At 43.8% G+C, this 108,260-nt stretch overlaps 14 protein-coding genes across 21 annotated transcripts in view; 6 read left to right on the top strand and 8 right to left on the bottom strand.

Moving 5' to 3' along the window:
- LOC8073862 (lipid phosphate phosphatase epsilon 1, chloroplastic) lies at positions 17,794-20,650 on the top strand. Its single transcript, XM_002454378.2, has 4 exons — positions 17,794-18,444; positions 19,221-19,446; positions 19,871-19,944; positions 20,115-20,650. Exons 1-4 carry the CDS (start codon positions 18,145-18,147, stop codon positions 20,337-20,339), a joined length of 825 nt encoding a protein of 274 aa, XP_002454423.1. The 5' UTR covers positions 17,794-18,144; the 3' UTR covers positions 20,340-20,650.
- Positions 22,130-26,611, bottom strand: LOC8073161. The gene is made up of 4 exons (XM_002452638.2): positions 26,285-26,611; positions 24,920-25,749; positions 23,735-24,163; positions 22,130-22,809 (listed from the first exon to the last, which is right to left on the bottom strand). The coding sequence occupies exons 2-4, from the start codon at positions 25,686-25,688 to the stop codon at positions 22,646-22,648; spliced, it is 1,362 nt and encodes a 453-aa protein (XP_002452683.1). The 5' UTR covers positions 25,689-25,749; positions 26,285-26,611; the 3' UTR covers positions 22,130-22,645.
- Positions 31,991-35,340, top strand: LOC8073861 (ornithine carbamoyltransferase, chloroplastic). The gene is made up of 5 exons (XM_002454377.2): positions 31,991-32,471; positions 33,200-33,534; positions 34,166-34,297; positions 34,386-34,661; positions 34,952-35,340. The coding sequence occupies exons 1-5, from the start codon at positions 32,276-32,278 to the stop codon at positions 35,132-35,134; spliced, it is 1,122 nt and encodes a 373-aa protein (XP_002454422.1). The 5' UTR covers positions 31,991-32,275; the 3' UTR covers positions 35,135-35,340.
- On the bottom strand, positions 35,783-40,414 carry LOC110434899 (soluble inorganic pyrophosphatase). 3 transcript variants are annotated; one of them, XM_021459795.1, is made up of 9 exons: positions 40,054-40,414; positions 38,165-38,257; positions 37,937-37,965; positions 37,408-37,473; positions 36,958-37,065; positions 36,817-36,882; positions 36,465-36,585; positions 36,282-36,363; positions 35,783-36,146 (listed from the first exon to the last, which is right to left on the bottom strand). In XM_021459795.1, the coding sequence occupies exons 2-9, from the start codon at positions 38,253-38,255 to the stop codon at positions 36,104-36,106; spliced, it is 606 nt and encodes a 201-aa protein (XP_021315470.1). In that variant the 5' UTR covers positions 38,256-38,257; positions 40,054-40,414; the 3' UTR covers positions 35,783-36,103. The 3 variants fall into 3 exon arrangements, with proteins under 3 accessions (XP_021315470.1, XP_021315471.1, XP_021315468.1); XM_021459796.1 differs by lacking the exon at positions 40,054-40,414 and adding an exon at positions 39,555-39,930; XM_021459793.1 differs by lacking the exon at positions 40,054-40,414 and adding an exon at positions 39,303-39,527.
- Positions 43,000-48,226, bottom strand: LOC8073860 (replication factor C subunit 3). 4 transcript variants are annotated; one of them, XM_021459268.1, is made up of 13 exons: positions 48,089-48,217; positions 47,493-47,543; positions 45,982-47,227; positions 45,512-45,622; positions 45,395-45,427; positions 45,034-45,202; positions 44,764-44,945; positions 44,324-44,460; positions 44,118-44,213; positions 43,870-43,939; positions 43,648-43,722; positions 43,510-43,555; positions 43,000-43,274 (listed from the first exon to the last, which is right to left on the bottom strand). In XM_021459268.1, the coding sequence occupies exons 3-13, from the start codon at positions 47,206-47,208 to the stop codon at positions 43,198-43,200; spliced, it is 2,223 nt and encodes a 740-aa protein (XP_021314943.1). In that variant the 5' UTR covers positions 47,209-47,227; positions 47,493-47,543; positions 48,089-48,217; the 3' UTR covers positions 43,000-43,197. The 4 variants fall into 4 exon arrangements, with proteins under 4 accessions (XP_021314943.1, XP_021314944.1, XP_021314941.1 ...); XM_021459269.1 differs by having other exon boundaries at positions 47,493-47,528; positions 48,089-48,183; XM_021459266.1 differs by lacking the exon at positions 47,493-47,543 and having other exon boundaries at positions 48,089-48,226.
- Positions 48,191-50,939, bottom strand: LOC8073160 (probable pinoresinol-lariciresinol reductase 3). Of its 2 annotated transcripts, none has more exons than XM_021459271.1 (5): positions 50,571-50,939; positions 50,354-50,488; positions 49,643-49,880; positions 49,324-49,527; positions 48,191-48,317 (listed from the first exon to the last, which is right to left on the bottom strand). In XM_021459271.1, the coding sequence occupies exons 1-5, from the start codon at positions 50,889-50,891 to the stop codon at positions 48,289-48,291; spliced, it is 927 nt and encodes a 308-aa protein (XP_021314946.1). In that variant the 5' UTR covers positions 50,892-50,939; the 3' UTR covers positions 48,191-48,288. The 2 variants fall into 2 exon arrangements, with proteins under 2 accessions (XP_021314946.1, XP_002452681.2); XM_002452636.2 differs by lacking the exon at positions 48,191-48,317 and adding an exon at positions 48,616-48,891 and having other exon boundaries at positions 50,571-50,932.
- On the bottom strand, positions 51,092-53,078 carry LOC110434678 (pheophytinase, chloroplastic). The gene is made up of 6 exons (XM_021459272.1): positions 52,892-53,078; positions 52,684-52,797; positions 52,470-52,608; positions 52,139-52,309; positions 51,771-52,023; positions 51,092-51,660 (listed from the first exon to the last, which is right to left on the bottom strand). Exons 1-6 carry the CDS (start codon positions 52,980-52,982, stop codon positions 51,280-51,282), a joined length of 1,149 nt encoding a protein of 382 aa, XP_021314947.1. The 5' UTR covers positions 52,983-53,078; the 3' UTR covers positions 51,092-51,279.
- On the top strand, positions 58,248-61,910 carry LOC8073859 (tubby-like F-box protein 5). The gene is made up of 4 exons (XM_002454376.2): positions 58,248-59,534; positions 59,634-59,721; positions 60,740-60,872; positions 60,963-61,910. Exons 1-4 carry the CDS (start codon positions 59,133-59,135, stop codon positions 61,639-61,641), a joined length of 1,302 nt encoding a protein of 433 aa, XP_002454421.1. The 5' UTR covers positions 58,248-59,132; the 3' UTR covers positions 61,642-61,910.
- LOC110434526 lies at positions 62,870-66,578 on the top strand. Of its 2 annotated transcripts, XR_002452030.1 has the most exons (6): positions 62,870-63,531; positions 63,956-64,035; positions 64,304-64,422; positions 64,903-64,945; positions 65,518-65,594; positions 66,283-66,578. XR_002452030.1 is itself a non-coding variant. In XM_021458690.1 (5 exons), exons 1-5 carry the CDS (start codon positions 63,264-63,266, stop codon positions 66,306-66,308), a joined length of 570 nt encoding a protein of 189 aa, XP_021314365.1. In that variant the 5' UTR covers positions 62,888-63,263; the 3' UTR covers positions 66,309-66,578. The 2 variants fall into 2 exon arrangements, 1 of the variants encoding a protein (XP_021314365.1); XM_021458690.1 differs by lacking the exon at positions 64,903-64,945 and having other exon boundaries at positions 62,888-63,531.
- Positions 66,508-68,721, bottom strand: LOC8073858 (transcription factor bHLH76). Its single transcript, XM_002452635.2, has 6 exons — positions 68,207-68,721; positions 67,856-68,101; positions 67,586-67,720; positions 67,157-67,474; positions 66,988-67,069; positions 66,508-66,675 (listed from the first exon to the last, which is right to left on the bottom strand). Exons 1-6 carry the CDS (start codon positions 68,465-68,467, stop codon positions 66,638-66,640), a joined length of 1,080 nt encoding a protein of 359 aa, XP_002452680.1. The 5' UTR covers positions 68,468-68,721; the 3' UTR covers positions 66,508-66,637.
- On the bottom strand, positions 78,493-84,598 carry LOC8073857 (U-box domain-containing protein 6). Its single transcript, XM_002452634.2, has 7 exons — positions 84,253-84,598; positions 84,039-84,150; positions 82,281-82,370; positions 81,622-81,807; positions 81,411-81,518; positions 79,877-81,069; positions 78,493-79,616 (listed from the first exon to the last, which is right to left on the bottom strand). Exons 3-7 carry the CDS (start codon positions 82,335-82,337, stop codon positions 78,842-78,844), a joined length of 2,319 nt encoding a protein of 772 aa, XP_002452679.2. The 5' UTR covers positions 82,338-82,370; positions 84,039-84,150; positions 84,253-84,598; the 3' UTR covers positions 78,493-78,841.
- Positions 92,101-98,039, bottom strand: LOC8073159. Its single transcript, XM_002452633.2, has 3 exons — positions 96,793-98,039; positions 93,387-93,463; positions 92,101-92,330 (listed from the first exon to the last, which is right to left on the bottom strand). Exons 1-3 carry the CDS (start codon positions 98,037-98,039, stop codon positions 92,101-92,103), a joined length of 1,554 nt encoding a protein of 517 aa, XP_002452678.2.
- LOC8073158 (protein RADIALIS-like 3) lies at positions 102,611-105,453 on the top strand. Its single transcript, XM_002454375.2, has 2 exons — positions 102,611-103,859; positions 105,223-105,453. The coding sequence occupies exons 1-2, from the start codon at positions 103,591-103,593 to the stop codon at positions 105,245-105,247; spliced, it is 294 nt and encodes a 97-aa protein (XP_002454420.1). The 5' UTR covers positions 102,611-103,590; the 3' UTR covers positions 105,248-105,453.
- Positions 107,926-108,260, top strand: part of LOC8073157 (chromatin modification-related protein MEAF6) — a 3,010-nt gene continuing 2,675 nt past the window's right edge. Inside the window, exon 1 of the mRNA XM_002454374.2 lies at positions 107,926-108,210. Coding sequence (XP_002454419.1) covers positions 108,052-108,210 — 159 coding nt within the window. The 5' untranslated portion in view covers positions 107,926-108,051. The remainder of the gene's footprint in view (positions 108,211-108,260) is intronic.

The following is a 108,260-nucleotide window of genomic DNA, read 5'->3' as shown; positions in this document are numbered from 1 at the left end:
GCGCGGCTACGTCCCCCTCCATACGCGCGCGCGCGCGGCGAAGCAGTGAGCAGGTAAAGTGCCGTCTCCGGGTTTGATTTCGCGCGGTTGCCGTGCCTCGGCGGCCTCATCAATTCCAGTTGGACGGACGTTCTCCGAGCGAACGCTCCACGACCACAAAGCTCGCGCAAGCTGCTGGGCCTCGTTTGTTCCCGCGCGCCGCGCCATCGCACGATGATGTTGTTTGGTTTGGCATCGGGTCGACTTGCATGCACGGCCTGCGGACCACATGGCCCGCCCGCCTGGACGGTGGCGTTTGGTATGGCATCGGATCGACTAGCGTGCACTACTTTTTTTCGTTATTTTTCCTTTTGCTTTTTATCTGCATTTTCCTTTTCCTTTTCCTTTTCTCGTAGTTCCTGGTATTAATTAATGTATCACGGTTTTTTTGTTTTTATCTTTTTTTTGTATATTTTTTATGGTAACCTATCGGTTTTCCTTCTATATGCTATCAATATAATTTTAAATTTAGAAATTGGTCTCGAACAATTATGTAAAAAGTTATTAGATAAATAAAACTTATGTATATAAGTTATTTTATTTATAAAATTATTATACAAAAATTATGCCAAAAAACTTAAGTTAGAAATTGATATGATAAGTTTGCCTACAAATAGTTGCAAGTAAAAAAGTACTATAAAGATAACACAGAAAAAGCTACCATAATAATTTATCTATAAAATTATGTTAAAAAACTATATAAAAAAATAAGATAAAATTTATGGTGATAAATTTGTTCTTTAAAATGTTATACACAAAACATTATACATAAAATTCAACTTTCTAAGAAATGTTATACACAAAATTTTATACATAAAATTTGTTCTACAAACTACTACAGTTTTGTAAATTTATAAGAAATGATAGTGATAAATATTGTTCCATAAAATGTTATACATAAAAGTCATGTGCATAAATTTGCAATTTTCTAAGAAAATATGGCAATAAATTTTGTTCGTAAAAAGTTATACAAAAAAGGTAAGTATAACTTTGAAAGTTTACAAAAAAATAATATGGAAATAATTTTTCCAAAAAATGAAAAATCATTGGGTCTGTGAGATTTTTTTCACTGGTTTATATGTATAACTTTTGTCCGCAAAAAGTTATACATAAAAGGTAATTATAGATGATGCAGTGGATCATATTCTCTTGCTAATAATTCAAGTGGGTACAAAGCATTGCCATGACTTTTGTCTACATCTATATCAAATGTTCTCTGAAACTCTAAAATTGTTTTTTAAGTTCAGCAAGATCTAATTGAGAATAACTTGCTAGATTCTCATTGATTCAGATTGAGTTACTAGTAACATATGAAGCCAAATCATAATATTAGTATTCACATTCCTTGCTAATTTCATTGATTTGGCTAGAGCTAAAAACAACATATGAAACCAAATCATGAATAAGAACATTTGCATATGGTGTTGATCTTCTAGGTGAAACATTCGTTCTATTAGCATATTGTGACTAGATAGTTAGCATCATCATAGTCAATTTTGTCATACATCGACATGTTTTGTGGTGGAACTACATATTGTGAATTTAAAGTCAATGAATAAGGATACACATATGCATGTTGTATGTTGCTAGCATGATTAAAACTCAATGTATACATGCTTGACATTGGGTCTTGAGCATAATATTCGAAATTATAATTCATATGATGAATAACAAATGTAAAATCAACCGATGCAACATATCCACTATCAACATGATTAGCAACACCAACATGAGAAGTCATGGTACATGCAAAATGATTACTAGAATCATATGACATGTTTGCAAGTTGTACCTCAAGGTAGTTGCATGAGTTCTAAGGTGTAAAATCCAAATACTCCGCGATCAAGAATTTCACCACCTTGTTAATTTTTACAATAGCAACATGTTGCACAATGGCAAGCAAGATCACAAGGGGTCAAAACCATATGTGATTAATCTTTTAGCCCAGATGCAATGGTGATGGAAAACACAAGAGTGATAACCAACCAAGTACATGACTAGGGCAGAAAGATTCGTCTGCAAAGTAGACCAAAATAATTGCTCCCTAGCAGAGTCACTAAAAGTGTGTTGATGCAAGAAATCGATCACACACAAGCAAGGATTAGATCACCTAGGTCGCCATAGATTGAAGAACACAGCGATAACCAACATGTTTTCATGGTGAAGAGCGACAAGGTTTACAAGCAAACAAGCAAAGGATAACTATCATGCTTACATGATGAAAAACATCTAATTTTCGGGCAAACTAGCAAAGAAACCATCGAAGCTCTTGCTTGGTAGGGACCCTATTAATGCAAGGACATTGACAAATTGCCCTAGGTCTGACAGCGAGGCTACAACGTCATCCTTGGTCATCGGATCAAACAATAAATAATAGCATGGATGATGGAAAGGCAAAAGCGAGATAGTACATTATTATTTTTAATTATGTAGCTGGACACCTCAATTGGTTGTATACTCCGGAGTAGGGATGGTCTTATCACCTGCAAAGCTAATGTGTAACAATTTCATGTCGTTCTATAAGGTTTTTCTTGAATTGGGACAAAAATAGCATGGATCGATTTCTAAAACCGTCTCAGGCCCAATTTAAGTGTCAATAATGGCTCGTCGGCCTCCTTGGCCATTATGTTTAGATAGTTTTTGACTTTTTGGTTTTATGGTCTAGTGTAATGTTCAACACTAATGTCATATACACTATAAAGTATAAACTGGATGCCAAAGAAAGATACACTATTTTATGTGGCCTCTGAAGTTGCAATAATCGGTAACACCTTTTATTCATTACATTGACAATAGCATTCAAGAAAAATTTATTACAAATGGCAATCTTCACAATTCCTTTACCGTCACAATTTCCATAGCTTGCTAGCACTTAGCGTATCCGTATACTAACATTTGCACAATTTACAGAACCGAGAACACAAATCAAGCATGTATTTAGGTCTTGTTTAGATTCATTTATTTTGGATTTTTCTAATGTAGCACTTTCGTTTGTACTCTATGCATGTGCTGTAAAATTAAATATGATGGCGAATCTTAAAAAGTTTTTGAAATTTAGAGTGAACTAAACAAGACCTAAGTTTAATTAAATTCAACTAATAATTATTATGCATACTGTTGCGGTAACTTTTAATGATCATTAGACAGACCGATGGCCTCGATCATGTGTCAGTAGTAGTATTTTGGAGACCTTGTCCGTACGCTGTGGCAGAACCTCCTGAATTAAATGGCCCACATGCACACATCATTGTCCCAAAGACTTCTGATCGACGTGCACGAGTTCCAAATGACTCAAGAAGTCTGTCGGGTGTCCTCGGGAAACCCGAATCATCCACGTAACAATCTTTTCAGGAATTCCCTCATCAAGCATCACAGTATTACAACATTTCATAGATAAGAGAAATCAGAGTAAAAGCGGAAAGGTTACATAACATAGATTGAAACTTAAGTTCATAGTTTACAAACCATAAGTATTTGATACATAAAGGCTTCGGAACTTTATTATTACATAAACCAAAGATTCACACAACGACTTTTACTTGCCCAAGGTCACACATCAGAAACCTCATCGTCACTTTCCTCCACAAGAGTAAAGTAACCATGACCATCGAAAAGATAACCAAGAGATTCACCTGCAACATGGGTTAATAAAACCCTGAGTACGAAAGTACTCAACAAGACTTAACCGACTATAAAAGAGGTGAAGACTCAAGTATGCAGGCTATGGGGATTCAAGGTAAAGCTTTAACAAGATCAAGTATTTCTTTTGCATAAAAGCTTACTAAGATTAAAGCCTACTTTCAAGTTTTAACTCAAGATTATCACTTATAACTAGCCAAGATCATTATCCAACTTGCATAAACAACTCATCTCTTTCTTATACCAAAGATTCACTTATTACTACGATGATGGTACGAGGATTGAGGCTCCATATCCGAGGAAACACGGCGATTCGAATCGATTAAACCCAGCTGGGGATTCAGTACCACACGACATATGTAGAACTTAATCTTGCATATGTCAACCTGTTTCTATAGATCCTCCCATACAAGAACGGGTCCAGCGTCACCCGAGAGTACAGTACACCACCATCCTACAGCCAATCTAGATGTTTCCCGGTCATCTCAGATCCGTAAGGTGGGTACACGCTACTCTCGCCATCTTTCCACTCCCAGTACGCGGTTAGCCGTTCTCAAGTATCGGAATAGCTATAGGTAAGGCTTACCAGCGCATGTGGGCTGTACTCAAAGTTCTCAATCACAACAGGCCAATCAACGGTACGGTCCTTAATCGACACAGTTGGAGACACTACTTTAAGACTCCATTCTTAAAGCAAGTCCACCGACCGGTCTCAATTTGAACATCATTAACTATAAGAGTACTCCACAACAACCCTTCAAACTCTTTCATTTGAAAAACTTATCTAATAAGCAGGGCTAAGCATACTAAACATTTTCATAAAGCAAGTACCAAGGTAGATATTGAAATCATCAAGGTAGATAATGCAGCAAAAAGGATTCACTCAACTCCTATTCACCTAATGCATCATATTAACTCAAGTGATATAAATAACTTTATGAAAATACAAGGATAGGGTTTAATGTCCGGGGCTTGCCTTGGTCGGAGGGGACGTTTGGAAACTCAACTACTCTCGAAGGATCCACAAACTCGGAAGAAACCCACTGGGGATCAGATTCTTCCGGAGCGTATTCTATACGTAAAAGTGCATATGCATGATTATGATATACTCAAGGTATGATAAAGACAGGTTACATGTTCTTGAATGACAACAACAAACTATGATTATCTCGAGTACAATTTTCCTTCATGGTAAAGAAACAAAGTAATCTAGCTATCAAAGCATGGTTTATTGCTAAATCCATTTTATTATTTTTATTAAACAAGGTTATGGACTCAACATATCACAAGGATTATTTACATGAAATAAACCATAACCAGGGAGCATATCATGCTAAGTAACCATGGTTGTCAAACAATCCAAAATATCACCCAAATCCTAAAGAGATTAATTATTTCTATTTCTTTTTATAAGCATTTTAAATAGCTTTATTAAGAAACAGAGCATACTTGATCAAACAGAGCTGAAATTAATCATGAAGCTAGATATCAGTTACACCAAATCACATATTAAATTTCATGATTTTTGGATATACCTATAAATTGTTAAAAATCATGGAAGGTTTATTCATTAATAAACAAAGGCAATTTAAAGATATATACAAACTATCATAAAACAAAATTTAATATTTTTCCTACACTCTTTACATCATCTGGAACCCACACAAATATTTCCATGATTTTTGAACCAGCACAATATTTACTACACAATTTCAAACATATATCATAAACTGCACAAAAAGAAAAAGAAAAAGAACTGCACAGTGGATGACCCGGAAACTGGGCCGCAGGCCGGCCCATTCCAACTCGGCCCGCATCCACGCTGCGCGCGCCCGCGCCCTCTCCCTCACGCAGGACGCTGACAGATATACCCCACCTGTCAGCTCCGTCCCGTTCACGCGCGGCGGCTCGGCCGCGACTCCGGCGACCGATAGCGAGGCTCTTGGCCTCCGCGCGCGTGCGCATCGGCTCCGCCTCAACTCCGCGACTCCATTGGTACCACTCGCGGACGCTCTACCGCACTGCTACCACCCCGGCTACGATAGGAGCGGGCGGTCGCCATGGCCGACGGTCGGCCGGCCACTAGGACTCGGTAGAGAGCAAACGAAAGGCATAGGGAGGTTCAAGGTGGTGTAAGGAACACGATGCTCACTTCACCACGGCGGGAGAAGCAGCTGAAGTTGCTGGCGACGAAGACAGTGCGATCGGGCGGGCGCTCCGGCTCCGGCGAGCTCGTCCCGGCGATTCTGTTCGTGCCCAAAGCAAAAGAGAGAGCGCATGAGCTACTAGAACACAAGTAGAACTTGAAACAACGGCTGGATAAGCATGATATCGAGCAGAACACCGTGGCCACGGAAAAAGACCCACGGCGGCGGTCTTGATCGGAGTTGGAGAGGATGGAGGTGTCCCGGCGATTGAGAGGGTTATGGGGCGAGCTTGGTGGTGTTCTGGATTCGCAAGGAGGTGGCGATCATCGTGGACGGCTCAATTTGATGCGAGGAGGATCGAGCACGGCCAATTTGGATGAGGACGTGATACTGCTCCTCGGTGCTCCGGTGGCGAAAAAGCAGTCGGTGCTCGCAGAAGAGAAGGGCACGTCGCGCCTCTGGTTGCCAGCAGCTGCTCCACATCGTCACGGACGTGAACACGCGCGTGGACGAGGTAAAACGGTGGCCATGCGCTGGCATTCACCGATCCAGACCCGGTGTCCACCGCCATGAACAGGAACCAAAGCTTATCCCCCCCTTTTTGTCTGGTTTTGCAAAAATCGACCAAAAGTTGAACTGAAGTCAAATTTTCACCAAAAAGAAACTTGTGCAAAATTTTGTGAGCTACAAAACATCTTTAATGACCAAAGACAGATTTGAAATGGAAAGGGATGAATTTGAGCCAAACAGTTTGAAATTCAAGTTTAATCCCAAATTTTTGAATTGGGGCAAAACAGAATTTCAGAAATTACTTTTGATTTTACACAACAACTTGAAAAACTTCCAACATGAAAGTTGTTCAACTTTTCAAGCTCTACAACTCTTATGTTGACCATTTTTCAAAATTCCAAACAGATTTTTAATTGGAGATTCAATTTAGAAAAGGGAACATTTTCCGGAAATCTGTATTTTCAAAATTACTTTGAATTTTGCTTTGAAACTTCAAAAACTCAAAACACCAAAGTTGTACATCTTGACCAGATCTACAACTTTGCTTTTAAACTCAACTTCAAATTCTGCTTGGTTTTTGAATTGCACAAAAGGGGGCAAATCTAGGGTTTTGGAAACTAGGGTTTCCCCCCTTTAAGCTTCTCGGAAAACCCTCACCCAACGTTTTTAAACTCCAAAACAAGCATCCACACATAAAATAAACACACTCAAATTCCTAAACACATTTATCCAAAATAAACTTATTTTAGGTTAATGCATTAGTGTGTGCTTAACATATTTTTGATGCAATGCTCATGATGACATGTCCCATTTTTAATTCGCTTAACACGAGAGTGTTACAGCTCTTTCCCCCTTAAAGAAATCTCGTCCCGAGATTTACCTTAAAGTCTAACTAATGGAAAAGGAAGTTTGTCAAGGACTTCCAAAACCAACCTTTACAAAAACAGGGGTAGATTATAACACTATAGATTACAAGGGTAAGACGGAAGAAAGAAACTCAGGAAAACTTCCTAAGAGAAACTCTTCGGATTCCCACGTGGCTTCATCTTCGGTATGTTGATTCCATTGCACCTTGTAATATTTGATAGTTCTTCTACGAGTGACTCGATCTTTTTGATCCAGAACCTTGATAGGATACTCTGAATATGTCAGATCAGGCTTTAACTCTATTTCTTCAACATGAATGACATGATCAGGCACTTGAAGACATTTCTTCAACTGAGAGACATGGAACACATTGTGTACTGATAACAACTGTGGTGGTAAATTTAGACGATATGCCACCTTTCCACATCTTTCAAGAATTTGATATGGACCTATATATCGAGGTGCCAATTTTCCTTTTACTCCAAAACGAGTGACTCCTTTCATAGGTGACACTTTGAGGTATACATAATCACCAACCTCAAAGCTAAGAGATCGACGTCTCTTATCAGCATAACTCTTTTGCCTGGACTGTGCTACCTTCATGTTCTCTCGAATGAGCCTGACTTTGTCTTCGGTTTCTTTGACTAAGTCAACCCCGAAGAGACTATGTTCTCCAGGTTCTGACCAATTCAAAGGTGTCCTACACCTTCTGCCATACAGAGCTTCGAATGGTGCCATCTTAATGCTCTCTTGATAACTATTATTATAAGAGAATTCTGCTAAAGGCAAACATTCGTGCCACTTCTCTGAATAACTGAGCACACAAGATCTTAACATATCTTCTAAGATCTGATTGACTCTTTCAGTCTGTCCTCCAGTCTGTGGATGATAAGCTGTACTATGCAGAAGTTTGGTACCCAAGGACTTATGCAGATGCTTCCAGAAAGCATTCACAAATTGTGTCCCTCTATCAGATACAATAGTCTTTGGAACACCATGTAGACTCACAATTCTGTTAAAGTATATCTTAGCATAGTCAGAAGCTCGATAATCCTTTCTTACTGGAATGAAATGAGCTGATTTGGTCAGACGATCAACAATGACCCATATGGAATCAAACCCTCTCGAGGTTCTGGGTAAACCCACTATGAAGTCCATACTAATGTCATCCCATTTCCAGGATGGAATTGGCAATGGTTGCAATTCTCCAGCAGACCTAAGATGAACTGCTTTTACTTTTTGACAAGTATCGCATCTAGCCACATAACTAGCAATTTCAAGCTTCATCTTAGTCCACCAGAATCTTTGTTTCAAATCATGATACATCTTATTACTGCCTGGATGGATTGAAAGTCTTGTTGCATGAGCTTCATCAAGAATTTGTTTTCTAAGTTCAGGAACTTTTGGAACCACTAAACGATCCTTGAACCAAACTACTCCAGCTTCATCTATCCTGAACTTGGAATTTGGTTCAGACTGAACCTTTCTTTTCAAAAAGATTATACCCTTATTTTCTTGCTGGGCTGTAATAATCTGATCTTTGATAGATGACTGAACTGTCATATTTGTCAAACTTCCTTGTGGAATCATTTCAAGACTTAACTTCTCAAATTCATAACACAAGGTAAGGTTTATCGGCTTAACTGCCAGACAATTGCAATGACTCTTTCGACTGAGAGCATCTGCCACTACATTGGCCTTGCCTGGGTGATAGTGTACTTCAATATCATAATCTTTTATCAGTTCTAACCACCTCCTCTGACGCATATTCAACTCTGACTGAGTAAAGATGTATTTCAAACTCTTATGATCAGTATATATGTGACAAGTATTGCCCAATAGATAATGTCGCCAGATCTTCAGAGCATGGACTACAGCTGCCAACTCTAGATCATGGGTTGGATAATGCTCTTCATGACGCTTAAGTTGTCGTGAAGCATATGCAATGACTCTGCCTTCTTGCATTAGTACACACCCAATGCCTTTGCCTGAAGCATCACAATACACATCAAAAGATTTTTCAATATCAGGTTGAGCTAGCACTGGTGCAGTGGTCAACAACTTTTTCCAGGTCCGAAAAGCTTCTTCACACTCGGATGACCACACAAACTTGGTATCATTCTTCAGCAGTGTTGTCATTGGTTTAGAGATCTTGGAGAAGTCAGGGATAAACCTGCGATAATACCCCGCTAATCCTAAGAAACTCCGAACTTGATGTACTGAAGTTGGTGACTCCCAGTCAAGAACTTCTTGAACTTTGCTTGGATCTACTGCAACACCTTCAGCTGACAAAACATGACCCAAAAATTGGACTTCATCTATCCAGAATTCACACTTGCTAAACTTAGCATATAACTGATGTTCTCTCAGTCGAGTCAACACTATCCTGAGATGCTCTTCATGCTCTTCTTTAGTTTTGGAATAGATGAGAATGTCATCAATGAATACCACCACGAACTTATCTAACTCTGGCATGAACACTGAATTCATCAGATACATAAAATGTGCTGGGGCATTTGTCAGACCGAAAGACATGACCAGATATTCATACAAACCATATCTGGTAGTGAATGCTGTTTTCGGAACATCTTTTGGCTTGATCTTAATTTGATGATACCCCGATCTCAAGTCTATCTTTGAAAATACCTTAGCACCAGTTAGTTGATCAAAGAGAAGATCAATACGGGGCAAAGGATACTTATTCTTGATTGTTACCTCATTCAAAGGACGATAGTCTACACATAGCCTTAAGGTATGGTCCTTTTTCTTCACAAAGATTGCCGGACAACCCCAGGGTGATGAACTAGGTCGAATAAAACCTTTATCCATCAATTCTTGCAACTGAGTTTTTAATTCTGCTAACTCTTTTGGTGGCATTCTATAAGCTCTTCTAGATATTGGTGCTGTCCCTGGCTTGAGCTCTATTTCAAACTCCACATCACGATCCGGTGGCAGACCAGGTAAATCCTCTGGAAACACATCAGGAAACTCACAGACCACTGGAATATCCTTGATTTCCTTAACAGAGATAGCACACACTTGCTCAACTGCTCTCTTAAGGGTAGGAAGATGGATAAGAAGTTGAGACTTGCTAGTAGGTAAGTTGACCCTGATAGTTCTATTTAAGGTGTCTATAACTGCACCTCTCTGACTCATCCAGTTCATACCCAAGATCACATCTATACTCGGATCTTTTAACACTATCATGGATGTTGGAAATATATATCCACCCAAGTCTATTGGTACCTGATGTACCATTTCCTTAGTGCATAGTCGACCCCCAGGTGACTGTATAAAGAACTCATCTTTGGTTGCACCAATAGGTATATTATGCTTTTCCGCAAATGCTCTATTCATGAAAGTATGTGATGCTCCAGAATCAAAAAGTGTAAGTGCTGGGTGTTGGGCAACAGGGAACATACCAAGCATCACTGGCTCTCCCTCAGGTATAGCTTCAACTTGAGTATGGAAAACCCTTCCTGTTTTCTGAGTACCCTTACCGTTCTGCTGATTCTGGACATTACCTTTGTTGGGATTTGCTTGCTGATTTCCAACTGGTCTTGGTGCATTGGCATTTGGAATATTTTGCCTTGGATATGGACATTCACGAGAAAAATGTCCACTCTTCCCACAATTGTAACAAGGGTTGTTTACAGCTTGTGACATTGGCGGACGGATGGCAGGAACATTTGGCTGACGTTGAACATTGAATGGCATTGTCGGCCTTGCAAAATTCCTCTGCATATTCTGCTGCTGAGACGGCTGATAAGGAGGGCGATAAGATGGGCGGAACTGCTGGGCTGGGTGATATACAAGCCTCTGACGCTTCTTGTTGCCGCCAGATGATCCAGACCCTGAGACAAACCCCTTCTTCTTCTTAGCCTCCTTATGTTTGCGATTCTTTTCTTCACTGGAGATAGCAATGTTCACTGCCTCATGATAAGATATATTGCCACATGATGCCATCATCAGCTGAAGCTTTGTATTCAAACCTCTCATGAAACAATCCTTCTTCTTTTCATCAGTGTTGACTTGCTCAATTGCATATTGGGATAGATGATTAAACTTTCCAATATACTGTATAACTGAGTCATCCCCCTGACGGAGAGCTAAGAACTCTTCGAGCTTCATTTTCATAACTCCCTTGGGAATGTAATGAGCCCTGAAGGCTTCCTTGAATTCTCCCCAAGTGATTCGGTGGCGGGCTGGTTGAACAGCCAATAAATTTTCCCACCAAACTCCTGCTGCTCCCCTCAGCTGCTGAGCGGCAAAAGCTGGCTTCTGAGTTTCAGTACAGTTGATGAGACTGAACTTTTGCTCCATAGTGCGAAGCCAATCCTCAGCTTCAAGAGGTTCATCAGCTTTTGTGAATACTGGGGGACGAGTATATGTGAAGTCAACATATGTGGTTTCTTCTCTGTTATGGCGACCACGGCCACGCTGACCAGCATTCTGATTTTGTGCTAACAGAGTTGTTGCATTGACCAATGCTGCAATTGCATCAGCTAAAGAGGGTGGAACTGGTGGTGCATTAGGAAAATCATCCCCACCCTGGGAAGAACTAGCTCCATGGTTGTTAGCAGCCATCTGTTTAAAAACACATCATACTTCGATTAACATACTTATTTAAACATCATACCTCATGGCTTACATAACACAAACAGTTCATCTTATTTATCATACAAGTCCGCTCCTGGGCAGGACTTCCGAAACCACTATCTTACACACTTCCCATACTAGAGGTTTTCTGACTAACTAAGTTACAAAGTCAGAAGATCACACTCGGTCATACTTCTTGCCTTCTCAACACCTAGTCGTCATCCATCTCCGACTCACTGGTGGTAACACCCTCATCTGGAGTGGGGGTTCCTGGTTCCTCTGCTTCATCCTCAGAAGTATCACTATCCACTTGGATGACAACTGGTCCTTCCTCTGCTGCTTCAGGAGCCTCGGGTGGATTGAGGGCATCCTGCAGCTGGTGCACTTCCTCATGGAGGGTGTTGGCATAAGCCTCAAGAGTGACCACATACCCTGCCATATGGTACAGCTGAACTTCCATGTTGATGTTGTCAGTGAGCATCAGGCGCAGATCATTCTTCATAAGCCTGTAGGTCCTTGGCGAAGGAGGACCTCCGCTGGTGTCACTCCCGTTTCCGTCGCTGGAGTTGTCAGTGCTGCTGTCGCTGCTATCGGAGGGTGGCGGATCCCTTGGTGCCAGCTGGTGCCTGGGGACACGACCTCCGGTGGACTTGCGAGCGGTTAGGCGGGTACGTGCCATCTGCCAAAATATTTTTATTTTGAATATTAGAACTATATATGTTCCAAAGTTAAAGGATAGAGTTTTACAATTAGATGGACATATTACCCCTAGTTATTAACAACTTTAAGGAGGAAAGTTAATTACATGTTATCATTAATGATGCATGAAGCGTACTTACGAACAAAGCATACATCAAACAAGTAATTATCTTTAAATTAGTCACTTGATATAAAAGTGCATAAACATTCTTTTCATAAATAGGGCAATATTATAACATTATAAGCATCGTTCCTTGTATATAAATATCACCATAATTATACTAAGAACATATCCAATTGGATAGAAGGATAAGTCTAAAGAATGAATTGAGACAAGTTAGAAGCATAAGACAAGCTTAGAAGCAATTTGGACTCAAACTAATTTGGAATTTAGTTTGACTCAAAAGCTTTTGAAGTTTTCAAAATCGAATACTGCTATACTTTCTAAGGGAAACCTGCTCTGATACCAGCTGTGGCAGAACCTCCTGAATTAAATGGCCCACATGCACACATCATTGTCCCAAAGACTTCTGATCGACGTGCACGAGTTCCAAATGACTCAAGAAGTCTGTCGGGTGTCCTCGGGAAACCCGAATCATCCACGTAACAATCTTTTCAGGAATTCCCTCATCAAGCATCACAGTATTACAACATTTCATAGATAAGAGAAATCAGAGTAAAAGCGGAAAGGTTACATAACATAGATTGAAACTTAAGTTCATAGTTTACAAACCATAAGTATTTGATACATAAAGGCTTCGGAACTTTATTATTACATAAACCAAAGATTCACACAACGACTTTTACTTGCCCAAGGTCACACATCAGAAACCTCATCGTCACTTTCCTCCACAAGAGTAAAGTAACCATGACCATCGAAAAGATAACCAAGAGATTCACCTGCAACATGGGTTAATAAAACCCTGAGTACGAAAGTACTCAACAAGACTTAACCGACTATAAAAGAGGTGAAGACTCAAGTATGCAGGCTATGGGGATTCAAGGTAAAGCTTTAACAAGATCAAGTATTTCTTTTGCATAAAAGCTTACTAAGATTAAAGCCTACTTTCAAGTTTTAACTCAAGATTATCACTTATAACTAGCCAAGATCATTATCCAACTTGCATAAACAACTCATCTCTTTCTTATACCAAAGATTCACTTATTACTACGATGATGGTACGAGGATTGAGGCTCCATATCCGAGGAAACACGGCGATTCGAATCGATTAAACCCAGCTGGGGATTCAGTACCACACGACATATGTAGAACTTAATCTTGCATATGTCAACCTGTTTCTATAGATCCTCCCATACAAGAACGGGTCCAGCGTCACCCGAGAGTACAGTACACCACCATCCTACAGCCAATCTAGATGTTTCCCGGTCATCTCAGATCCGTAAGGTGGGTACACGCTACTCTCGCCATCTTTCCACTCCCAGTACGCGGTTAGCCGTTCTCAAGTATCGGAATAGCTATAGGTAAGGCTTACCAGCGCATGTGGGCTGTACTCAAAGTTCTCAATCACAACAGGCCAATCAACGGTACGGTCCTTAATCGACACAGTTGGAGACACTACTTTAAGACTCCATTCTTAAAGCAAGTCCACCGACCGGTCTCAATTTGAACATCATTAACTATAAGAGTACTCCACAACAACCCTTCAAACTCTTTCATTTGAAAAACTTATCTAATAAGCAGGGCTAAGCATACTAAACATTTTCATAAAGCAAGTACCAAGGTAGATATTGAAATCATCAAGGTAGATAATGCAGCAAAAAGGATTCACTCAACTCCTATTCACCTAATGCATCATATTAACTCAAGTGATATAAATAACTTTATGAAAATACAAGGATAGGGTTTAATGTCCGGGGCTTGCCTTGGTCGGAGGGGACGTTTGGAAACTCAACTACTCTCGAAGGATCCACAAACTCGGAAGAAACCCACTGGGGATCAGATTCTTCCGGAGCGTATTCTATACGTAAAAGTGCATATGCATGATTATGATATACTCAAGGTATGATAAAGACAGGTTACATGTTCTTGAATGACAACAACAAACTATGATTATCTCGAGTACAATTTTCCTTCATGGTAAAGAAACAAAGTAATCTAGCTATCAAAGCATGGTTTATTGCTAAATCCATTTTATTATTTTTATTAAACAAGGTTATGGACTCAACATATCACAAGGATTATTTACATGAAATAAACCATAACCAGGGAGCATATCATGCTAAGTAACCATGGTTGTCAAACAATCCAAAATATCACCCAAATCCTAAAGAGATTAATTATTTCTATTTCTTTTTATAAGCATTTTAAATAGCTTTATTAAGAAACAGAGCATACTTGATCAAACAGAGCTGAAATTAATCATGAAGCTAGATATCAGTTACACCAAATCACATATTAAATTTCATGATTTTTGGATATACCTATAAATTGTTAAAAATCATGGAAGGTTTATTCATTAATAAACAAAGGCAATTTAAAGATATATACAAACTATCATAAAACAAAATTTAATATTTTTCCTACACTCTTTACATCATCTGGAACCCACACAAATATTTCCATGATTTTTGAACCAGCACAATATTTACTACACAATTTCAAACATATATCATAAACTGCACAAAAAGAAAAAGAAAAAGAACTGCACAGTGGATGACCCGGAAACTGGGCCGCAGGCCGGCCCATTCCAACTCGGCCCGCATCCACGCTGCGCGCGCCCGCGCCCTCTCCCTCACGCAGGACGCTGACAGATATACCCCACCTGTCAGCTCCGTCCCGTTCACGCGCGGCGGCTCGGCCGCGACTCCGGCGACCGATAGCGAGGCTCTTGGCCTCCGCGCGCGTGCGCATCGGCTCCGCCTCAACTCCGCGACTCCATTGGTACCACTCGCGGACGCTCTACCGCACTGCTACCACCCCGGCTACGATAGGAGCGGGCGGTCGCCATGGCCGACGGTCGGCCGGCCACTAGGACTCGGTAGAGAGCAAACGAAAGGCATAGGGAGGTTCAAGGTGGTGTAAGGAACACGATGCTCACTTCACCACGGCGGGAGAAGCAGCTGAAGTTGCTGGCGACGAAGACAGTGCGATCGGGCGGGCGCTCCGGCTCCGGCGAGCTCGTCCCGGCGATTCTGTTCGTGCCCAAAGCAAAAGAGAGAGCGCATGAGCTACTAGAACACAAGTAGAACTTGAAACAACGGCTGGATAAGCATGATATCGAGCAGAACACCGTGGCCACGGAAAAAGACCCACGGCGGCGGTCTTGATCGGAGTTGGAGAGGATGGAGGTGTCCCGGCGATTGAGAGGGTTATGGGGCGAGCTTGGTGGTGTTCTGGATTCGCAAGGAGGTGGCGATCATCGTGGACGGCTCAATTTGATGCGAGGAGGATCGAGCACGGCCAATTTGGATGAGGACGTGATACTGCTCCTCGGTGCTCCGGTGGCGAAAAAGCAGTCGGTGCTCGCAGAAGAGAAGGGCACGTCGCGCCTCTGGTTGCCAGCAGCTGCTCCACATCGTCACGGACGTGAACACGCGCGTGGACGAGGTAAAACGGTGGCCATGCGCTGGCATTCACCGATCCAGACCCGGTGTCCACCGCCATGAACAGGAACCAAAGCTTATCCCCCCCTTTTTGTCTGGTTTTGCAAAAATCGACCAAAAGTTGAACTGAAGTCAAATTTTCACCAAAAAGAAACTTGTGCAAAATTTTGTGAGCTACAAAACATCTTTAATGACCAAAGACAGATTTGAAATGGAAAGGGATGAATTTGAGCCAAACAGTTTGAAATTCAAGTTTAATCCCAAATTTTTGAATTGGGGCAAAACAGAATTTCAGAAATTACTTTTGATTTTACACAACAACTTGAAAAACTTCCAACATGAAAGTTGTTCAACTTTTCAAGCTCTACAACTCTTATGTTGACCATTTTTCAAAATTCCAAACAGATTTTTAATTGGAGATTCAATTTAGAAAAGGGAACATTTTCCGGAAATCTGTATTTTCAAAATTACTTTGAATTTTGCTTTGAAACTTCAAAAACTCAAAACACCAAAGTTGTACATCTTGACCAGATCTACAACTTTGCTTTTAAACTCAACTTCAAATTCTGCTTGGTTTTTGAATTGCACAAAAGGGGGCAAATCTAGGGTTTTGGAAACTAGGGTTTCCCCCCTTTAAGCTTCTCGGAAAACCCTCACCCAACGTTTTTAAACTCCAAAACAAGCATCCACACATAAAATAAACACACTCAAATTCCTAAACACATTTATCCAAAATAAACTTATTTTAGGTTAATGCATTAGTGTGTGCTTAACATATTTTTGATGCAATGCTCATGATGACATGTCCCATTTTTAATTCGCTTAACACGAGAGTGTTACAGCTCTTTCCCCCTTAAAGAAATCTCGTCCCGAGATTTACCTTAAAGTCTAACTAATGGAAAAGGAAGTTTGTCAAGGACTTCCAAAACCAACCTTTACAAAAACAGGGGTAGATTATAACACTATAGATTACAAGGGTAAGACGGAAGAAAGAAACTCAGGAAAACTTCCTAAGAGAAACTCTTCGGATTCCCACGTGGCTTCATCTTCGGTATGTTGATTCCATTGCACCTTGTAATATTTGATAGTTCTTCTACGAGTGACTCGATCTTTTTGATCCAGAACCTTGATAGGATACTCTGAATATGTCAGATCAGGCTTTAACTCTATTTCTTCAACATGAATGACATGATCAGGCACTTGAAGACATTTCTTCAACTGAGAGACATGGAACACATTGTGTACTGATAACAACTGTGGTGGTAAATTTAGACGATATGCCACCTTTCCACATCTTTCAAGAATTTGATATGGACCTATATATCGAGGTGCCAATTTTCCTTTTACTCCAAAACGAGTGACTCCTTTCATAGGTGACACTTTGAGGTATACATAATCACCAACCTCAAAGCTAAGAGATCGACGTCTCTTATCAGCATAACTCTTTTGCCTGGACTGTGCTACCTTCATGTTCTCTCGAATGAGCCTGACTTTGTCTTCGGTTTCTTTGACTAAGTCAACCCCGAAGAGACTATGTTCTCCAGGTTCTGACCAATTCAAAGGTGTCCTACACCTTCTGCCATACAGAGCTTCGAATGGTGCCATCTTAATGCTCTCTTGATATACGCTAAAATTGAAAGAACCACAGAGGAGCTGCGGCTTGCTGCAGCTGCCTACGTTCAGTCCTCGGCAAGTACTCAGCATGAACTAGAAGCCGTGCAGCCGCTAGCCGCTAGGGCGTGTTTGGTTAGAGGTCAAAGCTCGATAATCTTCGCCCACCAGCACCACCACCAAACACCCGGCTTTGCTTGTCGCGCCATCCGTTATCCCAGCTTCTCCCCTCCAGACGAGAGACGACTAGTCATCCCACGGGCCACGGCCATTTTCTATCCCGTCAACGTCAACCACATCGGGGCAAGGCAATAGGCAACCTACCAAAGACCACCGTCCACCGCAATGGCGTAATCCATCCAAACCCCCGCAATTCCCTAATTCCCTCTCACGGAGTCATCAAGATGCTCTCTTCCTCCATTAGTTCAGCTCCCGCCGCGCTGTCACGCGGGTTGCCGCTCCAAGAACCATGCCCTGCCTATTGCTTCTAGCTCCACCTCCACCGCCACCGCCTCGCCCCTGTCTAATCGACTCGGTAAGTCGGCCACCACTCCCCAAATATCGGTTCTTCCTGCCCCGGACCCGGAGGCGGCCAAGTCCGTGGCTTGGCGTGCGAATGGCGGAGATGACCAGGGTTGGGAGCGGCGGGGAACCGCCCGAGGTTGGGGTTTCCATGGAGAGTGACCCGCTTGTGGGAGGGGACGCGCCGTCCCGCCCGAGGTGGGAAGCGAGCCGGTGGGCGTCCGTGGAGGCTGCGCTGAATCGGATGGTTAGTGTCTTCTTGGCATGATGCTGTATGTGTTCTTGATAAAGACTCTGAGAACCACATGTTTGTTTTGCTGCGGTGTTATATATATATTAGTAACTGCAAAAAGATCTTATCTTTAAACATAGAAGACTTTATAACTTGCTAGATGCTAGCCAGGCTGAAAAAAGGTTGCATAGAACCAAAGCTTACCAAAGGGCACTAAAGCTCCAGGATATTCTGATTCCTCAGTATATAGGGAGTGTACATTACTTTATTGTTTCAATCAATCTGTCTTTGTATAGGTGTATAGTCAGGCAGTGAATTCTACTTAGGCCTTATTTAGTTGGTGAAAAATTTTGTGTTTGGCTACTGTAGTACTTTCATTTGTATTTGACAATTATTGTCCAATCATAGATTACCTAGGCCCAAAAGATTTGTCTAGTTATTTTTTTATCTATATTTAATGCTCCATGCATGCGTCCAAAGATTCGATGTGACGAGGAATCTTAAAAAATTTTGGTAACTAAACAAGGCCTTATATGAGCTGCACGGTTTTCATATGGACCTTCTTCGTTGACATGTAGAATCATTAATCTGATCCTAATGCCCTGATTTGTAAAGTGTATGCTTGTTGTCAGGGATAAAATTATGGATGCCCAAACTTCCTGCTAACTGCTGAGTTTCAATCAACCATTACAATATTTGAAAATGACCTTTTTCACTAGAACTTGAGCTCAGCTTTGCGATATTACTTGGAATTCTGGACGCTCTGCTGAAATCATAATATTGTGCACCAGAGTAAATGGCTGGTGTCTGGTTCTTTTGCTTTTGCAGCTATATGGAAGCATGATGCTGAAATTATGTGGGTTTTGCTGGGTGCGGTTGGCAACTCTCTGCTTTCATTGGTTCTTAAAAAGATGCTAAACCATGAAAGACCTGCACCAGCTTTGCGGTCTGATCCTGGGATGCCATCGTCCCATGCACAATCCATATTCTATGCTACGACCATCCTAGCTCTTTCATGTAAGAACTTCAGAAAGACTCCAGTATTCAATTTTACTTTGGTCATGATATGGCATGACAATACATCAATTCTCCTGTAAACACTAAACGCATAAAGGCTGGTTAGAGCTACTTAGCTGGTCTAAGTGTGTTGCTAACAATAATACTATTTCCTTTTTGTATTTTCTTGTCGTTTTGCTATGTGGCTCTTCATAAACAAAGTGAACGAAACTAAATTGGATATAATATGGTTATTTTGTGATTTGCAATTTTATGATAAAATTAGGAGGAATAAAATTTTCATCTCAACCACTAAAACTATTGTATTTTATGATAAAGAAACTTAAGAGCAACAAAAAAATTCACTCTAAACCATGGACACAATCAAATACACTTTTCTCCAGTTTAGCACAATGTGATTAATTAATTTGCCTTTCAAATGCAGTGTACTACTGGCTTGGGACAAATTATCTGACCATGATTCTTGGGCCTGCAACTCTGTTAGTGGCCGCCTATCTGGTAAGAATAGTGCCCTACTGACTTGAGTTTAACTCCGTTGGTCAAGTCAAGGGTTTCTTGGAAGCTCCAAGCCTCCATCATGTTCAATCCTGAATGTTGAGTTTCCCATATCAGTACGCACTAGTTTTAAGCTTTGGCTGCAATCTAACTCTGGTCTTATTCACGTGCAGTCTTGGCTACGAGTGTCTCAGCGCCTTCATACACTAAACCAGGTCACTGTGGGAGCTGTTGTAGGATCTGCCTTCGGTGCTCTATGGTTTGTGCTCTGGCATTGGCTTGTTCAGGAGGCTTTTGCTTCTTCTCTGCTGGTCAGGATTGCAGTCATCCTTGGATCAACAACATTTTGTGTTAGCTTTGTCATCTACATTATTCATCACTGGCTCAAGGATGAGTAATGCATTTCGTAGCTGCAATGGGAGATCGACTGATAGGCACGGTGCGTTTGGATGATTGAATCTGTTCTGATTCTTATCAGAATTGATTGAAATGGTGCCAAACGGGTTTTGAGCCGAGTGATTCAGGAGTGAAACGATTCTCCTTTCCTTCAGAAATTCTAGGAACGGATCATACCGATTTGTGATAGTAACATGTCTCCTGTCTCACTAGCAATTGTATGTTTTCCAATTAATCATTTTAAGTAAAATAAATTTAAAATGGGTTGTATTTAAGTTGTTCTAAGCCCCCAAAAGTTCAGATTTTTTAAGAATTTTTTTTGTTTATATGATTCTTTATGAAGAATTTTTTTATTGAATCAGAATCTAGTCTATTAGCCAAAGGATCTCATGAAATGATTCTAATTGATCATTAGAAATGTTTCTTGAAAGAATCTATATCCGAAACGTTTCTATACCAAGTCATCATGGTTCAAAGCCCACTGAACACATTGCAAATTCAGTTCTGAATTAGAATTCTTTTTATTTAACACTGAAGGGAAGTTAAACGCATAGATTCTTGTGATAGCAAATAATTAACCTCTTGGTTTCCTTCTTTTGCATAGATGTTGGTGCCTTTTAGTTAGTACTCACAACTAGATTTTTCAATTTCTCCTAGTGATGTGGGATTCTCCTAGTGTTTTAGCATTCAAAATTTAGTATAAACTTTCCCTAGTAAATGTCTCCTAGTGAGGATTCCCTAGTGTTTTGACTAGTGGTAGTGTTTTATTACTAACTAAAAACACTAGGAGAACTCCACCATGACTCCCTCTGTATAGGATTTAGAAGTCGTTTTGGACAAGGTTTGGGTGATCAAACATTGTGAATATAAATCATCAATAACTTTAAAATTGTTGAGTTTGCAGATGTAAAAATTATATAAATAGATTTGTCTTAAAAAATACTTTCATAAAAATATACATATAAAACATTGTATAAATCATCAATAACTTTAAAATTGTTGAGTTTGCAAATGTGAAAATTATATGAATAGATTTGTCTTGAAAAATATTTTTATAAAAATATACATATATATTTTTTCTAAATATATTTATAAAAATAAGAAGTTAACATTATATTTTACAGACTGTGTCGCTGTTCTAAACGACTTATTCTATATGGACGGGGTACATGACTTAACAGTCAACAGTCTTTGCTTCCATGCTATTCTGAGGTAAAAACATGCTATTCTGAGGTAAAAAAAAATATCAATCACATATTCACACATGAGAAAAAGGGTGTTAGGTTTGAGGAGTGATTTTACTCCTTGCTTTTTTTTCTTTGTTTCATGAAATGAAATGGATCGATCCATTCGTCACAAATAACATTATAAATAAATAGTGTGTCCATGTTTGTTTCGCACATGATGCTTCCTTGGGGTACAAACTTTACGTGACACTTCATTGACACTAAGGAATCAAACCATTATAGATGGATGATATGAAGGAACCAAACTATTTCAGATGAGGTGGTGCATCATAAGTCTTCCTCAAATTTGGTGACATAATATTTAGGTTTCATTCTCCATACTAGTACTAATTATTAGTTTGTAAGAAATGATGTGACGATGAATCAATCCATTGCATTCCACAAACAAAATACAAAAGTGAGTGAAAAGATCATGGTCTAACTCGTTCTTTAAACTATTCCTTAAACGAAACACCCTATAAATGTTTCAACGTAGATGCAACAACTAACAGTATATGGGCGCTGCGTGTCCAGCAACGTTATTTCAATGTAGTGACAGTTCCTACTTAAACATAAATATACAAAATTCAAAGAGCAATGGAAACAGAATGTGCAATTCTGTTGCCCAGGCCACGGCATTTAGTTGCTCTGTCATAGCCACAAAGGGTTCAGATAACCCTCGGCTACAGAACCACACTTAATGCAGTTACAAGCGCACAGAACTGAGTCCTTATCTCTTTGTTTGAAAACAGAAAAAAGGATGAGCAGAACAAAACTGTGGTTGACAAAATCAACTCCTCTTGAGTGGGGTCGGTGGGCATGGATTACTAACCATATCCACATTGCTTGTATTATTTGCTCAACCATCTATGCAGAGAGAGATTTACGGTGATTGGAATGGGGCCAATCCTGAATGGAGATGGCCCATCCAACATTTTTACAGACGAAGCAACAAATGAAGAGATTGTAGCGATCATGGCCGATCACCAAAAGAGAAAACTTATACAACCTTTTTTTCCCCTCTAGGAGTATAGTTAGAGCTTTGTTAGGCTTCTGAAATGAGATATGTCTTCATCCTAGCTCTAGTTGTTGGCAGTACTCTTTGAATCTGCACTAGCTTGGGGCTGCGATGAAGGTAAATAAGACCAGGCAATAGCTGTGGCACCAAGGGTGACTGCAAGCCCAACTGATCCCCAGAACCACTTCTGTCGCTTCTTACGCTCCTTGCGTTGTTGCCTTGACATCTCTGCAAATCATAAGAAAAAAATGGAAGCGTTAATATGCTGGAATACAAAAGTACACAGTACTAAAAAAACCTATCAATGTGCCATCTATTAAATGTTTCTCATACAATCCGCACAACATTTCTCCCTCAAGCACAGGGCAGCCCACTAGTATGGTTAAACCAACCCTTGTTAAATGACGATTGATGCACATTGATGTCAATAAGTGGGTGGGTGTAGTGCATAAAGGTAGCCTTAATTCTACTACGTTACACAAAGTCAATTAGCTCAAAGTTAATTTAAGGGGCTCTTTGGATGAGCTAGGGCTAGTAACTAGTTGCTAGTTGCCTAGTTGGGCTAAAAATTCGCTCAAATTAGCTGAGATTGGCTAGACAGTTAGCTAACACCTAGTTGAAGACTTGGCTAAAAAAGTAGCCCACCTATTAGCCCTGCCGTTTGGATGGCAATAGGGGTAATTTTAGCTAATTTTTTGGCTAGCTAACAATTAGCTCTGGTATCCAAACATGCCCTAAGAGAATATAGGAGGAATACTGCCAAGACAACAAACATATTTCATGTTAGCTAGAACCTAGAAAACAGATAAAATATCATTTGCATATCCAACATAGAACATCTGTAAGCTTTTTGCATCCAGTTCACACAGATGTTCACGTCTAAAATAATTTATCGAACACCTGAAAACTATATACAATCAGCAGTGTTCTAAAAGAACAAGGAGAGGAAGGGAGCATACCACCTAGGACTTAGGTGCAGACTAGGAGGATTATGTGCCCATGATTTTGTTTACGGACTGCTCAATTACCTTAGAATCTATATAAGCCCTTCATAGGGGTGTCACCATTTCAAATATTTTTAATCAAGGTAATCTCCTGTACAAAAATTACCATTGAGCTAAGTATAGCCAACTGCGATGGAGAAAGTATTTACCGATAGCTTCTTGGTTTCTTTGGGACATTTCCCTGTTTGCAGCTTCATAGTACTGGACCCTATCCGACAGCCTTGCAATCTCAAAGTTCTTTGCTGCAATCACAGTTTCCATCTCTGATTCAACTTCAGCACGAGCAAAACCCTGGGCAATAGCAGCAGCTACAAGTTGTGAAACAGTTATTTGCTGGCACAACTCAGCTCCAGGATCCACGCTTGAATCATCAGTATCCTCAGCTATACTTGGAGATGGAAGTGATAAGGCAACATGTGATAGGTGGTGACTCAGCTTCTTCCATTCCTTCTGCCAGATCTCAAGTGCTTCTTCTGCTTGCTTCCTCCTCTCAATTTCCATCAACAGACTTAACCTCATTTCACGAAGGTCATCATCCATGGCTCGTGAAGATCGAGTTCCACCATCACTTGATATTTCTGAGTTTTGTCAAATAACATTGAAGTTAGCACAAAAGCACCATAGCAACTACTAGTTCTGAATACATCAAGGCATCCAGAAATTTCCACGGTAAAACAGGCAATTTTCCGAGTAAAATGGAAAAGATTAGCAGAAACTATCACCATACAACATTTAATATTTTAATGTATTCTAAACAGTTCCATCATTTGGGGTAAAAGACCTTAGCTCATGGTGATCAGTCATTACAACACAATAGATGATTGCAGTGTATCACGTGGTTGAAGAGAAGCTAGATTCAACGAAATAAAGATGACTGAGGCAAATCAAAACAATGGCTCCCATAAAAAATCAAACCCTAACAGGGCTAAAGGCATAACTAGGAGAGACTACACATACTTTACATTAGCCTGAAAGTAGTAATTCATATCATGGAAAATCATATGTAGGATGACTTTTGCATACCTCTAACATTAAAAATTACTGTGAGCATTATTGTTTGTACTCATTAAAGGGTAAACTCCTAAGATCAATTCTACTTTAAAAACACTATAACAAAACTTATAAGAAAAAAGCAGAACATGATGAATCTTGCATCTTAGGAGGAAATAGTCTGCAAAGAAAATCTGCAGGAAGCATCTTGCAAATAACATTAGACTCACTAGAATACTTATTTTCAATGTTGTTTTAACAGTCTAATACCATGGAAACCTGGTAGAATTACACATAAAAAAGGAAAATAACTGACAAACAAAGTGTAACAAACTGATTGGTACCTTCAAATGCATCATAGAATTCAGCACCAGGTGTGCCAACAGAGGTCCCAAAAGGCGAACTGGGCTTCCACCACCGCTCTTGCATACCAGCATCATCAGCTTCAGTATTGCTAGCCACACTCATCGAATCCTGAAGTTCAAGGAAGGCATCGATCTCATCATTTTTAGGTGCTTCACCAATCAAAGGCCTCCCAACATTAACAGGCTTCACTAGTGCTTCAGAACTTCCACGCTGAAACTCAAACTCAGGCTGCTCCTGCTCATTTTTGGCTGACACAGATCCCTTGCCCTTCAGTAGTATTTCATTTTTTCCATTGATGGGAGCCTCTTCCACACCAATGTCACATTCAGCTTGACCATTCCATGATTGCTGAAACGCAAACTCAGGCTCCTGCACTGCAGTGGGTTGAGCCCCTTTGGGCAAAGCAGGCAGCATCACCACTGGGAGCTTCGGCTGGCTGCCCTCATTTCCATCATCACCCTGAGAGAATGTCTTGGCAAGGGAGGCCCCCCGCCTCTTATGGTTGATGATGTACGGCGACCAGGTTCCGGGGAACGAGGAAGGCGAGTCAGGCAGAGTGGTGCTCTCAGGCGTGGCATAGAGTGACGCCGGCGACGTCTGCGTCCTCACAGGAGCCACCGGCACGGGTGTGGCCTTGTCCGGAGGCGAGGGCAGCGGCTTGGGCGTGGCTTTCTGGACCTGCGCAGGAGACCGCGTCTCAAGCAAGGGATCCAGCACGTAGTGCGTGATGGTCGTGATGGTCGGCATGGGGATGCAGCTGCAGGAGGGAAATCAATGACGGCTGCACCTCCCTGGCATCAACGTGGACCTGAATCAAAATTGACATGAGAAATTCGACGTCAGAATAGATCAAAATCCTGCTCGAGTGGGGGAAAATATGCCACGGTTGGGGGATTCCGATCCAAAATATTCGGAAGCATTTCAAGCGGAACACGTATCCTTCCTTTGGAAAAGCCGCAGGCATGAGAATATGAGATGGTGATATCATGATATGCACACGAATCATTCCCCGAAAAAAAAAAGGAGAAAACGCTCAATATTCCCCACCCCGTGATCGCGCGAAGGAACGCACGAATCATACTCCTCCCAAATCCAACAGCTCCGTTGCAGAATTTGACCAAAACTCCGACGAACCCACCACGCGTAAGAGAGGAACGCCCAAATCCGCCTCACCGACGACCCAACACCAGATGAGGCGGGACCGTCGCCCCAGAAACCAGCCTCGCAGCATCCTGTCAGCCGAACGAATTCAACCCCCCACCCCCTTCACCTTCGGCGCGAGATCCCTCACCCAACCCCGACGTCGAAGGACGACAAGATTCGATCGAGGTAGCAGCACTCACCTGGCTGGCAGGGTCCGGGTCACGGAGGCGGCGGCGCCTCCACCGAGAAGATGGGAAACCCTAGCGGAGGCAGCTGCCTGCGCTCCACCTCCTTCCCTGGCGTCGTCGAGGAAGAGAAGACGGCGTTGGCCTTTTTCTGTGTTTCCTTTGCCACGGCCGCAGCAGCGACGGTCGCGCGTTTGGATTCGAATTTATGGGACCGGGGCAGAATAGCGGCGCGAGGACGGAGGGGGAGGGCCGCGAGACGAGCCTCGCTGGCGCAGCTAACCGCGCAAGGCAACAAGCTGGGGGGCAGAGGAGACGGGGAGGGAAGGTGCGCGATTTTTTTGCTGCGGGATTTATTATCCGCTTTATTTATTTATTTATCGGCGGCCTTCTGCGTTGAGGAGCCGAGGAGGAGAGTGGAGAACACGAAAGAAGCGACGCACCCGAATCCCTTGCGTACCTTCCACGGCGCGGTCGGGGGTCCCGGTTGTCAGCAGCGGATGGGTAGCCAGGTTGGCGGCTGGCGCGGCGGATCCCCCTCCTCCCAGGCTCCCCTGTTCTTGGAGGGAAAGAAAGGCGTGTGGCATGTGGATGACAGGATGAGGGTGGACTGCCTGAACGGTGGCCGTGGCGTGGGTCACTATTCACTAGTACTGCCTCACAGTCTGGTGGTTTGGTGGGGTACCCCGTACGCGGCACGAGCGCGATCGATGGCGGGGTCAGATGGATTTGAGATTCGTGTTGGGTTGGCGCGGCTTCTGGATGGATGCGTGCGGGATGGACGGACCCGGTCGGGGCTGGGTGGTCCGTGGACCGTGGGCAACAAGCGACAGGCCAGGGAGCTGCAGGGGTTGTTGGGGTGTTCGGTTCGGCTCGCGCCTCGCGTGGGCGCGGGCGCTGGCAGAGGAGGGCCCGGGTTGGATCAGTTGACCACGTGACGCGCGCGCTGGCGCACGCGGGTGCGGCAGGGCTCGTGGATGCTTCTGCTCTTTCCGGACACGTCCAGCGTGCGCCCTCGAGTCGGTGTTTTCTGTTGGTCGATGGATGATGATGCAACTGATGACGCGATCGGGGAATTTCAAAGCAAGCGGTCAGGGTCAGGCACCAGACGAACTCTTATAACAAAGATGTGTTTTGTTTGAGTTATTAAAGTTTACTATATAGATAAAAAAAATAACTAATTATATAGTTTATATGTAATTTTCGAGACGAATCTTTTGAGTCTAGTTAATTCATAATTGGACCGGTAATGCTTGCGAGTGGACATCCGTCCACGCCGGATGCAACTTTCCTGGGCCTGCATGGCCCAACAAGCCTGTTTTCTTGTGTCTTCCTATCTTTCCTAGAATCAGCAAAATACCTTCCACTCTCGAACTCATCTATTCATGTGTGGTTGTGTGTGTGCCCTCGCTACTTGGCTAACTACCATCTTCTCCACTGTGTCTTCCCCTGTGCACCCTATCTCGCATCGTGTGGCTCCCTATTCAGTGTGCTCCATACCCTGACACACTCGCTCCAACTCGTTGCACGCCGCGCCTCGCTGCTGCGCTCCGTGTTTCGTCCTCCATCGGTGTCTCATCGGATCTAGGTGGCGGGGTCAAGCAAGCTGTTGGGCACGGCCTGGTGGGCTCAAGCAAGTTATTGACCTTTCCCTACCTTGGTTGGTGGCATCCTCCTCAGATCCGGCAGCGTCTCCTCTCCCTCGGTTGACTGCGGGCATGGTAGAGGCGTGCGGATCCTCCCCAGATTCGGTAGCGTCTCCTCTCCCTCGGTCGACTGCGGCATGGTGGGGCATGCGGGTGCGCACCATCTAGGACGACTGCAAGTGTGGTGGGGGTGTGCGTGTGCGCACCATCCAGTGAGCCTATGCCACCACAGTTGCCCACAAGGTAGCCATGGCCGTGCAGCGATGCTGTGTTTCAAGTGTTTTCTGGATGTTTTTTCGATATGTTGTAAGCTCATGTTTCAAGTGTTTCGGTTGTTTGAGATGTATGTTTCAATTGTTTCGTGTGAATGTTGCAAAGTAGGGTGATGTTGCATATGTTGCAATAGTTGCACACGTATGTCGCAAGCATCTATCTCCAATGTTTCATCTGTTTTTACACATATATTGCAAAGTGTTTCAAATTCATGTCTTAAGTGTTCCAACCGTTTCTTTTTTATATGTTGGGTGTTTTCAAAATTAGATCGGGATGTTGTACATGTTGCAATGGTGTTCTAACTGTATGTTCCAAATGTTTCATCTGTGTGTTACACATGTGTTGTAAAGGTTTTATCTAGATATTGCAAAAGTAGATTGGGTTGTTACACGGTGTGAACGATGGTTGTCGTTGCTGCTGCTTGGGGCGCAACTGTGGTTTTTCGATGCGGGGCGCAGGGCGTGGGTCTTTGCGACGGATGCGGGCGTGGGTGCTGGGGCGGGGCCCGGGGTGGGCATAGGGGCATGGGTCCCTACGACGGATGCGAGCGTGGGTGCTGGGGCATGGCGTGGGGTGGGCACGGGGACATGGGTCCCTGCAACGGATGCGGGCGTGGGTGCTGGGGCGAGACACAGGGCATGAGAAGAGCCATACGAGCACATGAGCGGCGTAGGTGTCTGAGCTATGTCCGGACGTGACGTCTCGTCCGAACGTCCAGGCGCTAGGTGTATCGTAATTGGACAATATTTGTTAATTACAAACAGAAATGATACAGTGTTTATTTTGCAAAAAGAAAAATAGTACTAAACATAGATACGCTTTAAAATTACAAAAGCTTACAAGATTCTGTCACATTAAATCTTAGACACATCCATGGAACATTAGACGAAAATAAAAACTAATTACACATTTATTTATAAGTCATGAGACAAATCTTTTAGACCTAATTAATTCATAGTTGAATAATAATTATTAAATACAATAAAAGTGCTACGATAGTTAAATCCGAAAAAGAATCTAAACAAGGCCTAAAAATGATACCAGTATAGGTCTCTTGGTCTTCTGGACAAAGAAAGAGGAAATATAATAATAAGATTCGGAAAATCAACCATAAAATAAAGTAATAGGGGCTTTGTTTCGTGATATTCACCGTGGGAAGGAGATAAAGAGTCCACACTCTTGGAGAGCTTTGCCGCCCCGTCGCCCAAAAACCAGCCGCGCAGAGTATCTCCGAGAATATCATAATTTTTTAAAAAGTCATTCAAATAGAGATTGCTCTTTATATTTTTGACCCTCCAAACATTTCTATATCTTGTGGGTTTAGTCAGCATCGTCCTTTATTTCTGAATAACAAAAAAATTATTTTAACTGTCAATACAAAACTCTAGAGTGTTTTCACTAAATCTTTATTTTATCAATTAGAAACAATATAAAGACACCTTTATAGTTGGTCTAATAGGTATAAATGGTGGGAATTTGGTCATAATCATTACTTTTTTCATTTGAGTAAATTGCAACTATAATACAACAGGTAAGCTAGTGGATACAAAATTAGTCCAATTACATATACTCATTTTAGTAGAAGAACTATGCTAATTGGGATGTGTATAATCCAAATATAATCTTGGTAGTATATTTGCCCAAGGGGTACCATGCTGAGCCAAATTGGTGGGAGCGTATCTTTGAGAATTGGCTGAAGGACATGCTGAATGGTGGTCATTTGCCAGCGGACACTAGAAAAAATTAGATTGTCTTTGAGCAAATTTAATTTTTTCTAATGTCTTCTAGTGAGCAAATTTGATAAGAAACAGAGTGTCTTTGAGCAATCTAATTTTTTCTAGTGTCTGCTGGCAAATGGCCACCATTTTACATGTTCCACAGTCAATTCTCCCTTTACTTTATGTAGAATCACTTTCTTCTTTGAATTAGTAAGTTTATCCTTTTTGAGCGATTTTGTCAAGCAAGTGGTGGGTATCCTTGGCGAGCATGGTCATAGAAGGATGAGCTCGCCGCAGGTGTAGTGTGCACCCTGCCCACCCCGTGCATCGCACACTCCTTGCCATGGAAAACCCCTACCGCGGCACATGCCCCTAGCCACCGAGTACCGCATGAATGCGCTATTGCGCGAGACTGCGAGAGCCCCCTGCTGTCGCACTCAGCGAGCCTAGCTATCGTCGAAGAGCATCGGTGCTATGCTGCTAGTGCTAGATGAGATCGAGCCCGAGGTTGAAGGGAACAACGAGGAGGGTGGTGAGGTCCTTGATGTCGGCGGCGATGTCGGTCTCGCGGACAGCTCGTCGCCGGAGTCTGGCATGTCGAAGGCTGTGCGGTGTCCTCGTGCGCGGCTTCGCATGACAGCACGATGACATCATCAGCAAAGCGAGCAAGTGGCGCGCGCGCAACAGTTCATCAGCGCCCGCGTGCGCGACAGCGACGGGCGTGGAAGTCGCGGCCACCGCGGCCTCGTCACGGGAGCCCAGCGGCAGCGAGGTCGAGCGAGTCCGCGAGGCAGGCGGTTGTGGCAGCGGTGACATTGCTTCCTTCGCTGCTTGTCGGGTCGCAACTCAGGTGCACCCTCCGTTGCCTATCCCAACCATGTCGGTGCTAACGCTGCTGAGGCGGCTAGCCATGTCCGGCGCAACATGGCCGTGTAGCTAGCCCGGAGGTTTGGAATGACAGTGACGTAGCTCATAAATTCTATATTTGGACGGTTCTAGTCTTCGACTTTTGGTGAACGATGATAGCTGAAAGGAGGGTTTCTGTTTTAGTTATGCAATTAGACTATGCATTCTAAAATTTTATTAAAAATTTTAAAAATTGATGTCCAACAATTATGCATTTGACTTATGCATTTTGGTAAACTTAACATTTGATGGACCAAACTTGGCATTTTTGCATAGGCACAATGACTTGACAATTTTAATATCCGGAGTTTCCTGGACTCCTTGTCGTGCGCGACCTCCCCACGCGCTACGGTAGTTTCCCGCGAGGACTCCTTCTCCCTGCGCGAACTCTTCTTTCCCGCGCGACGTGAACTCTGCGACCTGTGACTTCGTGGACTACTGGCACGCGACGGAACTCTGGCGAACCGCTACTTCGTGGACTGGCGGACCGGGAGGCCGTGATTCACAGAAACTGTGGTGACTTGCGACTTCGTGGACTGGCGGCGACGGGCGACGGAAATTCCCGCGCAGAGGAAAAATCTCGCGCGAAGCGCGCCAAACAAAAGAAGATCTCGGACAAAAATAGTTGGGTCCACTATTTTATAAAATGTCAAGTCAAAAATGCCAAACACTTGGAGATGGACTTATTTTTTTCTTTGACAAAACGTTTAGGGACTTGATAATTCCAACAAATGGCAAATTCCAATTGCATAATTGTTGGAGATACTCTTAAGAACATAGGCTCCCACTCTCTTATTTATTGGATTCTTATTGAGAAGTGTGTAAACCTACATCTTAAATTTTTAATATAGTTTTATATTAAAATATATATTTATATACTTCTTAATATGAATAATATGAATGAATATAATAAGTGAGAAAGAGGGAGAGCATACACCGTCAGGACAGAAAAAAACTTAGGCCCTGGCCCGGAACGGCGTAGAATAATTCCTGTTTTGTACAAATTTGTGAACGGATTGTACAGGCAGGAATCGTTCCCGTAAAAACGAACGGGGCCTTACCGATGATAGGGCGCGGATCAACGATGACCTGGGCGACTCCGTGTTCTTAATGGGCCAAGGCCTAGCCCGTTAAGGACTTAAGAGGTGGAGCGCGTGGGAGCATGGAGAGCTCGCAGTCGTTGGATGGAGCGGACGGTGAAGATTAGCTGACTGCAGAAGGCAGTCGTCGCCGCCTCGCCTATCCAGTCGAGGTCTCGAGGATGCCCGCGCCTGCGCCGCCGCCGCGTCTGCTTACTTTGTCGCGGAGATAGGGGAGAAGGAGCAAGTGAGATTGACGGGGAACTCGAGTATCGCCCTAAGTACAAGCCGGTCCAATCAGACTAGGTTCTGCCTCCGCGCTCGCACTCCCGCACCCATCCGCCTCACTGCCACCGCGCCCCAGTCACACGCGCGCCACTCGCGATGACGCCGGCGGCGGCGATCTCCGGCTCCAGCGGCCACCTCGTCGTCTCCTCCCCCTGCCTCAGGCAGCCGCTCCCGCCATCTCCGCGCACCGCTCGCCCAATCGCGGCCAACGCCGCCTCGCCCGTGGCCCGCCGCGGGGTCGCGGCCGCCGCCGTGTCCAGCCCCGCTGTGTCGGCCGCCGCGGGGAAGGATGGTTAGTTATTCTAACGCCGCATTGAAGCAATCTGATTCGTTGCTGGGTTGGGGCTGGTTGGTATCGAGGGTTCTGCTGAGGGGTATGGCTGTTTGTCTGTGGTCTCGGTATGGCTGTTTCTCTGTGGTCTCGGTGTGGTTTTGGGATTCGATGATGAACTAGAATAGAAGTAAAAATGCTGTGAGATGCGATAAACTATAAGCTGAGCTGCGATGGTTGGTTGATTTCGTTGATTTGGGACAGTCATCAAATGTGATCAAGTCCTTTTGTTTGTAGCCAACTCTGGGTGCTCATCTGGGTGTAGGTTGTTTACTTGTTAGTACCTCTTAAAATTCAGCTGTATTTTCCTCTTTGAACTAGAAAAGTTTCCCATGCCAAATTTCAGGCTCGTTTCTATAATTCTGTTCTGGTGAAGTGTAGCCACTAGACCAATTAGGAACGCTTATTTTGAGTGAGATATACATGTGATATGTGAACTACTAAACCTTTCATTTTTCTTGAATTTCAAATTTATCAGCACTTGTGAATTCCGCATTGTGTAATTTGATTTTCTTAGCTTCACCATTGAGCTATTCCAGCTTTTTGATGTGTAGAACATCAAATGCACTCAATTCTGACTTTTATTTGTTTCTAAATGTTTTAGGCATATCGATGTGAGCTTTCATTCTATAGGAAGTACTGTGTCAGGCTTAGCAAACTTTCTATCTAACTCTAGCAATTTCTTGCAGCCAAACAGGCTCCTAAGGATTTCCTTCATATCAATGATTTTGACAAGGATACAATAATGAATATCCTTAATCGAGCGATTGAGGTTAAGGCAGCGATAAAGTCTGGGGACAGGAGCTTCCAACCGTTCAAAGGGAAATCAATGGCGATGATTTTTGCCAAGCCATCAATGAGGACCCGTGTTTCATTTGAGACGGGATTCTTCTTACTTGGCGGGCATGCTATTTATTTGGGTCCAGATGATATCCAGATGGGCAAGCGTGAGGAGACTCGTGATGTTGCTCGAGTACTTTCTGGCTATAATGACATCATTATGGCTAGGGTCTTTGCTCACCAGGTATGGTCATGAGTTGCATGATTAAGATTTCTTTTTGTGGTATTTTTACCAACATAACCAACAAGGAGACATAATCTGGATCATTTCTTTTTACATATTTGATCTGTCTTCTCCATGCTGCTTATGCACAACAATTAGATATGTACCTCAAAGCAACAAGTACATAGTCGTCAGTTAAAGTAAAATTTTGCCAGTCAGAATTATATCTATTAATATAAAATACCAACTTCGATTTAGTATAGATTTAATTGAAACGGTAAGTTTGTTTAATTCTAACTAATAATATAAGAGCCAACATGGGTCCTGGTATGTATATGGATGCATTGTGGTTTTGAACTGATATCATTATCTTGGCAGTTTTCTTCTGTGGTTTCTTTGTCTGTTTGTGTCCTTTGATAATTATGTATCAAACTTGTTCCGTCTGATGTAGACAAATAAGTGATATTTTGGGTTGATCTCTTGCTTTGAGATCATCTTTGTTTAGTTGCCTTTGTTACTCAGATACTTTATCTGCATAATTGACCGTTGTCGTTTGTCCTTATTGTATTGTTCTTGAGGTAGTTCCACTCAATGCTGATTCCTTTTTGTTTCCATCCAAGCACTATCTCCTAACTTCATATGGTTTTTGCAGGATATTCTGGACTTGGCAAATTATGCACCTGTACCTGTCATAAATGGTCTCACTGACTATAACCATCCATGCCAGATAATGGCTGATGCACTTACTATGCTTGAGCACATTGGTCGTATTGAAAACACCAAGGTAGATCATCATACCACTGAAGTAATTGCATGTGCTCTATGTGTCTAATTTTGAGCTGGGTTGTGACCAATTGTCTTCAATTGTGTAGGTTGTCTATGTTGGAGATGGGAACAACATTGTGCACTCATGGCTTCTATTGGCTGCTGTACTTCCTTTTCACTTTGTATGTGCTTGTCCCAAGGGATTTGAGCCTGATGCGAAGACAGTGGAGATCGCTAGGAGTGCTGGAATCAGTAAGATTGAAATAACAAACGATCCCAGGGAAGCAGTTAAGGGAGCAGATGTTGTGTATACAGATGTTTGGGCCAGCATGGGCCAAAAGGAAGAAGCTGATTATAGAAAACAGAAGTTTCAGGGATTCACGGTTTGTCTGTTTTTCACACTTTCTAGAATTTTTGTGTCTTACTGGACTCCAACTACATATACTTTGCATAAGCCCATGAAGCGAAACTAGAGAAATAATCATTTATGTTCCAACCTTCATATGGTTCAAGATACTAGTTTTTATCTCAATCATAATTGTGGTGTTCAAGTGACAGTGAAACTGTACAAGCAACTGTTGTGCAATGCCGCAATGTCTTATTTCATTGTTTTTGCTCAGTAATGACAGCTTGGCTCTCAGCTAACACTTTTGCTTTTTACCCTATATTGCAGGTCGATGAAGCCCTGATGGAGATTGCTGGCTCCCAAGCCTACCTTATGCACTGTTTGCCTGCTGAGAGAGGAGTGGAGGTGACAGACGGTGCCATCGAGGCTCCCAACTCAATCGTGTTCCCCCAGGCTGAAAACAGAATGCACGCTCAGAATGCCATCATGCTCCACGTGCTCGGTGCTTAACTCCCCTATTGCACACCAGTGTCACACTTTTCTTAAATTCTTAGGCATCGCTGAGGGATTGAGGTTGTTTGGCTTTAGGGCATATATGAAAGCTTAATTCAGACGAACTGTTTGGTAATGTGATGACTGTTCTTCAGGGAGGAGTTTGTTGTACTGTAAAAGTTTGGTAATAAAAAATAAACTTCTGTGCTAGTTTCGCTTGCAAATCATGCCAGTTCTAAGGGCACGTTTCGTTTGCAAATCATATCAGTTTTAAGGGCACGTTTGGCTGAGACCATGGATCAGTTTTGCCTGGCTCCACTGGTCCATCCTTGTCTGTCCCACTGCACCCTGCCTTTGCTTTTGCTGCATCTGATTGGAGTCCTCTAAAGTTTCTTGGAAAAAGGCGGGCATCCTGCGTCCTCCCATCCTGGGCAGCTGCTACTTCCACAGAAACAAGGGGAACTCAACCAAACGGTGTATTTCTGCGATCGCTCTGGCTAGTAGGCAGAAGCCATGACTGAACTGAAGCATTTTCTCGCCAACTAATAGCTATATTCGGCACAAGCACAAGTTATGCCAAATAGTGCCTCAGAGTCATAACAGTAATGCTTCAGATGAGTCCTAGGCATCTCTTGAACACGCACCAAAAGATAAGATATACTAAGCTCACGGTAAATAGGATGCATCTCAGAATAAGAAATGAAGTACAGCAAATGGGCATTTATGTAACAGTAATCCAGGCATCCAGCAATCGTTCTGTCAAAGTGCTGGTTTGACTTGACCACAAAGATTTCAGGGCCAAGTGCCTTGATTTGACATGACATATAATGGAAAGAGAAGCCACTGCCGATTGTTTCAACGTGAACAAAAGGTAATATCCCCCTTGGTCATGATTCCAGTTCGTGCGTGTTAACATATGTCGTACTACGGTACTCTCGATGAGCTGTTGAGAAAATGATGTAGCATCCACAATCAAGCAGCTGGAAATCACTTCCTCAGGCTTTCAATGATGTATGAGCCATACAGGTCCCTGCAGTATAACATCCAAACTGGTTTAGTGAGCTCTATTTTGATAACACACAAATTTGTCCTGTACAGAATAGGATCAAAGCAAGCTAGTATAGAGTAGTAACATATATGCCAGAGTATGTGGAAGAAAACTCACATCGAGTACTTGATTGCGTTGATGGCATCTTTTGCTGGGAGGAACTCATTCACTGCAACCTCTTTGTTTTCATTCTTCTTATCTGTCAACACAACAGAAATATACCGAAGACTCTAGTTACTGCATTTGATGATCTGTAGTGTAACACTAGGGACAAGCTGTGGATACAGTTTAAGAACATACAATCTTCAAAAAAGCGGCGGATCTCTTGAAGGCGATGCGGGGGGAGGTCCGTGATGTCCGTGTAGTGACGGAATTCAGGGTCATCAGCACAGACTGCTATAATCTTATCATCTTTCTCGCCCTAGTGATGTTGAACAACAATTAAATAAGATGCAAGGATTCAGCCTTGGCCCTTGGGGTAGAACTAAATTTACAAGGAGAACTGTTATATTCTATAGAAAGGTCTTATGGTGGCTCGGTCAGAACTGACACATCAAGTGATATCAAAATTACATGGAAGAACACAGCGCAGTAGCCCATAGCCAAAGGTAGAACAGAGCAAACATTATGCGATCAAGTGGAGAGACTAGACCTGATCGATCATAGGCATGAGCCCAATAGCACGAGCTCGCAGGAAACACCCAGGGACAACTTGTTCCTTCCAGAAAGAGCTCGCAATGTTAGAGTAAAGCTGATAATGGAAGGCTATGGAAACGCTACATACATTAAATACCTGCATCAGTATGAGGACGTCCATGGGGTCACTATCCTCACAGAGTGTGCGTGGAATGAAACCATAGTTATGTGGGTAAACAACAGAGGAATAAAGGACACGGTCCACCTGTAACAAGTAACCTCTGATTACCTACTGCCAAGGTGAAAAAAAAACAAGATGTAGCAAGCAAGCCCACCTCAATCCTAGGTGTTACTAACGGTCACGGAAATATTGTTAATAACACATTATTAAGACATGTCCTTTTTATTCCTTTGATTTGAAATAAAGATTGCATTTTGTATGGAGCTGTGCCAATTGCCTCTTGGCTTAGGCACATTCATCAACTAGAATTCAGCAATGCTGTCCCCTTTCCAATAGGGAGTATATGGTGCATATAATTACTAAGTGATTTGAAATTAAGAAATACCGAAATAAAATCAATGTGCTGAACATGAAATAGGACCTCACCTTGATCAGACCAGATGCCTTGTCCAACTCATACTTAACCTTGCTGCCTCTAGGAATCTCAACCACCTGACAATTGAAAAAAAAAAATGCAAATGTAAACTTACTTTATAGGAATCAAGCAAGTACATGATAAGATAGGTTTGAGAATTGAGATATGCTTTATTTCAGCATCACAGCTGAAGACAGGTAAATAAAGGAGTCCAGGCTGCAGGAAAAAAAAATATATCTAGTGTCTACTAGACGACTAGTATGTGTATAGCTGGTTTATACACATATATATCCACTAGACATATATTCATATCACAGCCAAAATGATGTGCAAATCCAAAAACCATGAGAATGTTGTCCCACAAGTTTCAATAGACCTAATATATGTAGGGAGGTTATAAAATGTGGAGTCCACAACTGCTAACCAGGCCAAGTTTAATGTAAGTATGAAGATAAAAGCTTTAAATTGCTATCCATCAGTAAGATCAGAATTCAGAACACCAACCATATTTGTAAATTTACTAGTAAACGGTAAACTTACACAATTGAACACTTCAGGAGCCCCTGGTCCTGCATTTGAAAGTGTACATGGTAAGGCAAATACAAAACAGCAAATCACTTATAGAGCAGAGCAGAGCACTAGTGCATTTTGATATTCTTACACCATGAGGGAATCAGGGAATGGGAAGGTGACAATATCATAGTATATGAAACAAGCATAGCAAAATGATAGGAATATATTCTTGACAAGGGAAGAAGTGTTTAGTACCTATCTCCAAATCATGCCATGGGTGAGCAGCAACATGTTTCTGGGACATGGAAGAAAGGATACGCTCATTGAGAACACCAGGTCCAGCCATGGCTATGATTTAAAAAAAACATTAATTCAACAATTCTATAATTCAAGGACCATAAGAGGCAAGTTAAATAGTTTGTGCCACTTAGTAGAGTATGTGCTCAAACAATAGGTAAGCAAATCAAATAATAACGGCTCTGATCTGTTGAGATCGCAGCTGCAGCTGCAAAGGGCCAGCCAGCCAGCAGCAATAGCAAATTGAAACTGGAAGTGGCAAAGCTGCAACTGCAGCTCTACTTCCAATCACGCTGAACCTCATTATCCTTTCTATATGCAACTTCACCCATCTCAAATATTCGGTCTAGCTCACTATCCCTGATCTTAGCATAATTCCCGAATTTCCAGAGCAAGGATTGCTTCAATCTGTATTGCCTGTTTAAAATCAACATGCAATGCCTGAGAAGACTTCTGCAACCAACTTACACAATTCTACACTAAAAATACTAGCACCATATCCATGACCTCACAGCTAAGTGACTACTGACTAGCTGAACAAAGCTGTTATTGGTTTCTCGCTCTGTTGTCATGTCCAGGGAGAAACAAAATCTGATCAGAAACTGAATAACTTTTGCAGCCATGGACAGTCAACAAATTGAAAACGCAGAAAAGTTCTTTCTTCTGAGTAACTTCAAAGCCATACCGAAGCAGAAAAAAGGCAAATGGAAAGTGGCCTTCTACGTTACTGCAAACAGCACAAAGAAAGAGGCCAATAAACAATACCAAGTGAAATTAATGTATGTGTGGGATTGCCAAAGGGCGCGATTAGATTAGCCCATAGTGCAGCTTTTCTATGCAAGCTCCCAGCAGCCGTCAGAAGGATCGAAATAAATTAATCGAAACTAGCATGATCTTAGTCAAGGAGACTCCTTAATCAAGACATACGAAGAGATGACATCAGTACCCTACAACTCCGCACTAGACAAGATGAAGAACCTAGTCCTGATTCCTGAACAATTGCAGCACCACATTTTACAAAATTAGAAACCAACACAAGTGCAGTGCTAGTACAAACAAACACATGCTCGCAAGTACTGAATAATCGCAGCACCACCTTTTACAAACATGGAGTAGAAGCCGATGGGAAACAAAACAATTGTTATCACAAACAGAGGATGGAGAGAGTGCCAACGAGGTTGCAGTGCTGCTACATGTTTATAGCAAACGCAGCATGCATAACAAGAAAGGGACGCTCGAAAAGGGAAGGGAAGGAAAGCCACACAAAGAGAAAATAATGATCCTATCCAGATCAAATCGAAGCAGATCCAGAAAAACAAAACTCGATCGCCAGGCGTTTCCCCCCTACCACGGATAAAGTGGGGAACGAAAATGTTGATGCCGTCCTTGTAATAGTACCACTGGTAGTAAAGACTATTAGCACTTAAGAACACCAAAGTTATTTTAGGCAAAATAATTATAAAAAAATGCACCAGAAAAAGGACAAGAGAAAACACACGAAACCTACCCCAAAACGTACGAAAAACGAGGGAAAAACAAAGAGAAACGGTCGCAAACTAAACCACCAGCATCTGATCTGATCACCAAATACATCACCAACAGATGAAGCATGCACAGGAAAGCGAAACGAAGAAGCACCAAAGCCAAGCGAAGGACCCAATGGGGGCGTATGCGCATCGGCAGGAAATAAAAAGCACACGACCGCGCCTCAGGGCAGAGGCAAGAGACGAAGAAAATGCTATCGTACAGCACGACGCCCCCGAGAAAAACCACCGCCATCAGAAGGTGAGAGAAGCACGAGCAAGCGACGGATCGGAGGGAAACAGGAGGGGCCCCTCGCCACTCACCGGAGGCGATCGGAAGGTCCCGTCCCTCCGTAGCGAGGAGAGGCGACAGGCGAGTGCGGAGGTGGCGGAGCGACGGCCTCGAGTTCGCTGCTGCTGTCCACCGTCCGGGGCTGGCTCGATATTTCCGGGCTTCCAGGCCGCAGCAGCCTTCTTCGCTTTTTGCTGACGGGTGGGCCCTGGCGTCCCCTGGACTCCCTGTTCCGAGCCGTCCAATGACCGGGCGCCGGGGACGTGGGCGCCTGGGCGGCGGCGATCGTGCCACGCGAGGGATAACGCTTCGGTGGAAGCGGGGTGGAGTGGAAGCTGAGGGGGGGAGGGGGAGGCGCGCGCGCACCGGCACGGCGGCACCGCATCTGATTCCCGTCCCACGCCACGCCGGGGAAAGAATATACTTGGGAATCGGGCGCCCGCCGTGGGTACACCTCGTCCACCGTGGGCGTGGACTGGAGAGTGGAGACTGGAGACGCCGACGTCCGTCCGTACAGGTACAGTCGCGGGTTCCATTTCGGGGGCTTGGAGCCTTCTAGGAGGGGCCCGGTGGGAACCCGGGCCTGGGCGAGCTGCCTCCAACTGGTGCCACCCCACACAGAACTGGCACACGCCACAGGCCATGTCGTTTCCGTCTCACCACTCGGACAAGCCCACGAGACTATCTCCAATAGAGCAAATCCAGACCTATTTCACCATTTGCATCACGTATAGTGAAAAATAAAGTAACTATCTTCAACAGCATAGGTATAAGGCAATCCATACCCAAATTGAGTGGTGCATAGTGTGTTTGGAGCTAAAAATCACTCTCCAATAGAACATGCAAACACAACACCCATTTTGCGTTGCGGCGGATGCGGAAGGCAAATATATGTCTTCTCTCACTCTCTCCGCTCCGACCCCAGCCACGATCGGTCCTCTCCTCTCCAACTCCTGCTCCTCCTAGCTCCTTCCTACCCGATTGCATCTCCATGACTGGAGCAGACCGACCACCACGAATGGAGCCAGCTCGCCCGCTGGTCCTGTGGCTCGGAGGCGGGGAAGGCCACTGGGCGACGGATCTAGTGCGGCCCGATGCGGCGGACGCGGAGGACGGTGACGACGATGGTGGTGAGTGGCGCGAGGTTGGTGGGGTCCGAGTTGAGCCTGGAGACTGAGGAGAAGGAGCTTCTCCACGGCGGCAGCCATGGCGGCCAGGAGGACGAGCTTGCCTGCGGCGTGCCTTGGGGCTGGGGCAGGTGCTGGGGAAGAGGAACTCCGGCCAGGGGCGTCGAGGAGCAGGCCATGGGCTGGGGTGGGTGCTGGGGAAAAACTCCGGCCAGGGGCAAGCCCACGGCGAGCGGCCGGACCAAGAAGAGGAGCAGCGTGCGGTAGTTTTTCGGGTAGCTATTGGAGAAAGGAAGTTTTGGGTGAGTTATTGTTTTACTGTGCGTGACCTATATGGTAGAATGGGTGTCTATTTTGGGTCTCCATTATTGGAGATAGTCTAAAATTGGTGAACTTCAACAGCGAAGGCAAACACACAGAGGCCCTAAGCAGTCAATCCGCCCCCTCTCCACCGAGCTCCGCCACCAAGCTCCCCACCAAGCGCCGGCCCACCCCCTCCCAGCCGAGCTCCGCCGTGAGCTCCCCGCTGAGCGCCGGGTCTACCCCTCCCCATCGAGCGTTGAGCCACCCACGGGCGAATCTAGCAACGTCGGCTCGCCTCGCCGTCATTGGACTCGTCTAGCCGAGCGCTGTCCATGGGCTCGCCTGGCCGCGCCTTGCTAACGCCCACGGTCCTGCCTCGACGTCGTCGTCCGTGGTCGCCAGACCTCCGCGTGCTCCCGCTGTCGGAGTGGGGGTGGGAGAAGAGGAAGGAGAGGGAGGAGGACCCAGCGCCGGAGATTTGCGTCGTGCATAGAGGTGGTGCATATTTGCCTTCTGCTTAGCCTCGTACGCAAAATACGTGTTGTGTTTGCATTTTCTGTTGGAGTATGATTTAAGGACACACGTATTACTTTTTGCTTGGCCTCGTACGCAAAATACGTTGTGTTTACATTCTCTATTGAAACGTGATTTGAGGACATGAAACACGGTAGACGATGGATTTTGCGGTTTGGATAGGGCTTTGCCTACTTTATTGCAGAAGTGTATGTACCGTCCGTCACATCGAATATTTGGACACATACATGGAGTATTAAATATAGATTATTTACGAAACTAAAAACACAGCTTAAGAATAATTTGTGAGACGAATCTTTTAAGTCTAATTAGTCTGTGATTGGACAATAATTTTCAAATAAGACAAAATGCTATAGTACCTATTAAACTTTACTAACCCCAACCAAACACACCCTAATACCTCCAATCAAAAGGGTTATTATACGTCCGCTTCCATGCTTTATTACTACTCCCTCCATTCTAAATTATAAGTCATTCCAAGAATCTTAGAGAGTCAAAGAATTTTCACGTTTGACCAAAATTATAGAGAGAAATACTAAGATTTTTAACGTAAAGTGAGTATACTATGAAAATATAATTAAGAAAGAATCTAATTATATTTTGTTGGTATCATAATAATTATTATTTTATCATATAAATTTGGTCAAACTTAGAAAAGTTTGACTCTCAAAGATTCTTGAAATGACTTACAATTTGAGATGAAGGGAGTACTTTGCAACAAGACATTGCCAACACAGAAGGTATACTGGTATGGACATTTATTCGGCTGTACACCCGGACGATGCAAAAAGATTTTAGATTTCGCTAATGTATCACTTTCGTTTGTTTGTGACCAATATTGTCCAATCATGGACTAACTAGATCAAAAGATTTGTCTCGCGATTTACAGTTCAACTGTGCAATTAGTTTTTATTTTCGTCTATATTTAATGCTTCATGTATGTGCCAAAAGATTCGATGTGACAGAGAATCTTGAACACTTTTTGGTTTTTGGGTGAACTAAACAAGGCCCCAGTAGCAGCATATATGTACCCACTCGTATAGACATTTATTCGGCTGGACACCCAGTAGCAGCATATGTACCATACAACGAAAAAAAAAAAGATGAACTATAACAGTTGAAGTTGACACATAAGGTCAATATATAAAACAGAGTAACCACACCACAGGGATTTACACGGCCGAACCGCATGAGGACATGCTCTACCAATTCTCACGGCGCCACCTCACGAATCTTGGGCTCATGTGACAGGCTTTTCCGGTGGATGCTCATGAACTTGGCAACAAATTCTGAACAAGGGAAAAAGATACTTTAGGGAATTCCCGTGATTGGCAAAGCCAATGGAAGACGACACATAAATGCACTGACAATATGCCTTCTCCGATAGCAACTCAAATGAAAGGTGGATTCATAAGCGAGTCTAATCACTTGCCACCAACCGATAATTCCCCGTGAAAGGTGCCCGAAATACAAAAGCAAACTTTCTACAAGCACTAGTTATTGGAATGCAGGAAAAGAAATTACCTTCCAATTTAAGCAGAGCACTTGCACCGACAGGCAACCTCTTATCCTGAAATTTATTACTCTCTTGTATTGTTAAAATAGCTCACCAGGGAAGTCAGAAGTGCATGCTAAACTGGATGGTGCGAAAACCAAACTCACATAGTACGCATGCCAATAATAGACTTCCCTCTTCACGCCAGTATGAATTCCCTTCAGGAAGAGTTCTACGAGCTTCTGCAAGAGATTCGAGAATGAAGTTCATATGCAAGTTATCTCAGTTGAGATAGTAGTATCCCTGAAGCACAGAATAAATAAATAAAGAATAACAATAATTTACCTGGAGTAACAACAATAAATAAATATCTAGTTTGCATAATTTACCTGGAGTATTAGTTTAGGAGGTACAAATTCCACCAAGAGCTTTTGGAGCTTGCCTCGTGCAAGAAATAACCTACACAATTTTTTTCCATCTATTATGCAAATAGACTAGTAGGATGCAATCACACAAACTGTCGCACATAAAGACAGATAATAAGTCACCAAACAATATATTCATCTTAGCCTCCCAATCAACAAAAGGATAATATGAGCACTCAACAGTTACAATTCTTCTAATTTTACAGTCAGACCTTTTAGGAGCAGGATCATCCAAAATTTCTGCTGCAAGTTCCTCCAGAACCTGCTCCCATCCTAGTGGTATAGCTTGTCCATCGATGAAGGGATAACTGGGTAAATTTAAAGGGAAACAAAAACAAAAATCAGATACTAGTGAAATATGATGTCGATTGATAGGAAATTATGAACCTTTTATGCTAGAGGGACACTATGATCATACTTGTTGCCTTTACATGCCTCCAGAGCCAATATAGCCTCCCTCAAGTTCTTCCTGGATTGATTTACAATGGTAGTAGCAAAACTTGCAGGAAGATCAAAACTCTCTTTTTTTGATATATAGGTAAGGATATCTACCACCTGACAGAAATATTAAAACGTTATTAAGTGGTTCGACGGGCTCGGGGGTTTTCAAGGTCGTCTTCTTCTTATTTGGAATGCTGTGGGGGCAGTCTTAACCTCTTCAGGTCGAGTTTTTATTTATGTTCAATGCGCTACTTATCTAGAATGAGTTTTCCCATGCATAAATTACATGTAAGTCATGTCAAATGAAAGTAACATACTAATAAAGCTGAATAATTATCTCATGTCTTATGAATTCCAGATTTATAGTTGATCAAAGCTAACATATAAGTCCTGGCTTATTACTAAAATGAAACTCACCTCACGTGTACTGGGCACGCCAATTGAAATAATCTTGCAACGACTCTTTATAGAATCTAGGAGATTAGATTCATCCTGGCAAGTCATTATTATCTTGCATGCATCAGAGGAGGAATCGATTATCCATTTTATCAGACGCTGGTTATTTTCGCTGACTTTATCAACATCATAGAGAACAATTACTGGAACCAAAAAAAACATGTTATTAATGATTCAAATGAAATGGCATGTCAAGGAACAATGTTGCAGAATTGCAGAGAGTGATTATACCTTTAAAGCTCTTTCTCACCATTGGCTCAGTGATTTTACACTTATCAGACATTTCATTTGCTAGAGTCATCAAAGCATATCTAGCGTTCTTGGATTGAAACCTCATGTGGAGTTCCACATGGTTACTGCTGGATGAAACTGGGACGAGAATAGGCATAGATACGGACTCCTGCAGCATTATGGAAACCTTTGCTCACTTGAACTCAAGAAACATAACTACTTTATGTCATGCTCTTTTTAAAAGATTAATGTTGACTGGTAAGAATTAATGGAAAAACTTCAGAGACAATTTCCCGTGTCAACTATTGGTACATTGTCCTAAAAGTAAAAGGTAGCGATAAGCATTAATGACAGAACAGACCTGGCCATTGCAGCTCTTCAAATAATGAGAGACCTGGAAAAGTCGAAACACTTGATGAAATCTGTGCTGAGTATATATATTAACAGAAATTTTCATATTTGGTATTTAAGTATGTACATTCAGAGAGGAATCGCCAAAAATTTCGGTGAGGACAGCTCTGCACAAAGATCTCTTTCCTGATCCCGGAGGTCCTTTGAAAATAATATGTGGGCAGAATTCCATGGATACCTGTCACAACAGAATACTTAATGTTTAGAAGACAAGAGCACCAATTTTGAACACTATGATAAAAATGGAAGGTAGGACAAACCGAAATAATTTCACTCATTGCGCCGTGAAAATGTCAGAAACAGACGATAAAATACTTTGTTAAAGCAAGGCAACAACTATAAGTTTATAATCATTGTTCGCCTGATAGCCTAAAAGACTGTTTTCCCCTATTTAATGGACCTTTTACAACATGATCGACCACCATTTACTGTTTAAACAGGAAAGGATGACCGACTGTCTACTGTTTAGCATTTATGAAAACACAGTTCATAATAGATAAAAACACACTTAGCTAGGGAAGAAGTCAGAAAGGTTACCGATTGTTTAAGCTGCTGAACTTGCTCCCTGTGGCAAGTAAATCCATTTAAATTTCGTGGACAATATTTATCAGCCCACAAAAGTCTAATCTTCTCAACGACAAGTGCCTTCTGAATGAAACTTGATTCAGATTCATCATTTTTTTTGTTGTTCGATGTTCTTGATTTCCGACATGCCTTCCCTGTCATACATGGAAGCCACGCATCATTTTGCACCTTGGTGGATGTTAATTTCATGACGCCTCCAACTAGTTTCCCAGTGATTTCACTAAACTTTCCACTCTCCCCACTTAATCTGCCATTGCTATATGGGCTACTCGAAGTGGTGGTGCTGCTTATCTGGTAGTGGCGACCAGTAGCATAATTGGATTTTGTAGTTGTGCGTGAAACACCTGTCCGAGCTGAAACAAATTGTGATGGCTGGCCCAAATTACTTTGAGTAACAGTGCCATCATTCTTAGCATGGGCATTTGAGTCAGAGGTAAATGATTGGTCAATGTTGGTATGCTTTGTTGATGTTTTCTGAAGTGGAGCCCTGCAATCACGGGAGAAGAAGATATCACCTGTAGGTACCGACTCTGTGCTCGTAAAAGCATACTCATTATATCTGGAATTAGGTAACTTGCCATTTGCAATCAACTCATTGATCTCCTGGGAACAATTTTCTGCATGTGAATCTTCTTCTATATTATCAGCAACTTCTCTTTCTGGATGTGTTGAGACAGGGTTACTGCCAGGAAATGCAGGAGCTCTAGCAGGATGTTCCTTCTCTTGTGGCCGTAGTTTCGGTGTAGAAATTGAACGATTGCGGGAAAACCTTGCCTTAATTGATGATCTATTAAAGCTTTCCATAGAAGAACGGAATCTGGGAGGCGTCCGGCTGCTCTTCTTACGTGATTCATTCTTCACAGCCGCAAATGGAGAAGGATGGCGCCTTTGTTCTGTGACCCTTGGAGGAGTACGACTGTATCTCAAGTTTGAAGTTTTCTCAGCATGATAATCTCTTGTCTGGTTAGGAGATATGTTTTGCCTCCTAGTACCAACTTGGTCATTCCTACCACGATCTTTAGGAAGACGATTCTTCTCTGATGTCAATGCTCCATCATTCCAAGGGCTTTCATGCCACTCAGTTTCTGTGTCTGAAGGTTCATAGCCACTTTTGTGCTTTGTGGAAGCATCATTGCGAGAATGCCTATTATGCCCCGAGTAGTTCTGTGCAGATAGCATACTTGATTACTTGAAATCCCTGTGATTCACAAAATATGCAATATTGTAATGTCAAGAAAATAAAAGGTATAACCAAATTCAAGTTCAAAATGCTGGCATAGTTAAATTAGTAAGGAAAAACAAGATTTATCATGGGCTACGCTTCTAGAAGTATAAGCAAATCCAAATTCACATTTTGGTTCATTTCAGATTAATGATAAAACTATTGAATAATTATTTTCTTTTAATTGCAAAATGACTAAAATCTGAATTACGAAATATAACATACTTGTTGTAAACCTTACCCATAAGCTTCATGGTATTCATGAATAACACATAAGCTGCAACAGGTGGCCCTTTTATGTGATCAATCAAACAAATGAGATGTTCAAGAGAAAATCAGGATGGAAAGAAAGGAATAAAACCAGCAAATCATCACGACAATTTATGTGAACTAGCTGAAGATTCTGAAACTTGTGCAGAACAAGAAACAGGCTCCCATATAGGTAAACTACTCCAGATTTCAAATGAGACATGCCCAAACAATCTACATGCGAAAACAGAGATGGTGGGATTTAACTGTGCTATTCACCAAGGAGGGTGTCTTACAAAAAGCACAAATTATGCTTATAGTTTGTGTCCGGATTTGAAGTAAATGACCTACTACTTTCTAAGTTCGGATAGCATGTTAGTGTATATGCATATGTTACAGTTTTTATGGATGATGGATTAGCACGTATCTTAGCTATTGTGACAAAAATGTACAGAACATAAAGTATACTGAATCAAAATCAAAGCATCATTCCTTTCTATTCTTAAGATCAAAACTCAGGCTAAGGAAACATGTGGTGCAAATCTTCATCAATTCTATGAATCAAAGATGAACCAGAAAAGTAGTTACCTCAAGGAAAGAGAACATGGCATTCTTCAAACACCCACAGTTGCAGAGCCAAATGAAGGACAAAGCAAGAGTTATAAGGAGACAGCTAAGAAGGAAGACAAGAAAAAACACATCCTTTCTGTCCGCCTGTTGGCATTTTTGTCCTCTTCTAGAAGAAACCAAAGGAGCGAGGAAGAAGTCATTCTTCCCCATTACCTAAGTCACTTATTCCAAAAATCGTCATATATTCCTAGGAACATAAAACATATATTTAAAGGAGACAGCTTATGTAGGATCAACCAGCTGTAAAATATTGTGGTATGACTTCTTCCTAACATTGATCTACTCTTTCTCACCATTTTATCATTCTGTGATCCTTACAAAACTTCGGTAAGGAAAGTTCAAGATGCCTACTAAATTGTCAGAGAGTTTTTATTTGTTTACGATTTGTCTGTTGCTTGGATATGGGCCCATTACTGATTTATGCATGACCTAAGATCACATCGTATATGCAGGATAAAAAATTGTCCGATCATCACCACATTCACTTGTCAGATCAAACAAAGATGGACAGGTATCCATCACTCTCCTTTTAATACTCCATTTGACACAAAAAAGGCATTGTTTATGACTTACAAGAAAGATATACATCGACCAAATATTCTAAACTAGAGTATCCAAGTACTCGTTCACTGTTGTATAATTTACATGGGGATATAGTTGAGTTCCTTCAGTTGACAAGTCAAATTCAAAAAATGTGTGGTCACCCTTAACAAATGCTGAATATATGAAAATTAGATCCATCTTCAAGGGAAATGGAGCATCTGCGATGAGGAGAAAGAAAGAATGAGAGTACATGACTTATGCATGAAACAAACATCTTTCAGAAAATGATTTGCAAATTGCAACTATTAAAAGAGATGTTTCACAGTTTCTTCATATTTTCATCAACTATGTTCTTAGTAGACATAGCAGCAAACTTCTACTCCATGATCAAATCTACTTGCAGCTATTTAGGTGAAGGTATAAAAAACTGAAAAAGATTGACTAAATTACAAAGTATCAGTAAATCACATATCAGAAAACAGCATCGGTAACTTCATCAAACTTGGAATACATCAAATTTTACGACAGTATCTTAAAGCTTAAATTGAAAAGGAATTGATTAAATTTCAAGAAAATACACTGGACAGCAGGGCTTTAACAAAAGCAACACAAATATAATAAACACCTCATCTTTAGCAGTTTCAACTTACCATGGATTTCTTTAAGAAGTTGCTCTTCTGTTACATAGAATCTTTTCAGGGATTTCTTGATTTTTGTCTCCCAGAGGTCAGCCAATTCATTCATTGAGCAGACGTTTCCTGGAGGCCTCAGATATAACGTCTTGTTTAATGTCCTGGGATCCTCTATGGTGCAAATTGTAAATTTAGCAACATCATTCTCTTTAACAAAAACACCTGCAAAGAAATGTTCTTCCCTGAGGTAACGAAATATACATGTAGAATAATATTTTATACTTTCAGATAAATTCAGATATAAGACTAAAAGAATAGAGAAGCATTACTATCAGACCTTTAGTATTTCCTTCACCGAATATTTTGATTTCATCTCTAGGAGGAGCATCTAGGCCAGGTTGCACCAGTGAAGGAAGCAAATAGCGCATAAAGAAGTTGCAGCATATGTAGGTATGAGGAATGCCTTCACTCTCTATTGAATGGCGGATTTCAATTTTCTTCTCATAGAAGCCATAATCCATGTCACAAATTTGAACCTTTGTTGGATCTGCTCCAAATTCTGCTGGAATAAATCTCTGCATGAAATCACTGCAAAGTCAGAAGCAACGCAACAACGGCTATCCTAAATTTTCTGGTGGACAAAGTCAGAAAAAGGTTATGAAATAAAAAATGGCCATCCTAAAACATGTCATCAGAAACTACTTCCTCCTTTTCAAAACGTGCTCCCTCCATTTCAAAATGTAGGGTGTAGTAAGATTCAAAATAGCAAAGACTATATAAACTTGGACCATGAATTACTCAAAACATATGTATTTTTAGTGCACAAAAGGTACATCAATATATTCTTATTTCATTTGTCCTTAGTAAGAGATTGGTTTTGTAGTGACCAATAACATACTATAAGAAAAACTAATGGTCAAAGTATATCCTTAAAGACTTCCTCAAATCTTAATACACCTTATAAAAAGAAAAAGAGGGAGTAGGCTGTTTTAGTTTTGTTCTAAGTCAAACTTCTCTAGCTTTGACCAAGTTTATAGAACCAGCTCACCTTCACGCATCCAGCATCCTTTATAGCCCGAATCAGGGGCTTCTGCTCGAGCACCTGCTTCGTGGGCACCGCGCAGATGACAATGTCCACCTGACGCACCGCCTCGAGCAGGCTCGAGTAATCTTCCAGTGACCCCTAGGTCACAACGAACCGAAGCCCTTTAGTTAATTGAACCACGCTCTAGTGGAGCTGGAGATTAGGGGTGCCGCGCATTTACCTGGAGCAGAGTGGCGCCGGCGGCTACGAGCGGCTCGAGCAAGGGGGAGTCGGGGCGTGCGAAGTGGTGGGGCCGCACGAGCGCGAAGGTGAGGTGGCCCGCGGCGAGGCTGGCCCGAGCGATGCTTCCACCGAGGCGGCCGGTGGCGCCGACCACCAGGACCCGGCTCCTCGTCCTCGTCGCCTCCCTTGACATCGCCGTCGCCGCCCGCTCCGTTCGACGAGATCCCACGGCGCGATTGGCAACTGCTGCCAAGGAAACTCCGGAAGGCTGCGGCTGTGACCGAGTGTGTGTGGTTATCTCACGATCAAATACAATCATGAACCGTTGGTTCAATACCTCTCGCTGATCGGACGGCTTGGAGCGAAGTTTACGGTGTTGTTGGTGACAGGTGACTGAATGCTTAGCCAGGGAATTTATTATTATTTTATTGATGATTGTCATTTTATTGTTTCATTGATAATACACCGTTTAGCCATGTTTTTGTGAATTCCGAAGTAAATTGTTTTATGTGAAATCCATTTCTCTGAAATTAATTTTGATCAATCACTTGTCATTCGTCCGAGAACCCAACTCCTCAATTACTCGCACCATGGGAATCACCGTATTGTATGCTTTAACTAGTGTTATGCTACATTGGCACATGGCCACCAAATTGTATGCTTTGACTAGTGTATGTATGTACGCTAAGCCCCTGACGCCTGATCGATCAGACGGTCTGGAGGCTGGGCTCGGCCGGCTTGGCGCGGGCGTCGAGAGCCGCGAGCCACTCGAGCAGCGCCCGGTTGGCCTGCTCCGGCGCCTCGTCGTGCGGGCAGTGGCCGGCCTGCAGGTGCACGACGGCGGTGTCGGCGTAGAACTCCTGGATCCGCGCGGCCTTGGCCGGGCCGACCCACGGGTCCAGGTCCCCCCACAGCAGCAGCAGCGGGCACGACAGCTTCCCCAGCAGCCGGTCCAGCGTGTACCGGCTCTGGTTCGACATGAACCGCGACATCAGCCTGTAGTACACCTCGCCGGCGTTGGGGTCCGCCGCCGGCGCCGTGATGGAACCGACCAGGTAGTCGTCGACGTTGCTGGAGTCTATGTACACCTGCAGGTTTTTGCAGCGACAAGACGATCTCAGATGACGAACTTGGTATGCCAATATGGCATGGCAGCAGCCGATCGATGCGATTAGATATCCAGTTGAGTTATCGTTACGCTTTTCAAGACTTTCTCGACCCTGGCGGGCTGCTTGGACTGCCAGAAGAGGAACCCCAGCACCACCCGCTGGAAGGCCTCCTTGAGCGGCTTCACGATGAACCTGGACAGCGGGCTGCCCTCCTCCTCCTCGGCCGGTGCGGCGGCCGGCTTGTTGGGGTCGCCGAACTGGCCGGCAGAGTTGAGCAGCACGACGCCCCGGACCAGCTCCGGCACCTCGGTTGCCGTGAACAGCGTCGTGAAACCTCCCAAGCTGATGTATATATATATCAGTTGATTGTTTTAGTGTTGAAGGAAATGTTTCAGTCAGGCATGTACCGTCTGAATCCTGAAACTGAAATGCCATGTATCAGTTGACTGTTGCGTACCTGTTGCCTACGAGGACGGCAGGCTCCTTGACGATCTCCCGGAGGAAGTCGGAGACCTGCTCCATCCAGATGGTGGCCTCGTAGTCCACCAGCGCCTTCTCGCTCCACCCGAACCCCAGCAGGTCTATGGCGTACACCTTGTACTTCTTGGCCAGCTCAGGGATGTTGTACCTGAATTGATTGACAGTCACAGCACATCAATATTCAGTACCATGCATTGCTCTTGTTCCGCAGTGTCGCTGCTGGCAGTTCCAATGCTTCACGCCGGGCCAAACAATAACATTCAGACATCTAAACTTGTCTCAGCGGTCAGTGCCCATAATAACCAAACCTCCAGTGGAAGGCGGAAGCGCCGAAGCCGTGGATGAGCACAATGGGCTGCCCGGCGCCTTGCTCGACGTAGTGTATCCGGCGACCCCGCCACGTCCAGAAGTTGTACCCGTCCGCTTTGAACGGCAAAACCTCCAGCCCTGCACGCATGGTTCAGACTCGAGAGTGACACCCTTCCTCCTGGCTGAGGCGTGGAGCCCTGGTCAGATACATACCTTGAGCAGAGCCGTTGGCCGGGGCTGGAGAAGTTGCCATGGAGCAGGAGACGGCGAGCGCGATCCCGGCCTTGGTCACCAGCTCCCTCCTCTGCATCATCAAGAACCTGCCCCCTGCCAGCCAATGGCCCCGGCCACAAGGATCAGCCAATACAGTTGTTTAGAGCGTCAGTGCGTCACGGACCTGGTAGAGAACGAGGGCGCCCACCGTTCAGGCCGACCTGTGGGGAACCCGCGCCGTGGCACCGGCCGGAGCCGGAGGCGGCCGTCCGGAGGGCGGCCACGGACGCGACGGACATCGGGTAGGCAGGGCTTCTGGAGAGCGGCGGAAACGCTGGAACAGAGGACGGGGGCCAGGGGAACGCAAGTGAAGGCTCGCTAGTGTCTTTTTTTTTCCTTGGTGTGTGTGTGTGTGTGTGTGTGTGTGTGTAGTATAGGTTTGGGTCCGGGGATCGTGTGGTGCAGCGTGGCGCGGCGCGCGATCGGGTAGCCGTGGCCGCGCCTGGGCCAAAAGAGTTTGCGGGGGAGGCGAGGCGACGCGCCAACGACAGGTGCGGGGCGTGCGGCTCGGCCAAGGTTTTCTTCGCCTGGGCTGGGCGGCTGGCTGATGAAGCCGCGCTGCCGCGAAATATCTGCCGGTCTGCTGGCGCCTTGCGTCGGGCGCGTGTGAGAAAGCGAGAACGGGAACTGGGCTCGCTCGCCGGCCGCGGCTGGGCCACGCGTGCTTTGAGGCCTGCGGATGAACGGAGTGGGCCCACTCAAATCTTGCGCGGCGAACAAAGAAAACCGTGTGAATATATATAGCCGCGATTTCGCGGAGCACGGGCCTTGTTTAGTTCCAAATTTTTTTCAAAATATGAATAGTACTAATTTCGTTTGTATTTGACAAATATTGTTCAATCATGGACTAACTAGGCTCAAAAGATTTGTCTCGTCAATTCCGATCAAACTGTGTGATTAGTTTTTATTTTCATCTATATTTAATACTTTATGCATACGTCTAATCGATGTGACGGAAAATCTGAAAAAATTTGCAAAATTTTTTGGAAACTAAACAAGGCCGAGAGACGAACAGGTGACAGGGATGGCAGAAATAAGGCCCTGTTTAGTTCCCTTCCAAAAAAATTTCATCCATCCCATCGAATCTTTAGACACATGCATAAAACATTAAATTTAGATAAGAAAAATAAACTAATTACACAGTTTGGTTGAAAATCACGAGACGAATCTTTTAAGCCTAGTTAGTCTATAATTAGCCTTAAGTGCTACAGTAACCTATATGTGCTAATGATAGATTAATTATGCTTAATAGATTTGTCTTGCAGTTTTCTGATGAGCTATGTAATTTATTTTTTTTATTAGTTTCTAAAAACCCCTCCCGACATCCTTCCGACACATCCGATGTGACACCCAAAAATTTTTCATCTCCAATCTAAACAGGGCCTAACTAGGGAGTAGTAGGTGATGGTTTTTCAGCGAGGCAGATCTAATTTTTTTTCGATTTTTATACTGTAGTATTTTCGTTTATATTTGATAATAATTATATAATCATGAACTAACTAGGTTTAAAAGATGAGCAAATTCTATGTGTGCCATTGTAAAAGATCACAATTTCTTATGGGTCACTGAAAAAGTTCAACAGACTTCAGCGCCACTTCTCCAATTTTTTTCCCTCCAGTCCACTACCGTTAGATTAGGCTCTAACGGTGTCAAACCGCGGGTGTGAAAAGTCAAAAATACCGTTAGATATAAGCATACTGTTAATTTTTTTAGCATCGTAATGACTTTAAATGGAAAAACTCAAAACTAAAAAGTTATAGATCTCGTGGGGATCTACAATTTTTATATAAAAATATTTTCATTCAATAACGCAAAAAAGATGTATATTTTTCTAAGATATATATTAATCATATCAAAACATATATTTTTTGTAAAATTAAATGAAAATAATTTTTATATAAAAATTGTAGATCTCGACGAGATCTACAACTTTCTAGTTTTGAGTTTTTTCATTTAAAGTCGTTAATATGCTCAAAAAAATTAATAGCATATTTATATCTAAAGGTATTTTTGACTTTTTACACCCGCGGTTTGACACTGTTAGAGCCTAATCTAACAGCAGCAGCCTAGCAGCCTGAAGGGCAAACAAATTTAGAGTAGTGGCGCTGAAGCCGTTGAACTTTTTTAGTAGCTCACAAGTATTCACGATCTTTTACAGTGGCTCATAAAGAATTCTCTCTTAAAAGATTCGACTTTTAAATTACAGATAAATTTATAATTAATTATTTTTTATTTATATTTAATACTCTATGTATTAATTGAAAGATTTAAAATAATTGAAAATCTTTAAAAAATTGGTTTTTGGGTCAACTAAACAGGCCCAAAATTCTTGAGACGATCGACGCTCTGCTCTGCTCTCTCCACAGAAATTACAGTCTTTCGAGACCTTGAATATTTTCCTTACTCCACGTATAACGCGATAAAAAAAAACTTCTGGTAAGTGGTAAAACTGACAGCGTGCGTGTGCTATTCGGTACTGCGCCACTAGTCCCACTACGGCACATGCGGGCTCGCTGCAAACACGCAGCTCTGAAGAACAGTAACAACAGTGCCGCTGCTACTTCTCCTCCTCGGAATCTCTAGACGCCGGCCGGAGCTCGTGAATGGCATCAGCCGGGGCCTCGCGCTCGCTTGAAGAAGAGGGGACTCGACGCGAACCGCGAAGCACTAGTAGTTTATGCATCGCCACGCATGGACCAGAGTGGGGCGGAGGGCCTCTGGCCGCACGTATCTCCGGATGAGTGAGCTCCACCTCCACAGACTCCACTCCACTTGGGAAAATTTTTGCAGTACCAACCAACTTCGCAACAGGGATCACGCAGTACTCTCGAGCTCCCCAAACACTGACAAATGTGTCCAGATGCACATTGGCCCACTTATCAGAGTTAGTGAAAAACGTCGAGGCATAGAAAACAAATAAACTATATGAAAGACTCTGAGACCACTTTGTAGCTTTGCGAGAAATAAGAGACCTTTTTGCGATGGTGCCCATATGAAACTACTAGTGCTAGCAGTATACAACAAGAGAGGCATCATCGATCAAAGTGTGAGTGAGATTAAAGTATGGCCTACTTGGCTGTCAGCGTCGGCCTAAAGAGGGACCAGAGCTAATAAGGTGGTCATCGTGGCGAGGGAACTTGAAATACTCTGAAATCAAACGCCAGGGGACCAACGGTCCTCACTACTTGACGAGGTCCACTGTGCCCAAATACTACTAGACTAGGGCTTTGTTTAAATCCAATTTTTTTTTGAATTTTAACATTGTAGTATTTTTGTTTTTATTTAACAAACATTGTTCAATCATGAAGTAACTAGACTTAAAAGATTCGTCTCGTAATTTATAAGTAAACTGTGCAATTAGTTATCTTTTTATCTATATTTAATGTTTCATGCATGTGCCGCAAGATTCGCTGTGATGGAGAATATTGTAAAGTTTTGAGTTTTTGGGTACATCTAAACAAGACCTAGATTTAACCCCTTGATTTGATTAGCATCCCTAGATTAGGTGAACCATCCCGTATTCCCTTCTGCCATTCTGCCGACTGGGCCACCACGTCACGAGCAGGGATGAGGTGGCGCGTCTAGTCAGCGGCACATGCTTGGTGCTTGCGTGGCCATCGCCCGGTGCAACCGTGCAAGTGCAAAACTGCAAAACTAGTGGGAGCGGCCGAGTTTACATGGACAACTTACCTGATGGCTGATGCGTGGTTTTACACGGACAACTTACCTGGTGACTCGGTGTATTTCCAAGCAGAGGATGAATTGGCACTGGGTAGAAATCCTAAGCGGAAAAATATTTGAGCAGTGCCACCACCCCCTTTTGCAACGTTGCTGGGTCAAAAAGGGCAGGAAGAAAAGATGGTCCAACTGTGCAGGGCAGACCATGATTAGGATTTAGGACTCTCATGACGTGCAAAACCCAAGAATATTTGCAGATCATGGACCATCATGCATGTGCTTCCGCCGAAAATTGACCATCATGAACCTGCACCCTTTTGAAAAACTCTCACACTGTCATTTGTAGCTGTCCCGGCTGGTGATTGATTTGGAACACCGAGTCACCGACGACGCCGTATATGTACATAATAATATACTCCATATGACTACAACCCTGCCTATCAACTAGTATATCGTATCATTGTTTTAGCAAAATCTAGCTTCTTGCTCCAGCCTACAGGATCGGAGATGCCTGAACATGGCACGCGAGAAGATGGTGGTGGCCTAGGTGTGGTCACCACGCACAAGGCACAACTCCACAAAGCATACGAACGGAGCGGCATGGCACTATGGCAGGCATGGAATGGAATGGAATGAATATGCTCTGGCGCCCGGCCCTCGCCTGCGAGTGCCCATGTCGACGCCATGAATTGAATGCAGAGCGAGCAAGCGATGATGCAATGCAATGATGCCAATGGCAACCCAACGAGAGCTGTCACCCTCATCAAGGGTGCAATCAGCAGATCATCCGCTATCATGTGCAGTAGGATCGGTGTTGTACGTTGCTGATCGTTTTGGTTTGATTCCTGTGCTCCGTTCAAGAAAATTCCATCTCTGTTTTTTTTATATATATACATGCCTTGATTGACCTCTACGTTGTGGCCTCTCCATAAATCTGAGGGAGTTCGGCGTTTTGATCACATGGGTGTGCAATCAACTTGCTCGATCTATGATGTGATTTTTCCTGAAAAAAGGAAAATACGTGACGTGATGGCTCGTGCTAGATATCTTGAGTAGAGTAAAATGAGCAGTATAGTAGTATAATCCACTGCAATAACGTGTTGAGAGTTTTGATTCAAAAGGCACCTTTATATATGAAAAAAAGATTACGTGTTTATGGCAGGATCAACTAATTGATATTTCTCTCAGGATAACTCTTTATAGTTGCCTTTTTCAGGGCAGAAGTACTGAAGTTTCAGCCAGCCACCAAATGAGCAATCGTGTGGGCTCATGGAGTGAAGCTACAAGGAAATTTCTCGGTCCAGGACATATTCCGTAAGATTAGGACGTAATTTACTAGAGCGCCGTGCATGAAATGCACTTTAGGACCACACGTACGTGCCTTTTCCTACCCAGAAGTTCACGAACGTCGCCTTTTTCACAAACGTGCGCACGTAATCTTCTGACGTCGAAACTTGACACGCCAGACACGCATAATATGCTAGATGATGTCGTTACCAACTTACCATGCAATGCAACACAATTCTGGTCTTTTTCATTACTTTGGCAGTCACACAGCTCTTTTTTTTCCCCTGCTACTACTACCAGTGGATGGACATGAAATTGGCGGAGAAGGTGAAGTTTTCTCCAAGCCGTCGTGATCCGTACCCTTATCACAATCTCACCTCGTACATTTTGGCCATCCGTTCTCCAAGAAGACTTTTTCAACACCTAAAAAAGTAGCTTTACCATGGAGTAACTCGTCCTTGGTATACTACTACCTCACCAGCACTGTTCAACTGCAAACCAGAACAGCAGCTGGTGGTAGAGCGGAGTCGTGGACGAGTAGTTGTGGACAGCGTGAGCTACTGGAGTCACAGTATTAGCATAGGATTCTTGCTGGGCAGTTGTGAGTTTTGGGAGTTGATGAGTTGCAAGTACCGCACAGGAACGATAAACGCCTTGAAAAGTGAAAGCTCAGGGAAAGAAAACAAAAGCTGCCCCACCGTGCTTAAAAAAATCGCCCAAACTTTTCCCGGACCCCCCTTTTATCCTTCGCCAAACACAAACCCACGGGTAGGCGCACAGAATTCACAAGAGCTGCAGTGAGGAGAGAGAGGAGCGGCACCGGCACTGGGGGGAGAGAGATTTCATTATTTGGCGCACTGGAGAGTGGAGAGCGGTAGAGCTGGAAGGCGGAAGCAGAAATCCACAGCGTATAGAGGGAGGAGGGAGATCTGGAGCTCCTGGGGAGCGGAGAGGGAGAAGGAGCTGGAATGGTAACAGTTGGCAGAGGGGATCCTTGATCTGTTCTTGAGCTGGAAGAATTCTTCTCTTGAGCCGCGGAGCCGGAGAAACTTGGATCTCGAGGCCATCCAAGAGAAAGTTTTCCCCTTCCTTGCTGCTAGCCTACTGCATTGCTGCCTCCCCCCAGATCCGAGCTGCCACAAGGAGAAAGGTGGAATCTCTGCTCGCCTTCTCCACAAATCCCCCCCAAAATTTTGGGTTTCTTGAGCTGTTCTTGGGAGCGCCGTGCTTCAAATCTTGGGCGAAAAAGGTCGATTTTTTTTCCTGTTGGGGTAGATGCGGGAGTGATGTCGACTACTTTATGAGCTGCCCCCTGCTAGGCTGCTACTTTGGGGTTTAGATTCGCTATAGTTATGGCGGATCTTGCCATGGAGCATTAGGAGTTCCTTTCGTCGAAGGCGAAAGGAACCTGCCCGTAAGCTGCAATGTCTCTCAAGAGCATTGTGCGGGAGCTGAAGGAGATGAGGGACGGTATCGGGAGCATGTCGAGACGCGGCGGCAGCGGCTCCGACGGGCGTGCCGGCCATGGCCGCTCGGGGTCGCGGCATTCTTGGCCTAGCCTGTGGGCCGAGCAGCAACAGCCGCAGCGGCAGGGTCAGGAGGGGCCGCAGCATCAGCATCAGCATCAAGGGCGGTGGGCGAACCTGCCACCGGAACTGCTGCTGGATGTGATACAGAGGGTGGAGTCCAGCGAGGCAACGTGGCCGGCGCGGCGCCAGGTCGTGGCCTGCGCGGCCGTTTGTCGGTCGTGGCGCGAGGTCACCAAGGAGGTGGTGAAGACGCTCGAGGAGTGCGGCAGGATCACCTTCCCCATATCCCTTAAGCAGGTATCTGCTTTGTTCTCTGATATCATGATTCACATATTTTGTGCTGGTCAAGGTGTAGTGAGAAACTGGATGCCTTGATGCTAACTTTATTTTGTGCAGCCGGGGCCTCGTGATCTGCCGGTCCAGTGTTTTGTGAGGAGGGAGAGGGCGACATCCACATATCTACTCTACCTAGGGCTCAGCCCATGTAAGTTATCATGTTTGGCTGTCGAAAGATAGTGTTCTTGTTCAGTAGTTCTTATCTCTTTTGTAGTCATTTGTCTGCGTCAAGATGAACTGTTCTAGTTATGGCTACATTGTTGAACTGTCAATTTGCAAGAACAAAAGCCTGAATAAACATGTCCTTGCAATGATCATCTAATTTGGTAAGTTTATTTTGTTGATCAAATGTCATAGGATTTGTATAAAAAAATGTTAGGTTTAAGTCTGGCGAACAACAAAATGGTTCCATTATTTTTTTATGTCAAAATATTTCCTGCTTGATGGAAGAGAAAATGCTAGGTTCAAGTCAGGTGAACAACAAAATGGTTCGGTTCTTTGATATCTGTCAATATTTTCTACTTCGTGCAAGAGCACTGGTCTCAGCTGTTTCCATGCCTGGATGTTTTTGCCTTGTCTGTTTGAGCATACTATTAAAAAATTCACCTTAGAAATTTACAATCCAAAACAATCGAATAAATATCTCTTTTCTCTGCAAGAGATGTGCTGCTAGTCTGGTTTGAGTAAGAAGCCAACTGTAACTAGTGAACTGTGTAAGCATTCGGTACAGACTGAACATACCTTTCTGACCACATTGAAGTTACTTCCTTGCATCCATAGCAAACATAGCAGGGACCAAAGATGAGCTCAACTGCTGGAAGAACGGTGCATTATGTTTTACTAGAATAGGCAACTAGTCATTATTGTGGACTATCCATGGTATGCATACTTCTCTGCACATTCCTATTTGTGCTAGATGTGCACAGATATCTACTCCCTTGGCCCCCTATTAATGTGGATGTGGTCCTGTCAACTAAAAACTCCGGCGTCACATTGAGTAGGAGGATGCATTCAGGATTGTTTAACACTCCCACGTCCTACTTAGGATATAAATCTTGATCATAGTACTTTTACAGTAATTTAGACAGAACACTTACACTGAAGCTTATATGCGCTCACCCAATGTGATCACACATCATTTACTGATAACTTTGTATATTATGCAGCTATGAATATGGAAAACGACAAGCTATTGCTTGCAGCTCGTAAGGTCAGGCGTGCCACGAGGACTTCTTTTGTGATCTCACTGGTCTCTGATGATTTCTCTCACTCTAGTAGCACCTATGTTGGCAAACTGAAGTAAGCTTCTTACTATGTAGTTTATGTGGCATGACTGTTTTTTTTTGTCTTAGTGACCTTCTAAACTCGCCATTGTTTCTCACAAATCAGGCCAAACTTCCTCGGCACAAAGTTCACAATCTTTGACAGCCAGCCTCCTCCTGATGCTGTAGTGCTACCAAACAATAAACCAAGCAAAAGGCAGTCCAAACAAGTATCACCGAGACTGCCACTAGGCAATTACAATGTTGCTACAGTCACGTATGAGCTCACCGTCCTACGCAACAGGGGACCAAGGAGAATGCAATGCACCATGCACTCGATACCAGCCGAGTGCATTCAGGAGGGTGGGAAGGCCCCTACCCCTACCGGCACCATTCAGTCGCTTGATGAGCCAGTGTCCACTTCACCTAGTACCAAAGGGAAAGAAGTGGCTTTAGAATTTTCTTCGACAAGCCTCAGTGCTGATCTGTCTGGACTGGCACTGGCCTGCGCGAATGAAACACCTCTGGTTCTGAAGAACAAAGCACCTCGTTGGCATGAGCAGCTGCAGTGTTGGTGCCTCAACTTCCGGGGGCGCGTCACCGTCGCATCAGTGAAGAACTTCCAGCTCGTTGCCTCTGTTGATCCTTCCCTAAACATCCCTGCAGCAGAACAGGAGAAGGTGATCCTCCAGTTCGGGAAGATAGGGAAGGATATATTCACCATGGACTACCGGTACCCACTCTCGGCGTTCCAGGCCTTCGCAATCTGCCTGACCAGCTTCGACACCAAACCAGCCTGCGAATAACTGACGATAGTATAAAATCCAGGTGGTGGAGGTCTCTTATGTATGTCTATGTTCTTCCTGGGCGATGTAAATTCTTGATCTTCTCATTCTGAGCCTCTACCCGGGCAAAATGGTAGTTTGTGAGCGAAGATGAGCAATGGCATCTGTGGCCATTGGAAGAGATTTGGGCGACCTGGTTTATCCAACTGCTACATGTATTATTGTTGGGATGTTTGGCTGTGAAATATCACTGCCTTAATCGATAATGAACGTTGTGACCATCTTGCTCGCTCGCTCTGCTCTCATTTTTGAACCGTGATGCTTCAGGTTTGGCACTTTGGTTGGCGGGGATCGTGCCGCTGTCTGTTCCTCTGGCACCCTACTCATGTTGTGACTGACGTGAAATGGCAAATGGGAGCATTTGACGGGGGCCGTGCTCTGCATCTGGCGCGTGAAGAAGTTGCAATACGGAGTTAACAGAATCCCGGCCCCCAATCATGAGGAGAGCACCACCAGTCCACCACCCCGATAGCAGCGGGCATCTGCCACACAAAAACAAGATGGGAGTGCATGAATGAAGCAGTTGCCCACTGCTCAGCGATTTGGTGCCTGTTGCCTGCGTATCTGCATTCTTCCGTTCCGTATGCTGGCGATGTCACTAACCCTTGTCTGCTCGATGCTGTCCGTATCCGACTGAGGCCTTGTTTAGTTCGCAAAAATTTTCAAGATTTCCCGTCACATCGAATCTTTAGTCGCATGCATGGAGCATTAAATATAGACGAAAATAAAAACTAATTGCACAGTTTAACTGTAATTTGTGAGATGAATGTTTTGAGTCTAGTTACTTCGTGATTGGACAATGTTTATCAAATAAAAACGAAGTGCTACGGTACCAAAAACGAACATGTGCCGCTCCATCACGACGAACATGTGCCGCTCCATGGATGTTAGCGCCCCGTCTCCGCGTGACGGTGGCCTGACCGCAGCGCATGCGCGACCGCCCCCTCGGCTTCATCGGCAAGGCCTTTTTATGGCTGTCCTCTTCTTCTTGCCTCTCTCGTCCTTGTTTGCGTGACTTGGACGCCGGCCCAACGAGTACGGCGAGGCGAGGCCAGCCGTAGGTTGGTGGTTGGTGGCGGCTACGCCCGTGGTTTTCTCTCACGCGATGACGTGAACCTGACCCAAATCATGCAGTGTCGGGCGCCCAGTAGAGGAGATCAATGACGAATCACCCTGACAAAACTATAAAACCTATACTCTAGAAATCCGCGTATAGACGATCCGTAGATACGTGAATGCCAGTACTTCTATAGACGATCTATCATTTCTGCGACCAGTCCGTGATACGTGAATGCCCGCAGCACGGTGGGAAAAACCGTAGAAATCCGCGGCACACGAGAGGAAATTTGATCCGCTTTCCTACGTTGGTGGGGCGAAAATTCAGAGGATTTTTCAACGAGGAACACGAGTCCACAAGTCACGCCTATACGGAACTGCTGCCCTGCCGGGAATTAATGCGGCCGCCCCCGCCACAACCGCCGCAATCCATCCCCCCGTGCTGCCGTATTCGTAGATCCGTGAGGAAAAAGCGTCCGCGCTCTGAGCTCCGTCGCCGCTCGCCACGCCGCCGGTAAGTTGTTTGAATGCATCGAGGGAGCGCGCGGTGGATGGAGACGGTGGAGGAGGACGTGGAGGAGTACAGCTGGCGGGAGGTGGTGCTGCCGCACCTCGTCCCCGTGGTCTCCGACGGCGCGCCGCCGGAGCTCGAGCGGGAGACCGGGGAGCGCCGCCGCGGCAGGGACCTCCTCGTCGCCGTCGACTTCGGCCCAAACTCCAAGCACGCCTTCGACTGGGCGCTCGCGCACATCGCCCGCATGGCCGACACGGTCCACCTCGTCCACGCCGTGTCCAGTTGAGCCCCCTTCCTGCCGTCCGTCGACTCTGAAACCCTATCTGTCTCCTCTATCTACCTTGCTATTCTGACCTTGATTTAAATTTTGGCGCCGTAGGTTGGTGAACTCAATATTGTATACTACGTCTATGTTTGTTTATAGTTCAAACGGATCGACGAGTGTGTGGATCAGTCTAGATAATTGACTATAATTTGGCTGTTTCCTCGTGTATCCAGCATCCTGCTGCCTGCCTTCAGCCATCTAGTTGGGCATGTTTACTCGAAAAAAAGGGGTTAGATTAGTCTTCTGAATGGCAGACGGAGTCACCCCTATCTAGGGGGGTTTGCTCATAATAACCCACCTCCCCCAATCTCTCTCCCGAAGATGTGTGAGGCACTACATAAAGAATTGTTCTGGCTGAATGTGAATTTCAATCTGTGTAGGTGTGCATAATGAGATTGTGTATGATAAAAGTCGGGAGCTGATGGAGGATTTAGCCGTTGAGGCATTCAAGACGTTACTGGTACGCTCTCTTCATCTTTATATATTTTTGTACCATTATGCATAGAAGCTTTCATGTTGATCGCCATGTATAGGATGTGAATGGTTCATTCCCGTACCTCAGTTACTGCCTTGTATTCTAGAAAATTGTATTAGTGCGTTCCTGTAAATGATTTCTGACAAAAAACAGAGTTGATGCAAAGTATGTACATTTGTGAATTCTGTTTTTGCTTCTTTTCCATATTTCCTCAAGGAATTGATACATGTGCCTTCAATTGAGAATTCGTAAGGTCCGAACCAAGGCCAGACTTGTTGAAGGAGATGCTGGAAAAGTTATTTGCCGAGAAGCAGATCGACTGAAGCCCGCTGCTGTCATTCTTGGTACACGTGGTAGAGGCCTTATTCAAAGGTACCGGACTCTTAAACCCCCAAATCATTTATATATCTGTGGGACATTTAGATATCCAGCCCTTTTGAATAAGCTTTATAGCTTATGGTCTTTTGACTTAACTTTATATCCAGCCAACTTCGCAGTAGAAAATTTCTGATCATTCGAAGTCATAATACTGCTGCTATCCCTTCAAAAATGAAATTCCGCACACTGCATGTAATCCATAAAGTTTTCCTACAATTGCCTTTGCAACATTTTTGTTAATCACGCATCTTTTCTTTGGAACACTTTTTTTTTAAGAATTACACAGTACAACGCAGACACTCACAACATACGCACACTCACCCCTATGAACACACGTACTGTGATTACGTTCCTGTGATACACTTGTCTTGTTACTTGCAAGTTATGAATACAAATAGCTCAGAAATTCACCATCTAAAAGAATTACTTTAAGAAAAGAAACTTCATCACAGTAATAAAATTACATGTTTTCAGTTCTGATATGATGTCAACGGTGAAGAGATGTCTTGATGCTAAGGTATTGTTTATTGGCTTTATAATACCAAGGGATCTGTCTAATTAACAGTTTAACACCATTACTGGTTGCACGAAGCTGAAACTAGGGCAGGCATGGTCCTGCTGTTTGTAAAAGTAAACATCACCATTTGAAGAAAAAGGATCTTGCGAGATTCAGATATGAAATATCCTTGCCTTTACCCCTTTTGATGTAAAACAATATCGTCATAATTTGTTCCTGGACCTCTTACTTTGGAAGCTTGCTGAAATGTGCTGAGCCCATGCTCAAATCCAATGATTAGAGAAGGTAGGTCTGATTGCTCAGTATAAAAAGCGACTTTGGCTGAATTATGGTGAGATGCTTGTACAAATGCATGGAAAGAACAGTGACTAGAATGCCCTTTTAGAACTTGATAATTTGCAGAATCGTCTGAAATGACAAGAAGCATTTGGCACTAAAGCAAATGAATGCAATTAAACGTTGTTTATTGTTTGTTCCTTTTCCCTTTTGGTCCCTAGTTCTTATTTTATTGCTGAACGTGAGCTGTAGATTGCATTTATAAGTATATCTCTAACTTTGCCTTTGTACTGTAGTGTGTTGCAGGGAAGTGTCAGTGAGTATTGCTTCCGCAACTGTAAAGCAGCACCAATTATCATTGTGCCTGGCAAAGGTTAGTTCAGGTCCTTTACTTCGTCTCAAGCATTTCACGAAAATAGACTGGGTCTCAAGTAAAGGTCATTGCTATGGTGCTACAAAGCATAGCAATGCATTTGTGAATGCACACCCTGATATGAACAGGGATGGCTGTGGATAAGCACAAGAAGCATCTAGTCTTGTTGTGGCACAAGGAAATAGTTTTTCCTATGTATTTGAGTCTCTCCTGTATCAAATAATTGCAAGCCGTTTTTTGGATCTTTCTGACGACCAGACATGTGAAAAATAAAGAACAGTTCATTTACTCTGCACACTGAAGTCTTGTTGACGAGATAAGCACAAATGGATGGAGGAGGGAGACAACTGTTTTTTAGGCTGAACTTTTTTTTTTTTTGATCTAGTCACAACGAGAGCTCAAAACTATGTTTTTGGGGACCTGAAATTAGTGTTCTGAACAAATACTTTTTCTGTGGTTCACAAGGGATTTGTAGTATTCGTCAAAATTGAAATAAGATCCGGCGGGTAGTCGGTACCTTAAGGCACTCAAATCATATGCCATGTCAGTGTAGGTACATGTTAATATTGTAAGATTTGGCTGATATCTCTGCACTCAAATCCTTTGCGGTGGTCAGTGTCAGTGTATACTGTGCAAGCGAATTATCCTTTACTTCTGTTACAAGTAAGGTTGAATTCTGTCTTTGCAGAAGCTGGTGAACAGTCTGTGCTTTGAAGGAAGATGAGTAGGAGAGTTGTTCCTGTTTCTTGTACTATCAGTTTAGGTGATAAAGTGTTGTATATTGGTGTTGGTTAGTTGTGGCCTGTGGGAACATGTTTTTAAGTGCTTTGCTTGTAATCTGAAGTTCTGAACCCTCTGTGTAGCTTGACTCTCAAGGAATGTTTAGAAATTGGGAGAGTAGCAGACAAACATATAACACAAGAAATGTACTTGTATTGCCATTGCTGACAGAATTACTTCATTAGTACAGTTGCTATGAATAAAGAATCTTCAGCCACAAATTTTGCCGTGGTTAAAACTCCAGCAATGAGGATTAATTCTTCTTACATTTCCATTTTGAGGTTGTCTAGCAAACAGTCACCTGCAGGGAAATTAGCTGGATTCAGTCACTTATGCTGGAGTTAAATGTATAGGGACATATGCACCGTTCATACAAATCTGAATTTGCATGGACATAGCTAAATTTTATTAGATCCGCTCATTTGTGGTAAAGTTATTTGATCGGCTGCCATTTCGAGAATTCTGTGATGGCATGTACGACTATTATGAACTCTGAACTTTAAACATGTTCAGCTAGGGGTTTATTTTACCCTGATCTAACCACTACTGTGTTCTTTCATTTCACATGAGGCAAAGTAACTGCTGGCTTGGCCTTCAGGAAGCAGCTACTCACTTTCTACTGACTGAAATTGTGCATCAAAACCGCTGAACAAATTCTGGGCGCCAATATCCCAGGCAGCAGCAGTTCCATTCACCTGCAGAAAGCACAAGTCACTCAGTTCAGTTGAGGCTTCAGAACGGGAGGTAGCAGACTCGAGGACAACTGATTTTCAGGTACATACGTTGAGGCACGGCTCGATCGTCGACGGTCCGGCAGCCGCCGATACCGACGGCGCAGCGGACACAGGGCAGCTCGCGGCGGCGGGCGCGTACAGGTTGTTGACGACCATCTCAAGCCCAAAGCCAGTGGAGCCGCCTGCGGCTGCAGATGGGTGCACCTGCTGCATGGGGCTCATCTGAAGGCAGGACGGCTCCAGCTGCCCGGCCGGCAGAGCCATCGCGGGCAGGGCTGCCGCCTGCTTCAGCTGCCGGCCGAAGAGGTCCTCGACGATGTCGAAGCTCACCACCGGGTTGGAAGCAGCGATCTTCATGGACAGGAACTGCAAGCAAGGAGAAGCTCCGGTGAGCGATCGCGCAACAGCGCTAGCTTTAGCTAGCTGGAAGAAGCCGAGAAGATGAAGCTGGCCGGCGGCCGGTCGGTCGGTCGGTACCTCGACTTGCTTCTGAAGGGACTGGACGTAGTTGATGATCTCGTCGAGCATGCCGGCCTTGCCCGTGACCTTGCTGCACCCGGGCACCAGCTCCTGCAGGTACCGCATCCGCTCGCTGATCCTCTCCCTCCTCACCTGCACGCCAATTCATTCGGCCATGAATTCTGATGCACGCGGCAGGGGTCGATCGGTGCCCATGACTTGAGCAGCATGCCATGGAGCACGCAAAGATGTTTGTTCAGTAATTCAGCTGTTAAATTAATATATTACCCGCTCGGCGAGGCTGTGGCTATCCGTGGCCTGGCCGCGGCGGGCCCGGACGTGGATGTAGTCGGTCTTCTGGCCGGCAGCCGCTGCCGCCGCCGCCGCCGCCGCCGCCGCCGTCGACGCAGCCTCCGCCTTCTTCTTGGTGCCAGCCTTTGGCCGCTCCTGCTTCCCTTTCCCGGGCGCCGCGATCTCAGAGAGGCCAGTCAGCTGCTTCCCTCTGGGTCTCTTGCTCATGTCGTTTGCACCACCCTGCCAATTTCAGTTTTTTTTTTCTTACAACTGTCAGTCAAAGGCTAGGCTTTGACAATCCAGCAGAAAGCCTTGCTCAAGCTCCAGCAACCAACGCCCTCTCACCTTGGCATCGAGGTACGCGTCCGGTCTCCTCTTCCTGATCCCGCCGCTGCCGCTGCAAGAGGAGGAGTCGTTGCCGTCGCCGGCGCTCGGTGCCGCCGCCGCCGCCACGGCAGGCACGGCGAGATTCGCGCCGCACATGGCGCCCAGGTCCGGCCACTCCTGGAGGTAGCCGAAGGCGCTGCACATTGCGCTGAACCTGTCGTCGTCGAGGTCGAGCAGCCCCTGGCAGAGGCTCTCGACGGTCCCCTGGCATCGCGCCATTGCCAGCAGCTCCGGAGACGGTATCAACGCCGAGAGTCCTAAGGCTAAGGTGCTGGGGACAAACTATAGCTTTGCCTCAGCTGCTTGGTGCAGGTCTTTGAGCCACTGATGAGGAGTGAATTGCAGCAGCGTGGTTAGCAATTATGTAGGAGATCGAGGGTGGGTGTGTGGTGTAGGGAGGGTCTTGTGGATGAAGCTTGCGCGTCCCTTTCGCTTCCCGGCTTGTGTGCCCTCCTGGAAAATTTCCCAATCCATATATATAGGGAGAACGACGGGTGGATAGATAGGGGAGCCCGGCGCCCCTTTGCTTGGGGGTGATGGTACTTGGCCATGGGAGATTGGATTTGGCCCTCCCTTTAGGTGCGATCATGTGAGGTAGGGCTGGCTGGCCACAGTGGTGTGGGGGGGGGAGTGTGTTTCAGCTGGCATATCGTAGGGCCCCAATTTGCCGGGGCCGGGGGGGCCTCTAGTTACGCATAAACTGCAACGCAGCAGGGCATCAGAAATGAACACCCAAACACTCTACGAAAAGCTAGCTTTTTTAGCATCTAGTAATTCATGCATAGGCATCTTCAGAATTCACGCGTTCCGAATGAAGCTTTCCATGGAGAAGATTGCCAAAGGTGTGAAAAGAGTGCAAACAGCAAAGGCTTCTCTTTTGAGGCTCGGGTATGACTAATGATCGAGAGTATCAACTGAGGCTTGGGTTCTAGCTAGCTGTGCGTGTGCTGACAGTGAGATGTGCCATTCTGAATTTTTCCTGGTGCTGCAAAAAGGACGAGAGAGAGGGAGACGACAGCTGCTGGATCGCCTGCTGCAATAACAGCATGGACAGCTCTATCTTCTCTGTGCTGGCCGGGCCCCAGTGACTCACCACACGTTCTCTGCCACGTTGGCTTTTCCACAGTAACAGGTAAGGTCACCAGAAAGATAAGGGCGTGTTGGATCTCTCACCTTGTTGCTTCACTTGGCAAAGCCATCATCGCCGGTGCAGGCAAGCTAAATTGGTTCTTTTGATCATGCAAGGATAAATCTTGAAAGCATGAATAACAAGGCAGTGGGTAAAGGAGCCGAACACCATGAACTTTGCTCGGCCAGGCAAGGGACCGACAAGGAATCCAAACCCGCCCTAAAACTATTGACAATTACTGTTTTTATAATAACATAAGTTTGCTAATTAATGAAGAAGCATTACAAACACGTGTGATTAAGAAGAACTTAGTCCTAATTGACGATGAGGATGATGGCGACATAGAGCACGGGTAAGTCCCAAGCTCTACAAAGGTTGTAAAACATCGGCGCAAAAGGGCGAAGACAAATGTTGAGCGGTGGAATGACGGAGCAAAAGAGAGGTTGACAAAGTCTTATGGAAAGCACCTGAGCTCTGAGAAAGCAAAAGTGTTATCGGCTATTTGCTGAAGAGGAATAAGGACTTGGTCATGACAATCTTAGAGCACTGCTTGACAAAGATCAATGGGAGTGGAGTTGACGCGCTGGAGATTCTTAATCTGCCACAACATACTCCGGTGAACAAGGAGCGACTTGACCCAAGTTTGGTGGGTCTAAATCAGACCTGGCCCAATCTAGAACGGAGGACATATGAAGCCACGAAGCCAAGGTGGGGTGAGCAGATCCGGTTGCCTCTCGGTGGCATGGGGGCGAAGATCTTTATTTTATTCTTCCTTAAGTGATGACCTCTATCAATGACGCGAGTGGCCTTTGCTATCGTCGTCGCAATGGAGACTTCAAGCTTGAGACCACCGAAAACCATAAGTGGTAGTGGGATGGGAAGGAGCCTATCCAGATGAAACACACCAAGAAACTACAAAAAAACTAGGGAGGAGGGGTATCGAAGGGCGAGACCTCCTCCCTTATGCCGCTGACGAACTTACAGGAGGTGAGAAAAAAAAAGGCTGTAATGTGGAGGAATCTAGGTTGGAGCTAGAAGATTGATGGGAAATGATGTTCGAGAGGACGAAGAGAAGAACAACAATTACTATTGTAATGTGGATGTTGTATTACTCCCACATTTTTTTCTTATCTCTACTAGAGTTAGACATATTTCATCAAGATTCACCCAAAAAGGACATATTTTATCAAGAAAAAAAATAAAAAGAAGTTCTAAATAATTTACATTAAGCAGATTGAGCTTATGGATCAGGATGTGGCACTCTAAGTGGACATACATACAAAGCAATTTTCCCATGATCAAAATGGAAGAAAAGGAATCTTTCCTTAAGGCCTTATTTAGTTCTATTTTTTTTTTTACAAAATGAACACCGTAAGACTTTCATTTGTATTTAATAAATATTATCCAATCATGGAGCTCAAAAGATTCGTCTCGTAAATTAGTGTATAATTAGTTATTATTTATATCTATATTTAATGTACTATGTATGCGCCATAAGATTCGATGCGATAGGAAATCTGATTTTTTCCAAAAATTTTTTAACTAAACAAGGCCTAAAAAATGGAGAAGAGTACTACGACGGGCACTGTACACGTGCACATACAGCAATGATCAGGCCTGACTCTAGTGACTCCTGATAGGAATCCGGAAGCATAGCATTTATCATCGCGCTTTGAAAGCTGAAAATCGAGCGAAGACAGGGCATGTCGTATCGTTCCATAAAATCATTGAAACCGGGACATCCAAAGACCGAACCGGCGGCTTTCACTTGGCAGAGCAAGGATGAAGCTGAGGAGGATTTATATCTTGGCCTGTATGGAGATGCTATCCAGTGCTTTGTCCTGTGTCTTGTGTGGCTCCATCTAAATGATAAGTCCCTTCGCAACAATCTCGCGTTGTTCTAGGACAGTAGCGATACATTGCATGCATGCACAAGGCAGCTTAATGCCTGCTTCTGTTGTTTTTGCGGCCAGGCTACATGTTTTTAAATAGAGAGAATTGGCTGTAGGACATATAGAATGGTGGTCATTTGCCAGCGGACACTAGAAAAAATTAAATTGCTCAAAGACACTATGTTTCTTGTCAAATTTGCTAGCGGACACTACATCTAATCAAATATTATTACAAAATAGATATAAATCATATAAGTGCTAGAAAATTATACTATAAATTTTTCACACACTACATAATGAGAACTATAGTGTAAAAATATTTTATATCTATTTTATATATATTCGTACAAAGATGACGGGTTCATTAGGCGAAAACAAGATCCAATGCTTTCGTGATCTTGGGTCAGGCACAAAGGAAGTCCCATCTCACTTCTAATTTGTAAAAATTAACGATAGACATCACTACGGTACTCCCTGTTTTAAATTACATGTCATATTAGTTTTTCTCTAACTTTTGAATCAAATATTTTTATCTTTGACCATTAATTTTAAACAATATATAAAACAACAACATAATATTTATGTTTTCAGATTCACTGTAAGAAATATACTTTCTGAAAGAAAACTCGATGTCTAGAGGAAGGTTGAATAGGCATAACAAAAAAAACAAACTAGCAATTAAAATACAGCTAAGATGTAGACTTCTACCAAAGCTAACTGACCAGATCCTAACATAGGGGTATATTAAGCATCGGGATCAATGATTTCTGACTGAGAGACCCCCCAAGCGACCCCACCAGGATCGCTTGGGAGCTATACCCATCGAGTATGCTCGTGCGTATCCTCAAGTTAAGGGATTCGGTCGAGCTCGAGCATGTCTGCCGCCTCTGATTGGGCGAGCCCTCGAGCCCCAGACTCTCGATTGACAGAAGTCTGGACCCGGTCTCTAGCTCTCCGGCCTTCGGAGCCAGCTAAGCCCCAAGGAGGTGCGCCCCGAGCCACCAAGGCTCAGGGGCTCCCTAGCTTTGCCCCTTGGGCACAATGTTGTCAACCACTTCCCTGATAAGGTCACGCACAGGGTATGACACAAGAAGACAAACTCCTTTGCAGCCTCCAGAGGCTCAGGGGCTCCTGGGCCTGATCGTTAGCCCCTCGAGCCGGCCTCCTTCGCCACCAAGAAGCTTTCAATAGGCGCACCTGGAGGAGGTCGGTACAAGCTGATAGAGCCTAACACTCGGTGTGTCAGAACTAAAACAGGCAAAAACGGCCGCTCATCTCTAGCTAAATACTCGCATATCTCACTTTGGTTGATTTGAGCACTTCTCGGCCTTGCCTAGTACTTTTAGTGTTGTATCCTCTTAATAGTATGACATATCTATATACAAGTATTAAAGATTCGTGATTTAAGCCACTTGAGTTTCTCATTCTTCAGCATGCTTTCTTAATTTTCATCATTTGAGGGCTTTCAACTCCTTAAATGCTCTGAACTGAACCACCTTGAGATATGAGCTTGGATTACTAAACCCATTAGATCAGGACTACACTTTTCATCCAAAAGTCATTTTTCCTCATAATTCAACGATAATTTGATCCTTCTCACAAATATGACTTCATATATACTTGTGCAAGAATCAATGCAAGTACTCTCTTCTTCATCTTAACCTTTGTCTATTGACGTCCAAGCCATCGGTTGCCTTCACCTCTTGCCTAGTCACTCGAAGCCTATCTTCACTTTTCAAGCCATCCCAAGCCATGAATCAATAATAAGCATATGTTGAAAACCATTTCATTTGTATTGTTGCTGAGCTGCATGCCCCATGTACTGACACAAAGTTCCATTTAAAGTCATCTGTTTTATTGCATATTTTAGTTTTAATAATACAGAAATCAATTAGAGAGAGATCGACAGCGAGCGCGCAAAGAAAGGGTAGAAGAAGATCGAAGAAGCAGTATATTGACGCCCGTGCACTGCGACTTGTCGGCAACATGTGTGCTAAGCCAGCGCCGCACATATGCAAACGAATTCGATAGAAAACTCGGTGGCATGCAGTAACTATATGACTGCTCGGCGGGAACGGGAAGGCTCCATGCCCACGGGCCAGGCCAACACCTAGCCGTGCTCTCGTACGTGGCGCCCATGCATGTCTTTTAATTTAATCTGTGATGAGTCATCAGCGCATGCATATGGATCGATCAATCGCTGCAGTAGTAGTTCCAGAAAGGGCTGCTGGTCTTGTATATATGTCATGCATGTTGGCACAATTGCCATGCACTCAAGTCAAGCAAAAGAACAATAATGGAACCATATGCATGCATATGCCCTGTTAGGTGTGTTAGAGCTATGTACTTAGAGATCACGAGTACACACCTAACAGTGTCGATCGATGCCGACCTTACGCAAATGCTATAGTGTTCTAGTGGGAAAGCTTGTGAGACATGAGTGTGCTCTAGCCTTTTGTAGTCCTGTATATGTCGCGCATATCTACATAAAGTAATGTCAGTTTCCCCCTATTTTTTCCCCAATAAAATCACGCCTTTGCAATAAAAATACATTCGTCTGGAAGACGCACACGCATCACTGACCCCACCCACCATGCACGCAGGAGTGTATGTACAATGCAATGCAAGCGTCTGTGGTATGCATGGGCAGTAGCGAAGCTAGAGCAAATTGAAGGGTGATGCACTTGTCTTGTGGGTGCATATGCTTATATCAGGGATGGTGTATATATGGTGAAATTTAAGCCAAAACTACTGTTTTTTTTCAAATTTGGGGTGGTGCATCTGCACCACCTAGACATAGTATACCTTCGCCCCTATGCATGGGCCATGGCTGCTGCCGGCGTCTCCTCCCTGCGCGCAGACCGTTGGGAGCCACGGCGCAGGCGGCGTGGGGGCGTTGTGGGTTGTCTTCTATTTGTCGCTGCCGGCGGGAGGCGGGGCAGAGGGGATCTCTGCCGGTGCAGCCCAACAGGGGCCCTGAAAGCCACCCCTGGGCGGACACCCCACATGCGCCGTGCATGCCGATGCCGCCGCGGGACGACGACGACGATCCAGCACCCCGGTGATGATCCGTTGGCCCTGCCAGTGCCAGCTAACCCAACCTGCAGCAATGGCTGCTGGCTGGCTAGCTGGTCCATCCATGCGTCCAAGTGGCGTCCTCGTCCGGTGGACAGATGGTAGGACGGCATCTGCTGCCATCTGAAGAGGGAGAGAGAGAGGACAGCGTGCTAAATTAGCCTATAGAAACCTGAAAGCAATAGCAGCTGGAAGAAGTACAGCGGATGGAACACACATCAATTTCATGGTAAACAGTTCGATTTTATTTTTTTTATCAAATTCACAAATTAATTTTACATATATTTTGTATTCTGCTTTCATGAAGAGGTGGCTGTGTGATCAAAATTATATGTCTGCAACTTGAGGTCCCTGCAAGTCTGCTACATATATACATGAGAGACATCTATAAGATTCGGATTATATATGCACCTTAATAATACACAAGACCATAGACAAAAAGGATAGTCATTTTCGTGCCTCTTTTTTTTAGAACAACTACGAGGGTATCAAAACGATCCCCACCTGATTTCATTCCACAGTGTGTCTACTCCTACTAATGGGTATTAAGATGTCTCCACCACTCTCTCTGCTTGTTGCATCTCCTTGTCAACTACTGTTGTTAGCCTATCCCTCAAAAGTGATCAGAGATAGATGTAGCGTTCCCATCAGGGCCATCACACATGGATTGATCGAGCAGAGCACTATCCTTTTCCCAGGACTTTGATTGAAACCGACTGGATTACTCCAGAGTCCTAGAGGTTGTTAGTACTCTCATCATCTCCTGTGTAACGATGCACCTCACCTGCTTGCTTCATTATCATGGGCACTCCGACTTTTGTTCGGATGCAGTGTCAGCTTAGCACGGTGGCACCACACCCACCTCATCTTTACAGTTTCGTTTTCTGCAGAAAAGAGTCACTCTTGGGTGAATCTGAGTGGCCATGATTTGAACACCAGCATTATTATGCTGATAGTTGGAGTTTCCACTCACAAACAAGCAACAAACAAGCAAACCTGATGTAGTGCAGCAAAACGGCATCTTAAAACATTGAACTTACACCTGATGATTTGACGTAGGTAGGACAACAAAACCATATACACAAGTTTTTACCCCCCCCCCCCCCCCCACCCCTTTATTTTTAGAGGCAAATCGCTTCAAAATAATATCTCATTAAATGACATAGCTCAATTCGTGCGGAATGGAACCTTTGGAAGGAAAGAAACCAATGTATTTTAGTGGAATGGCACAGTCCTCCCTTTACTTTCAGGAAATTCTAATATCTCAATTCTACGTGTGCCTCGTACACCCCACATCATGTCAGATTATTCATCCTGGAGTGGCACAAATAATGTTGTTATTAATCAATATTAGAGGTACTCAACTATCTACTTGACTGATGGAGGTAGCAGTTTTGGAAGACAACGAAGCTTGCACGAGAAACCTACAAGGGGCAATCATAAGGTGCATGCAGCAGCAGCAGCAGGTCATCGTCAAGCCTGTTGGTCTCCAATCCAAGATAGGCCCGGCGCCCTGACTCCTGAGATTGAGAGGTGGAGGACTGGAGGGGCATCTTATATATCTGCTACACTTTCGGGTGGCGCTCTTCTGTCCCATGCGTCTTTTGGCCTCGCCACAGCTGTGTGAAGATAAGGGCAAGGTACAATGTCACAACCGGGGGAACAGGGACACCAAACTGCTGAAATGGAAAACATACAAGATCCAACTGTTCTTGCCATTTCAGTTTAAATAGTTCTTCGATCGTGGTTTTGACCAATCGCAGCGGCGGACTCATAGTCATCATACAGCCTTCTGAAATATAAGGCGAGTCCTAGTTTTTTTTAGAATTATAAGGCACGGCCCTGTCTTAAGATACAGCATTCAGGTGGAGCTCACCCGTCCATAAGTTCAGGAGAAAACTAAAACTCAACCGTCAACACACTTTCAGAACTCACCACTACCTCCCAGCCTTAACAAGCTAAACCAAACCTTCGCATTCTGTTTTTTAGCTGAGTCCTAGTTAGAAACTTAGAATCTTATTCTCGAACAATAAAACGATGCGTTTGGATTAATATTCTCTTGAAGAATGGGTGTATATCAAGATTAGCCAAAAACATTATGGATTTTTTTTTCCTAAAGCATGATTATTTTTTAGCTGTCTCCAACCTCTAGCTGAAAGATTATGTTTTTAGTCCCAACTAATAACTAGTCCTGGATGAGGCATGAGGATCATGTTTTTCCAATAATTGCAAGTGGATCATGTTGAAGCTTTCATTAAGATTTCCACAATAACCACTAAACTACCAAACCAGATATGCCATGGAAAATTTTAAACTAGACCTATGCTAAAGGGGTTTTCTGCTAAAAACATCTCTTGATCACTGTTCCCTCCGATCCAATCCAAATACCCAAAGCTTAAATTATGAGACTCTGCTGGTCCATGGTTTTATTTAATAATCAGGGGGTGTCGGCAAAACTATTGGCTCCACACACCTGCTGCCATCAAAGTCGACTAACCAAAGCATGATGGCCACCACCAAATATCCCATCCTGCCCCTGCCCCTGCGCCACACCGATCGTCCTGCCGTGCATCCCCCTCGCGAGTCGCGATACCTGAACCTGCTTCGCCGCGGTCGCCGTCGCCGAGACAGTAGACGTGTCGCCACTCACGGCCTGCGCGCCCACGCGGCCGGCTGGGCTAGCGCACACCCGGCCCTCGCCTCGCCTCGCCCGAGACCTCGCGCTCGATCAGCATCAGCATCTCCTGATCGGCAGGAGCCGTCGCGTCGTCTTCAGCGGCAGCTGCTGCCGCGGGCGCGCCGCCGTGCCCGTGCAGCATCCTTGAGGGGCAGAGCCAGAGGGCGCCAGTGCGGGCAGGCAGGCAGGCGTGGTCGCCGCGCACTCAGCAGGGTGAAGGGGACCCAGCCCTTGCCCCCCTTGGGCACAAACGATGACGATGCACCGAACCTGGCCGCGGAGGAGAGGCTAGGTCTAGGCTAGCTATCCCACTAGCTACTAGCTAGTGGGGAGTCTAGGGAAAGGAAAGGAGCAGCAGCCTAGCTCTGGCGTCGCTCTGAATCAGAGAGACCGGCCGGCGGCGTCCTGCGTGCGCTCCAGCTGCCATGGGCGGATCCGGATCGCGAAGGCGCAGCCGCAGCATCTGCAACTGCAACGGCCTGATGTGCAGTGCAGACTGGAGACTGGAGACTGATGCTAAGAATCATTCAGATTTCAGCGCAGTGCAGGATCTCCAGCAAAGGCAGACAGATCAGTACGTAAAGACCTGTGCAGTGACTGCCATCCAGGCTGAAAGCGGCTTCGGCAGTGATTACTGAACAGTGGGAGAGCGCCGGTGGGATCGAATCGAAGCGTGTGCCGGCCGGCGCTCTGGCCTCGTGGGCTTCGGTTTCGGCGAACACTGCACTACACTGATGACGAACTTGAGACCGCCGGCCGCTAGTAATTAGCTAGTCTGCGCACTAATCTGGCCAGCCCATATGCGGTTACAGGACTTTGATCAAACCAAGTGTATAGCGGATGCCGTACTGCTGCTTCACGATGATTTGATGAAGGACGAGCAGTGGCACAGACGAGCAGCAGTCCGTGGGCATAGGCGAGGGACGCAGGCGGTGTTTGGGAACATGCATGCATGCATGTATGTATGGAGCATGGGCATGGAGACGATGTAGGTACTGCTTCGGACAACAGATTCGGAGCTAAGGTCGCCAGATGATCGTGAGCTTCATGATAGTGCCTTGGTACTGAAGAAACGATCGAGCGGCCGGACCGGGACTCCCACTCGCTCCCGTGCGCTGCACCTGGGCGAAGACCGACGGTTGCAGTGCAGTGATGGATCGCTCATCATCAGCCGGGGGAAGGGGTAATGACCTGACTTGACTCTGAGGCTGCCGACTCGGATGGAGATGGAGATGTAACCCCCATGTGATGTGAGCGTAATTGGAATGGGCAGCCAATGGGATGGGATCATGAGAGGTTTGTTCTGTTCCCCTCGTCTGGAAAGGGACTGGACTGTAACTGAACTTTCAGAACGCCCACACCCCCACAGCATGTAGATAGATAGAGTACATAACAGCATCAAATTAGGTTGCAGAGGGCAGTATATTCTATGCCAAGTAGTACCAAGTAATGGGAAAATATGAACAGGGTCTTGGAAAAACAAAGCTTCTATTCAGGCTTTAAAAAACAAGCTTCTATTCAGGCTTTAAAGGTATCTTGGGAACAAGAGAACACAAAACGGCAGACCTTCTGCCAAAGAGAAAAGAGATGTATCTACTGACTGACTTTAACACAAAGAACAGTGCTATAGCAACTAAACAAGCTATACTGAAATACATGAGGATGAAAAACTATCATCTCATCAAGCATCTCATTCGGGACAATACAAGCGCTACCATCTATAGAGAAGGTGGTTAGTTTTGTAGCATGTACAAGGAGTCAAGGACTACTCGCTTCCCACTAAAATGGACTACCAACTCCAACAAACTTAAATCCGGTTCTCAGAACAGCGTGAGTGACCGGGGTTTTGAGAAGATGTTCAGCTTTCTTTGGAAAAACCTGGACGACTTTGACACCGGCTGCTTGTGAACTGAGTTGTTGGGAGCATCCTCTACCGTTCCTGTGGCAGCCACTTCTTGTGAGCATGAGTTAGTGAACTGGTCGCTTCGCCTCATGTCCCGGAGAAGATGAAGTAGCTTCGTCGAGCAGTTTTTCGCCTCTTCGGTTCCGTTCACCGACAAGTCCACCAGGGCAGGGATCACACCTTCCTTCATTACAAGTAGACAATCCTCGGCACTATACGAACATATTGCTAAAAGTATAACCACGGCATGCTCTCGCTCTGTAGGGCTTCCTGTGTCCAGATATTCTGCTACAGAAGCAAGACACCGGTCGGTTCTCGTAATACGCACTACAGCTTCTTCCATGTCGCTTAAGTTCCGCAAAATCTTCAAACAGCACTCAACAAAGTTTCCTTCTGTGAAAATGGGAACAAGCTTTGAGATTATTCCCATTGAAACTAATGAAGATCTTATATCAGCGTCAGATGAAAGCTCGCAGATGATCTTCAGAGCCAATTCAAGGTCTTCAGTGTCTTCAGTTGCCAGTATTTTGAACAATGGAGGACTAACAACAGAGGCCATCACATGAGATCTTGGACAACTCAAGTGCTTAATCAACTCATGCAGCGTCAACAAAGCTTCAATTTTTAGCTCAGAGTCAAGGAAGGATGTGATCAGATGAAATAGTTCTTCATTCATAGCTTCAATTTTAGCCCTACATGTTAGAAAAAGATATGTTTGAAAATAGTCTCGTGAAATACTATGTATGATATGAATATAAGTGACTGCCCAACACCAACTTCTTTTACTTAGAACATAATACATAGTATAGTCATAAAGCAGGTTGATTGTAAGTGTCATCAGCCTACTTTGCCATTTTATACTACAAAGGTTGGAAATACATATGCTACTGAACGCCCAAACATTAGAGCAACAAAGCAAGGGTGCATATTTGATCAGAATAAGTAACCTTACCTGCTATTGGAAAGAAAAGCAAGAAAAAACCGAAATCCAGCTTCCTGAGCTTGCACACTGTAGCTGCCAGTATCATTTCTCAAGAATTCAAGGAATGCTTCAACAAATCCATTTGATACCATAGCATATGAAACCTCACTTTCATAATCAAGAACGTTCTTCAAATCTTTAATTGACTTGTCCTGCAGCTCTAATGGGAGCATGGACAGCTCATGAAAGAAGTTCAGAAACATCTTCTGGTTGAAGTTGTGGAACGACAAATACTTTTGATAGTCGGCGTTCCAAGAAAACTGAGAAATATCTTTTGAATCCTCCATGTCCCTAGCGTGGGATGCATTAGAGACATAACTGGCATCAGATAATGCAACAGATATATTGCTGTGGTCAATCACAAAACTGTTGGCCTTTCCGGCAATGAGAGGTACTGAAACATTGTGCAAACTTGACATAGAGTAACCCTGCAATTGCTCTGGTAAGTAACCGTAAGCATTTTCGCTTGGAGGAATAAAATCAGAAACTGTAAAACCATGCTCTTTGCACCAATTGCAAATGAGATCTCTCATGCAGGTATTTGGGATCATGGAGAAGTTCTCTAGCTTCATCTGTGTCCTAGGACAAGTATCATATCCTTCATTGAACCACCTCTCAATATATTCTCTTTCATAAGTCTGTCCAGATGTTATTATAACAGGATCGTGCATTAGCTTTGTTGATATTGGGCAGCAGAACTCTGGAGGTGGAGTAGCTGATCCAGACATATTACTGTGATCCTCATAAATCTGAAAGTCTGTTGGTGTGTAACATTTTCCACGAGCGCTGGCATCACAGGAAGGTGTGCTCAGAGTTAAAGATTGACTTTCAGATTGTAAATTCTCGTTCCGTTCACCAGAGTCCTGACTGATGCTCTTTCCATACTTCTTGATGAGGTACAGGAAAAACTTAAGGACCCCCTCCTTTTTTCGATCATTGCCACTAACTTTGTCAAGCAGTTTTTTGATTGCTCGTCTCTCAATTAAGACTGCTTTAGGAGATGTCAGGTCCAACTTTGAAGCAGCATGCAGGAATGTCTCAAGTTCTAATTCTTCACTTGCATCGGACTGCCGGAGCATCTGTAAAATGGCTTTGCCAGCCTCTTCTTCCATCGGATCAAGAACAAATTTGACATCCCGAAGATCATTATGGACGTCAGCAATCTGTATGCAGTAATGCAGTAACAATCAAACAAATTGTAATACATGAACTTGAATTTATATTTACATATATATTTTAATGTGCATAGGCCAGCATAATACCTGTGGGAGCAAAAATGAGCACACTCGGGTTGAGTTGCAATTTACAGAATTTTATTACACAGATTATTTTAAGTAAAAACAAACACTACACTATAAAAGTAGATGTGGCACTTTGTTCTATATGCTATCAGAACATAATGTCAAGTCGATCATTTTGCTCTGAAACCAATAGTAGCAGAAATTGAACTGACTTTTACAGATTAAAAAAAAGAAGACTAAAACATGAAATCATATCAGCTAACCTGATTAGCTAGTGCTGGTGGAACCATATTCTGAATAAGGAACAAACTCCGCCTCAGTGAGTCTCTGATCCTTTCACATCTTGCTACAATCGTCTCTCCAGTAATAGCCTGAATCACGAATATCCAAAATTGTCAAAGAAAAAAAAAAGAAGGCACGAAAACAATATACATAGGTTATCAGAATACTTAGTTTCCCATGAAGACAACGTACCAAGTAGAGCTTACTACAGTCAATGCAGTGTTGGATTATGAGCCTCCCTTTCTCGACAATATTGTATAGGTTGCATAATTCCTGTATGCCTGCTTTACAACCTGGTCGAGCAGCCTCTATTGACGGAAGAATAGAAGAGATCTTATCCAACATCATTGTCAGCTCACTACACATTGAGCTGTGAACCTAAAAAAGCAAAATAGCAAAGCATGAATCACATCAATAATAGGCACGATATGATGAAATGGAATGAACAAATATGGTATGTACACATCTATGAAAACAGATCTATAAGAATGATCTAGAAAGATGAATCATAAGTTTTTAGCAACGAAACAAAATTGTTGAAAAAGATAAGATTGGTAAACTGAGCTCCTCGCTTTAATCATAATGCAGGACACCAGACATTATAACACAAGGATTTGTACATCTACCACAATTCAAGTTCAAATTGTCCAGAAAATTCAACAGTTCACTTGTGTTTAATTTTGCATGATCAACCATGACACAGAAACACATATTAGCATCTCGAGAAAAGGAATATGAACGTGTTGCTACACGGAAAGAGTTTTCCTACTTCAATGACAACGATGAGCCGTACACTTAATGTTCAAACGAAAATAAAAACTGTAGTTAGAAAAAGGAGGGCAATACTTTACCTTGGGGCAAGATTTGCGCTGAGATATACCCATCGCTTCATTGTTACCGTTCGCCATCCACGGAGAAGGCTGCCAATCTTGATGATGACACTGTTCAAGACGAATATTATAATGTCAGAAATAATCTGGGGGCCAATCCAGTCTTATGATGACACTGAATAGTGTTGTTGAAACGATATCAAGTGCGAGTGCACTTCATAAATGAATGCTTAGCTACTTACCAATTATCAAGGACAGAATAGTTAGGTCAACCAGAACTATCTAATCTCAAAGGATATGATGGATCATTGCAGGAAAGGGATAGTCAAACTTTCTTTATTTATTCATCATTTGAATTGTGTGAAAAGTTTGACTATTATTTACCTTTATCCTGAGCTAAAACAAAGAGCAAATGACATTTGGATATTTTGGAAAAGATTCATGCCATCAATGGTTCCAGTAATTAACTATTACCATTGATTTTCACAGTATGTCAAAAAATCAGCGATCAAACAAACGCATCATACAGGGTCAACTCTACCTAAATAACATTTTGAACAATGGCCAATATTAGTATTCGCGGACCAAATAGTCAACACTTTCCGATTCTGTGATCCATGGCTAAATGTAGGGTCCCAGTCCTACACCAACTCCTAGTTACCAACATACGCAGAAGTCAACTAATTGGTCAAATCTGCCTTTTTGTTCTTTCTAACATTGAGGCATTCAAAAAAGAACCAAACGTGGTTCGTTTCAGTTGAACTCCCACTCCCACCATAGGTAAAAGGCAATCGATTTATGGATATGATGCCTTTTCAATTTCTTATTGTGATAAAACAAATGTTTCTTCAGTCAAATGCATATTGACTGCAATACTTGCTCTCCTTGACACAACACGATATGTACTTTCAATATTCGTGCATTTTCTCAAAATAGCAATAAGCATTTGGTTTCCTTTTTTATTTGCCCAAGAAAACTGGCTTCTAAAACCACTTTGACAAAATTTTCAATGTAACTAAACTAATCAACGTTTTGAGTTTAGAGTTTGCATTGCACCAACTGTACCAACTACCAACAAACTTTCAGCCCTACGAACCAAGCATGCTTACATCCTGCAAGTGCTATGCCCGCCAAAGGAAAAACTAGATAAAGCACATCTATTTTGTGACATGATTCCCTATCAGTTACACCTACACTTACACTTATCTAAGTCTTTCCATTGAGTTAGATGACATGAAACGACTGGTATAACACCATGAGTAAAAAATGGCAACCAAGTCGAGTACTCGTGCAGATTAATTTTATAACATGATTCCCTATCAGTTACACTTATCGAAGTCTTTCCACTTAGTTACATGACATGAATGAAATGACTATTAGAACACCATGAGTAAAAAATGGCAACCAGGTCGAGTACTCGTGCAGGAAAAATAGAAAACTATACAGGTAGGAGAAGAGAAAAAGTACAGATCGGCCCTTTTGTTTTTATGAGATAATAATAAGGGGTGGACCTAGTAGAAGAAACAAAGGTGAGGGTTTTCGGTCCCCTGAAAGAACAGGACACGAGTACGAGAACAATTGATTCCTCGATATAGGTACAGAATCAGACAGCAGGGCCGCTCATCCTTAATGGAAATGACAAAAATCCTTATAGGTTATAGAAAATTGAGCTGAGAGAGGGGGAAAGACAGCAGAGAATAGAAGAAACCCTACAAACAATCATCAAGCACCAATAGTGGTAGCATAAACAGAGCAGAAGGTGGAAGGAAGGCAACCAACCTTCTCGTGAAGATCTCTCTGCACCTGCTTGATGAATCGATCGAAGCAATGAATCCAGAAGCGGAGGGTGCTCTCGAAAACTCGGGAGACGATCGGTGCACGCAGGGACCTCCTGTCATATCCCCGGAAGAACATCAGAATGGAAACTCACTCTTCCCTCAATCACAAGCTGAACCAAACGTATGCAGAGAAATAGAGGTGAGAGGAGACAAACCGCAGACGAATATGATCCTTCTCCGGCAGCGCAAGGATTCCACCCGGCTCACCGAACCATGGCTGGAAAACCCGGCACCTGAATCCGCACGCAGGAGCAGTCGATCAGGGAAGGCGGCGGCCCTACGGCTTCTCCTTCTCCTTCTCCCCTGTTTCTCTCGCACCTGCTGAGTGCTGACCCGCCCCGGCTGAGACGGATAAAGATAGCGCCCGCGCAGAGAGGGAGAGAAGAAGAAGAGAGGATGGAACGGGATCGTGGAAGAAATGATGAGAGAGAGGGATGCGGGCAGGCAGCTGCACGGCGCCCCGCACCGCGCACGCTGGTGTTTTATTCGTTTCGGGCTCGTGTCTGAATTCTTCGCCCGACTGCGCTGCCCACCGCACTCCACTCCACCACCACGTCACCTTCGCGGTCGTCGCCTCCGCGCAGGCCTAGAGGACCTAGCGGTTTGCGGGGCCCGCCACCTGCTCGGCCCCCGTCTCGGCTGAGGGAGACCGGAGAGAGATAGATTAGGCTGCTGTGTTGGCGGGGCCCGCGTGGCGACTAGCCGATTGATGATGAGAGGCAATGATCTCTGGTCTGCGGCTGCGTGCGGCCCCCGCGCGCCACCTTCCGCGATGATTTGCGAGCGCGGTGAGCGCGACGCGGGCTCCGCCTCCGCGGCGTACCGGCGGTTGGCCACCCACCCCGGAGCCGGAGCCCTCCCCGGCCTCCGGCCTCCGGCCTCCGCGCGCGGCATGCGTCGCACGCCCGCCGGCACCTTGGGATTAAATTAAAGACGAGACAGCAACGGATTAGCAGCAGGTTGCGTCGCCGGGATTACGACAGCAGACTAGTAGGGAGCAGCAAGTTAAGGCCCTCTGGTTGATAAAAGTACTCTCTAGTGATTCAAATATTCCATAATAAATTGCTCAAAAAAAAATATCCCATGATGATACCCTAGATTATAGGGTGGATTATAATAACCCAATTAACATATTGTTATAACAGCTTCACCACATAACTATTTCAGCATATATGAGACCACAGCTGTAACAAATGGATAGAAAATGCTCAGATGCTCAGGAGACCAAATTATATAATCCAGCACCTATAATCTAAGGATCCAAATAGATTTTTATAATTTATAGCTCAAATTATTATAATATCATTTTTGTTTCTATATCTATATATTTCATAACTATATATATCTAACTATCTATCTAACTATAAAGAGCAAAATGATTCTTAAATTGAGTCACATAATTAGTATTATTGAAAAGATCTTTGCATCTAGTTTTTCAATAAATTTATTAGAAGATATAAATATTGCACGCGTTTTTTAATAAATCGGGTCAAATTTATGAAACGAAAACTAAAAATGACAATTAATTTGGGATAAAGGGGTATTGATTTTGTTGTAACGTACAAAGATCACGTCTAAATTATAGTAATAATCTAGAAGTGGTTCAAACAAATCTTAAGATGACCCGGCCTGTGTTGAGAGAAGATTCTTCGCGAGGTCTGACCTGACGGCGGCCAAGGTGTGAGTGATGTCAGTCGCGGGACCGAGTTGGAAGCTTGAAAGCTTTGTTTTATATACACATACAGATGTGTTTGTGCTTGGAAGAGGCTGGACTCCATCACGACCTGACTTATTCCAGAAGCTGGTCTGCTGATGACGAGTGGCTCCAAGTTTAAGCTTTGGCTGCCCTCAAACCGAACCTAATCCGCCAGACACATGGTTGGGAAAAAGGTAACCTAAACCCTCTAATCCTTTTGAAACCAATGAAAGAGACTCTTGATCCGCAGGAGTCCTGTAGCACGGGCATCACGCAAACGTCGCGCGCTACTTTACGGCCAATGCCGAGACGGTTCGTTATCGTGATTTGTGAAAAGCGATAGGAAGGTGGCCACCAGCGGCCCGGCGCTTTGCGATCGCGAGATGACGCGGCGCGGGGCCGGTCACAAAGCATCTCTGCTGCCGGTGGCGCCTTCGCTCTTCGCCCGTGGGGCCGTGGTGGAGTGAAAAGGGTTAACCGGGTTCGGCGAAATGGGGACGGTGGACCGTGGACGTTTCCAGCGACACCCGTGCGCCGGCCACAAGCCAATCGCCGCTGCAACTTTTCTGCAAAAGGCGCGCGCGGATGGATGCCGAACGCGAACGTCTCCGGAGAGCCTGCCTGGGCCGCCCGATTCGATCGACCGGCCAGGCAGCCAGCCATCGGTCATCGGTGCCGTGTCCGTCTCCGCCTCGGCCGTTGGCCGACAGGGGATGGCCCGCGCTGCGCATCCATGTTGGTGGCTGGTGCCTGGTGGGTCGAACTCGAATCTTTCGCCTCCGTTTCGATCCACCGGTCAGATCGACCCCCTCCGCCGCCGTGCTCGTCATCTGCAACCACCGTCACCGCGACGTCTCCCCCGCGGACGCGACGCGACGCGAGGAAAGCAACGCGTTCATTCGAAGGCCCGTGGTGGCCATTTTCGCGGCGCGGCTCGTGTAATCGTGTTATAATACATGTTTAGCGAAAGTGAAAATGATGGATGTAATGATTGATCGTAGTAGTGAACAGTGATTTTACATATATATATATACAAGAGGCAGTTATTTGTGTCAGTGACACAAAAACGATGCCTTGGCGCCCACGGGGCCTAAAATGATGTCCCGACGGTTCGGTCATTAGCATGTGTCTAATGACAGGAATATACTAATTGATCATCTAATTAATTATTCTAATTAATCCTAACACTCTCCCTTGATCAATTAATCTTCTTGTGGGCACCCTTTCTTGTTCATCAGTAAATGTCTTGATGCTTTGGAAAAACCCTGTGAGAAAAATCCAAAGTATATGGATATACCAGGTAAAACTCCCTAAAACCCAGTGGGAAAAATAATGAGAAACCCCATGATATATATGAAACCAATGTTAATAGACCCTTTAGGTAACCTAAAGACTTAGTCTAAAACAATTTGATCAGAGATCAAAATGTCAAATATTATCCTTGAAAAACCTCAATGAGGAAAAATAGATAATATGACAATCACCTTGTGTTACTATTACCTCATTAAAAACTTTATGTGAGAAAACTCTTAATAGAGTAAAACTCATATAAAGGAAAAAAGAGTATAATATAATGATGAAGTAGAATATCTTTTAGAGAGATTCTCCCCCTGATCTTTGCAAATCTTTAAGCTTTCTCATACCAATTCCATCAACACATTTCTTGAATGTGGAGTATGGCAGAGATTTTGTGAAAATATCTGCTAGATTATCACAAGATTTTGTTTGCAAGATCTCTATTTCTCCATTCTTTTGGAGCTCATGAGGGTAGAATAATTTGGGAATAATATGTTTAGTCATATTACTCTTAATATATCCTGACTCCATCTGAGTAACACAAGCCGAATTATCTTCAAAGATAATCGTCGGTGTCTCAGCTGTACTAATACCACATGAATGCGTTATGTGGTGAATTACTCTGCGAAGCCATACGCATTCGCGTGATGCTTCATATAAAGCAATTATTTCAGAGTGATTGGTAGAGGTGGACGTTAGTGTCTGCTTTGAAGACTTCCAAGATATTGCTGTTCCACCTTGTAAGAAAACAAAGCCCGTCTGGGATCTACCATGATGTGGATCTGATAGATAACCAGCGTCTGTATATCCTAACAAAATTGGATCTTGATTTCTGCTATAAAATAAACCAAGATCTTTTGTGCCATTAAGATATCTAAATACCGTTTTGACTCCTACCCAATGGCGTTTGGTAGGTGCAGCACTATGTCTTGCCAGCAGATTTACTGCAAATGCAATATCCGGCCGGGTATTGTTAGCAAGATACATTAGTGCTCCTATGGCACTGAGATATGGGAAATGTGGTCCCAATATCTCTTCATTCTCTTCCCGAGGTCTAAACGGATCCTTTTCCACATCTAAGGACCTTACTACCATCAGTGTTTTTGTTGGATATGACTTGTCCATATTGAATTTTTTCAATATCTTTTGGACATAGGTAGATTGGTATACGAATATACCAGAAGGTAAGTGCTCAAGTTGTAAACCTAAGCAAAATTTAGTTGGACCCAAATCCTTCATCTCAAACTCCGTCTTTAAATGATGACGTGCTTCATCAATATCGGATCCATTGCCGATAATATTGAGGTCATCAACATAAACTGATATAATACAGAATCCAGTTGATGACTTCTTAATGAAGACACAAGGACAGTCATCATTATTTGTGTATCCCTTTTGCTTAAGGAATTCACTTAACCAATTGTACCACATTCGGCCTGACTGCTTTAAGCCATATAATGACTTCTGCAACTTTACGCAATACATATTGCGATTTGCCTTCGGGTTCGGTATATTGATTCCATCTGGAACCTTCATGTATATATCCGAATCTAATGACCCATATAAATATGCGGTCACGACGTCCATCAACTGCATAGATAGACGATTTTGTACTGCCAATGCTATTAAGTATCGGAATGTTATTCCGCTCATTACTGGAGAGTAAGTTTCGTTGAAATCAACGCCAGGTCTTTGCGTAAAACCTTGTGCCACTAGCCTTGCTTTATATCTCACCACTTCGTTGTTTTCGTTCCTTTTGCGGACAAAAACCCATTTGTATCCCACAGGGAAGATACCAGGGGGTGTTGGCATTACAGCCGAAAACACTTCCCTTTTATAAAGCGAGGCAATCTCTGTTTTAATTGCTATCTTCCAATTATCCCAATCTGAGCGCTTCTTGCACTCAGCCATGGACTTGGGATCTGTATCAGTTTGGATGATATTTGCAATTTCTTCAGAGAAATAAATGTCGACAATTATGGACTTACGATTGTAAGACTCTCCAGTCTCAGCGAAATTTATAGAAATTTCGTCTACCCTTAAAGATTCATCATGATTTCCCAAGATGATGGATCGAGGGTTTTCAGCTGTTTCAGCCTCAGTGTTTATGCGCATAACTGAGCTAGTTGATGGACAATATGTGTCCTTTGGGTGTCTTTGCTTGTCAATAATCAGATCCTGTTTCTTGGAAGTGCTTCTCCCCCTCTTTTTACCAAATTGGGGTTGAGTGGTTTTATTAGGTACCTCCACTCGTTCAGGCACATTCCTTGCAGGATGTAGAGACTTTGTGACACCTTTATGATCAATGAAAGCGTCTGGCAGATTGTTTGCAATATTTTGCAAATCAATGATTCTTTGAACTTGTTGTTCAGTTTTCGTAGTACGTGGATCAGTAAATGAGATGCCTTTAGTATCCCAATCTATTTCCTGGCATTCTTTTTGGTACAATTCTCCCCCTAATGCCGGGAAATGATCCTCATTAAAAATACTATCAGCGAACCGGGCAGTAAATAGATCCCCTGTAAGAGGCTCTAAATACTTAATAATTGACGGAGATGAGTATCCAATATAGATACCCAATTTCCTGTGTGGGCCCATTGATGTTCGTTGAGGTGGTGAGATGGGTACGTATACAGCGCACCCAAATTTACGCAAATGGGAAATACTTGGAGGATTCCCACGTACTAATTGTAAAGGGGATGTTTCGTGATATGCAGTTGGTCGTAGTTGGATTAGGTCTGCAGCGTGCAGGACTGCATGACCCTAACATGACGTAGGCAATTTGCAATTCATTAGCAATGGTCGTGTAATGAGCTTGATTCTTTTAATCAACGATTCAGCCAAACCATTTTGAGTATGGACATAAGGTACAGAGTGCTGAACCTGAATTCCCAATGCCATGCAATAATCATTGAAAGCACGGGATGAGAATTCAGCAGCATTGTCCATTCGGATTGACTGAATCCGATGTTCAGGATAATGAGCTTTCAACTTAATAAGTTGAGCCATTATTTTGGCAAAGGCATGGTTGCGTGTCGATAAAAGACACACGTAAGACCATCTAGTGGATGCGTCTATTAAAACCATGAAGTACCTGAACGGACCCGATGATGGTTGAATCGGACCACAAATATCTCCTTGAATTCGTTCTAGGAATTTTAGTGGTTCAGCTCGTATTTTAAGATGTGATGGTCTTAAAATTAATTTCCCCGTAGCACAAGCAGTGCAACAAAAATCTTTATTTTGGGGAAATCTTGCTTTTTCCATGTCATGACCAGTAGAATTGCTAATAATTTTCCTCATCATCCCAATTCCAGGATGCCCAAGTCGATCATGCCAATTACGGAATGTATCGACATCTCGGAAAATTATTTTGTAAGCAATATGTTTTACAGGTTTTATGTATGTGAAATACAATCCATGTTGGAGTGAAGAAATCTTTTCGCAAATTCGTTTGCCAAATGCCATAATTTTGGTAAAGAGAAGATATTCTTCTTTACTATCTTCATGTGTTTCCACATGAAAACCATTCTTACGGATGTCTCTAAAACTTAGAAGGGTACGAGTTGATTCGGGATACAACAATGCATCCTCTATCGTAATCTGTGTACCCATTGGGAGAGTAATAGTGGCCCGTCCAGAACCAACTATTAACGCATCATGACCAGCAATAGTCAAGATGTTCCCTTCTCTTTTCTTAAGAGTTTGGAAATATTTAATTTCTCTAAGTATAGAGTTTGTGGCCCCTGAGTCCACAATACATAATTCTTCCTCTAGTGAATTGAGTTCATCAGACATCTCTCCGGTGAGTCTCCGGTGAAACTCCGGCGAACTCCTTTCTCTCTGGCTTTGCGTCAGCGGTTGTTGGAAGAGCGTGCGTGATAACGTGTTTAGCGAAAGTGAAAATGATGGATGTAATGATTGATCGTAGTAGTGAACAGTGATTTTACATATATATGCAAGAGGCAGTTATTTGTGTCAGTGACACAAAAACGATGCCTTGGCGCCCACGGGGCCTAAAATGATGTCCCGACGGTTCAGTCATTAGCATGTGTCTAATGACAGGAATATACTAATTGATCATCTAATTAATTATTCTAATTAATCCTAACAATACATACTACGCCTACGTGACAGAAAAAAGGCCTGGGCCTTACCGGTGCCGTGCGCTGACTCTTCTTTTTTCTGTGCGTCGATCGGACGAGCGCGCTAGTGTGTGGTCGGTTCTCAGTTGGGCTTCGAGACGTGGCCACGTACTAGATCTGGTGCGCGAGAAGGCTCATTTGGCTTCCTGCGACGCCATGATGAGACTTTGCGCATTCCGTACAGACCCGGCACGTTGTGGGAATGTTTGTGTGTTTCGACGTGTCGCGGAGCGACCGTTGCGGACATGGAGTGGTGGTTGTTGGCAGGTGGACACGATGATTCTGTCTGGACGGTTACCCTTATAGTAGTGCTTCTGCGCTCCTATGGATTCTGTGTGGCACGTTCTTTTTCGTGTCCACGGACACGTATCGATCTTCCTTTTTTTCTACTAGTAGGCGATCCGATCCTGATGAACACACGTCTTGTGATGGCACGCAGCTGCAGGAGGTCTGCAGCGTTGTAGCAATCGATGGCCATGTACTCCGTATGCGGCCCGGCGTGGACGCCCACGCCGGCGCACGTGGACGCGGCCGCGGCCGCGGCCGCCCGCGAGATGGCAACAGGGAGATGGGGACCACCTGGCCGTGTGCCCCCGTGCGCTGCCGTGGCGAATCCTCGGCCGTGTGCCCCCATGCGCCCCCGTTCCCCGGATTCGCCCCGCTTTTCCTTTGTTTTGTCTCCCGTTCCAGTGTTCCACTCGCGGCCATGTTTAGAGATGGAATAGTACGTGCTCTGAGCCGCCGTCGTTGCACGAGCGCGTGTCTCGTCTCCTGTGGCGCGTAGCGACGGGGCCTCGGCACACACACACTCGACGACGACGACGACTACCCCGCGCGAGAGAGGACACGGCTGCGTTCAAAGCTGACTAGTAGAGGCCGGCCGGCGACCTCATCACGATCCGCGACCGGATACGCGCAGCCGCGCAGCAGGCGACGTCGCTGCCGCGGGCAGGCAAACCTCGACCGTTGACCTCCTGTGCATGCATGCCGCCGGAGTCATAAAGAAAGGTATAATAATATATTACTGCGTGGCAGTTTAAAACTAGCATCAGGTCCGTCACGAGATTCGTCGTGGAAACTGGCACAGGTTCTTTCTCTACAAGAGATATTAATAAAAGACACCGATGGATCGGGTTCTGTTTCTCGCCAACGCAGCGGTTGCATATGAATCTGCCGCAGTGGAATTGGGAAAAGCACGCGTGCGCGACCCTTTTTTGACCGACAAAGACATCGTCGTTTGTTGGTGAATGTGAGCATTGGAGAATAGTGGCTGGTCTCGGGGGCTCAAAGCTGGGTGACGAGTCAGTCACTCGGTTAAGAAAGCTACCGGATGGTATGCTGCATGAGCCACTGGTGACGACAACACGGGATCGAGCTAGCCATGCATCGAGGTGCGTTGGAATATATACAGAAAGGAGATGGAAATGGAATGGTGGCTTCGCCCAAAGTCCAATACGGGCCAAGACACGCAAAGGCAAAGGAGCGCTACGAGAATAAGACGGCAATGCTCGATCGATCACGATGGCTTCAAACTTGAAACTTCAAACGTGACTAGTATCTGTGCATGACCACTTCGCCATTTGAAGAAGCCTGCTGGGTGCGGTGCGCCGGTCCGCATGCAACCGAGCGGTGGCCAGCGTAGGGGACTAGGGGGTTGACACTTGACAGTGATCAGGGGATGAAACGTCGTTTAACATTGACGGTTGTCGCGGCCGCGGGCCAGCCAGGTGCTCCCATCCTGGTCGCGCAACAGGCAAACGTACCATATGGTTCTCTGGTCCTGGATATTTCTCTCCACACCACGGTACCACACATGGCCTTGTTTAGATCTAATTTTTTTAAAATTTTTTGATATTGTAGTATTTTCGTTTTTATTTGACAAACATTGTTCAATCATAGCATAACTAGCCTTAAAAGATTCGTCTCGCAATTTACAGACAAGTTATGTAATTATTTTATATATATATATATATTTAATACTTAATGCATGCCGCAAGATTTGATAATCTTAAAAAGTTTTTTTGTTTTTAAGATGAAAAACAAGGCCATTATAGTACGCCTGTGTGGGTTTGACTTCACTAATCAGAGCAATCAGAGACGTGCGTCAGCTAGCGCGGGGTGCTGTTCGGTGATCCATCCGATGTTAGCGTACGAGTACGACAGAACGGCGGAGAGTCAAAGGGCGGCTTATGTCGGTCGTCGCGGCGGCGCCATGCCGCCATGTACTTCCTGTTCACAAAAAGTCGTAAAGCAAACCCACAACCGCCCTGTAAGCATGTATGAAATATTAAATAAAAATAAAAATAATAACTAATTATATAGTTTTGTATCAAATATTAAATAAAAACAAAAAGTCGTAATTTGCGAGACGAATCTTTTGAGCCTAGTTAGTCTATAATTAGACGTTGTTTAGTTCGAAATTTTTTTATTTTTGGTACTGTAGCTCTTTCGTTGTTATTTGACAATTATTGTCTAATCATAAACTAACAAGCTCAAAAGATTTCTCTCACGATTTATAGGCAAATTGTGCAATTTGTTTTTGTTTTCAACTATATTTAATATTCCATGCATGTACCACAAGATTCGATACGACAGAAAATCTTAAAAAAGTTTTAATTTTCGAGTGAACTATAATATTTGTTAGATATAAACAAAAATGTTACAATACCTATTTTGCAAAACAAAATATAACTAAACAAGACCCAAACGTAACGTACGAACGAAACCGATGGAGTAGTAGGGTCTTGTTTAGTTCAGCCAAAATTCAAAAAAAAATCAAAATTTTTCTGTCACTTCAAATCTTGCTGCACATGCATAACGTATTAAATATAGATAGAAAATAACTAATTATATAGTTTATCTATAATTTATGGGACAAATTTTTTAAACCAAATTAGTACATGGTAATATAATATTTGTTAAATATGAATGAAATAATATAGTGTTCATTTTGCAAAATATTTTGCAACTAGGCCTATGTCACGGCGGTTCAGGGCGTCACGTCAATGTCTCTGAACGTTTCAGTGCAGCCGGTAGACTCGCGCGCGAGCAACGAACCGTGCGTGAGTACGTGACGGAGGTCGGAAGGACGAGCGAGTCCGACCGACCGGAGCGGAGTGCCAGCCTACAGCCTTGCGGGATCTGACGCCAGACACGCGTATGACGCCTGCGCTTTTGCGCGACCTGGCCCCTGGGATGTGAACGTCGCGGTAGTTTGTGTTGTATGCACCGGCGGCGGCAGCGGCACCCACACCTGCTTTGAGCTGTTCTTCGTGCGTGTGGAGCACTGGAGAGCTGGATTGTTTGTTCGTTCCACCACACCTCGCCAACCAGGTGTCCCGGTCTTGACTTGGTAAAGTTGCCTGCCGCGGTGAGGGCTAGTTTCAATATATAGTTTTATGGCACAGTTATTAAAACTATAAATTAGTTAACCGAGCCATATAAGTTTCATGACGATGAAACTCATCTTTCATCTGATGAAACTCCTTTATTTAATGACCTTGTTAAGTCAGCAATTTCACTTATGTGACACCCTATTTAATATGCATGACACTCTCATAAAACATGCATTGAGACTGGCCTGATCGAGGTCTGGACCTGGCTCAGGGGTGTGGAGGCTTTGTTAGCATTTTCGTTTTAGTATGTAATTATATAGGCTAATTAGTCTTATTCATCTCGTGATTTCCAATTAAATTGTATAATTAATTTTTATTTTTATTTTTATTTAATGCTTCATACATATATTTAAAGATTTAATGTGATGTCTGAAAATTTTTTAGGTAGAGAACTAAACAAGGCCAGAGTGTGCCAACTTCTATTTTTTTTTAAAATAGACACTGTAGCTGTTTTGTTTGACAAATATTATCCAATTATGAATTAACTAGGCTTAAAAGATTCGTCTCGTAAATATTATAGGTAAACTGTATAATTAGTTATTTATTTCATCTATATTTAATGTTCTATACATGTGCCACAAGATTTGGTAAAAAAAATCTAAAAAAAATTGTAAAACTTTTTAAAACTAAACAAGGCCTAAGATCCGTCCATCTGGAATTTGGATGAGCGAACGGGAAGGCTCAGGCCAATGCACGGGCCTTGTTTAGTTCATTCAAAAACCAAAAACTTTTTAAAATTTTCTGTCATATCAAATTTTACGGCATATGCATGAAGCATTAAATATAGATCAAAACAAAAACTAATTGTACAATTTGTCTGTAAATTTCGAGATGAATCTTTTGAGCCTAGTTAGTTTATAACTGAACAATATTTGTCAAATAAAAACGAAAATGCTACAGTACCCAAAACCAAACAATTTTCAGAACTAAACAAGGCCTTAGTTCCCAAAGAGTACCTACAAATTTTCAAGGTTCTCCGTCACATTAAATCTTATGGCACATGCATGAAGCATAAATATAGACGAAAACAAAACTAATTACACAGTTCGTCTGTAATTTGTGAGACGAATCTTCTAAGTCTAGTTAATTCATAATTAGACAATATTTATCAAATACAAATAAAAATGTTACAATACCCGAAACTAAAAAAATTTGTCAACTGGACAAGGCCTAACAGTTACAAAACTTTTTGCCCTATCTTTTTTTAACCATTGAGCCAATGACATCAACAGAAAATGCACGATATAATATATTTGCTCCTCCTTTAGCTAGACATTCTGATGCAAAGGCCTCAGAAAATCAGCAGCAACAAGAGACCATCAAGCCTAGAAACAGGGAAATGAATGTTAGCAACAGATAATATACAAACAAAACCAAAATTATATATGTTCGCAAATGGAAGAAAGACACACATTTTATAACAAAAATGTATTTTGATACGAATAGTTCAATTATTCAAAATCTTCCGCAACAGTTAATTATATCACTAAGAAAAAAAAACTGTTGGACAACTGACGAGATCTTACTGATATAGTGATATCGTATAGTCGACTTTACATTTATAGTTTTTACGAAGTGCACAATAATTATACATCTGGCAAATAACAAAGCTAAATACGGAAGTATGTCTCTAAATTCCTCAATAAAGTAAACTATACACATAATGCCAGGTCGTTGTAACTGACATATGAATACCAGCATGCATAAACATGAAACATAAACCAATCTTAGTAACGTGAAATACAACAGAACAGCCAGAGCTTCTAATACACTGCTTTGACATCTTTGCCAATATTACCCGCTATGCGGTATTGTATCAAAACATCACAAATTTTGGTACAGTTCATCCAAACCTAACAATGCCTAACGACATTAGCTACTACTAATGCTAACTGAGTTTAGAACCAAACTGTGCTATGCCTGAATAGTGAAATAACAAGCAAAAGACAATTGAATATATGAGGAGGGAAATTGACAGGAGCACAAACTTACCGCTTGACATAGATCTCGCTTCACCAACTACGTAGGCTGTGGTCCACTTCTACAGCAATACATCGATCCTTTAATCCTCCAGGCAGAGACAAGGATTCACACTCGTCAACTTGTCAAAGTAATCTGCAGAAGCTAAAAAAAAAAACAGACAGAGTCGAGGGCTAGACTTACCAAAAGCTGTATTTACAGGAAGTAAAGATATGATGGATTAGTGTATGGGGGCTAGGTGGTGGTCTTTGGAAAACATCTCCGTCGCTGGCTGGGGTCCAGTTGCCAGTACTTAGATCATATTGCTCAAAACGAGCGAATTCAGAATAAGGATCACTAAAAGTATGCATGCATATGATAGAGTTCGGCGACATGGAAGTAAAGCTCCTAGTCCTACTCCCCTTGTTAGGTGAGAGTGAGACACAGAGAGAACGATCGCCGATGAACAAGGTGTGGTCTCCGATGTCTGTTAATGGCTCAATCTTTCCACTAACAAGGTCAGCAAGTCTGTAGACCAGTAGCTTCGAACGGGAAACATCATTGTAAGAAACTAGCAAGAGTTCTGAACAACATTCTACAAAGTGGAGGACGAAACAAATTTTGTGCTTTGGGCATTCGGCAATCTTCACTGGCAATGGCAGACGTGACTGTCCGTCGCCGCTGTCTGGGCATGGCGGGTTAAATTGGTAAATGTATAGCTTACCTATGTCCACGGATGTCAGCTGCAACGCGTAGAGTTTGCCTTGGAAAGATACAGGTTTGAGAAAAGGCTTGAGCTTCCAGGCAGAGAGGCTCCAGCTTTGGTCACCGGCAGTGGCATAGGCTACGCGATGCAGGAGGTCAAGGGCAAGCACGAGAGTGATGGCCCCAGAGGAGCTGACAGTAACTGAGGCGCAAACTTTCATGAGCATGTAGCGCTTGGTTCGCTCATTGTAGCTGCTTCGCTCCATCTGTGGCAGGAGCGATGCCAGCGGCGGGAACTCGGCGACATCGCCAGTGAAGGGGTGGAGGAGGCGGATGGTGGTGTCGTCGTTGTGGTGCAGCAGGAGGAGACCGTCGACCGAGTCGAGGATGACGTGATCGACCAGTAGCGGGAGGTGGGCTCGGGCGAAGGCACCCGTGTCGAGGTTGAAGAAGCGCACGAAGCCGCCGAGGTCGGGATGTCCGGGGTGGAGGCCGTGGCCCTCCGGCAGCATCATCCATCGGCGCGGGTAGAAACGCGGGTCCAAGACGCCGCGGCCGCAGGGGCGGACGGTGCTTGCGCGCCAGTGGGAGCAGACGGCGCGGAACCAGACGTAGTCCTGCAGATCGCCGGCAAGTACCCGAAACCCGACGAGTTCCACTAGATCCTGGTCCAGCGACGCCCAGTCCGTATGCCTGTTTCCGGCGTCGCTGTGCGTCAGGCGGCGCAGCTTGCTGCACGGAATCATGGGGGACAGGGAGCGCCCAGGCCGGCGCCAAATCTCGCTACCCCCTGAAATCGAATAGAGAAACCCCAGATCGATCCGATTAATATCAAACCGACGGAAACTATATATATGGCCATCGGATCTAATTAGTGGAAGAAGTATCGGACAAGACTTACAATAATACAAAGTCGGAGTTCTCGATCATTAGAAGAACTAGGTGAATTTTTCGCACATTGTTGCGAGATTTTATTAAAAATAAATTATTATATACATAACATTACTATATGGTATTAATTTAATTTACGTGTATTTTATTATATTAAATCTAGTAAAAATTACTAAATTAATAGAAGAAAAACTAATATTTGGTTACATTAAAGAGGAATTGGTGATGAAACAAATTAATAATATATGTGAATGACTTGTATGTTAATAGATTAGAGATTAAAACTATTTTACATAATATAGATGATATGATCATTCTTTGTAATTAATAGGGATGACATGGACTTAGTGGAGAATGATATGGACACCTTGTATGAAGAGATAGAACATTTAGTGAGTTACTTAGTGGGAAATAATATGAACACCTTGCATGAAGAGAGAATTCATCTAGTGGGCTTTAGCTTTGTAAGAGTATATGATCAAAGAAGAATTAGGTTCTATTTGGCACAGATCAACTTCACAACTGTTTTTTTAAAAAATAACTTCATGAACAACTTTCTAAATAAAGCTGAGCTATTTTAGAAATAAATGTTTGGTAAAATAGCTTCACCAACTACTTATTGCATAGATGAGGGAGAGAGAGAAATGAGAGAGAACTGCAATAAACTACTTTCTTCAGCTTTATCTCAACTTATGTCTTTGCGAGAGAAGAAGAAAAACAGTTTCATCTATAAAGCTATTTTAAAAATAAATGTTTAGAAAAAAAACAGCACACGACAGTGTAGCGGAAGGCAGCGTCGTGGAGACTGGCACAGGTTCTTCTCGCTACCAGAGTGAGAGATCAATAAAAGAAAACGATGGATCGGGGTTCGATTTCTCGCTAATACAACACGCAGCGGTTGCATATGAATCTGCCGCAGTGGAATTGGAAAAAGCACGTGTGCACGAGCACGGCCCTTTTTTGATCGAGAGAGGCGTCGTCGTTCATTGGTGAATGTGAGCATCTATCGGAGCATAGCGGTTGGTCACTTATTGGTCGGTCTCGAGGGCTGAAAGCTGGGTGACGGACTGACGGGTCAGTCACTCGGCTAAGAAATGTACTCCACCGTATGCTGCATGAGCCGCGCTGGTGACGACAACACGGGATCGAGCTAGCCATGCGTCGAGAGGTGAGTAGGAATATACACGAAAGGAGATGGAAATGGAATGGTACGTGCCTTTTGCCCAAAGTCCAATACGCGCCAACACACGCAAAGACAAAGGAGCGATACGAATACGACGGCAATAATAATGCTCCCTCACGATGGCTTCAAACTTGAAACTTCAAACGCGACTAGTATTATCCGTGCATGACCACTTCTCCATTTGAAGAAGCTTGCTTTGTGCGGTGTGATGCGCCGGTGCGCATGCAACCGAGCGGTGACTAGCCTAGGGACTAGGGGTTGACACTTTGACGGTCGTCCTGTCCTGGCCCAGCCAGGTGCTCTCGTCCTGGTCGCGCCAACAGGCAAACCATGGTTTCCCGGCCCTGGAGATTCTTTCCACACACACACGCACACACACTAGTACGCCTGTGTGGGTTTGACTTCGCTAATCACTAATCAGAGCAATCAGAGACGTGCGTCAGCTAGCGCAGGGTGCTGTCAGTGATCCATCCGATGTTAGGCCTTGTTTAGTTCACCTAAAAACCAAAAAGTTTTTAAAATTCCCTGTCACATCGAATCTTTTAGCACATGAATAAAACATTAAATATAGATAAAAATAAAAACTAATTATACAATTTAACTGTAAATCACAGGACGAAGCTAAACGAACGATTCTCTCACGTTGGTTCGAGGACGTGACACTTGAATCGCGCTGACAGCAGCTCAGGCCAGGGCTTTGCCGTTCACTGAGCACGGTGTGCTAGCTAGTGTTTTTCACTTCGGATTGCCGTTCAGTGTTCAGTCTTCACTCCAGGCGAACCTTTGCGTGTGCGCTGCAAGAGAGATGTTACAGACAGTTACAACTGGGCCGTGCCAACCGAGCCCACGTCCTTGCGATGGGCCACGGCCCGCGCGTCGCGTCGTCGATTTGGCAGGCCACAGTACGTACACACGGCCACGCGGGGATATAATAGTTCGGGGGCCCATCTTCTTCTGTCTTCTCCCCCTCACGGACCACGATTGCATACGGGCATACGGCCCGACAAGCCCCGCTCGTCTGCCCCCCCGCCCGCTGCCCCGCATGGCCGCGCAACCTCGGCTGCCTGGCAGTGCCTACTGTTCTACTCCGGCGCATAGCGTGGGGTAGGGGCCGCGGGTGGGGCCATGGGGCGCTCAACGCCCAGCGAGCTCCTGTCCACAGGGCGGCGGCGCAGGCGCCGTGGATCTCCTTCGGCCGCTCAAGGTGACTGTCTGACTGCTTTGGGTGTGAGGTGAGCGCGCACCCCCGTCGCTCGTACGCGACCCGCGCGCGCGTAGGCCAGGCGTTTGCGTGAATGCCTCTTGGGCACCGCCGCACTAGGGAGTGGCGAACTGGCGATGGCACATGACCGGTGATCGCCACCCCATTTAATTAACCGTTCGGTTGTTTTGTTTAGCAGAAATGCCTTCGCTCGCTGCAAGGTGGTATGACATCACTGGTGATCTTTGTACATCTGTACTGGTTCGCATCTTAGGATTCGCACGGAGTGAACAAGGCTGTAACAGCGTTGCTTCATTCCACCGTCATTGTCCAAGCCATATGCCAAATTGCCAATTCAATTTCCTGTCTGCAAAAGTTGGTCCACTTGTATTGTAGTATTCTGTAAGTGGAACATCGGGTTCCGAAGATCGGCTGGATCTTATTCCTTTTCTATCTATTATTTCGTCACCTCCTCCCACAGTGGTTTTATCATATCTTATCTGGGCATCATTCTTTACCTCCTAGGCCACAGACCATTTATCAACTTTCGTTTTCCTGTGAGGTTCCCTGCCTTTAAAAGTTCACATCCGCGTTCAGAATCCAATCTTTCAGATGCAATATAGATGATTCTTCTATTATTATGACATCACTGTCACATACATTCCATGCTTATTCCTAGAGAAATGCACACTTGCTCGGAGAAATCTGTCTATTCAGTCCTTTCGAGAGTATCAGAATATCAGAAAGTTAGGATATACCATTCCCCCTGTAAATCCTCCCACAGATCCTTCTATTTGCATCCAAACACTGCTGCCTTTTGGTTAAGTTCATTTGACCATAACTTTTAATGTTTGTATCGTTGCTGCATTTTGCATTAGGTTCGTTTGACCATAACTTTTGATGTTTGTATCCATTTTATATTGTTTTTCTGTTCATATTATGGTGCAGGATGATGGTGTGGTCAACCTTGTGTCTTCAGTTAAAACAAACCTTGCATCAAGGAGCAACATATTTCTAACTTTTGTAAGTAACACAAATTAATTGGAACCCAATACTGTCTTCCCGAGATTGAAATAGCAGAATTCAGTTGCTTTGGCCTGTTAGAGGTATGGTACAATAATAGAGTCAAATGAATATTTGAGTCAATTTTTTCTAAAAACTAGACTTGTAGAACTAAATTCAAGTTGATTCAGGATCCTACAGTTTTTCGTGGTGGGGCTTGCTCCCAGCAGCACCCCAACAAGTCCAGTCAGAATGATGAGAAAGTATCCATGGGCGATCTGCAAATGTTCAATGTCCTTTAGTTTTGTTCTGACGTGATTGATGTAAAGCAGTACTAGCATTCCGTACATTCAGGGGAAAATCTAGGTATGAACTCTCTATTGTCATGATTACTCAATTTGTTTTATTCATCACAGATCCCTTTCTAAAGCTCCAGATGTGTTCACAGTCAAACGTGTGGATCCTGGCAAAGTATTTTGTAGCACTACGTTCTTACTTGAAATCACGAGATCAATTTGGAGAAATACACAAGGTTCTCTTTCGAAATGAGGATAGGACAAACAAATGTTTCGATGATTCCTACAAAGAATTGTCACTTTTTACTAAATGTTAATTGCCTTGTTGGAGCATCTTTTCCTTAGTGCTGTTTCAGTATATAGGGAATATCAAAATCTGAAAGAAGAGTGATGTTTCTACATGTACTAGTAAAGATGCATCCATTGCTATCAAGGTAACACAAAATAGCCCCATTGTGTCTTCTAATCATGTCACTAACGAATCATCTTTTCTTTATTTGCTTTTTGTTTGAAGTGTAATTGTAAGTGACTACATTTGAACTTATACCGTCCAACTCCAACACTACAGGAGTTACTGCCATGCCACGTAGCCTCTTTGTATTTGGTTTTGTACTGAAATATCAATAATTTAAAGTAACTTTAAGCCAGAAACATTTATTAGTAATTTTGTTGAGATACAAGTTCTGGAATAATGTTGTTTTTGAGAGAGTTATTCTACATAATAATGAAGATCAATAGACAGTGTAACTTCACTGTAGTCTGTATACAAGTTCAACCAAATGCTGTGCTCAACTTACAGAATAAATATGTAACAGCAAACATTTTGGAGAAACTAGAAGGGTTTAACCATTTGAAAAAAATGATGCGTGCTATATTCTTAAATTTTGGTCAAGTTTTTTCATGAAGAATAGTGTTGTTTAGATCTCAGAAGGCTAGAATTCTAGACTTCCATCTTCTCTTGAGGCCTGTGTCCAATAAAGTTCTATCTACCGATACATTGCTGAATAAAATATCCAATTTGTCAACATAACACTGAAAGGGGCTGATGATTGAGATGGATTTCTAATTATTGGGCCCAATTTATCCGTTGAGCAGAGAATGTTATTATATCCATTTTTTCATATCTTCGTTCTCTGTCCATCAGTTCTTGTAAATGCTTTGAATAAGTAACCCTATTCTTTCTGGCCCAATAAAAGCTCCTCTTTCTCTAATTAAGGAAAGGCCACATAGGCATATGTTAATGTCTGTTAACTTCTACTGAGTTTGGTATCATATTAGTTAAAGGGTTCTGATCGATATGAAAGAAAGAGAACTGAAGGTAATAATGAAGACTGACCCACCTCTTATGGACTGCACAAGAGAATCTTTATGAAGATTGGACGTGAAGAAAAGAAATAAAAAGTTTGTCATCTTCCCCAGCAAACCTGAGGTTCTGGTTATTCCTCCCAACAAGTTGTAATACGTGAGGAATTAATGGAGCAATGAAACCTCTTGCTCTTTCTCATATGGCTTTCTCCTATATAGACTTGTCAACTTGTTCTGTACTGTTGATATAATTCACCCCCACCTCTACTGGGTATTATTCGATGCTCCCCTCTATATAAAGAGCACCATTGCCCTCACTCTTTGATCCAAACAGACACAAGCAGCAGTCACTGCTGGCCCTGCATCTCTCTTAGGTGTTTTCTCTTGCTGAGTAAAGAGAACAAGAGGGAGGAAAAATAATGAGTTCATCCTGGACCGATAGTCAAAACAAGCTTTTCGAGAGGGCGCTGGCAGTATATGACAAGGACACACCAGACCGCTGGCACAATATTGCACGAGCAGTTGGCTGTGGAAAGACAGCTGAGGATGTGAAGAGGCACTACAGATGGCTGAAGAGGGATGTGCAGCAAATTGAATCTGGAGAAGGCGGTCAAGGATCCCACTCCAGCAACTCCAGTGGTAGTGGAAGCAGCAGCAATTCTTGTGGCAGGAACAATGATGACAAGAGGTAGTAGAGTAGAGTACGCATTGCTTCTACATCGCTGCTCCATCTATGCATCATGGCATTGCATCGCATATTTTCTTACTATGCTGTTTAGCAGGCTAGCCTTTGGCACACGTGCAGTAGAAGTGTTGCTTTTGTTTTCTTGATGCAGACACTTGAGTTTGAAACTATTTTTGGCTTAATGTTCATTACTTTCTTTGTTCCATTGTCCACCTAGGTTATCTCTCTCCCTCTAATCTTCAACATGCCTTTTTCTAGCTTGTTCCTTCTGTCCCTTCTGCCCCCCCCCCCCCCCCCCCCCCCCCCCCCGTTACTCACCTTTTAAACTGTGTGTATGCATGGGCCCAGTCTTGACTATCATTGTCATATGCTTTCCAAAAGTTTAAGTCAAAACCATGGTTATTAAGATTTGCTGCATTAACTTATTTCTTAACATTTAATGTGGTTATTAGTTTGCTAATCAGAAATGCATGGTAGCAAAAATATGTGTTTCCCTTCTTTTTTTTTGGAAAAAGATTTTCCCTTCTTTTTATGAACTTGTCTATATAGACTATACTGCAGTTGTCATGTTTCATCTTAGGATAATCCCTTATATGAACTTGTCTATATAGTATGGACCTTGTTTATAAGGATTATTTACAGGTTGCGATGTGATTTTTTGCTCGCTCTTCTAGTTGTTCTTTGCGATTTAGACATTATTTTAATTGGAGTTTACCATTTGTTCTTTTCTCCATTATTTAGCTGTCGATCACCAGATTTGCTTGGCAACATGCAAATTCAAGTAAATGGAGGATACACTATAAATGACAAGTACAGCTAAATACTGGTTGACAACACCATTCATTTGAAGTGGATAGTTATAGCTGTTATCTGCTCCAATTTAGTCTCAGTTTATACATTAGTTATCTTGGGAAATATTGGATAGACTCCAGTACACCTCTGCAGTTGCCGATCTAAATACTACCTGATCACCTTAGTACTGGCCTGGAAATTCTTTTCTGCAAGCGATAACCATTAGTAGTTTGTGCTGCTACCACTAAACTTCTGTAAAGCTGAGCACCCAAATCAATATTTCTCTGTGAAACAAGTAGGCAACACTAGAATATCAGTCCAAGGTATTATTTTTCTAGAAGTAGCCTTTTCCTCCCATTCCCCATGCCTTAACCTTGTGCATATTCGCGTAAAGTTCTGCATCTTACAGAACCCAACTACTATACCTTTATTAAAGGTGTTCGCCTTATGACAGGTTACAGGCACTAGTGGGTTTTCCGTTGTGTTGCATGAGAGTGCATACCGAATTTAGCTTTCACATGTTTCCAATATTCAGCCAACGATAACAGTGACCCGTTGTGGTTTCTTATTTCAGGATGAGGCACCCCAAACCGCAGTGAATGTGATCTTGTAAGAGCTTATATCTCTAGAGCGTGAAGCAGCAATTGGTCCAGAAAACTAATAACATGATTGGTGCGCTCTCTAAAGATGTTAACTATGCTATTTGGTGGCTTCCATCCAAGTGTATGTCCGGTTTGCTGTGTAATCTGCTACCTGGTAGCGTTGTGTTATGCTATGGTGAAATAAATCTGTGGTTGTGTGGTAACTGTCTTTTGCTCCAATCCCCAATTCGGGCATGCCTGTTGCCTGTGATGTTGGTTGAGTCATGAAGCGACACACGTTCCGTTTGTCGCCATTGTTTGCTGATTCTGCTGACTGACGTGATAACGTGGACAGGCTTTGGCATATAGCTCCAAACTCAGGGCCAAGTACTAAACAGTTGTATGATAAGGAAAAACTGCTCATCTTTGGACAAGTGACTGGGCGATCCGCAAAAGGATAACTGACCAGGGCATCAAACTGTGCAGGCTGGTCCCAGAGCAGCGGCAACAGAGACCCACATGATCCTTCGCCAGGTGGTTAACGTAGCGGCTCAAAAGGCAATACGTGAGTATGTGTTGTGTTGTGCATATCCACTCGGTACAGTCTCTGAAGACAGAAAAATGAATAGGAAATACATTGGAGCATTCAGAGAGACAGACATTGCCTCCATGATTGATGAAAGAAATGTTATCCTGAACATGAATATCATCAATTTGGGTTAAGGCAGCGTTTTCTGTTTATGTTGCGCAAGTTTGGCCGACTAGTCTCAACTTGCAATTGTTGGACGTACTGGTTGTGCCGTATCGACTGCCAGCTACCAGCTTGGTGCGCGAGATTAGGCAAGGTTCGATTCCCATCTAAAATTTAGGAAAATGTTGTGTTCCCTTGGCCCTTAAATATAACCATTACTTTATCCTAAGTTAAATTGTATGGTTTAACCAATCTAATAATAGGATATAATTACAAAATTATGATGATTAGTATTATTGGATCCATCATGATAGATGTTAAATTAGGACAAAACTAGGTTATATACCTATTCGTTTAGAAAAAAAAAGTCACACGCCTTTGTTTGTCACCATTTACGGTCTGTCTCCATTGATGCACTCTTCAAAAATTAAGATAAAGCCTATATTCTATAATTTAAGGATAAAGATTATAATCTAGAACTGGGTGATCGAGGTCTTACTCCCGATAAAGGCCTCAGTTTGACGCTCTGACGATGATAGCTGGATAGGAGAGATTTGAACCTAAAATTTAGTATATAATTTCTATGTTGGGAGCACTCTTCTTTTAGTGTAAACCAGGTACATCCCCTCTACACCTTCTTCTCAACCCTGATTTGTTGCCCCTGTTCTGCCTACCGAGCGGCCTCGACCTCTAGCGCTATCAACACTACCACCTCACCTTCCATCACTACCCACAAACCCCATATCTTTATCGTTCTTTGTCTTCTCAAACCATTCTTGTGCTAACAATTGTCCACTGCCACCTACCTAGTCAGTGGCACGCATTGCCCAACCCTGTAAGCACAACAACCATCGAGTTTGCCTTCCTCTAGTTTTGATAAGCTCGTTCGAAACCCAACAACACAAAACCCCATAAAACCTTAAAAAAAGGTTTTGCCATGGATGGACAAGCTGGCAGTGGGTGAAGAGAGCACAAAGATAAATGGACTCCTCTTTATCTTCATGCTAAAGAAGGAAGCTTGTGGTCTTATGATTATTTAAGATATTCAGGCAAGGGGATATAGAGATAAGCTTAAATAGAGATAACTCTTACATGACATCATTATTAGGATTTACCAAATGAGGAATAGTTTGTCCCATGGTCTCGAGCTGATTGCTACTACCTTTGAACAAATCTTTCGAGTCAAAAGACTCTTGTGCTGCCTCTCTTATGGAAAGCATGATCGGTTCGCAACAACATAAACCCATTAGTTAGATGCCACATTAATTACTGAACCGATCCATTCTCTCCTAAGCCTGTGGGAGACTCTGTGGAACACCTAATAAAACAATAAGGTATTACCATATATTACAAGAAAAAGTGATCTGTTTCATCCATAAAAGTCAAACATAGTGCAACCCCGTGACAAGCTTCCACGTTATATAGAAAATTTAGTGTTTAAATAGTCCACCTTTAACATCCACTGGATGGACAGAAATGAACACCGATGTCTCTTTCATGGCAAGTATGTGTGAGACTGGTGTTGGAGTGATCAAGGAGACATCATGCTCCAATTACTATTGAGTCCGGCTAGTCAAGGATGGTTCGGGATAGATCGATCAAAAACTGAAGAAGCAAATAAACTTTCTTTATTGTTGATCTTGGTCTAGAAAATGATTTAATGGTATGCAAATGAACTGTAGAAGCAAATAAACTTTCTTTTATATAGAAAATGATTTGACCATTGTAGCTAGGGAAAATACCCATTCAATGGTATGCAAATGATTTTAATTAATATTTTTATCCATTAAATACAATACAAATTCGGTCCCTCCACGCCACATGTAAATTTGCACAGATGATCTCTAACTTTTTATTTCCATTTTTGGCTCCAAAATTTAGTGTTTAAATAGAGGACAGAATTAACAAGAGCAAGTTCCTCCCAAAAATTCATTGTATCTACCATCTAGCACCATCTCGGAACATTTCCAACGCAATTTCACTTCTGAAAAAAAAAGGGTCTCGCTCGAGTCGAGGATTCGCGCGCGACGTGGTCGATTGTCAACGACCCGCCTGTAACCGTACAACATCCGAGCCGAAACCCAACATCCCGGACAGGCGGACGCGAACTCAAACCCTAGAAACGGTGGCCATGGATTCGGGGGGCGGAGGAGGGAGCGGCGCGCACAAGGCAGCCTCGGGCTCCGCGCCCTCGCCTGCTCCGCCGGCGCCAAACCCCACGGCGATGCTCTCGGCTCTCATGAGCAAGCGCGCCAAGCTCCAGGAGGAGCTCCGCTCCATCGAGCGCCAGGTTAGGTCTTCTCCACCTCCGACTGTCCCTCCCGGATCCCTTTTCGGTTA

The sequence above is a fragment of the Sorghum bicolor genome, chromosome 4 (assembly GCF_000003195.3).
Source record: "Sorghum bicolor cultivar BTx623 chromosome 4, Sorghum_bicolor_NCBIv3, whole genome shotgun sequence".
NCBI classification, from domain to species: domain Eukaryota; kingdom Viridiplantae; phylum Streptophyta; class Magnoliopsida; order Poales; family Poaceae; genus Sorghum; species Sorghum bicolor.
This window is presented reverse-complemented; position numbering and strand designations above follow the sequence as displayed.

Bases quoted from the DNA above. Each gene is read 5' to 3' on its own strand.
- LOC8073862 (XM_002454378.2), top strand. From the start codon at position 18,145: ATGCCCTGCCTATTGCTTCTAGCTCCACCTCCACCGCCACCGCCTCGC. The intron at 18,445-19,220 runs GTTAGTGTCTTC...ATTGTGCACCAG, and splicing joins AGGCTGCGCTGAATCGGATG to AGTAAATGGCTGGTGTCTGG. The intron at 19,447-19,870 runs GTAAGAACTTCA...TTTCAAATGCAG, and splicing joins GACCATCCTAGCTCTTTCAT to TGTACTACTGGCTTGGGACA.
- LOC8073161 (XM_002452638.2), bottom strand. From the start codon at position 25,688: ATGCCGACCATCACGACCATCACGCACTACGTGCTGGATCCCTTGCTT. The intron at 24,164-24,919 runs GTACCAATCAGT...GACAAAACTCAG, and splicing joins ATTCTATGATGCATTTGAAG to AAATATCAAGTGATGGTGGA. The intron at 22,810-23,734 runs GTAAATACTTTC...TATGATTTGCAG, and splicing joins AAGAAACCAAGAAGCTATCG to AGATGTCAAGGCAACAACGC.
- LOC8073861 (XM_002454377.2), top strand. From the start codon at position 32,276: ATGACGCCGGCGGCGGCGATCTCCGGCTCCAGCGGCCACCTCGTCGTC. The intron at 32,472-33,199 runs GTTAGTTATTCT...AATTTCTTGCAG, and splicing joins GGCCGCCGCGGGGAAGGATG to CCAAACAGGCTCCTAAGGAT. The intron at 34,298-34,385 runs GTAGATCATCAT...TCAATTGTGTAG, and splicing joins GTCGTATTGAAAACACCAAG to GTTGTCTATGTTGGAGATGG.
- LOC110434899 (XM_021459793.1), bottom strand. The intron at 36,883-36,957 runs GTATTTAATGTA...TCTTTCTGGAAG, and splicing joins ACGTCCTCATACTGATGCAG to GAACAAGTTGTCCCTGGGTG. The intron at 36,147-36,281 runs GTGAGTTTTCTT...GTTATACTGCAG, and splicing joins AACGCAATCAAGTACTCGAT to GGACCTGTATGGCTCATACA.
- LOC8073860 (XM_021459266.1), bottom strand. From the start codon at position 47,208: ATGCTATCTGCACAGAACTACTCGGGGCATAATAGGCATTCTCGCAAT. The intron at 45,623-45,981 runs GTAACCTTTCTG...CTGTTGTGACAG, and splicing joins TTCAGCAGCTTAAACAATCG to GTATCCATGGAATTCTGCCC. The intron at 44,946-45,033 runs GTATAATCACTC...TTTTGGTTCCAG, and splicing joins GGTGAGAAAGAGCTTTAAAG to TAATTGTTCTCTATGATGTT.
- LOC8073160 (XM_002452636.2), bottom strand. From the start codon at position 50,891: ATGATTGTATTTGATCGTGAGATAACCACACACACTCGGTCACAGCCG. The intron at 50,489-50,570 runs GTAAATGCGCGG...GTTGTGACCTAG, and splicing joins CCGGCGCCACTCTGCTCCAG to GGGTCACTGGAAGATTACTC. The intron at 49,528-49,642 runs GTCTGATAGTAA...ATTTCTTTGCAG, and splicing joins CGGTGAAGGAAATACTAAAG to GTGTTTTTGTTAAAGAGAAT.
- LOC110434678 (XM_021459272.1), bottom strand. From the start codon at position 52,982: ATGTCCGTCGCGTCCGTGGCCGCCCTCCGGACGGCCGCCTCCGGCTCC. The intron at 52,798-52,891 runs GTGGGCGCCCTC...ATTGGCTGGCAG, and splicing joins CCCACAGGTCGGCCTGAACG to GGGGCAGGTTCTTGATGATG. The intron at 52,024-52,138 runs GTACGCAACAGT...TATATACATCAG, and splicing joins GCCGTCCTCGTAGGCAACAG to CTTGGGAGGTTTCACGACGC.
- LOC8073859 (XM_002454376.2), top strand. From the start codon at position 59,133: ATGTCTCTCAAGAGCATTGTGCGGGAGCTGAAGGAGATGAGGGACGGT. The intron at 59,535-59,633 runs GTATCTGCTTTG...TATTTTGTGCAG, and splicing joins TCCCCATATCCCTTAAGCAG to CCGGGGCCTCGTGATCTGCC. The intron at 60,873-60,962 runs GTAAGCTTCTTA...CTCACAAATCAG, and splicing joins ACCTATGTTGGCAAACTGAA to GCCAAACTTCCTCGGCACAA.
- LOC110434526 (XM_021458690.1), top strand. From the start codon at position 63,264: ATGCATCGAGGGAGCGCGCGGTGGATGGAGACGGTGGAGGAGGACGTG. The intron at 63,532-63,955 runs GTTGAGCCCCCT...CAATCTGTGTAG, and splicing joins CCTCGTCCACGCCGTGTCCA to GTGTGCATAATGAGATTGTG. The intron at 65,595-66,282 runs GTTAGTTCAGGT...CTGTCTTTGCAG, and splicing joins TATCATTGTGCCTGGCAAAG to AAGCTGGTGAACAGTCTGTG.
- LOC8073858 (XM_002452635.2), bottom strand. From the start codon at position 68,467: ATGGCGCGATGCCAGGGGACCGTCGAGAGCCTCTGCCAGGGGCTGCTC. The intron at 68,102-68,206 runs GTGAGAGGGCGT...TGAAATTGGCAG, and splicing joins ACGCGTACCTCGATGCCAAG to GGTGGTGCAAACGACATGAG. The intron at 67,475-67,585 runs GTACCGACCGAC...CCTTGCTTGCAG, and splicing joins CCCTTCAGAAGCAAGTCGAG to TTCCTGTCCATGAAGATCGC.
- LOC8073857 (XM_002452634.2), bottom strand. From the start codon at position 82,337: ATGGCGAACGGTAACAATGAAGCGATGGGTATATCTCAGCGCAAATCT. The intron at 81,808-82,280 runs GTAAAGTATTGC...TTGCTTTTTTAG, and splicing joins AGCGCAAATCTTGCCCCAAG to GTTCACAGCTCAATGTGTAG. The intron at 81,070-81,410 runs GTTAGCTGATAT...TACTGCATACAG, and splicing joins CACCAGCACTAGCTAATCAG to ATTGCTGACGTCCATAATGA.
- LOC8073159 (XM_002452633.2), bottom strand. From the start codon at position 98,039: ATGATTCCGTGCAGCAAGCTGCGCCGCCTGACGCACAGCGACGCCGGA. The intron at 93,464-96,792 runs GTAAGTCTAGCC...TTTTGTGAACAG, and splicing joins TCCTGTAAATACAGCTTTTG to GAAGTACATGGCGGCATGGC. The intron at 92,331-93,386 runs GTACGCTAACAT...TATCTCTTGTAG, and splicing joins TCCGCCGTTCTGTCGTACTC to AGAAAGAACCTGTGCCAGTT.
- LOC8073158 (XM_002454375.2), top strand. From the start codon at position 103,591: ATGAGTTCATCCTGGACCGATAGTCAAAACAAGCTTTTCGAGAGGGCG. The intron at 103,860-105,222 runs GTAGTAGAGTAG...TTCTTATTTCAG, and splicing joins AGGAACAATGATGACAAGAG to GATGAGGCACCCCAAACCGC.